We start from the raw sequence: 119,531 nt of genomic DNA, 5'->3' as shown, positions 1-119,531 counted from the left end.
GGAGGATGAATGATTACAGGCTGCACTGCAGGGCTGGACACGGACGATGGGGTGAGGGGTGGACTGCAGGAGGGGACACCACCAACAGTTTGGGATGGGGGCGGGAGGGATCTTTCATAACACACATACCATTCCTCCAGGGATCCATCGCCCACCCACCCCTCCTCAAAATGTTGAGAGAGATTCTCTCCCCCCTGCGCAAAGACCTCTTGGGCTTCCACAGCCCACATAGGTGAATTGGGGGGAGTGGGAGGACACCCTGCAATCCCACTGCAGAGCCACACCCAATACTGCTTTCCACAACTGAACCAGGAGGATTGCCATCGCACTTCACCCCACAACCACCCTTGGCAGCCAATGCAAGAGGAAGACTCATTGTGCCACCAAACTAGAATTAAGGAGGACAGGAAAGGAGATGTCTCTGTGTGCCCTCTGCCGCGGTGCCCACCGAGCTTGGAACCAGGGCCTGGCAGCAGCTCTGGCACCAGAGGGAGGGAGGGACTAGAGCCCTAGCCCACCACGCCCACAGATCTGAACAGAACAGGCACTAATTACACTGTGTGAGCCCTCAGTTGAGGTGCCCACTGAGCTCGGCCCCACGGCCTGGCAGCAGCACTGGAACCAGAGGCTGGGGCTACAGCCATAGCCCAGCACACCAAGATGCCTGGGCAGAACAGGCACAGAGACTAAGAATACTAATAGTAATAATAAGAATAAGAATTAAAATGATAATGATTGTGATAATAATAAGAATCAATCGGTCAGCTCTCAGCCGAGGTGCCCACTGAGCTTGGCCCCAGAGCCAGGCAGCAGCCCTGGAACCAGAGGAGATAGATCCCTATCCCCCAAATCCAAGCTGAATTAGTCTCTCTCCCCAAAGGCTAGCAAGTGGCAAGCAAGAGCTCTGTCCAACTCCACTGCTCGCAGAAAGCGAAACCTAGCCTGGGAGCCCACGGCTATTTATAAGCACAGGTCCCATTGAGCAATGCTGGAGGACTGTGTTTGGCCATCAGAGCTGCCTATCAGGGTTTGCAGGGATGAGATTGGAGTGCCCTTGGCTACAGGACACCCCTTTCCCCCTCCCTCCCCTGGGTGTCTTCTCCCAACTTGTAACCGCTTTGCAGCTCTGTGGTTGGAAGGAAGACCTGCCGATCAAGGTAAGCTGGGCTTCCATTGGGGTTTCCAGGGTGACAGAAGGATTGGAGACAGAGTTCAGGCATTCCCCCGGCTCTGTTGCCAGGGGAATTGATTGCTGGCGCCTGAGTGTCTGGCTTCCTGAACCGCGGCCGAACGTACCAAACCAGGCTTTTACCAACCGCTGGTTTGTTGGCCGTGGCCAATAACGAATCGCCGGATCGCAATTGCGCAATTGCCATTTTCGTGGGTTTTTGAAGTTCGTAATGCGGTTCGTGCCCATCTCTAGTCTCAACATCTAAATCCACATTACAATAAAAAGATAAAAACACACAATAAATATAAATATAATATAACCACATAAAGTTGCAGAGATGGTTAAAATGAAACAATTCCAAGATGCAGCATTCGATATTACCCAATTAGTACACTCATTCCTTTGATCTGCAGCTGTAAGCCATTTGGCTACAGGCGTTAGCTTTACCCCACTTTCTTATTCTTCACACAGGTACTGCATGCTAGGAGGAGGGCTATTTCACTGCACAGGGCAGAGAGGCCTGCTTGCTTATGAGGAGACGTTGCTGAAGGGTCAGAGGAATGCTTTGCTCATGAGGAGACCTTCTGAGGGCTGGATGGATGCCTGCAGGACATCCTTTTGATCTGCAGCTGTAAGCCATTTGGCTACAGGTCCTAGCTCAACCGCACTTTCTCATCTCTTCATACAGGTACTGCATACTAGGAGGAGGGCTATTTCACTGGGGCACAGAGTAGAGAGGCGTGAGCCTTTTGGCGCGAGCCAAAGGGCGCGAGCACAAGGGTTCTTGGCCTGTGGCTCTTCGCCCAGGAGCAGCCATCAGCAAAATGAGTTGAAGGACAAGAGAAGATAGGAAGAAACTGCTTCTGAGATTATTGCAACAACTGATCAACACTGCTTGTACAAATACATGAAGATTGTAGGCCTAACTGTTGTCTGAGTTGAGATCACCAGTATGTTTGATATTCCAATATGTGGTTGTAGGATGCAGTCCTGAGCTTCTTACTTACTACTTACTTACTTGGTAGAAATGTCAGGCAAATTTACTATTCAAGTGCAGTTGGGAGCTGGCTTATGAAAGGTGCCCAGCATCTAGCAGTAATACTCAGTGCTTATCCAACCTCTCTAGTATTCCACCTGCTGACAATGGGGCTGCTCCCACCCATCCCCGCTACGCTAATCCTATGCAATACAAGATCTGTTAGGAACAAGGTTGCATGCATTGCTGGGATATTGCAGGAAGAGAAAATGGGTGTGGCTTGCCTAACAGAGACATGGCTGCAGGAAAATGACAAGGTGTGTCTGTCCCAACTAACCCCCACCCCACCCCCCCGGCTACATGGACCTACACCAACCTTGCTATAGTAGATGAGGAGGAGGTGTTGCAATTATTCTCCGCGAGTCCTTCAATTTCCGTAGATCTCCAGTACAAGCTATAGCTGGTATTGACTGCTTGTACCTATCTCTGGAAATTAAAAATAGATTGGGTATCCTTCTTGTGTATAGACCTCCTGGTTCCTCCATAAGCACCCTTTCTGAGTTGGCGGAGTTGCTAGCAGACATGGTGTTGGAGACAACTAGACTTATTGTCCTGGGAGACTTCAACATCCATGCTGAGTGTTCAAAGTCAGGCCCAGCTCAGGAATTTATAGCTTCCCTGGCAACCCTGGGCCTCTCACAAATTGTGACAGACCCTACACATGAAAGAGGTCACACCTTAGACTTAATATTTTGCACTGAGTCTTTAAGATGAAACCTTGTTTCAACATTGGCAGTTCAGCCTGAACCATGGTCAGACCATCATCTGCTGAAGGCAAAAGTGAATCTAGCCCCAACTCCCCACAAAATTGGGGGTCTACTTAAAATGATTCGCCCACAAAGGTTCATGGATCCATCTAGATTCCAAAATGCCTTGGGGGGGGGTTAGAATCCCAGACACATGCCGCATGGTAGTTGCTGTAGGAGTGTGGAACGCAAAGCTCCTTGAAGCTACACTAGTGGCCAAAATTGTGGAAACCTTTTGGAAAAAGTGTATTTTTGAGGTTTGATCGCTCATAACACCACTTTTTTTGGAGTAATGCCATATAATTATATATCAATGGAAAGATAATTTAATCAAGAATGTAATGCAATAGCTTTTATGAAGGACATTTTTTTAGAACAGTAGTTATAAAGAAGAAAATTGAAACACATAGAAAAATGAGTTATACAACAATTCTCACCATGTCAGTTAATACTTAGTTGAGTAACCTTTTGCTTTAATTATGGCCTTACAACGCCTTCCCGTGGAGTGAACCAAGTTTTTTAGTTCTGCAGCTGTTATAATGTGAAACCACGATTGAGTTATTGCTTCTATTAATTGCGGTTTATTGCTGGGTTGCTTCTCACTAACCAGTTTCTTTAGTTGGCTCCATAGATTTTCAATGAGGTTAAGGTCTGGGCTATTCCCAGACCATTCCAACAGTGGAATATGATGATCTTGAAACCACTTTTTACACACAGCAGCAACATGACATGGAGCTGAATCTTGTTGAAATATAAATGCTTCAATGGCAGAGGAAAATATCAGATTTTGTTTGGGCAGGCAAGAAGCCTCGAGTGAAAGTGAAAGTTTTACAAGATGCAAAGGAAAGAGGCGGAATGCAACTGCCCAATCTGAGACTTTATCATGATGCAATCTGCCTAGTTTGGTTGAAAGAATGGATGACATTAAAGAACAAGAAACTATTAGCCCTAGAGGGATATAAAAAAATATTTGGATGGCACGCATATTTATGGCATGACAAAGTAAAGGTCAACTCGATGTTCCTGCATCACTTTGTTCGGAGAAGTCTATACATAATCTGGAAGAAGTACAGAATTTATCTACAAGAAGGAACCCCTTTGTGGGTGGTTCCATATGAGGTGATAGACCCGAGAGCTGTTGATAATGAACAACAATGTTTAACGTATAAAGAAATAACTAAAACTGAAGCATCCAAACTTAGAATAAAGACACAAGAGGAACTATCACCTAACTACGATTGGTTCCAGTATAGACAGATCAGAGACTTATATAATTCGGACTCTGTAAAGGGAGGTATACGAATAGAGAATTCGGAACTAGAGCAGACCCTTCTTAAAGAAGATAAGAAAAGAATATCCAAGGTATACCAAGTACTGTTGAAGTGGTATACCGAGGATGAGATAGTTAAAACACAAATGGTGAAATGGGCTATAAACTTTAATAAAGAAATAACAATGGAGGCATGGGAATACTTGTGGAAAACTACAATGAAGACAACGACATGTATTAATATCAAAGAGAACATTCATAAAATGATTTATCGTTGGTACATGACACCAAAGAAGATTGCGCTAGGGAATTTGAATACTTCTAATAAATGCTGGAAATGTAAGAAGCATGAGGGCTCCCTCTATCATATGTGGTGGTCGTGTGAGGTAGCCAGGCAGTACTGGGGGGAAATAATAAGAGAAATGAGTGAAATTTTACAATTTCAAATTAATAAGAACCCAGAACTCCTGCTACTGAACTTGGGAATGGAGGGAATTCCAGCCCAACACAGGACGTTGATATTTTATATGACAGCAGCAGCTAGACTTTTGTATGCGCAAAAATGGAAAGTACAAGAAGTGCCAACTATTGAAGATTGGACTTACAAATTGCTGTATATGGCTGAAATGGACAAGATGACAAGAAAATTGAGAGATCTGGACTCAGGGCAGTTCAACACAGACTGGGAGAAGCTGAAACAATACCTGGAGAAGAAATGGGAGGTGGGAGGAAAACTGTGGCAGTTTGAGAACTACTGAAGTATTGAAGTAGAGGGGGGAGACTTTACCGGGGGGAGAAGAGATAAATGTGAATTAATAAGCAGTCAGATTAATAGATTGACATATATATAGATATATATAGGTTAACAAACAGAACATAGAGAAAATAATTAATTATAAGGACTAAATATAAGGAGCGATTAACTAACAATATTTTCTTTTTTTTCTGACAAGTTTTGTACCAAACTGAATGTCTGAAGATATAGATGGGTCAAATTGATTGACTACGTGAGGAGAGATATATAGAACTATTATAAAAAGATAGAATGAGTAATATATATAGAGAATAAGTCAAATTGTTTGATATAAACGAATGTATGATCTATATGGTTTATGATATATAGAAATACCTGAAATTGAAAAATTGGGATAAATTGTTTATCTAAGATAGAAACAAAGGCTTACAGTTTGGGCATATAATGTTAAAAATAGTTAAGGATGTACTGCTTAGAATAATGGAGAATATATATTTGTTTTAGATAGAGGAAGCTAATAAAAGTAAGGGAAAGGGGACAAAGGGTTGGAAAGCTGTTGGAAGTCAACAAAAAGGGGGGGGGAAAGGGAGGGGGTTAGAGATGAAAAAATTGGGGAAAATTGAATGTAAATGTGGAAATAATGGATTCTAACCCAATAAAAAATTTTCAAAAAAAAAAGAAATATAAATGCTTCATTATCTTGGAAAAGATCTCGTGTGGAAGGCTTCAGTTTGGGCTCAAGTATTTCATTTATGTATTTTTGGGCATTTATATTGCTGTTTATCACACAAATTCTGCCTACACCTTTTGATGTCATACAACCCCATATCATAACACTAACTGGGTGTTTCAAGATCAAAAAGAGTCCAGTAGCACCTTTAAGACTAACCAATTTTATTTTACTGTAGCATAAGCTTTCGAGAATCAAGTTCTCTTCATCAGATGCCTGATCCGAACTGGTCAAATACAGAAGAGGAGGGGAGGGGAAAGAACAGGACATATATCACAAGAAGACAGGATGCAATTAGTGTGAAGGCAATCAAAACATTCCTTTGCTTGTAAATGTAAACATCTCCTTTTGGTGTGGAGTCAGTTTGCCGCAGTGAAGGTATACAATTCCTATGTAGTATAAGCCCTCGATAACCACAGCTCTCCCTGCCAGCTGCATCTGACAAAGAGAACTGTGGTCTCCGAAAGCCCACATGCACTCAGGCTGAGATAATTGACAAACAAAGCCCACACCAGGCGTCTCTGGGCTCCCCCAGACCACGCCTCTGTAAAGGAAATCTGTTACCTGTGATAATGTGATAACCATTCATAGTCTCTATTCAGTCCCAGCTTGACAGAGTCAAATTTGCATATGAATTCCAATTCAGCAGCCTTCACACTAATTGCATCCTGTCTTCTTGTGATATATGTCCTGTTCTTTCCCCTCCCCTCCTCTTCTGTATTTGACCAGTTCGGATCAGGCATCTGATGAAGAGAACTTGATTCTCGAAAGCTTATGCTACAATAAAATAAAATTGGTTAGTCTTAAAGGTGCTACTGGACTCTTTTTGATTTTGCTACTACAGACTAACACGGCTAACTCCTCTGGATCTATGACCATGGGTGTTTCAAGGTAGGTGTAATGCAATCAGGATGCAAATCTTCTCCGATTCTTCTTCTCAGGTATTTTATGCCATCACTACCAAACAGGGAGATTTTGGTCTCATCACTCCAAATAACACTGTCCCATCATTCTGCTGTCCAGTTAACATGGGTTTTAGCCCAGTTTAATCTTTTCAACATTTGTTTGAGAGATAACAATGTTTTTTTTGGTTGTTGGGGGTTTTCCGGGCTGTATTGCCGTGGTCTTGGCATTGTAGCTCTTGACGTTTCGCCAGCAGCTGTGGCTGGCATCTTCAGAGGTGTAGCACCAAAAGACAGAGATCTCTCAGTGTCACAGTGTGGAAAAGATGTAGGTCATTTGTATCTACTCAGGAGGGGTGGGGTTGAGCTGAGTCATTCTGTAAGAGTTTCCCAGGGTGTGGAATGCTAATGGCGGGAGGCTTCACTGTATCCTGAGGAGGTTCTTTTGCATATGGATTGGTGCTTGATGTGCTAATCTTCTCTGCAGGGCTATTGTCGGGTGTGGAGTGTTTTGTTGGCCTGGTGTTTTTCAGAACTGGAGCCCATGCTCTGTTCATTCTTAAGGTTTCTTCTTTCCTGTTGAAGTTTTGCTTATGCTTGTGAATTTCAATGGCTTCCCTGTGCAGTCTGACAAAGTAGTTGGAAGTGTTGTCCAGTATTTTGGTGTCCTGGAATAAGATACTGTGCCCTGTTTGAGTTAGGCTATGTTCAGCCACTGCTGATTTTTCAGGCTGTCCAAGTCTGCAGTGTCTTTCATGTTCTTTTATTCTTGTCTGGATGCTACGCTTTGTGGTCCCGATGTAAACTTGTCCACAGCTGCAGGGTATACGGTATACTCCTGCAGAGGTGAGGGGGTCTCTGCTGTCTTTTGCTGATCGTAGCATCTGTTGTATTTTTACAACATGAGTCTTGCATCTGACGAAGAGAGCTGTGATTCTCGAAAGCTTATGCTACAGTAAAGTTGGTTAGTCTTAAAGGTGCTACTGGACTCTTTTCGATCTTGACAAGAGAGATAGTTCAAACAAAATTCCTGTTGCTGTGTCATGGTTTTATTTGCAAATTGCAGCACTGAAGTGAACGTGTTGAATTGGCGATGTTTCAACTTGGCCTGTAGAAGGGTGGGCGGAGAAGGGGGTGGAATCTCTCGACTAAGCACGATTCCGATCAAACAATGTACTTTGCTTCTCCTTTATATAAAATAGAGAGATGGTATATTATTTTAAAGTAAATAAAAACCAAGAAGAACCATACATTCAAGCTCTCCTGCCTTTTCAGTGCAATACAAAACAGGTCTACTCAGAAATCCACTCAATGGGAAAATGTTTATAGGATTGTGTTGTTAATGTGTAGTTACTGGAGTCATCATGGACCTGAATGGATTTTCTCCCTCCCTTTACAGCTGATTATAGATTTCCCTTCTAGTTTTGCCCTTAAGTATCTCTTTTCACAGTGAAATCAATGGAACTTTCAGAAAAGTTTAACTTGGCTATATCATGGCCTAAATACAATGGAGGCAGTGTGGTGTAATGGTAAGTGTTGGACTAGGATCTGGGAGACCCAGATTTGAATCCTCACTCTGCCATGGAAGTTCTGGGTGACCTTGGGCCATTCATATACTCTCAGTTTAACCTACTCATAGGGTTGTCTTGAGGATGAAATGAATGACTTAAGCCACTTCGAGTCCTTATTGGGAAGAAGAGTATGGAATCAATAAAGTAAGTACATTTCTTCTTGCAATTTGCAATGGATAAAAAGAAGACATGATCCAGCATAACCTCTTCTTACTCTCATAAGTGTGCATAAGACTTAATAGGCCACGGGCACATTGTTAGATTTCACCCACTGGATTTAATGGGAATCTATGCCTTAATTTTGATATTCCTAAGTACTGCTATAGATAGGTATGAGGCCAGGCAACCAAATAAGGGTGTGTGCTCTTGAAGGATACGAGAACTGGAGGAATGACATGAGGGGGATACGCAATGTGAAGGGGGACTCAGAGGAAGTAGGTAATTTCGAATGTATCTAACACATATATTTACAAATTAGTGGTAGGCAGGCACTTTTGTAGAACTTTTTAGGAGGAAGGAGAGAATGCCTTTTCTGAGGTATGATATATATATATACAGGTGTCATCTTAAAACAAAGAATGGTTTTGTCCAGAACTTGTTTTATCCATACTAAGACATCTGAAATATGTCTTTATTGGCTTCCTTGTTTTGGAATGTAGTCAGATCTTGTTTCTTCACACAACCAGTACATAGGCAGGGAACTGTAAACAGGCACCAGGCGAACTTCAAAGAGAGGGGCATTTCATAAACAAGGGGCCACTACTGAAAAAGTCCTGTTTCTGTCCACCTCACCTCTGAGTAGAGCTTGTGAAGTACATCTTAACTGGCAAGCCACAGAATGAGTACCAGGGTTTTAGAAGAACTTTACCAGGCATCCAGGTGTATGACCAAAATGTCAAAGCCCCTATGCTTTAGGCATTGTAAAGCACAGATAGCTAGCAAAACTGGACTCCAATAAAGCACAGATAGCTAGTAATATTGGATTCAAATGTCAGGCTTCGTAGGAACCTCGAATGGAAAGACATACACAAGTCACATCCCGTCAATAGCTATAGATGCAATTAGCCACCCATCCCTTTATGATGACTCGCATCTGCTTCTGTGATGGATGGAAGCATATTTCTCTTTGATTTATTGCATCTGCATCTATTTCTGTGATTCGTTAGGGAACCTGCCTAAAGTGGTTTACAATGTAAAGTATAATAAAAAAACAACACATTAAAAGTTATGAATTAAAACCCAATATTACAGACCCAGTGACAGCATAAAAACATAGAGCACTGAGTAGCTTAAACTAACATTTTCAGACTAAAAGCATACTAATACGGTGGTAAAAGTCTCCCTTTGTTAAAAGTCTGGGTGAACAGAAACATTTTGACCTAGTGGCTAAAAGAGAGTAGCACAGGCACCAGGCAAACTTCAAGGAGAGCGGCATTTCATAAATGAGGGGCCACTACTGAAAAAGTCCTGTTTCTGTCCGCCTCACCTCTGAGCAAAGCTTGTGAAGCACATCTTAACTGGCTGGTGGGACAATATGCGGGGGGGAGGTCCTTCAAGCACCCTAGCCCCAAGCCATTGGATATGTGTGTATTCATGGGCATGCACACACACATCACAGGAATACCACAAACTATGTAAAACAGAACTGTTCAGGCATTTTTATAAAACAGTTTCTGTACCATGCATCTGACGAAGAGAACTTGATTCTCGAAAGCTTATGCTACAATAAAATTGGTTAGTCTTAAAGGTGCTACTGGACTCTTTTTGATTATACAAGGCAAGCAATACACAGCATCGGATTTAGAAATGGGGGGTGGAGCTTCTGACTGCTTTGGGAATAGAAACACCCATGGAGGTCAGCAGGAACAGCAACAAGAGGAAGCAGCCGTTAACTCTGCCACCCCCCCAAAGGGAGCAAGATCCCAATCCGAGGCATTTAAAGCAAGCTTTAAACATTTGTATATAAAGAATGAGAGACTTATAGTTGTGATTTAATAGGAGTTAAGGGTATACGGGTATGATCACAGGGGTTTGGGGGGGGAAGGTAAAGTTCTGCTAAGACAGTTCCATTTTTCGGTTTTTCTTGTTAATAGCTGAAGACTTGGGGATTCCCGCCCCCGAAAGCTAGAGTCTAACTCTAGCTTAAGAGCTATTGCTGGGGAAACTGGGTAGTTTTTTGTTCTTAAAGTTATTAATAATTTTTTATAACTAAAGATCTCAAATTAATATAAGGGGGAGGGGGAAGGAGGGTGGGGGAGAGTTAACGTTTGCATCTTACAAGGCTTTGAATAAGTTTTCTAGGTTATACAGGTTTACAACTAAATATTTTTAATACTGATCAATTGTTATTGACTGTTATTTGAGTAATTGCAGGATTTAATAATTTGATTAATAATGACATAACTATTGGCTTAAATACATTGATTAAGAAATTGATTAATATTTATATACTTATTGAATTAATTACAGTGATTAATTACTTGATTAATTATTATATAACTGTTTGAGTAACTACAGAGTTATTTATATTACCAAAGTACATTTCTTCCATATTATAATATTATATTATATATAGATATATACTTTTAATATTTAAATAGTAACCAATCAATTTAACATACTATTTAATTGTAATATTGTTATCAATTGTTGTAATAGGAAACGTTTTAAGGGTTGTTAAGTTAGGAGTTAATATTAAGTACTGGGGATATTCATACAGTTTATATACATAGAAAAACAGTCATACAGAGTATATACATAGTAAGACAGAAAAGATTCAGTACAAGGGGTACTAGGTTAAAGAGATCTTAAATATTTGTGTCAACAGTTTTATAGGAGGGTGTTTGCAATATTGGTTTTAGGCGTTCTATTTTTTGCTTACACTCTAGCAGACATTTATGGGAACTGTGTTTAGAACAAACAAGGTTAGCCTTGCTGATATTTGACTTTATTATTAGAGGGGATCGTTTTTTAAACAAGTTGGGTTAGGGTAGTTAATTTGGACAAAGGAAGACAACACTACTGCCTCAGTTTACAATCATTAGGGTTGTAAAATAAGAAACAATTGTTATCACAGGTGGTTTCTCATTAGATAAATTTGAATAATTAAATAAATAAATTAAGTACAATAATAAATAAATACAAAATAAGATCCTCTTGGTGGGTTAGAATAATTCTAGGTCCTATCACTTTATAAGGGTATTTTAAAGCATAGTATACTCTGTTACAAGTACACTGGGAGTACTAAATAGAAAATTATATAACTCTTTAAAAGAGGACAAGAGTGCATGGCAAAACAAACCTCTTTTTAACATCCTCTCATTGAAACATTCAAAAGGAGGTTTAAACTTTCTTGACTTGGCAATTTACCAAAAAGCAGTTACTCTGTTTAACGTTCTACAACTCTTATCAGCACCTGAACTCTCTAGTTGGACTATACCATTGTGTTCACTCCCAAAATCATTCTCACTTGGTGACGTGATTTGGAATCAAAGGAAAGATTGCCCTCCATTAAATAATAACATATTACTGTCAGCGATACTATGAGAATGGGATTTAATAAGAGATAAAATAGTTCCTAAAATTTTAAGATTCTCCTCTTTTCACAATCAAACATGGTTTCCACCAGGAAAAACCAGTATTTATAACTTGGCCCTCAAAGATATGCAACTCAATAGGCTTATAGACATAACTTCTGGGAAAGAAAGTGTGTCAAAATAAGAATTGGAAAATAAAATGCAAAAGAAAATTCATTGGTATATTTACCTGCAGATTAAAAACATGACAGAGAGTATAAATCTTTAAAAAATTATGAGTACCCCTTTGACTGATTTTGAACAAATTTTAAACAATACACAAAGGGAGAAAAAGGGGATGATATCTAAAATATATTCTATTCTGCTCTCTTGTCTAAAAAGTACTGACTTACCTTGCCAATCCAAATGGCATCAGGATTGCAATATCGAAAATATACAGGAAAAATGGGAGGAAATCTGGTCATCTTCAATATTCACATCAAAAGTAATTTCTATAAGACTGCAAACGTTTAAAATTATTCACAGGTGGCACTCGACACCCAAAAGATTGTCTACAATGTCATGCTCTTGCTCTCCCGTGTTGGAAGGGTTGCAAAGATGTAAGTGCCTTCTCTCATTGTTGGTGGGGTTGTCCACAGATAGCCACATTTTGGGAAGAAATATTGGAAGTAATGAAACAGATTACAAGTTACAATATTCCATTACCACCTTCAATTATATTTCTAGACCAATGAAATATTCCGCAGACCCCAAAAGCTATCAGGAATCTTATACCAATATTTTTAGTTGCAGCGAAATCAGCGATAGCTTCAGTCTGGAAACTAAAGAAAGTGCCAGCTAAATAGATCTGGCTGTCTAAGATATGGGACCATTTCATCCTAGATAAGATTAATGATAATATCCTCAATGCTGAACGCTTTCCTGCCAGGTCTAATTTCTATGAGAAATGGTTCCCTTTTCTTGAATTTATAGACATGCATGATTTACATCCAAAAATAAGAATTGTTCAGACGTTGACTCAGTTTTCTGATATTTGGTAATATTATGTATGCTTTGTTTAAAAGTTATTGTAATGTTCATATTCTTCAAAACTTGTAAACTATTGTTGATTAGTTGTTGTGTTACAGTTGATGTTCATTGTTGATTTCTATTTGTTGTATGTTACAAAACTTAATAAAAAAAGAAAAAAAGAAAGAATCACAGTTCTCTTCTTCAGATGCAAGGAAGTGGAATGTTTTCTTGGCTGCCTTTCACTCTATGAAACACCCAGGTATAGGATGGAGGGGTAACAAAGGTACTGGCTCAATCCATTCTACCGCCGCAGTCTCCTGGTTCACACATGCAGGAACTGGAAGAAGGGACTGTGCCAGTACAGGGGGCAGATTCCAGGTCTGCAGGTGTTCCTTCTCATTAAAAACAATTTTTGCAAACAGAAAATGAGCACTGCAAAGGGGTGGGACGCTTGCCGTGTTTGCTTGGCAGGAACTACTGGCTTCACAGCAAAAGACATGTTGGAACAAGATGCCTCTGCATGTGTTAGTCACCTGTAGGAAGGCACAATGTTAGGTAGGGAAGACAGAGCCGGAGGAGATCTCTCCTTAGAGGGTTTGTTAACTTAATCTTTGCCTCTCAGAAGGCTCTGTCAGTTTTATACCTCCCCAGTCTAAAACTGTGTGGGATCATAACCAGAGGGCAGCCAGGAATGGAAACGGGACCTGGAGAGGTTATAATGGGCTGAAGTTTCCCTTCTGGCATTTCACAGCTCTTTTACACAGCTCCAGTGTATAGCAAAGCTTTTGCCCCGCCATCAGCTGTCTTTTTAAACTACTCTTCCCACCTAACATTGCATCTCCAGACAGGGATGCTCAAGTAAAAGATCTTACGCTTGTTCTCCCATTGTGGATACCCTTGCAGTGCACTGCTAGAGAGACACAGTACGCTTGAATAAAAGATCGCACGGAAAGTCACTTGAGCGCCCCTGCGTGAAATGCTTTGTGTAGAGAGAGTTCCCAAGCCTTCGAACTGGATTTCCTTAATCTCATTCCAGCCTTTTCTGTAATTGGTCAACAGCAAGAGGCCGGGCTGGCAGGGAGCCTGACCGGTGGAACGAAGAAAGCGGCGCTTCCTTCGCATTCTTTGCACCCAGTTATAACTGGAGGGCAATGGACGCTCTGGTCAAACGGAGGTGGACTTGGCGGAGACCGGGCAATGAAACTAATCGGGGACGCGGCTCCAGCGCCGTGGCCCGAGGGACTTTTCTTCCGGGCTGCTTTTGCTTTTCTGCCCCCACCTCAGGATCCCCCGCAGGACCGCTTTAAGCGACGGCTCCTGCCCCAGCCTGGCTCCGCCCCGCCTAAAGGGACTTACTTTGCCCAACGGACTCCCTTGGCAGCAGTTCCGTGAATTCTAACGCAGGAGCAACAAGGAGGCGCTTGGCTGTTGCGGGCGACCCAGAGGGGCTCCGGGCCGGAATGGACGCGCTGGAGGCGATCTGGGGTCTGCTGCGCCTCTTGCTGGCGGTGGCCCTTCTGGCCTTCGGCCTTTATTGCTGCTACATCAAATACGTCCACCTGAAATACGATTACATCCCTGGCGCCCCGAGGACCAGGTAAGAGGCCGGCGGGGCTGCAGAGCCCGGCGGAACTCAGGGCAGGATCCGTCTACCAAGTGCGGAATGACAGAAGTTCGTGGTCGTGCCTGGGGAAATGATGTGCATTTTGCAAGCCTGCGGTTGCTTCGCACAGGACGGGGGCCCTAGGCTGGAAAGAGACCCCGTGCCTCGGTGGGAGCAAAGAGGCCCAGGCGTCTCTTGCTGTAGCATGGGGTTCTTGGCAGCTGCTCTCTGGGTGCTGGGAATGCTCACGAAGAATGCTGGATTGGCTGATCCACAAAGCACTTGCTAGGTAATGGGCTTGTATGCGCAGAAACACTGAGCATACCACCAGTGAGTTATGCCTGTTTAGAGATAACTGAATGTATACTCTGACCTTGTGATGTTAAAAGTGTGCATTTTCCAGTAGGGTTCTATATCATACATACCAATAGGTGGGACACATAAACCTGACGTCAACCTACTCAACCATAGATGGAGTTTGCCTCTAAATATGATGTTCCTAGATCTGTGACCCGTGGTGCTAAGTCAAAGGGGTTGAGGATTAAATACTCAATATCTGTAACTCTAGAACCTGTCTGTGTACTCAACAGTACTGCTAAAAAAAAGCCCCAAAGTGGATTTACAGTGGCCATGAATGAACAGAAACTGCCTTTCACTGGTGTGAGGTTGAAGGGGGGGCAGTCTCTGTGATTTCCATGTATTTCCCTCTCCAGCCTCTCATGCTATGCTCTTCTTGGGGGTCTTTCTTACCTGTTCAGGTGGCTCAGAAGGAGGCAGCAAACAAGACTGGTTATGTAGTTTGGTGCAGGCAAGGAACAACAGGAGACACAATTTGGAGAACAAAAGCCCTTGGTTTATTCTTCTGTAGTATTTGTGAGTTGCGACACCTGCTTTTCTTTCCTCTCAGTCTGTTTCCTCTTTCTTCCTTCTGCTTTCTCTTCCTGCACAGATTGAAATCTACTCTGCTCAGCAAGACACTATCACAGGGACAAACTTCTAAATTCCACCAGTCAGTGGCATGAACTTATTAGAATAGGTACAATACAACGTACCCCTCTTCTTTAAAAGATAAATAAAAGGGAGCACAAATTCTCATCAAAAAGTCAGTTACAAAATCTTTCAAGTCTTTTAGGGAGTCTCTTTTGTCTTGTGCTTCTTTGAATTATTGGAGGTACATAAGAAGGACTGGGTGGTGAGGTTGCCAACACTAAATTGGAAAATCCCTGGATCAATCCTAGCCCAGTATACCTCAGAGGGGTATAATGCCATAAAGTCCACCCTCCAAAGCAGCCATTTTTTCCAGGGCCATCAGTAATTTTCTCCAGCTGTAATTGCAGGAGATCCCCAGACCTCACCTGGAGGTTGGCAACCACAGGTTAAATCAGCTCTTGTGGGTTCTGCTTTTCCAGTGTCTGCCACATTTCCTAATAAAAAGAGAGACCGTCAGCATCCGTTTCATTTGCAGCTTTCTGCACCTTAGACAGGCTATAGATGTTCTATCCTTGAGGGATATGGAATCCCTTCAGATGTCTGCATTTGCAAATGAGCTTGAATATATGGAATGTTCCTTTCTGACTCTGCATGTAGTTTCATATGAACAACTGTTTCTGGTTATAAACTTGGTTTTTTACAATCTTTTTACAATCAACATACAGTTCACACAGTTCATATTTATCTTGTTAGTTCTTTAACAAGTTGATGAAGTGCTGTATCAGCTAATTTGCAAGAACATAACCCAGGGAAAGTAGTTAATCTAGTAGAGGCCTTCTGTTCCCAACGCAATTTAAAGGGTGATGCCACTGTTATATAGTAATCGTGTAAGCAGGGTGCTTCTCATAAAACTTTTCTCCATGGTTTTGCTTGGTTGCTTGACAAATGGTAAACTCTTTTTACTCTATTCACTGTTTCGTCAAGACCATTGGTCATTGGGCGATATAAAAATGGTTTTGTGCCTAACACTATTAATGTGTGGGTTTAGAAACTGCATTTCAATAGAGATTAATTATACCCCTGTGATGGACTCAGCTTCAGATGCTGAGATTTCCAAAAGTGAAAGTATGATCGACATGTTTCCTTCCCCCCACCCCCCATGGGGCTAGCCTGAAATGGCAGTTGGGGATGGAATGTTGGGGAAGCTGTCAGTTGGAGTTGGAGAGAAAACAGGAGAGTGAAAGGGAGTTGGAGCCTGGCTTTGGACCAGAGGGGGTCAGCCAGAGACTCCTCTGTGAGAGGAAATAATGTTTGTGAAGCACTGTTAGTCCTCAGACTAAAGAAGGAAAAACCAGCACTAACTCCTGCTTAGACTTGAGAGATCTGGGAATTATAGTGGGCCAAGGAAGTGGGTAGAAAGAAGTCTCCCTTTCAGTGCCAGGAACAGGGTTATAGCTCATAACTATAACGCCTGCCCAGTATCTAGCAAGGGTTTCTTAAGGGTGGAGCACCCTTAAGTCTGGAGAGGAGGGAAAGTCGTGCTGTGTTTGTGTATGAGTATATAAAGTGTAACATCTGTGAAGCAGTGTCAACCTCTGAAAGAAGCCAGCAACCTAGAGTTATACCAAGTGTTTTGTGCCTCACACCAGTGAAGTTCCTGTACAAAAACCTTTCTGTTTCTTCAGTTCAAACATCTGCCTACCTGCCTTTTGATTTTAACCTTCTGTAAATGAACCTTCTGTTACGTTTTGAACCTCCCCAAGCCTTGTGTGCCACTTTCTGCTAAAGGGAAGTGCAAACCCCTGATCTCTTCCCTACTAAGACTTGGCTGGGTAACCATTTTTAATATTTCTTAAGGGTGGGAGAAGAAGTAAAGTTGAAGCTTAACATCAACCATGCTACCAGAGGCTTCCCAGCCCAGTATACAGCTTCATAGGCTTAAAGAGGAGAAGTTTTACCTCAGAGTAGGGGAAGGTCAGCCTAAGCCTGAGTTGGACGTAAGTTTGTGGCAACCCCATTATCTGCCACAAGTGTTTTAGGGCATCTATTGCATTTGATCACTGTTTCTGTGGCAACCTTTGCAGAAAATACAATTTCACATTGTTCTGAATGATAGTCTGCCATTACTATGTCAATACTCCAACTGGCAGCAGTTCTCCAGGGTCTACAAGTAGAGGTCATTCATATCACATACTCCCTCATTCTTCTAACTGGAAATAATAGCATTTGATTTATATACCGCCCTTCAGGACAACTTAACACCCACTAAGAACACTTTACAAAGTATGTTATTATTATCCCCACAACAATCACCCTGTGAGGTGGGTAGGGCTGAGAGAGTTCTGGAAGAGTTGTTACTGACCCCAGGTCACCCAGCTGCCTTCAAGCGGAGGAGTGGGGAATCACACCCGGTTATCCAGATTAAAGACCTGCCGCTCTTAACCACTACACCAAACTGACTCAGTGCCACAGAATGAACCTTTTACATGCAAAGCAGATTCTCTACCACTGAGCCACAGACCCACCCCTCAAAGACTAACTCCTCCCATGAGTAAGATGATCGGGGTATGAAGGGGTACAAAAGATTTCCTGTGGCTTGCCATTACTAGCATAGGGGGCACATTTTCTGACCACATCCTACTTGGCCATTGCTTTTTACCAGATGACTCTTATGGGACAAACATCCTTGAAACAAAATAATATTCTGATTTTCTGCTTCTCCCCACCTGGGAAAAGCATGTACTTTTATTTATTTATTGTAAATTTATTTGGAACGTTTCTATGCTACCTCTCCAGGAAACCTGCTCAAGGTGGATTACAAGTAGAATATGATAAAAAAAACACCAGCAGATAAAATATACATTAGCAAATTTTTGGTCAATGTATCTCAAAATATTGCAGAGCTAGAAAAAGTAGATAAGAAGACAACCAAGATGGTCAAAGGGTTGGAGCACCTTTCCTATGAGGACTGACGAGTCTGTGACTTTTTAGTTCAGAAAATTACAACTGGAGGTGGGTATAATAGTGGCTTATAAAATTAAGCATGGAGTGGAGAAAACGGATCGTGGGAGCTTTTCTTCCTCTCCCTGAAGAGTAGAACTCAGGGACACACAATGAAGTTGAAGGTAATAGCTACAGGACAGACAAAAGGAAATGTTTCTTTACTCAGCAAGTAAATTGTGGAATTCACTGCCAGAGGACATAGTGATGGCCACGAGCATAGATAACTTTAAAGGGGGTGGGGGTAGACTGATTCATGAAGAATTCTAGGTTCACCAATAGCTATTAGCCATTGGACCAATCCTAAATCCACCTGGATCAATCCTAGGTCCACCAATGGCTATTAACCATGGTGAGTAAAGGGATTCTCCATATTCAGAGGCAGTAAACCTCTGGAATCCAGTGCTAGGAGACAACATGGGGGGTTGATCTCTGAGCCTTGTTAATTGGCCCTCTATGGCAACTAGTTGGCCACTGTGTGGAATAGGATACTGGACTAGCAGAACAACTGGTTTGATCTAGCCGAGCTCTTTTTAAGTTATGATTAACACAGTATTAACAGACTAGCATTGAAAAGATTTTCTGGTATTCTCATGCAGCTACACATGGACACAACTCACCTTAGATTAAGTTCAATTTTACCTGTCATGCATCTTCCTGTGAAATTATTTAGTGGGATCATATTGGAATTCCTCCTTTCTATGCCCCCCATGCCATTTGACTGCTACTAAGTGTGCAACTCAGGTTTCATACAGCTCAATTTGTTTGTTTTTAATTTGCAGCTTTTTCTTAGGTCACCTGTCAATCATGTGGAGAACGTTTAAAAATAATGAAGTGGTTTATGATCTTTTGGCACAGTGGTAAGTTACTGACAACTTGAAATAGAGGATACAAGCTGCCATGCTGGTTGTGCCTGATAATCTGTTATTGCCAAGAATACTGTCTTTGGTTGGATGTTTCATATGATTTCTGCAAGAAATTTCAAGTATTAGATTTTTGGTAGTGTATTACTTTGGATGTGAAATCCATTATTATCCCTCATTCTGACTCGCTGTCTACAGGTTAAGGAGTTCATTAGAGAAAATGGGTGAGAGGCATCTGGGAGCTGTGTGAGGGCTGAAGAAAGAGCAGAAAGAGATTCCTGAGGGAATGATAAGTTTTCTCTCTTAGGTCTTCATGAGATTTCATTTTCTCCCCGCTTGCAAGGAGAGTGGGTTATAAATCTAATTAATAATAATAATAATAATAATAATAATAATAATTCAGTCAGAACTCCGACCTCCTATCTGAGTTGGCACTTTTACAGGTTAGCTTATGCAGAAATCTAAGATCTTTTTCATGTGATAGCATAGATAAACTATGATTGGTTTAAGGTTTAATAATTCATCTTTTCAATTGTATAACATTCTAAGTAGCCAAAAAAATCCAGCTACAAGATAAAACTATAAATCAGTAAAAGAGAACAGGAAAAGTTAAGTGAGTAGATCGTATTGGTCCATTCTATGATTAGAGGACATTAATCTAGATACTGTCCGCTACTTTTAATTAGCTGTCAAAGATAAAAGTATACCTGAGTTGTTATGCAACAAGTTAAAAAAAAACTATAGCAGACTTCATGCAGAGTTCAGAAAGTTCACTAGAATACGTGTGTATTGCTTAGTATAATGTGCTCTAATCCATATATCTGTGACAATGGGATGCTGTTGATGCATTACACCCAGAAACGAATTACCTATTTGCTTGTCTTCAGGAACGTTAAAGAAATCCTAACCTTAGCTCATTATGACTCCAGATTTTTGTCATTTTTCATTTTGTAGGGCTGAAGAATATGGACCAGTTGTGCGTATTAATGCCTTTCACAGAGTCATAGTGTTAATATTAAGTCCTGAAGGAGTAAAGGTATTTTTTAAAAGATATATCTCAGCCTATGTGATGTGTGTGTGTGTGTGTGTGTGTGTGTGTGTGTGTGTGTGTGAAGACAAGTGTAATATAAATAAAAAAAATCAGCTCATATTACAGCCCTTAGACATAGCATAAGCCCAGCTTTCCACCTTTAAAAACAAAATCACTACAGGATTATTGATGTACCAGTCTCTTTATTTGTCCACTATTAATTGTTTAAAAGGAAACTAGGATTGTAAAATGAAAAACTACTCTTTGGGATGGGAGGAGGCCTATTTAATGTCATCATGGGGGAGCTATGCATAATAATATCAGAATAATTTTTCAGAGTTCAGACCAGGACAGGAACTCCTGACTGGTTATATTAACTTTAAAATATTGTATGTCTCTCCCCCTAAGTACAAAATGATTTCATCTGAAAGATCAAGGCAACTTTTCCTATTGATTCTTGAACTGTGGAAGTATAGTAGATGAATCTGAGAAAGTTAATCTTTCAGGGAAGACATTTCCATCTTTAACACAAAGGAACAATTTACAAGATTATCTTGTCTCTTTACCAGCAGAGTCCAAAGAAGAATTACACCCTTCTAAGCATATCAACGTCAATGGATTTAGAAGGATGTAACTCTTCTTAGGACTACACTGTAAAACATACCTTGACAACTGATCATGAGAATTGCTTGTTGATGTGTATAATCCTCAGCATGCTTGTTCGGAAATAAGTGTCATTGAGGACAATGGTATCAACTAAACAAGTTTAGAACGGAAGAAAATGGCTGGCTGTTGCTGAAGTCTGCTTCTTTCACTTTCCATTGGAGAATGGGTCTCTTTTCTCAAAGCTGTATGTTCCTCACAGAAGATCCATGGGCCAAAATCCAGCCTCGTTTTCCAACTTAATACATCTGAGACTTGTCTAAATCAACATCGCATCACCTCTTTCACATCACTTAAGTGAAAAAAGATATTCTGAGGCCTTCTGTTTGGTAACTACCCTTGGCCTGACACTTCCCAATACCCACTAGTAAAAAGAAGAATGCAGCCCATCATCCTCCCTGGAGATTCAATAGCCAGACTCTGAAACTAAGTCCAGAACTCTGACACAGGAAGGTTTTCTTTATGACAGACACTCACTTCAGTCCTCCACTCTGCGGTAGATTTTCCCACCCAAAATTCAGGGTTGCCTGTTTTGACTGAGTGGTCCCAAATAGTGCGTCTCTATTTGTTGTTTAAAATGTTTTTTTGTGTCTTACTCTGATAAGCAGTTATAAGTTGTCCTTTTTAGCCCAGTTCAGAAACTTAAAGGGAGGGGGGAGAAGGAGCCCTCTTCTTCTGTCTGGGAAATGGCACTGGAGACGGTGTAACGTTAAAAAATATGCAACAACTTTATTAAATAGGTAGAGATGGTATAAAGACTAAGGTAGAACAGAATACTCGTTAAGTTTCAGACAAAACAGTTTCCGTTAAGTTTAGTTTTTATGTTCTTAGTTCTTAATAGTGAGAGACGGTTGGTTTAAAACATTGTAACAATGCTTCTTTACAGAGTTCCCTTTTCCAACTTAGGTGTTCTGACATTAATTCATCACTGTTTTCCTTTTACAACAGACCCAGGGTCCTCCTCAGAGCCAAACTGCCTTTAGACACTGGATACGAATTAATCGTCTTTCCCTAAGAAGAATTACTCCTTATCCACTTGGCTGGAATGGGAGTTTCCACTTACTACCCAAAACCTCTTTGCCAACCCCCCCTCCCCCCTCCCCACACACAGTTCTATTATGGCTGTGTTAACAAGTTTCATCTTGCACTGGCTATAATGCTTAGAATTCTTATCCCTCAAAACACTGGTGTCACAGTTAGAGCAACAGATCTCTTTTCCCTTATGCTAGAGGGGGAACCTGTCTGACCTCCCTTGTCAGATGCTTCAATGTACGCTCTCAAAAATCCTGTCAGCAACCTTCTCATCTTGAAGGTGGGTTCTAACTGGTCAATCAGAGGGAAGGGAGAAGCCTGCCAATCAAGCTGTTATTCCAGGCCACTGCCAACTCCTCCCCCTCCAACTCTCCAAGTGCTGCACCTAGGAAACCTTATCTTTAAATTGAATTCCATCACAAACCTCTAGAAACAACATCCTCTCCAAATGTTTAGTGGTATCTGGGTGACAGTACCTTAGTATTAGTATTAATGTATTTTACGTACGAGAAATTGAACTGATCTGTGATTTATCTTTAGGAGTATCTGATGCTACCACAATACCCAAAAGACCCATTTGCGTATGCCCGTGTTTTTAATATGTTTGGTGTAAGGTAAGTTAATTTAAAGCAGTTATACATGATGTGTGGAGTTTTAAAAAAATAACTGTTGACTGTTTCCCAGGATAAAGCAAAAACATGTAATTATGTTACTTCATGGCAGATTGAAATCAGGGCAGAGAAAGGACATATACACCTAGTCTCTGTATTTTTTTTGTATTTTCTGATCACAAATCAAGGCAATTGCTGGGGGGGGGGTTGCCTAAAGAGAGGACCACAGGCAGCCCCTGGGTTCCAGGGTGCAGGGCAGAGAAAGAGGCAAACCAGTGTTCTGCCTGTGTGTGTCTACTATACCTACTGAGAAGTAAATCCCACTGTGTTAAATGGTATTTACTCCCCGGTAAGCATGCTTAGGATTGCAGCCCTTGAAATGAGCCGGTTGATGTTTTATGTTTGTGTATGAATGTTGAATGGGGGAGGCACCAAAGTCATAGTTTGCCTAGGGCAACCCAAACCCTTGGGTCAGCCCTGCCCCATTTTCCTCGCTGTAATTCTAAAGATCAGTATGTGATGTTTTTATTAATACTATTTCTCTCCCATATTTTCAGATTTTTAGGGAATGGCTTGGTAGCAGATCTCGACTATAACCACTGGCACAAGCAACGGAGAATTATGGATCCAGCTTTTAGCCGAACGTGAGAATAAAAAAAACCCTTGAAACAGGCTGTTTTTCTTAAGAGTCTGGATTAGTAAATGCATATCCGTGTTCTGAATGTGTTTACTTACAAGTAAACCGTTTATTGTGGTGAGCTGCTTGAGAAGGTCTGAAGAGGCATACAAGTTTTCGAATAAAATATATCCCACGGAGTTTACTGTGCTTTGCTGGAAATTATGTTGTCCCATTTCCAGTCCTGGTCTGTGGGTTGGGAGATAGCAGCAGGTGACATCAGCAGAGAACCCTTTGGGTGCACCTAGAAATTACATTCATTGTCCTATTCAAACAAAAGGGCAACTGCAAACAATGGGGGGATCACAAGTAGAGTGATTATAATGACTGAGAAGAGCTTAATGTGAATGAGATATGCATATGAACAAACAAATGTGTCCTGAGGTGTTGCAAGACACATCCTAATAATGAGATCTAACGTAGTTCTAAAATTCTCTTTCTTGGATGTTTTCAAAATTGGCCAATCACCTACCAAGGATGAAACTATAGAAAGAAAATGTAGACTATTATGACTGAAGTACATTTTAAAAATCCAGGAAGCTCTGCTGTTGAGACACCAAAGGGTATGAATCTCCTGACTTATCTCTCAGCATGAAATGGAGATCTTTTTGAGTGCTAGTACCTTGTGGTGCATCGCCCCACTTAAAATTATTGTGCCCCCACATGTGATTTCATGTTCTATAGCCCTGTGTTCTTACATAGGATACTTTCTTACCTCACTACAGAGCTTCTTCTTCAGTAATATTTTTTACTTGTTCAGTTACCTGATGGGGTTAATGGGAATCTTCAATGACAAAGCAGAAGAGCTTATGAAGGTGCTGGAAGAGAAAGCCAATGGAGAGACAAAAGTTGATATAATGAGCTTGCTGAGACGAGTGACTCTTGACATCATTGCAAAGGTACTAAGCAAACCACTTTTTGCTCATAACAGGTGAAACTGTTTGCATAAATGGGGAGGGGCCAGGGATCTGTGATACAACATCTACTTTACATGCAGTATTAGAAATAGTTATATTTTGTTTGGTAGCAGAGTTACCCAGTCAGAAGCATGTTCCCCAACATGCAGAAATTAATTCTCAGGCAATTAAATTGTAGAAAAGAGAGAACTTACATTTATTGAGGTAGAGTCTATTCACAGAAATTTCTTGCGGAAGAAATAAAGAATCCTAGTCTAAAGCATTATTTTTTCCTATAACATTGCCAGCTAGTTCAGCACTGTGGCTGCACGCATGTCTGTGGATCAGGCCTTTATGGTAGGAGCTCTGAAAAGGGCATCCTCCTCCTTGGAAAGTGGTGAGGTAAGAGAGAGAATCTCTATCAATGGACACAGAAAGAGAGGAAGAGTTAAGAGATATTTCTACCTTAGACAAAAAGAAGTCACTTGCTTAACAGAAAAGTAACACATACATATAGAGACACTTGCAGAAACCCCCACTGTACAAGGTGTGCTGAGTTTCCTATCACAACTTACAGAAGGTCCTAGGTTCAATCCTTGGCATCTCTGTTTAAAAGATAAGATAGTAAGTTATGCAAAATGCCTCTGTGACCCCATACACTGCCATCCATCAGAAACCTCTCTGCACAAGTTTGTGACTTCACAGGCAGTTAAGGGCAGTCACAACACACCACTTGTCAAATTTCTATTTATCTGGCAGAGAGCCCTGACCAAAGTCCACAAAGGTCTCTTATTCCCAGCGTTTCCACCAAACAAGCAGCCTGTTTCCTTTATTTACTTCCCCTCACCCAGCTACAGCCCAGGACTATTGTGGAAAAGGAACTCAGAGTTAACTTTCCCTAATGTGCCACCATTTATTTAAACATGGCCCATTTGCCATGACGAGTGTGTTTGAGTTTTGTGTGTTTTATTTCCCCTCAGCCAACAACTTCAAGCTAGCCAGGATGAAAACAAAAACAATATATTTTTTTTTACAACATAGAACACTGGAATAAGAACATTCAATTTATATACTGCCCTTCAGGACAACTTAACAACCACTCAGAGTAGTTTACAAAGTGTGTTATTATTCTCACAACAATCACCCTGTGAGGTGAGTAGGGCTGAGAGAGCGCCAAGCTGTAGTGAATGATTTTTAAAAACATGGATCTATTCTGGATAAACAGGGAGTGATTACTATGTAATAGAACAAGAGATAACAGCCAGCTATATTTCTGCTGCCTCTCTTAGCAGTTTCCAAAACCTTGTCTCTCAATAATTGCTTTTCCAACAGACTTTCAATTGTCACTGGCCCAACATTCCACCAGCTCTCATTGGCTGTTTCCCGGAGAGGCAGAGCTAAAATTATTCCTGTCTGTCACAACCTGTCTGAGATTCTAGAGAGCCACTGCCAGTCAGAGTAGACAGTTCTGCCCCTGATAAACAAATAGTCTAACTCAGTATAAGTCAATTCCATGAGTTCATGTCAGACAATGATGGAACAGCCACTAAGGGCACAGAAGATGTAATGAGAAGATTATCCAAGGACACTGGCCCTCAAGTTCAGTTTCTACAGAGAATTTGAGCTACCAGCCTACTACCATAATCATTAGATCAGTGTTTCTCAACCTGTGAGTGCTGATCAAAAAAGCAGATCTCAAACCCTGTAAATGTGGGTTGTAGGCCTTTGCAGTTTTATTGATTTGGGCATGTGGTATTTCTTTTGGGTTTTTTTTTTAAGTGAGTCACAATATGAAGAAAACTGGGGCTTGGGGAGCCATCATACCAAAAAAGTTGGGAAACCCACTTCATTAAATGATAATGAGTGATTTTGAAAAGATGAGGAACTAAGCTTGAGAAGCTGCAAACCCTAATCTCTAGAAACCCTATGAAGGCCCAGGTTATGATGTTGGCTTAATACTGAGGGCTAACTCCTATCTGTCTATCCATCTTTACCTTTGCAAGAAACTACATAAGTTGATATTCTACTTGGCGTAAAATTTGCAACTACGTAAACAAAGCAAAGCCAAGTAGTGGAATATATATCAGCCCCTACCCCACCTTACCCCATGAATTCCAATCTCTGACCAATCTTCTGATTTCCCTCAATGTTGTCAGGCGGGTTTTGACTTAGAACTGAACACACTGTACGATGACCAAACGCCTTTCCCACATGCAGTGACTATGATCATGGAAGGCGTTTCCGAGGCACGCATCCCTACTTTTGAGGTTAGTGCAGCCTTTCTTCTTATGAATTCTTTCCCCATACAGCCCCTGTATTTTGGTGTGTGTGTTATGTACCGTTGACTTGCTTCCAACTTAAGGCAACCCTATCAATTAACGGCCTCCAAAATGGCAGCCTTACAAAGCTATTTAATAAAAAAGACATTCAAATGGAGTGAGGATCACTTTTAATTGGTAAAATGTTAGAAGTGTTTTATGACCCTGACCCAAAGCAAGGTCCTGTGTAGCTGGCATTTCTCTTTAAATACACTGGGGAGAGCCATCCACATTTTCTTTTGCCCTCAGTCTGAGCTGCTTATGGACTGCCCATTTCTGTATGCTTGCTCGCCTCCAGTCCACAAGCCTTGGCCTGATGTTGGCCAAGAGTTCATATACAGTACATCACTCTTAAAAGGAATGGCAGACCAGAACCAATGGGTTGAAATTAAATCAAAAGAGCTTTAGAGTAAACATTAGGAAGAACTTCCTGACAGAGCAGTCCCTCAGTGGAACAAGCTTCCTCAGGAGGTGGTGGGCTCTCTATCTTCGGAGGTTTTTAAGCAGAGGCTAGATGGCCATCTGACAGCAATGCGGATTCTGTGAATCTAAGCAGATCATGAGAGGGAGGGCAAGAAGGGTTACATCAATGCTTAGTTCTCACGGGCCCTTCTTACCTGCCCAGGATAATGCCGATCACCACTTTGGAGTCAGGAAGCAATTTTCTCCAGGCCAGTTTGGCTAGGAATTCTGCCAGAGTTTTGTCATCTTGTGAGCATGGAACAAGGGTCACTGGGGGTATGGGGGGGAGGTAGTTGTGAATTTCCTGCATTGTGCAGGGGATTGGACTAGATGACCCTGGAGATCCGTTTCAACTCTGATTCTGAGCCCCTCTGTGCACATGCCCTGGATTCTTAAACTGGGACTGGCAGTGGTCCCATGCCTCATTTCAGGCTGACAGATGTGAAATTTCTAGGAGGGGGGGGGCTGTAGCTTAGTGGGAGAGCATCTGCTTCGCTTGCTGAAGGTCCCAGGTTCAATACCCAGCATCTCCAGTTAAAAGAATCAGGGAGTGGGTGATATAAAAGACGTCCACCAGAGACATAGAAGTGCTGCTGCCACCAGTCTGGGTAGACAATACTGAACCTGACCATCCCATACTCTGAGAAGGTTTGGAAAAGTGGTGCTAGGGGACTATAGCTCAACCACTAACCTCTGGCCTAGGCGGGTCCCCAAGGTTCCATTTTATCCCCTAAGCTCTTTAACATCTACATGAAACTGCTGGGTAGGGTTGCCAGTGCTATGCTGGGAAATTCCTGGAGATTTGAGGGTGGTGTTTGGAGGGTAGGGGCATCAGCAGATTATAATGCCATAGAGAACACCCTCCAAAGCATCCATTTTCTCCAGGGGAATTGATCTGTTGGCTGTTCAGTTGTAATTCCAGGAGTTCTGCAGTCCCCATCTGGAGGTTGGCTACTTACTGCTGGGTGATGTCATCTGGCCATTTGGGCTGGGTTGCCAGGCTGGCAATGGGTGGGAGAGCTGGGGGCAGGAACAAGAGGGCATGTAAATGACAGCACTAGCATCACTACATCACTTCCAGGTACAACTCAAAAGTGACAACGGGTACCTTTAGGATTCATTGGAAACCATAGATTTAGATGAGGTTACTACAGTGAGCACTATGTGGGGCTGCCCTTGGGAAGTGTTTGGAAATTTCAATTGGTGCAGAAGGCTGCCATCAGGATGTTGAACTGGACCATATCACTCCAGTCTTGGCCCATCTATACCGGCTCCCAGTTTGTTTCCAGACACAATTCAAGGAGCTGGTGCTTCCTTGAAAGCCAGATATGGTTTGGGACCAACATACTTAAAGGACTGCCTACTCCCTTATGAACCTACCCAACCACTGAGGTCATCTTCAGTTCAGAGGCCCTGCTTCAAGTGCCACCACCTTCTGAGATCAGGTGGCTGCCAATCTGGGAGAGGGCCTTTTCAGTAATCACACCAAAAGTCTTTCTCTCTCTCCCTAGGAAGATTCTCCTATCCCCTTCTCTTGCTATATTCTGCGAGTGGGTGAAGACTTTGTTTTGTTTGGCATTCCCTCTGTAACCCTCCCGTCCTGTCTGAACAATTATGTCTTTGTATGCCTCTAATTTTACTTGTTTTAGTGCTGTGCTTTTTAAAGGTTGGTATGATTTTGCTTGTTTTAGTGCTGTGGTTTTTTTTATATTGGTATGATTTTTTTTAAAAAATGTAATTTTGTTATGTATGTTTTAATTTGTTAACTGCCCTGACCTGAATAGCCCAAACAAGCCTGACCTTGTCAGATCTCAGAAGCTAAGCATGGTCAAACTTAGTAACTGGATGCAAGATGCAAAGACAAACCACCTCTTTTACTCTCTTGCCAACCTTGCTGGTCCTTATGAAGGCAGGAAGGCGGGGTATAAACATTGTAAATAAATAATAAAATATTATTTATTTAGTACATGCCAGGGAATAGAAAAATGGTGAAAAAGGTTCAGGAAAGCTTGAGGCTGATACGTCGTACTGGGAAGGAGTGTATCGAGCAGAGGCGCAAGGCCATCCAGAATGGAGAGGAGACCCCTATGGATATTCTTACTCTGATCTTGAAGAATGCAGGTAGGAGAATTCCTGTGGAAGGCAACCAGTAATTGTTCTGTGTCATACTGAACGTAACATGCAAAGTAATTGGTCCAAACTATAAGACTGTGAATTTGACCTACAAGTTAAGGAAAACCTTGACTACAAGAGTAGTTTGCATTCAAACAGGATACTTAAGGAAGTCATGGACCGTTCTTACTAGGAGGCACAGAAAAAGAGATTGGACCAAAACATCAGAGTTGTTTTAGACATTTTGGCTGTCTGTGATCTACTGGTTCTGTTCTTTAATTAGAGTGAGGGAGATAAGTCTGGCAATGTTGTGGGCTGGACTTAGTGGAATTCCAGACCCAAAAACAGGGCTGAAGAAGATTCTTGGTGGTCCATAGGTGGGCAAGATCCACTATGCTGTTAGGCAGTGTCAGGTGGTCATCTGAAGCAACAGGTTTTAGACTTTGTTAAAGGCTGTAGATCTATGCACACTATGCACACTATTGCATTCATGCAGAGTCAGTTTGGTGTAGTGGTTAAGAGCGTGGGACTCTAATCTGGAGAGCTGGGTTTGATTCCCCGCTCCTCCACTTGAAGCCAGCTGGGTGACCTTGGGCTAGTCATGGCTCTCTGGAGCTTTCTCAGCCCCACTCACCTCACAGGGTGTTTTGTTGTGGGGATAATAATGACATACTTTGTAAACCTCTCTGAGTGGGCATTCAGTTGTCCTGAAGGGCAGTATATAAATCAAATGTTGTTGTTGTTGTTGTTGATATTGATAGTTCTCACTTCCATATAAAAATGCCCAGGAGTGTGTCTCAACCTTAATAAGCTAGACTGTTTTTCATGCATTTTTGAGATATTTTAGTCCCTTTCATTCTGTAAACGTTTACTTAGCTAGAGAGGTCTCATCTCTAGAGCCATGTTGTATTTTTGCCCTCTTGTACCTTTGGAGCAGAATGTCAACGTTGCCCTTTGTTTCCTGCCTCAACAGCGCAGGAGGGAGACTATGATGAAGAAAACATGCTGGACAACTTTATCACCTTCTTTTTTGCAGGTTTGTAAATCTGTTCCCCTTTTAATATGTAACCACACTGATTTACCAAGGAAGATCTGCACATATTATAAGCAGGCTTTTCAGGATGCAAATGTATATTCTGATCTTCATCAGTATTCAGATTTAGTCATTGCACTGGCTGCTATCAGTGCTTTAAATGCGGAGTGCACTTTCAACTCTTGGAAATGTTTTCCAGTGAAGAGTTGTGCAAGAAGCTATTGCGATGCTTTCCCATCTGCACATGTTTCAGTACAGATGTGACTGCCTGCAAACCATTTCTACTTTGGGAGTCGGCCTCACATTCTCTGCTTCCATTATCCAGATCATAATTTGAAGCAAATTTGCATAACCATGGTTATGAAGCATGGTTACTCTGGTTTGCATCAGTAATGGCTGCAGTGTACATATGACGCAAAACTAATGCTGGGAAGGAACAGGTGTAGGAGGAAGCCATGCTTTTCTCAGACTAGCTCCATCCTGGTTTGCAAACTGTAATTTGTAGAAAGCCGGCATTAGATCTGCATTGGCCCTTCATGAAGCCATCATACACAAACACACATTAATGTTGTGCACACTGAATTTCTCCAGTTCAGTAATGAAAACCTTGTACAGCATCTCTGTTCGCGTAGGTGTTGTGCAAGTGAACATTCTATTGCCACAAAACACCGAGAGTTGGAATAAATTCTCTTCGAGAAGAGACTAGTTCCTCTTCAAGGACAGGTGACAGAAATCATAATAGATACCGTTACATGCATTGGGACTGTATTTCATTGTGAGTGTCACATTTGAAACATCCATCTTGCATTGTGTTCAATTCAGTCCTTATCAGTGTCACAGTTGCCCCAACCCACTAGGGATCTATTTATGTAATTTCATCCAGATTGCTTTTTCCTTTTATCTCATCAGGTTTGATGAGCAGTCTGAGAGGAGAGACTCAGATTTGGGGAGTTTGTCTTGCCTGTGGCCAGTGACCTCTTCCTTTTGCAACCTGGGTATTTGGCCTTCATGAAAGTGTGGTGGTAGAGAGTGCCCTGAAGTCATAGCTGACTTATGGTGGCCTCTAGTGGGGTTTTCATAGCAAGAGACTAAGAGAGGTGGTTTGCCATTGCTTACCTCTGCAACCCTGGTGTTCGCTGATGGTCTCCCATCCAATTTCTAACCAAGGCCGACCCTGCTTAGCGTCTGAGATCTAAGGAGATCAGGCTCACCTGGGCTATCCAGGTCAGGGCCTTCATGAAAGTGCCCTGGGAGATTTCTTGGCCTGGCTTGTCAGTCCTCCCACTGGCAAGTTCCATTGTCCATTGCCGCTCAAACATGATGATGTCACTTTAGGATGTACAGGAAGTGACGCTGTCACATCGCCAGCAATACCACAATATTTCCTGGAAAGAGCCTGCTGCAACTCAGTAAGCCTCCCCATTCCCCTCCATTTCCTCCCCTGCCAGCCAGCTGAGTGGGGGGGCACAGTTAGGGGGGATTCCCAGCACCCAGCTGGGGACCCACAACAGTATTTTCCCTCAACCCAGGGTTGAGGTCGTCTGGGAAATGCAGGCTCACAGGGAAAGTCCCTGTAAGGCTCCAGGCCTCCAAGTGGGAGAGGGAGAAGCTGAGCTGAGACCTGCAAGCCGCTCTGTTGTGTTCATGACACAAGGGCAGCCAGTTCTCCGGGCCCCGGGTCACACTGCTGTTTCCAAAAGCTCTCTCACGGAGACTTAGCCTGTCACTGATGGAGGTCAGAATTTTATGGGCATGAAAGAACCAGAGAATGAAACTTCACATGCAGTTTTTTTATTTTATTTATTTATATCATTTATAGTCTGCCTTTCTCACTGAGACTCAAGGCGGATTGCACAGTATGAAATTAGTACAATCAGTATCAAGTACATTTCAATACAATATCAAGGACATTTCCATAAACAATACCATAGGGTAAATAGATACAAGTTTAAAAGACATAGTATTAGCAAGAATCCGATACAGGGTAGTAAGAATACTGAAGCAAAATATAATCAATTCTAGGACTAACATTAGACAACATGGATCACTGGTCGTACATAGGAGTACAGATTTAAAGCAGCAGATAATATGTAAGGCAATATAGTGATGAAGTCTATGGTCCGTAACTCATTAGTGAAGCATCTGAGATCCCATCCCTACAATACAGCCCTCTCATTTGAGTAAAAAGCCTTTTTGAATAGTACAGTTTTGCATCATTTATGAAAAGCCAGGAGAGTGGGAGCTCTTCTGACTTCCTCAGGCAGGTCATTCCACAGGATAGGGGCCACCACAGAGAAAGCCCGTGTACGGGCTGCTACTGACGTCACCCGTGTGCAGCCTGACACCTGCAGGAGACCCTGTTCAGATGAGCGAAGCTGCCATGGAGGAACATCGGGAGGGAGGCAGTCCCGTAGGTATGCCAGCCGAAAGCCGTGAAGGACTTTGTATGTAATAACTAATACCTTGAACTGAGCACGGTAACTGATGGGTAGCCAATGGAGCGACTGTAGGATGGGAGTAATGTTCATGCTCCTGCTCGCTCCTGATAACAGTTGAGCTGCAGCATTTTGCACTAATTGGAGCCTCCTAGTTAATTTAGTTGGGAGACCTATGTATAGAGCATTACAATAGTCAAGCCTCGATGTTATCATTGCATGGATCCAAGTGGCCAGGTCAGCCATGTCAAGATAAGAAGCCATCTTCCAGGCAAGAGTGAGGCTAGAGTTATCCAAGAAGGTCTGGAGTTGGTCAGCTACTGCTCTCTCAATCACTTTGCCCAGAAAGGGCAGATTAGAGACTGGATGATAATTGGCTACATCATTTTTGTCTAGGGATGTTTTTTTAAGAAGCAGACGGATAACCACCTGTTTGAGCTGCTGGGGAAAGCAGCCCTGAGTTAGTGATTGATTTACAATAGACCTCAGTGGTTCACTTATGTGGTCCTTACTTGATGTTAACAGCCAGGTTGGGCAAGGATTGAGCACACAAGTAGTGGTTTTCATAGACATCAAGATCCTGTTAAGAGCTGTCATTGTGATTGGTTCAAAGCAATCCAAATGTAAGCTGGATGGTGTATTAAGGATTTCTTCTATCTCGTTTGCATTGCAGCTAGAATCTAGATCAGAGTGTATTTGTACTATTTTATCAGCAAAATACTTAGCAAAGGCCTCGCAGCTAATTGTCTGTTCTTGGGACTGTAAAGGTTCAGAATTAGGAGTTAGGAGGTGTCTGGATATCTTAAACAATTGGGATGGTCATGAACTAGCTGACACAATAGTTGCTGAAAAATAATGTTTCTTTGCCGCTTTCATTTCCTCTTCATAGGTCTTCCAGTGGGTTCTGTAGCATGTTCTATCTGCTTCTGCACGAGTCTCACTTGCTGTGAGACCTCTAGGTCTATGGAATCAGTGTTTGAAAAAAGTTACCAAATTTCAAAGCTGGTTTTTCGTGTTAGTTTTTGTTGCCAAAGGCAACTTAGATTTCTGCCATTACAATGGAAGTATTTTAAACTAGACTTTCTGCCTTGAAGACATGGGTAAGGTCAATTTCTTGCTTTGTTCCCGTCTTCTTTCCCCACCTAACTAGAATCTCCATCCTACAGGTCACGAAACCACTGCCAATCAGTTGTCCTTTGCCATCATGGAGCTGGGACGGCAACCTGACATTGTGGCGAAGTAGGTGAAGTAGGTTGCCTGCCTGCTTGTTTGATTGCATTTCCCTCTTTTTAAAACTTCTTCAGTATTGTAGTTCAGCAATTCTGCCCCAACCCAGTTTTTGAAGGTTTGTGGCTCCACTTCACACAATACTTTTTTGTAGCCATATAGACTCCTGACCATCTTTGGGTACTTGTTTAAATTAACAAATGTCAGTGTTTGAATCCAAAAATAATGGCTATGGTTCTTCATAATATGAGAAGGATGCTTCAGAGCAGTCGAATTGGGGCCTATGGCTACTGGAAATAACTTACTGGGTTCTCCCAGAGAAGGAGATGCATTGCCCCTCCACCCCTTCTTACGCCTCAAGTTGGAAGGAGAGAGGGCTTTGGGTCACCCCAGTCATCCCATGGGTGGCTCCTTCAATTCCTTCTCTCTCTGAGTGCCTGGCAAGGAATAAGAGCCATCTCAGCCATTGCTCTGAGGGTTTGGTGGGTTGCAGCAGCACAGAGTACAGACGCTTGGCTTGGCCCTGCCTCTGGACACGTAATTACCATGTTACAGTGTCATTTTTCCCAGTCTGTGGTTTGCATCCTGCCCAAAATTATCTCTAACAGAAAGATTCGCATCAGAAGAGTGCAACTTTCTCATATTCACCCTCTTACTGTAGGCCCAGAATGCCCTTCAGTGCTGTCCCTGACATCCTGGGCACCCTTAGGAACAGTGGGAAGGGGAAGCTGGAGGACTGCATTGGAGTACAGAAGCTAAATATGATTCTGCTGTCCCTGACAAGGGTTGCCAGCCTCCAGGTAGTAGCTGGAGACCTCCCGGAATTACAACTGGTCTCCAGGCCACAGAGATCAGTTCACCTGGAAAAAATGGCTACTTTTGGGGGTGGACTCTATGGAATTATGCTATGCCAAGGTCCTTTCCCTCCCCAAACCTCACTTTCTCCAGGTTTCTCCAGATTTCACCCCACCCCCCACCCCAGATCTCCAGGAATTTCCCACCTTGGAGCTGGCAACCCTATCCCTGACATCCAAGGCGCCCTTAGGAATAGTGGGAAGGGGAAGCTGGAGGTCTGCATTGATTTTGTGGTTTCACCCATCCATGAAACTTTTAGGTGAGATCCATCCAATCCCATGTATCTGGAATATTCTATTTTAAGGAGCAGCTATCACTTTCCCCTCTGATTTCTGTGGTTGTGTAAGAGGGCCCATTGTCATTGCCGTTTTTGTCCTACTTTTCCTGTATGTCATTTGTGGTTCTGGCTTCCATTTTGTCCTCTGTGGTGCAAAGTCAGTCCCTGAGCTTTCATGAATGAAGTGGGACTTGAACCCAGGTCTGCCTAGTCACTCACACACACACACACACACAGAAGGAGCCCAGGTGTAGGGAACACGATGAATAATTTTTCAAAATACTTTGGGAAAGAGGAGAGACAGAATACAAAACTGCTGCCAAAGCAACATTATTTTAATCTGCACGACCACCCAGAAGCCCTGCTGGCCCACAGCCCCACCCACTTTCTAAAAACACTTGATGGGTATCGGCAAGCACAAACATGCACTGCGTTGGAGGACCTCTGCTGTAACTACTACACAACTCTGTTTTTGTATTGGGAAAGAAACAGGAAAAGTCAATCAGATGATGAGTTGGATGAGTTGAATTATTATCTTATTGAAAGGATCTCACTGAAGTACATTTTATGACGTAAAGGAAAGCCATTTCTTGTTTGTTTTTAAGGTAGCCAATCTCCTTATTGGTTTAATGTACAGAGTTTGGTCCTTCAATCATAATTAATGAAGCAGCGTAAACTTTTTCTTCTTAAAGCTTGTTAAGAGACAACATCTTATAGATTTATGACATTAAGTGATAACACATTAAATGAAATTAAAAAGAAAAAAAATGTTGCATTGGACCTTGGAGTACAGGAGCTAAATATGATTCAGAAGGCAGCTTCCTCTACTCAAGATCAAACCCCCATTGTTAGCTAAATCTCTGAACATTCTGCTAGCAATAAGGAGATTATAGCAAGGATTGGCCCTGGCAAGGTAAACCGTGATCTTTTCAAACTTAGAAGTCTCCATTTTACAGACTGTAATGGACCACCCTCCTGTCTCTTCTTCTTAGACTTCAGGCTGAAGTGGATGAAGTCATTGGCGTAAAGAGAGACGTTAACTATGAAGATCTTGGCAACCTTCGCTATTTATCACAGGTACAGCGGACAAATTAGGTCAGGGGAGATTCAGAGCTACTCTGAGTCCACTTTGCTATACTGTAACACTGCTTGTAAGAATAACAAAGTGAGTTTCCGAATGAGAACTGAAGCAGGATGCTATTTGTAATTTTTAGATCGAGGGTATCCTAGAACTTTTTAGCTGTGGTAGAGAATGATGAGAGAGAGGGGCAACGATCTTCATGTGGAAACCTTGTAAAGACTTCTGACTGTTGAGTGAACAGAGCAAATAGTAGAATGGTTTTTGTATTTCTCAATATGATGCACTTACACATTCATTGGCCATGATATTGCTTTAATTCTGTGTGTTCTGCCAGTCTGTGACCTTAGTGCACTCAGCCAGTCATAAGAACAACCTTGCTGAATCAGACAAGTGGTCCAGCATCCTGTTTCACGTAGATGCCAAGCAGATACCCTGGAGGACCCACAAACAGGTCATAGAGGCCAGGGCTTTACCTCCGAAGCTGCCTCTTTGTTTGAGTATTCAGAAGTTTGTTGTCTCTGAATTTGGAGGTTCCTTTTGGTCTCCTTGGCTAGTGATATTGATCAGCCTGTCCTCCGTGAATCTTTCTAAAGCCCTTTTAAAGTGTTTTATGCTGATGCCCATCAATACATCCACAGGCAGCAAATTACACAATTTAATGACTTGCTCAAAAAAAGGAGTATTCATTCATTCAACTTCTATACTGCCCTCCCCAGCAGGTGAGCTCAGGGTGGATCACATCATTTAAAATACAATAAAAACATGACTTTATACGATTGTACATAAAAACATTAAAAGCACCATAACAATCAAAACTAGATTTTTACAGTACTAATATGATTTCCAGGTGGCAGCTGTTCCTGCTCAGCTATTTACTTGGCCTCACTTTGGGTGCAGTAGGCAGCAGCTAGACAATTTAAAACAGGGTGGTCTGTCTTGAATTTGTTCCCCATCAGTTTCATTGGGAGCCCCAAAATTCTAGTACTATGGGAGAAGGGGGGGGGATCCTCTGTATCCACTTTCTCTACCCAATGCATAGTTTTATAAACTTCTGTATTGTCTTCCCTTAATCATCTTTGTTTTTCTTAAACAGAAAAAATCCCATCTTCTTTAGCCTTTCCTTATAAGCTGCCTCAACGTCTTATTCACCTTGGTTGCCCTCTTCTGCACTTTCCACAGCTCCAATAGTTTTCACCACTGCCGCTGCTAGAACCCTCTTGTACACGTTTCCCAAGCATTCATAAAACAGTGGGTTGAATTCAGCTAGTTTTTCTGTTCAGTTTTATTCAGTTCCCCTCCTTGCCACAGCTCGCATGGCTTTTGTATATGTAGGTTCACTGATACTCAGCATACCATTTTTGGTGGTCACAGGACCCCTTCTTCCTGCAGAAAAGCTGGATGCATCCAACCCACTATTTTGAACCTGAGGAATATGCTGTAATTTGTTTTCTCTCTTCTGTTAGCTGTCGTTTCCCCTCAACACCTGATGTGTTCTCATACGACCCTCAGGTTTCTCTGCCTACCCTGTTTTAATTATTTTATTTTGAGAAACATGGGTAACACTGCATAGAAATAGCACAATACCTTTTAAAAAATATCCACATTTGCTGACACCTCTGATCCCCTCCTCCCACCCTAAAAACACTGAGATAAGGGTCACTAAACACAATTGAAATTCAATCTTATCCAGTTAGAAGTATGTATATTCATGTAAAAATTGATCCAAAGTGGCGGAAATGGACAAATTAACAAGGAAATTGAGGGATCAAGATCCAAAGGGATATTTTGAGGATTGGGGGGAACAGAGAAAATACTTAGAGAAAAAATGGAATGTTAAAGGACAATTATGGTCTTTTGAAAGTTATTAAACAAGATAAGATATAGTTTAGATCTTTACCAGTAATAAAAAATGTGACAACTAGGATTTAGAAATAAGATTAGAAAACGGAGGGTTGGAGTGCTGTTGGAAGTCAACACAGAAAAGGGGGAGGGGAGGGGTGGGAAGCATATAACCATGGGAAACGAAGGAAACTGTAACTGTTATAATCTTAATTGTATGTTAACCCATCCAATAAAAATTTTATTAAAAAAATAAAAAAAATTGATCCAAAGTGCAATACATCCAATACAATCCACAAATGTGTTCAGTTACTAGCAAGTGACCGGTAAATATGGTAACAAAGTAATTATTGCTCATATACAATCAAATACACTTCATATTGAGTCCAAACATTTCAAACAAGTACAACAATTTTTCTTTAATCTTCCTTCTTCTTGACAAGCATCCAAATGAACCCTCATTTTGGAGTCTTGCTCAGAGGAGAAACCATACATATGGTTTATGTATATCTGTAGAGTCATGAAGATTAATAGTCACAATGATTTTTTGCTAAAAGAGTGTAGAAAAGTAGTACAAACACAAGGAAGATAAGATGTTAGAGGAAGGCATGGTTTCTCTACCTAAATTGAGTTCAATTGATCTTCGTTGTCTCAGGTTCTCAAAGAAGTCCTGCGATTGTACTCAACGGTTCCAAACACTTTACGCTGGACAGACACTGAAAATATCATTGAAGGGGTCAAAATTCCAGCAAACACCACCCTACTTGTGAGTCTATTGAATGGACTGCTATGTATGATTATCTGAAGTGTAGGCTGCCTGCAGGCGTACATCGTTTTAGTTGTGAGACTACCGTGGATCTGTATGCATTACACATGGTCAGATATATAAGCTTCCTTGGAGAATCTCACTCGGGAGCAAACTGTGCTTCCAGTTTCCAGCATAAGGCAGCTATATAAAGTATCAGCGAAGCAGCCCCATCTCCTTCCTCGGGCCTCCAGCTTACTCTGCTGACAGATGGCAGTCATGAAGTTGCTTCCCTCTCCAAAGCAACATTTGAGGCTTTGTTAAAATTGGCTTGGTTCCAGCTCACCCTCAGCATCCTGGTGTAAAGTGAAACTCCCTGAGCCTTCTTCTGCTCACCTTTTAGATTAACTTAGGCTGCTGAGTTGTGCTTGCCTGGCCTAACGATTTATAATAACATTTACCTGCTGTTTCTGTGCATAATTTTTCTCAGTATCAAGCACTCTCATTTTACATAACCAGCCCTGTCAGCTACTCAGTGAATAATGGGAAGAAATTCACAATGTAATCCTAAATAAAGTTACTCCCTTCTAAGTCCCTTGAAGTCAATGGGCTTAGAAGGGTATAACCAGGGGTTTTTTTGTGATGGCCCTGGTACAGAGTATCAGCATGTTTGGGGGTGGGGTGGGGGGTTCTCCCAAGTCCTGAAGGGAAATTGGTGGAAATCAGTATAAGTATGAGTACTGGCATCTTTTATAAATAAACAAAAAAGCACTGGGTATTCCTCTGCTTAGGATTGTACTCCTCACATATTTCACAAACTTGGGTGAAGGTAATGAGAATTTAATCTCAAATGGATTGTGGAGAAGTGGGGGGTTATAACCAGAAATGTGTTATGGGTTCCCTTTTCTTTAGACCTGGGATGCTTCTCCCTATGTGCCTAAAATTTGGGAAGGAGGTATTCCTTGAGACAGCTGTACAGTCCATGAGAATTTCATCTTGGGTGGATATCTGTGGACAGGAAGTTGCCGGTGGAAATGGGTTTGCCAATGAAAATAATATAGCAATCACCAGATTACAATAATGACCCCAAACTCATGACCAAATGAAATTAAAGGTCTCAAATAAAAACAAAATCCAGATGAAATTGCAGTGCCTGCCTCTACCGTCCATGCACCTATAGTCATGTGAGCAAGGCAGCTGAATCTTTCTTGATGCCCAGTTTGTTTAGGTGTCTCTTTCTGCACACATTCATGGAGCATTTACAGCACTCAGAAGTGAAGCTTCAGAGGCATTCTGCCTGTGCTTATCAGTTGCTTGCTAGGGTACAGATTGCAGGAGAGGGCTGTTCTCTTTATGGCTGGCTTGCGGGCTTGATGAAAGCATGGAGTTCACCATTGCAGGAAAGGGTGTGCTGGCTAGGTGGGCCATGGGTCACATCTACCTAGAATATTCTTTTTTCCACTAGAGCAAATATTGTTCAGCTCTTAAATTAACTTCAGCTCTAAACCTGCAATGCAAATAAACCCAGAATATCAATTGGGCATGAAACTGTCCACATATTGGGTATTAACTCAATGGAACAAAGGTTTCATGAAATTATCACGTTATTGTGTATGATCCCTAATTTGGAGTTTGACTAGTGCAGAAAGGAACCTACAATGCTCTGATACAGCAGGTGCATTCCAAGGGCAAGCGAATCCCTTAAACTAAATGATGGAGGAACAAATCTAACAAATGCTGAAATGAATGTAATTGAAGTAGCTAGGATTTGTTCCACAGGACTATGGGCAGATAAAAATTTCATTCAAACAATGCGATTGACAATACAATCCTAAACAGAGTTTCACCCTTCTGAATTCCATGCACTTAAAAGGGTGAAACTCCCTTTAGGATTGCCTTGTAAATGTTATTTAGCTGTTTCTGTGGGTTACTATTGATTTTTGTATCTTCATACCCGCAAGTGTAAATAGTTATCTTCTCTTGGCAGTTCAGCATGTATATCATGGGACGCATGGAAAGGTATTTCAAGGACCCACTGACCTTTGATCCTGACCGATTTGGCAAAGATCAGCCAAAGTGAGTGAATCATCTGATACGTGATGAAAATAGTGTTCTTTTTGTTGTAAGAACATTTCAGTAAATATTAGAAACTTGGTGGTGGTGGAGTGCCCTGAAGTCATAGCTGACTTATCGTGACCCCGGTGGGGTTTTCATGGCAAGAGACGAAGAGAGGTTTGCCATTGCCTGCCTCTGCAAACCTGGTCTTCATTGGAAGTCTCCCATCCAATTACTAACCAAGGCTGACCCTGCCTAGCTTCTGAGATCTGACAAGATGAGGCTGTGAGGTGTGTGAGAGATGTGAATATCTCTGTGTGGGGCATATCCCATCACTCACCTGGTGAAGGATACACCACCTTTCCACACATGTGTGTATAGCAGAGTACACAGTGAAGTTCTGTGAGAAGAAATATACTTTAAGATAAATTTGTTTAGTTAAAGAACTTCATTTAAAACTATTTACAATAATATAAGTGACAAACGGAGAGAAACATTCATAGCTCATACAGGAGAAAGAGACAGTTTCTGTAACAGGCATTTTACAACTGACACTGAACAAAACAGAATCTTCACTCACAGCAGGGAGGGGCTAGTTCAGGAGCTGCAGATAAACAAACTTTACAAAGTGTCAAGCCCTTCACTCTGCACATTCAAATTAGCCCACGGTGCTTTATTCCTACAATCCCCTTCTCACTGTGCCTCATCTGAATTAACCAAATTTAATTCATTACGCAGTTTCTCAAAATTCTTTGTACTTAAAGGCTTTGTTAAGATGTCATCTACCATTTCTAATATTGGACAATATTCCATTTCGATAAACCTTTTTTGACACAAATCTTTTATTGCATGACATCTTATATATATATGTTTAGTCCGTGCATTTATTTTTTCTGATTGCACTAACTTTAAACAATTCTGATTATCTTCAGATATTTTAATAGGCCCTGAGTTTGGCACTCACAGATCTGCTAGAATCTGGCTAAGCCATTGTGCTTCTTTGCACGCCTCTGATGCAGCTACATATTCTGCCTCTGTGGTAGAATAAGCTACTGAGTTTTGTTTCCTGCTGCCCCGGCTTATGGCTGCATTTCCTAATAAGAAAACAAATCCACTTGTAGGCTTACGAATCCGATCTGTTCTGTCTCCAGCCCACTCTGCATCTGTATATCCAATTAACTTAGGATCTGTTTTTTCCGTTAACTTTAATTTAAGATCAATGGTTCTTTTTAAATATCTCACTATCCTTTTCAGTGCAATCCAGTCCCGATTAGTGGGTGCACTCACTCTTCTACATAGTATACTCACTGTAGATGCAATATCAGGTCTGCATGTGTTAGCTAGAATAATAAGATAAATTACCAAGTCTCTTAACTTCTACTTCCTTATTTAAACATTTTTCCATTTTGTTGTTTTGTAAAAAGACATGGATCAGCTTTACTTGGTACAAAACTCTGTTGTACAAGCAATTTGTTTAACATCATTCCAAACTCTAGCAGCTTGTTTCAAACTATATATTCCTTTCTGCAGCTTACAAACTAGTCCTTCACCTATTTCAAACCTCTCAGGCTGTTGCATATACAGTTCTTCTTCAATTTCTCCATTTAAGAAAGCTGACTTTATATCTAGTTGTTCTACATGCAGTTGTTTGAATGCAGCAACACTAAGCAATGCTCTAATTGTACTATACTTTACTACAGGAGCAAATGTCTCATCATAACCTTCTCCATATTTTTGTGTATACCCTTTTGCCACTAATCTTGCCTTATATCATTGTACGTTACCATCCTGATCTAACTTTTTCTTAACACTTACAACCACTTACAACCAATGGCCTTTTTATCTTGGCAACTTAGTAAGTGTCCAAGTATTATTTTTATTCAATGCTTCAATTTCTTCCTTGATGCAAAAAAAGGGGGGAGGTAACTCGCACAGGGAACAAAAAATTCAGTTTCATACAATTTATAATACAATAAATCAATTTATAAGTGCAATTGAAAGTGCAAAGTGCTGGTAATTCATAAATATTCTAACAATATAACAAATTCATAAATATCCATTCACAAATGTCCATACAAATCCATAAAAGGTAACATTTCATATATGAGCATTCTCCAAATGATCCACAACTTCCGGGTAAAAATCAAGGTCTGTTCAAAGGTAAGTTCTTATAAATTTCCTTCCTTAAACATCTATATGAGCAAATCCTTGAAGAAAAAGATTTTCACTTTCTTTCCAAATCTTCTTTCTCATACATTCACAATTATAAAGTAGAAAGGTTTTCCTGCCATGAAGTGGATTATACAACCAGCAGTCAACCTCACTCCTGTAAAGCACTCGTGGAGTGAGTTATAAAGGCAGCAATAAATCTCATTCCTGCATACCCTTCTCCTGTGTGACATTAATGAGGTAAGTTGTAAAAGCAGCAATAAACCTCATTCCTGCATAACACTCAATCTGTGGCCGGCTGCAAGCAGATTTCGCGCTTGCTTCTTCAGGAGTCTATTTCAAACCCCATGGGGAACTCCCCTTGGCACTTAAATCACTTATCCCGGACAAGGCTGCGATGTTTCTTCACGCGCCTACTATGATGCAAAAAAAGGGGGGAGGTGACTCTCGCAGGGAACAAAAAATTCAATTTCATACCATTTATAATTCAATAAATCAATTTATAAGTGCAATTGAAAGTGCAAAGTGCTGGTAATTCATAAATATTCTAACAATATAACAAATGCATAAATATCCATTCACAAACGTCCATACAAATCCATAAAAGGTAACATTTCATATATGAGCATTCTCCAAATGATCCACAACTTCCGGGTGAAAATCAAGGTCTGTTATTACAGGGACGGCCCATTTCTCTGTTTGTTCTCAATTTCTTCCTTGGCTACTGTCATCCATTTGGCTGCTTCTTCCGCAGGTAATGTCTATTTCTTTCCATGTTGTCGGTTTGCCATTCTGTACTACCTTTGCTGCATATGATAGCCATTCTGCTGGCACTCCTTTATTGCTTTGAGATGAACATCTGATAGAAGGTTCTGCTTGCTCTTCCAAATTTTCACATTCAGTCTTTTTCTCAGTCTCTGTTTCCCCTTCTGTTTGTGAATTCCCTGTACTTGAATTCTTACTTTCTATTTTCTCCTAAGAATATTTTTACTCCATCCTCTTCAGTTGGCCAATCAGTATTAATCTGTTCCTCTTTAAAACCTTTCTGGTTAGGAACATATGTACAAGACTGCTCTTCTTTAAAATATATTACTCTTCTTACTTTCACTTCTCCTGTTTCTGTGTTGAGAATTCTCTAACCTTTACATCCTTTTTCATGTATGACCATTATTCCCAGTTCAGTTCTATTGTTAAGTTTGGAACGTTTTTGCACTGGCACATATGCAAAAACTTTTGACCCATACACTCTAATATGACTTACATTTGGCACTCTTCCAAACCAAAGTTCAAATGCTGTTTTATTAGTGGCTTTTGTGGGCAGTCTATTCTGCAAATATGTTGCAGTCATCACAGCTTCACCCTAATATTTATGTGGCAAGTCAGATTCTGTCAACATGCATCTAACCATTTTCTTCAGCTAGTGATTCTTTCTTTCTGTCACTCCATTTTGTTCTGGGGTAAATGGTACAGTGTGCAAGTGCTCCATTTCATTTTTATTCAAATAAGACTTGATGTGGTGTGACATAAATTCACCAGCATTGCCAGAAAGTATTGCTTGTGGTTTTCACCCAAATAGATTTTCAACACTTGCAACATAGTTCTTCAACTTTTCTGCAGCTTCTAACTTTCCTTTAAAAGATAAATTACACAGTATCTGGAAAAATCATCAATAAATGTGATTATATATCTATTTTGTCCACAAGACATTGGTTGAATTGGCCCGCAAATATCTATGAATAAGCTGCAAATGTTTTGTTGAACTCTGACTTTGTTGAGGAATAGAAGGTCTTGTTCCATTCCCCAACAGACAATTTTCACATTTTTCCCTATTCAAGTCAATTTTACAAGGTTTAATTTCCTTTCCTCTTATCAAACCTTTCTTTTGCATCTCTTCTATTACTTTGTAGTCTCTGTGACCAAGCCTTTTCTGCCACAAATGAATACATCTTGCACTTGAACTCTGACCAAATTCACTCTCTTGACCTGTATGTAGAACCAAAACTCCATTATTTTCAAAACTTTGAGCAAATAGAACACCATTTCTAGTGATTGTACATCTGTTTCAATTAAAATTTAAAACCACGCTTGGTCGAAACAGATACACTTAAACTGTTAATTCTGGCAAGTAAACCACATTTTCCACCTCATTGTGGACAATTTTTCCTCATGCTACACATTTAAGCAAGCCTTCTCCTTTACCTTGAGCTGTGATTTTATTATCATTTGCAATTATCACATCCTCTGATGAGGTTTCATTCTTTTCTTTGAAGAACTCAGAATTACAGGTCATATGCATGGAGCTCCAGAATCAATGATCCAACCAGAGGATTTAGTATTAATATCTTTATTTCTTCCACAATTACTAAATTGTTCTGGTGAGCAGCGAAAACATTTTTCATGTGCCTTTTGCTTCCACTCTGTTGCTTTTCTTTGCTAACACCACTTTACTTTACACAGTCATGAGAAAAATGACCTGTTTTTCCATAAGGAGAGCATTTTCTAGTTTTATCTTTCTTGTTTGCAACTTGTAAAGTGGTTCTATGCTTAGACTTATACTCAATCCTTTGCGCAGAAAATGCCTGTGTCTCACTCTCTGCTGCCTTCTCTGCACTCCTAGATGCCCCTTAAGTTGTGAGACAACATATTTCATAGAAAGTTCATCTTCAGTCTCTAGTGCATGTATCAAAGAGCTGTAACTTTCAGGCAGGCTTGACAAAATTAAAATGATTTTGTCCTCTTCATCAAATTTCTTACCTATAGTATTCAGGTGATCCATTAACTCTGTCACTTGACTTATATACTTTTCTAGATCACCACCTTTGTTTAATTTTAAATTAAACAACTTTCTTGACAAGTACAGTCTTTCATTCAGTGAATTTCTCTCATATAATTCTCTCACTCCTAGCCACAGCTCTCTGGCAGTCTTGAAGTCTCTTATGTGGTGTAAGTCGCTATCACTCACATAAATTGCAATTTCGGTCTTGTTTTTCCCAATTCACCTTTTTGGCTTCTTCTTCTGGTGGGATTTGTTCCACTGTTTCCCACAAAACCTTCTTCACCAGCTCATTCTCCATTCTGAACTTCCATAAGGGAAAGTTACTGGAGGTAAGAAAAGGCATAGCAGGCTATAGCGTTTTTACTGCCTTTAAATATGTGGCCATTATGTTTCTTCTTTTATTTCTCTTATATACATTTACTTCTCTTGACCCATAACCCTCTGTGAGGTGTGAGAGAGAGATATGTGAATATCTCAGTGTGGGGCGTACACAAGTGAATGTGTGTAGCAGAGTACACAGTGAAGTTGAGTGAGAAGAATAGTTTATAAACTTCATTTAAAACTATTTACAATAATGTAAACAACAAAGAGAAACATTCATAGCTTATACAGGGGGAGAGAGAGAGAGATTCTGTAACAGATATTTTACAACTGACACACAACAGAACAGAATCTTCACTCACAGCAGGGAGGGGCTAGTTCAGGAGCTACTGATAAACAAACTATTCAAAGTATCAAGCCCTTCACTCTGCAAGCACCCTGCAGATTCAAATGAGGCCACAGTGCTTTATTCAGGTCAGGGCATTAGAAACTTAAGAACATGAAAAGAACCCTGCTGGATCAGACCAAAATTCCAAGTTGTCCAGCCTCCTGTTTGCTACACTCACCAGTCCAATGCTTCTGGGAGGCTCTGTGGAATGGAAGGAATGGGACCCAATGCCCATCATGGACCTAGCCATTCACCAAGGCTAGGAAGGTGGTCAAGGCAGGGGAAGTTTAGGTAAGGATATTATTGAAGCCACCACTAGCCCTGGAAAGTGCAATGGCCTCTTCTCTGTTCCAGCTGGCTAGTGGTAGCCAGGCACTCAGCTCTCCAGCCCCATGACTGCACATGAATGAGGGCATGCCTGTGCTAGCATGGCTGGGATGTGGTGGAAGGAAGGAAGCAGATAGGAGGAGGAAGCAAAGGGAAAAGAAGAGGAACAAGAGAGAATGGGAGGAGAAAGACACAAATGGAGGTGGGGAGCAATTAAAGGAGGTGGAGTCTATCTCTGGGAAGAGGAGAGAGGCAGAAATCAGAGAGACTGGAAGGGGAAAGTGGCCAATGGCTTGGAGGCAAGGGAGAAAGGAGCAGGGACTCACAAAGTAAACTTCCTCGGTCAAGAGGAAGCCACTCGGTCTTCCCCCTCCCTCAGGGGCCAGAGTACTAGGTGGCAGCAGTCCATCCCCTGAGTAGGAAGAGTGGGTGGCCATTTGTATGGATGGTCAAAGGATTATCCTAACAGACCCTCTCAGCAGAAAAGGAGAAGATAGCACACAAGTGGCCTCTGACATGGCAAAACTTCTGTGTTGTCTTTGTTCAGTGGACATGGCTATTTTTTTTGCCACAGCCACCAGTGCCAAGTGTCTCAAGTTTTACAGCAAAGTGGGCTAGGCTCAGCAGTCGCTGGGAGATGCTCTTCTGGTGCCTTCATTTTGAGAGTTTCCTGATCCTCCTCAAAGTGTTACAGGACAATACAGATTGTGTTTTGATCACCTTGTGGTGTCCTTATCCAGCCTGCTTCACATCCCTATCGCGTTTGACCACATCTGTGGCAGGAACATAGGCTGTAGCATTCTGTCTTCTCTGCCATGAAGCACCACACCTTAAATGTCTGGACCTAATATATCACCTTTGGCGGATCAGATCTAAATTCCTTCTTCTCCTGACTTCATGTTCTCACTTCAAGGCCACCCAAAATCTCCCAGTAGTTTGCCTACACAGAGATAGCGATGAAGAAAATGAGGAAGAGGTTGTTGGCGTGTCACTGGTGTTACTAGAGTGGTCATCTGTGGTGTTACGCAATCCACCTTCCTTCCCTCCCAGAGGTGTGAGTTTTTGTGCGCTTTATTGCTTTAAGGAAGAACTGAGTGAGAAGACACAATGCTGCATAGTAGGGTGACTACACAGATGACCACTAGAGGAACATCAGGTACCGTTAAACAACTTGTTCTTATAACACTTCTTAGGGATGCTAAATTGGAAGGAAAAAACTGGCCTTTAACAGCAGGTTGATCTGCAGAAATCATAGGATGGAAACAAGCATTATCGCTTGCTAACAGCTGGTGGGAGAAGTTAGAAGTATTATGCAGTAAATTGATTAAGCTCAGTTCTTGAACTGTTAATATTGTCCCTACTGTAAAGAAACTGAGGCATGATCATAGAGATAGGGTTCTTTTTTACAGAACAGACCTAAAGCAGCTTGGGTTTGCAATGATTACTTTTAATGAAGTTTATCTTGTTTACATAAAACCAGTAAAATGACTGGTGTCTGTCTTGAATTTATTTTCAGGCCATACTATTCCTACTTCCCATTTTCCTTGGGGCCTCGTTCCTGCATTGGGCAGACGTTTGCACAGGTAAGATAGTCAACATTGTTGGAAAGTGGAGGAATGTGCAATGCTCCTTGGTACAGAGCACACCTGTGCTTCAGAGGGGGCAGAAGAGCTAGCAAGGTTAAAGAGGTCAGTTCCTGTATCCTTCCTCTTGTCCATTCTGCTGCTCTATCTTTGTTACCCAGAATGCTACTCGTAGGGATTTCTTCCTTCTGTCTCACTTCTTCCCTTCGTACTTCTCTCTGTAACTAACATGAGGGCAGGATGCACTGTCTGCAATCTCTCTCCATCCTCACCTCATTTTTTTTGCTTTCCTGTCTCGGGACGGCACTTTTCTGTCTCCTTACAATAAAGAGGCTTCTATTCTCCAGCCTGCAGTAAAAGGAGATTTAGTGGTGGAAAGGACAGCAGGCCAGGCACATAGATTTTAATGAGGCTGGCATCATCTTCTGGAGGATGCCACTGAAAAGAAATCAAGATGATCCTGGGAAATTTGTTGGATGGCTTATTCCTGAGGCAAAAGTATGGAAAGTATTGAAATTCTGAACCACATTAAAAGGGCAGACGCTGCCAACGCCAAGGCTGTAGATCTTTTGGGGAGCAAATGGACCCCGAAAAGGAGGATTCCTCTAGCAGGAGGTACCAGGCCGATCTACCTTGGCTGACTGGTGAGCAGTTTGGCTCTGACCCCACTTTGTCCCATGTTGTGAATGAACAGAAATGTCTGTGTGCTCCTATATGAAAACTACTTTGGTCAACTCTCACTATGTCTTTTGATTTTTTTACTTACAGATGGAGGCTAAAGTGTTGATGGCTAAATTTCTGCAGAGGTTTGAATTCCAGCTGGTCCCACCACAGAGCTTTAAACTTTTGGACAGTGGAACACTGAGGCCATTAGATAACGTTGTATGCAGACTGAAGCTACGCAACCCTCTTGCTTTTGAAAGAGATTGAGAACAATATTGATGACAACAGTTTGGAATTGCGACAAGAAAACGCTAAAGTGTATTTCATAGATGAATTAAGACTGAAATGTATCATAATGGAATTTGCACTGGGATTAAGAGGGTTTGCGGTATGAACTAAACACTGAATTGATTAAACTGGAAAGGGCCAACAAAGGTGGCCCCAATAATTCAGCAAAAACTGATATTACTGAAAGACAGTTCGATGTGTGCCATATTATGATGGCACAAAAACTTCTGTAAATGTGTTGCACATGCAAGTGTATGGAAACATGGGCATGTGAAGTACTATACATGCTTATGGCGGTTTCCACTGGGGAGCAGTGAGCCCATAACATTCATGTTCTGGCCATATATGATACAAATAGAAAAGAGATTTATATATATATTTAGATGGAAAATGATAACCAAACACACGTGGTTAACATATCGTGACATATTAAATTTTCTACAAAGTGAATATAAAATGAAATCGAGAGAAGATTTAAATTGACAAAGATATGATTATCAATGGTTTTTCTATGTGCAATTGTTAGAAAGATTTACAACTGATAAAAGACTGTATGGATTTGATCAATCCATGATGGTATTTGAATCAGAATTATGTGTGAATGATGAACATTAGACATTTTTCTAAACATTAGACATTATCTGAATTTAATGTTGCCTAGTAACCCCTTATAGACTTTTTGCAGGAAATCGAAAGAAATGAACTGATGATTTGTGCTTTTGAAGACTAAGAGGCAAAAAAAAAAATTAGACGGAAAGGAGAAGTTTTTTTATCGTGATTTTAGAGTGAGTGTATAATATATAATGACTATATATCTTTCACAGAGAAAATTGGAGATTATTCCTATATCTTTCTATATATTCCTGTTCCTTTTTTTCTTTTTAATTTTTCTTTTTTAGCCTTTTTATATTCTGTTTAAAAATTCTTAATAAAAAAAAGATATATATGGATTGCTGTATAGGTGTAGTACCAATCTGTCATGATTGTTTATCCAAAATCATATGATAGGTGCACATTTTCATAATTTTTTTCATAATCATGTTTACACATTGTGGGGCAGCTTCAGAAAAGTTTGGAAGGAGCGTACTAAAAAAAGGAAGCCCTTTGGATTTTAAAACTATACTCTGTCCCCTAGCAGCTTAAATGGGACCTCTCCCCTTTGTTAGGAAAGGCTATTTTTAACACCTGTTCAGTGGAACTGTAGGAGAATTCAGCTTGTTGGGGCAGAAAAAAAGCGAAGGAAGCAAAATCTGTTTGCATGAAAAGGAAGATCTGTGAAAGGAAAAAGCTGTGCACGTGTTCCATTTACTAAACCATTCTTCAGTATTTCAATTACCATTTAATTTTTGGCATTTATGTGCAAAAGAAATTCTGGTTATAAGGAAGAAGTGGCTCCGCCGCTTTATTTTTCTGCATGACGCATGGATGCATTCTCCCTTTAAAGAAGCCAAGGGAGTCGTTCCAATTTGGCGATTCTCAGCACGGCCTCTTTAAGCAACAGTTCCGGCCCCCAATGGGGCTTGGCCCCACCTACAGGACTCAGTTATCGCGTCAAACGATTCTAAGGCGGAGCGGCAAGGCCTGGTGGGCATTAGTACTGTCAGACTGTGGCTAAATAAGGCACTCACTACAGGGTTCCCTTTAGAAGCAAACACAAGTCCATTGTTTGGAAAAGGAAACTTTACTGCAGAAAAGGTCCATTATAGTCCACTGTCCTGAATAGGAGAATCAGGATGGTACATGATCATTGTTACCAATGAAGAGCAAGCATAAGATACAGAGTAACAATACCCATCTGGATCAGCCTCCCCCCACAGTTCTCAAAACAACATCTGGGAAGCTGCTCTCCTTCAAGGCCAATGCTTGGTGGAACGGTGTTAGACAAAACAGTCTCCTCCGGTGGGAATGCTGCCTGGGAACTGGTGCACCTGGGAAGAGAATACTCAAACACTAGAAGCATTAGAAAATGGAGTCAGTACAGTTTAGATATACACTGGACCTGACATTCTGCCTCCCTTAAAACAAATCCCCCCCTGGCTTATATGGATAGCGAGTATGAAAAGCTTTGGTTAATCTAGGAGCATGAACATGTGCAGAGTTCACCCATTCATCGTAACCAGAATCAAAGTCCTTCCACCTAATGAGGTAAAAAAGCTGATTTCGTTTGAGTTTAGAGTCCAAGATTTGTTGTACCTCATAGTGTGTTTGGTCGTCAATCAACGTTGGAATGGGTGGAGCTCTGACGTGCCATTTGTTGTCGGTGGGAGTTCTTTTTAGAAGACTGACATGGAACGTATCATGCACATGGCGCAGGTTCTTGGGCAGAGTTACAGCAACAGTCACTTTATTTATTATCTTGCGCACAGGAAAAGGTCCTAGGAATTTCAGAGCAAGTTTGCGGCTGGTCTGAGCAAGTCTTAGATTTTTTGTGGAAATATACACATGGTCTCCGGGTTGTAATTCCCATTCGGCCGCACGATGGCGGTCTGCGTATTTTTTGTAATCCAGTTTGGCTTTGTCAAGGTGCTTCTTAATAAGATCCCATTGCTGCGCCGCCTCCCCCCACCACGAAGATACATCTGGCGATTTAGAGGAATGGAGAGGGGGGGCATCCAACGGGAAGGGATTGAAGTGAGTCCCGTAGACAATTTTGAAGGGGGCCTCCCCCGTTGAAGCGTGTACACTGTTGTTATAAGAGAACTCGGCCAGAGGGAGAAGGTCCACCCAATTATCTTGTTGAAAATTAATGTAGCAACGAAGAAACTGTTCTAAAATTTGGTTTGTTTTTTCGGATTGCCCGTCGGTTTGTGGGTGGTGGCTTGAACTGATGCCTTGTTCAATATTCAACATTTTCAAAAGCTCCCGCCAGAAGTTGGCAACGAACTGTCCGCCGCGATCCGAAATCACCTTGGACGGAAAAGAATGTAATTTTACGATGTGTTTTAGAAACAAATCTGCTAGTTTTCGAGCGGAGGGTATAGCAGTACAGGGGATAAAATGAGCTTGTTTGGAGAACAGATCTACCACCACTAAAATGCAATTATGTCCTTTTGAGATAGGTAGATCAGTGATAAAGTCCATGGATATTATTTCCCAGGGTTTGTTTGGCGTTTCCAATGGTTGCAGGAGACCCGGAGGCTTCCCTTTTCTGGTTTTGGCGCTGAGGCAAATAGGACAGGAACTAACGTATTGGGAAATGTCTTTGCGCATGCCCGGCCACCAGAATTGTCTTTGGATTAGGTGCAAAGTTTTCAGATACCCATAATGTCCAGCAGTGGGAGCGTCATGACAGCGCTGCAAAACTTCCAGTCTGAGGCTGTCTGGGACATAAAATTTGCTCCCGGCTAGCCAATCCCCTTGTGGGGCTTGGGTTAGTTTGCTTCGCGGAGCCTTATCCCCCTCCTTCTCCACCTCAGTTTTAAGTTTCGATTTCCACTCTTGGTTGGCCGGGAGGGGCTGCTTGGCACGGCTGCGAGTAGTCACCACGCCCCCAAGTTGCGTAGGCGAGAAGACAGTGTCGACAGTCTCCTCCCGTTTGCTCTTATGTTGGGGCATGCGCGATAGGGCGTCTGCCAAAAAGTTAGTTTTGCCTGGGAGATAATTTAGAGTGAAGTTGAATTTGGAAAAGAATTCCGCCCATCGCAATTGCTTGGCATTCAGTCTGCGTGGGCTTCTGAGGGCCTCCAGATTTTTATGATCCGTCCAGACCTCGAAAGGGTATCGCGCCCCCTCCAGCCAATGCCTCCAGTTAGTAAGGGCCGCTTTTACGGCAAAGGCCTCCTTCTCCCACACATTCCAATTCCTTTCCGCCTCCGAAAATTTTCTAGACAAGAAAGCACACGGCCGCAGCCTGCCATCCTCCCCCTTCTGCAGTAAAACCCCCCCTATCGCCGTATCGCTGGCGTCAACCTGCACTATGAAAGGGGATTGTTCGTTTGGGTGGGAGAGGATGGGTTCCGTTACAAATTGCTTTTTCAGACAATCGAAGGCCGTTTGGCAATCGGGGGTCCATTGCAGTTTGGCAGAGGGTTTTTTAGCTTGGTCCCCTTTATCTTTGGTTTTCAGCAAGTCTGTTAAAGGGAGCGTGATTTGGGCGAAATTTGCTATGAAGTCTCTATAGAAGTTGGCAAAACCCAGGAAGGATTGCAGTTCTTTACGGGTGGTGGGTTTCTGCCAGTCCTGGATCGCCTGTATTTTGGCTGGATCCATTTTCAGGCCTTCTTGGGAGATACAATACCCGAGGTAAGTGAGTTCGGTTTTATGGAATTCACATTTGGACAGTTTGATGGGCAGCTTATTCTTCATCAGGGTGGCTAAAACTTTTTGTACCGTTTGAACATGTTCTTCCTCGGTGTCTGAGTAAATTAACACATCATCAAGGTACACTACCACCCCTTTGTACAGAAATTCGTGTAGAACTTCGTTTATCATGGACATGAATACGGACGGGGCTCCCGTCAAACCAAAAGGCATAACTAAGTATTCATATTGTCCGAGGGGCGTATTGAAAGCGGTTTTCCACTCATCCCCTGCCTTGATACGAACGTGGAAGTAAGCATCTTTTAGATCTAATTTCGTAAAGATCTTACCTTGGGCCACGACGTTGAGAAGGTCTCGGATGAGCGGTATAGGATAGGCGTTGTTGGTGGACACTGCATTCAAGCCTCGGAAATCTGTGCACAGTCGAAGTCCCCCATCCTTCTTTTTCACGAAGAGGACTGGCGCGGCGTGGGGGCTAGCGGCTGGGCGGATGAACCCTCGTTGGAGGTTGGTGTCGATGAATTTCCGGAGCTCTTCGCGTTCATGGAGACTCATGGGATAAAGTCGTCCTTTGGGCAGTGAGGCTCCGGGTAAAATTTCTACCGCACAGTCCGTTCGTCGGTGCGGGGGTAGAGTATCTGCTTCCTCTTCAGAGAAAGCATTTAGAAAAGGCCAGTACGGTTCGGGTATTTGGTTGACTTCTTCTTGGGTGAGAAGGGCCTTTTCTTTATGAGTCGGATCTTCGCCCCAATTTTGGTTCCAACGGTGATTTTTGCAGTTGGTATGACTGAAGGTAATACATCCTTGTGCCCAGTCTATGTAGGGATTGTGATCACACAGCCATTTGCTGCCTAAAATTAACGGGTACTTGGCAGTCGAGCTGATGACAAAGGACCTCTTCTCCCAATGTTGTCCCATGCCTGTGATCACTGGGATGGTTTCAGTTGTTACAGGATTCATGTTGGTACCATCCATTTGCTCAAAGATTACTGGGTTTTGTAGATCCCGAGTTGGTAGGACTAGTCCATTGACTAGAGCAGGGGCAATGATGTCTCTTGAGCAGCCCGAGTCAATAAGAGCTTGCACCCGAATATGCATCTTCCTCTCTGGGTTGATTAGAGTCACTGGCATGAATAAGATGGACCCAGGCGGCCGGTTCCGTGCAGGGACGGGCTTAGGACGGATCTGTCGTTTGGGTCCTTTCACGACAGATCCATTTCGTTTCCCGACTGGGGACTTTCTGGATTAGCTTCTGCGGTTGGGGAAGCGGGATCGTATTCCATGACTTCTTCCGCTTCCAGCCCTCTCTCCGAGGCTGGCCTTTGGGAAGCGCCGCGGCCTCTATTTGCTCGGGGTGCTGGAGTCGGGCGTTGGAGCGTAGGAAACGGAGCAAGGGTTGGACGCCGTAATTGGAGCGGAGGTCTTTGCACAGGCCGGTAAGGGCATTGTGCTGCAAAGTGACCAGCTTGTCCGCATTGCAAACACAGCCCTTGTTGCCATCTAGCATCTCTCGCTCCACGGGTGGCGTAGCTAGCTCCCCGTGTTCCCCTTTGTAAGGTCAATGACCTTCTTTGTCCCGTTTGTTGTTGTTGTTCAACCAAACGGACTTCCAACATGCGATTTTCTACTTCGCAAACAAGTTGGATCCACCCTAACAACGTGGGGGGATTGTCTTGCATGAGGGCTCTGTCCAAAAGTCTCGGGTTAAGGCCTTGTTTGAACAGAATAATTTTGGTGGACTCCTCACACCTAGGGCACTTGGCTGCTAATTGTCGGAATTTTGTGACATAGTCTCTTGCTGACATGCTGCCTTGTTTGATGGCTTGCAATTCTGTTCGGGCCCGGGTTTCTTCTAAGGGGTCTTCATACTGCGCTCGGATAGCATCCACTAACCCCTGAAGAGTATCGAGTTCTGGGGCCCCAACATTGTATAGTCCTACATACCAGTCTGCTGCTTTGCCCTGTAAACGAGATCCAAGATGTTCGATTTGACTGGCCTCACTGCCGAAGAGGTGCCCCCACCGATTGAAAAACTGTACCACTTGGACTAGGAAAAATCCCAATTTGGATGGATCCCCATCGAAGGTGGCTTCCAGCTTCACCCAACCCATCGGGAGTTCCTGTCTCGGAGCAGGCGCTGGGTAAAAGTCCATCGGCAGTCTTAGTTGCGCCTGAGGAACAGGAGGAGGTAACTGGAGTCTCGGTCGGGGCAACGGTGCCTGCTGTACGGGTGGCGGTTGAACCTGCGGTGCCGGCTGGGGTTGGGCTGGTTGTGCGGGCGGAGGTTGCCGTGGTTGCTGTGTCGGGGTTGGTCTTGGTTGGGCCGGAGGCTGTAGTGGCAGGCGAGCAGGAGGCGGCAGTCTCGGTCTGGCCGGTAACACGGGAGGCGTTAGTGGCAGCTGTCGAGGTGGAGGAGGTTGGTGTGAGAGAGTGGAAATCGGCCGCTGAGGAGGGGGTTGAAGGTGTCGTAGTGGTGCAGGCCGTCCCGGTTGGTTCGGGGGTGGTAAAACGGGCTGGTCCTGGGGCTGCTGCAATAATATGAGCTGCGGTCGAGGTGAGAGAGGCCGCAGCGGCGAAGGTTGAACCGGTGGAAGGCCGCGCGGGCTTGCCCCTCCGGGTGTTGTTAATCTGGGAAGCAGCGGCTGGCCTCTTGGCGCTGTTAGACCGTCCCCCGTAGATTGCCCGGCGGGGACAATGTCTCGCGGTTGACGAGGGGCTCCCTCCTCAGAGGGAGCCGCGTGTGCTCCCTCTTGGTCCGGCCGGACCGTTATAGAAGAAGTAAGAGGGGGTCTCACCGGTGTATCACTGGGCTTTTCTTCCCCTTCCGTAGGCCTCTCAGCGGGAGTCCCGTCTGGCGGCACATCTCCTGCCTGGTTAGGAAGTTCGGTGGGGGTCTCTCCGGGTGGCTCAACCGGGTCTCCCTTGCTCGGTGGAATTTCCTGCTGTGCTGGAAGTTCCTTGGGTTGCTCTCCCGTCTCGCCCGGATGGGTGTCCCCTTCGCCGGTAGGTAACGGCCGCTGCTGGACATTCTCCATCGGATAGGAGATAACACTTTGAAGGGTAGCTATCTGTACCGCCATCTCTTCAGCGGACAGTCTTTCCCCTGCTCCCATTGCCGAAATTAAATGGATGGCATGGGCCAAACTTTCTTCCATATCCATCAGTTTAGCTTCTAGCTGTTGCATTCGACTTGCCCCCGGTTGCTCGCTTATGGAAGCTTCATTCGTTGCACTCACCGGGGACAAGGGGCCCCAAGGAGGAGGGTCCCCTTGGACGACTCTCGATCTCGCAGCTAGGATTCCCTTGGCCATACCCGTCACGGCCGAGATGCTGGTATCCACCGCATAGGTGCGACCTTGTATCTGCTCCCAACTTTGTTCAGGGACCTCCGTTGGCTCTTTCCACGAAACAAGTTCGGAGTAATCCCAACTCAGGGCGCCGCGGCGAGACGTGTCCCCCTCCGCCTGTTCGGACGTCCTGTTCCAATATCGCCATGGTTGGCTGCTGTCTAGCTCCGGGACGGTTCCTAGGCTTCGGCGCCCTTCCATCGAAACTAGTGGATGAAGTCCACCTGCCCGACGCTCTCTGGTTTCTCGGGGTCTGGCTCCCCACTCCGACGGGGTGGGTACCGAAATCAAAGGGAGAGCAGTCGCTTTCGGCCTTGCCCCGAGGTTGGCTTCGGTCTCGGCCCGAGTACTGAGGTCGATGAGAGGCGGGGTGGAAGTGGAGGCTCCGGTTCCGTTCCCGGCTGCTCCCAGCTCCTGGGAGTCTTGGGCTTGCACGGGTTGCTCAGGTTGATTGTCGGGAGACGCATACGGATCAAACAAAGGATCCCTGTCCGGGACAACCTTGGATTCCGCTGGGCCCGACTCAGACATGATTGGTAACAAAATGTCAGACTGTGGCTAAATAAGGCACTCACTACAGGGTTCCCTTTAGAAGCAAACACAAGTCCATTGTTTGGAAAAGGAAACTTTACTGCAGAAAAGGTCCATTATAGTCCACTGTCCTGAATAGGAGAATCAGGATGGTACATGATCATTGTTACCAATGAAGAGCAAGCATAAGATACAGAGTAACAATACCCATCTGGATCAGCCTCCCCCCACAGTTCTCAAAACAACATCTGGGAAGCTGCTCTCCTTCAAGGCCAATGCTTGGTGGAACGGTGTTAGACAAAACAGTCTCCTCCGGTGGGAATGCTGCCTGGGAACTGGTGCACCTGGGAAGAGAATACTCAAACACTAGAAGCATTAGAAAATGGAGTCAGTACAGTTTAGATATACACTGGACCTGACAAGTACGACAGTCAAGGGTGCCACTTGTTGGCAGTGGCCCCTACTGGCCTTCAGCCTTTATTGCTGCTACATCAAATACATCCACCTGAAATATAATCATATACCTGGTGCCCCGAGGGCAAGGTAAGAGGCTGGCAGGGCTGTGGTGCTCAACGGAACTCAGGGCAAGGAAATACATTGCAAGAGCCACTGCCCGGCCCCCTAGAAGCTGCTGGTGCTGTTAAATAAAATCAGCAGGGCAGGATCCATCTACCTAGAGCCAAACTACACAAGACAAATTACACGTGTATGACACGTGAATGCACTTACACGTGTTTCCCCTTTGCTTTCCTGTTCACTCGCACAATGCAGCTACACTGCACTTGATCCCGTGCTTGGATTTGTACGTTTCTTCCCCATTCCTCCCAGATGAGAGACAGTATCCCATGGTATACCTTCTCTTTGCGCATGCTCAAACCTTCCTCTGCAGCTTTCCTGAGAGGGAGACTTGTTTACTCAATTGGACCTATGGGGTGGTAGGAAACCTGCGGGGTTTCCTGTCAGGAGAGGGCTGAAAACAGGGTTTCCATACCTCTACAGAGATCTTGCATCTTGGCCTGCCAGGAAGGGGGGCATCTATGCAAAGGGGTGGACAATCCTCATGTCAGAAGCCATGGCAGGGTTTCTTGCTGTCAGTCAGAAACAACTCTATTTTTCCTGTTTGTCCTCAGCAACCTCCAATCTCCACTATCTACAGGGGAAACTATGGGGGCTATCCAGGGAGATGGGGGTGTCATTTTGCAAAATAAATCTACAAAATTTTCAAGGCACCAACTGCTAAGTGTTCTCTAAAGACCCTCCAAGTTTCAGGGAGCTTGGAGCTTGGGGAGGCCAGTTTGATGTCCCTCAAAGTAGCTGCCCCAGCCACTCCAGTTTTTACTATTAAAGGGACAGGAAGGGGAGGCATGAATCATGCCTTTCCCGGTGTTCAATCTCTCTGAAACTTGGGAGATCTTTAGAGGACAGTGAGGGCTAGCTCTCCGGCAAATTTGATGGATTTTGCTTGCAAAACGCCCCCCTATCCAGATTAAACACAAAACAGTTTGAGTGTAAGCTGGATCTAAGGGCAGAAGGAGGGGAGAGGGAAGCAGAGGCCGCTCAAAATCAATGCTCTGCAATGGCAGCTCGCTGATTATGACTATAGACACTCGCAACCATGACTACACCAGTTACCTGACACATGCATGAACTGGGGCTACAGGACACGTGTTCATCAGGAGTAAAATGGACATGGGCAGGAAGGAACAGACATGATTCTAGACAGTCACATGATCTCGTGTAATTCGTCTCGTTCAGTTTGGCTCTTGCAGAATGACAGACCTAGGCGTCCTTTGCTGTAACCAATAAAGACTTTATAGTTGCTCTGTCAGCAGCTGAAATAAAACAAGGAAAGCCAGAGAAGCTTCCTTCACATCCCCCCCCCCCCAACATATTTGCCCCATCAGTGGATGGCAGTTGAGTTCTGGCTGAAGTCTTTGGTGTTGTACGTGGAAAGCATTTCTATGTAAGAAATAAAGTAGGAGTCTAACAGCATGTTAAACACTAGCGAGTTTATTGATTGCAGCATGAGCTGGACTAAATAAAGAGGGGATACATTTTGTTGATCTTTAAGGTGTCACTGGATTCTGGTTTTCTTCTGCTGATACAGACTGAAACAGTTACCCATCTGGAATCATGCAGGAAATATTCAATTTTGCATGACAGTCATACAGGAGTACATGCACCCAGCAAAACTGCCCCACCCCCACCCCTGTGCATGGTTTCCTGCTATGCACAAATGCAGTGAGATGCCCATGAATGCAATTGCCAGATGTTGATATTGACACTCAGATGTTAAACTGTTTTCTATACTTCCAGTGCAATCTTAAGAACCCTTTCCTGGAAGTAACCTCTACTGAGTAGACTTGCGTTGGTTTCTGTGTAGACTTGCTTACAATGGCACTGTAAAGTGTGGGTTTGTGTGTAAAGGAAGTGCAGAACACAAAGCAACTCAACTTGCCTAGCTAAATTAGGGGTAGGTAGTGAAGCACCAGCCAGTACCTAGGAGGCTAATTTATACTTGCTGGCTGCTGGAATTCTTGTCAAGAATTTTAGGCTAGTTCTGGAAGGGTATCAGTGTTCTTCCTTTGTAGCAAAATCACACAGGAGTCTAGTAGCACCAGTTTCTTATTCTCCCATTAGGTTGTATCCAGTTCCTTATACTCCCATTGGATTGATTAAGAGGGATGGCATCAGAACATTCCTTTTCCTGTATCCCCACCCCCACCCCGGCAACTGTCATATCCTTATCTTTCCCTGCCTCCTCTTCTCCTTCCTATCCACCAGCCAACCTGCCTTTTACCTGCCCCCTATCTCCAACTGTATTTATCATTTCACAGAATCACAGAGTTGGAAGGGGCCATACAGACCTTCTTGTCCAACCCCCTGCCCAATGCAGGATGAGCCTAAAGCATCTACATTTACTAGTAACAAAGCCTGTTGTGGGAAAAAAAACCAAAGGGGTCTAGAAAGGGGAGAGCGGGCAGGCTGGCATTGCCTTCTCCTCCATGACTGATCCCGGCCAGGTGAAGGTGGGGAGCAGGCATTGCCATCTGCTCTGCTCCTGATCCCAACTGGGTAAAGGGGGGCATTGCCACCTGCTTCCCTCCTGATCCCAGCTGGGTGAAGGGGGGGTGGGAATTGCCACTTGCTCTGCTCCTGATCCCAGCTGATCTTGGCTGGGTGAAGGCAGAGGATTGGCATTGCCACCTGCTCCACTCCTGATCCCAACTGGATGAAGGAGGGCATTGCCACTTGCTTCGCTCCTGATCCCAGCTGGGTGAAGGGGGGGCGAGAATTGCCACTTGCTCTGCTCCGGATCCAAGCTGATCTCAGCTGGGTGAAGGCAGAGGATTGGCATTGCCACCTGCTCCGCTCCTGATCTCCACTGGGTGATGGTGGGAGGCGGGCATTCCTGTCTGCTCCATGTTTGATCACAACTGGGTGAAGGTGGCAACTGGGCATTGCTACTTGCTCCACTCCTGATCCCAGCTGAGTGATGGTGGAGGGTGGGCATTGCCACCTTCTCCATGCCTGATCCCAGCTGTGTGAAGGCGGGGGTGGGCATTGCCACCTACTCCACTCCTGATCCCAGCTGGATGGATGAAGGGGGAGGGCATTGCCACCTGCTCCATGCCTTATCCCCACTGGGTGAAGGTGGGGGAGGGCCTTGCCACCTGCTCTGCTCCTGATCCCAGCTAGGTGAAGACGGGAGGTGGGCATTCCCACGTGCTCTGCTCCTGATTCCAGCAGAGTGAATGTGGGGATGGGCATTGCCACCTGCTCCACTCCTGATCCCAGCTGGATGGATGAAGGGGGAGGGCATTGCCACCTGCTCCATGCCTTATCCCCACTGGGTGAAGGTGGGGGAAGGCCTTGCCACCTGCTCTGCTCCTGATCCCAGCTAGGTGAAGACGGGAGGTGGGCATTCCCACCTACTCTGCTCCTGATTCCAGCAGAGTGAATGTGGGGATGGGCATTGCCACCTCCTCCACTCCTGATCCCAGCTGGGTGAAGGTGGGGGGGCGGGCATTGCTGCCTGCTCCATGCCTGATCCTGGCCTAGGCTTCCTGCCATTGTGCACTTTCTGGAGGGACAGGCTGCCTCTTCTGGGCTTCGCTCCATGGCAGTGCCCTCTGGAGGTGCACCAGGGTAGGAAGTGAGTTGTCTGGAAAATGGTTAGCATTTTATATAGTGGGATTTGCTTTATTTACACTCCGCCTTTCTCTATAATGGGGACTGAAAGCAGTTTACATCATACTCCTGTCTTCAATTTTATCATCACAACAGCTCTGTGAGTGGCCCAAGGTCACCAAGTGAACCTCTGTAGCAGAGCGGTGACCTGGGTCTCCCAAATCATAGTTTGACACTCTAACTGCTAATTACTACACTCAACTGGCTTCCCTGGGATGGCTGCTGTTGAACATAAGCAAGCAGCTGGGCCTGTGTGAGTCATGCAAGTTGGGTGGTATCAAGTTGTCTGGTCATTGCAGGTTGGCCATACCCCAATGAGTCTTCCTTCAAAGGCCATGGAAGGGCACTGCCCCATCCTCCTGCCTTGAATAGAAACCAAGGATTGAAAGCTGGCAATATTGTTATGGTTGTTAGCAAGGACAACAATGGTCACTGAGTTTCTTAAAGCTACAAGTACTGATATTTTGAGGTGATTTAACCCACCAATATCCTTAAAAAAAAAAAGATTTCAGATTTTTCTGCAAACCTGGGGCTTTTTTTAGGTATGTAGAAAGATCTGTCTTGTCTGTCCTTGGCCCCAGTTTCTGGATTTCAGAATGCACATATGGGCCATGTTCAGAATTAGATATATAATATTATAATAATGCTATTTGATTTGTATACCACCCTTCAGGACAACTTAACACCAACTCAGAGCAGTTTACAAAGTATGCTATTATTATCCCCTCAACAAACACCCTGTGAGGTGGGTGGGGCTGAGAGAGCTCTGAGAGAGCTGTGACTGACCCAAAGTCACCCAGTTGGCTTCAAGTGGAGGAATGGGGAATCAAACCCAGTTCTCCAGATTAGAGTCCCGCGCTCTTAACCACTATACCAAACTGGCTCTCTATTGATATATATATATATTGATTACTAGAGTACCTACATTAATTAAGTGCTATTTGCTTGGTTAAACCACTGGTAGGAACAATGACAATCGCTGAAGCCTGTGGTTCATAATCCAGATGTCTAAACAAAGAGAATTAAGGTAAGTAGGAGCAGCTGGAAATCAATAGAATTTATTTACTTTATTTATACCACACTTTGCTTTCCAACGAGGACCCAAAGTGGCTTACAATATTCTCCCCATCTCTGTTTTATCCTTACAACAACCCTGTGTTGTGAGTATGTGTGATTGGATCTGCAGACAGCGTTGGTATCTTGGTTTGTTGTGGGGCCTAATTCGTAATAAAAGCTTGTAGTAAAATGGGGAGCTTTTTTCAGGGATTTAAAATGGGAAGGGTGGCTAGGATAGAGGTGGAACAACTACCTCTTTGGTTGCTATTATCAGATTGTACTCCCCCTTCCCTCTTTGGCCAAGTAGTACAATATGAAGTGGCCCAACTTACTCATTTCATTTATCCAGGTCACTCTAAGACTATTGGTTTGAGTCCCACACTAGTCCTTGTGGCAGTCTTCCAGGTATTCTCTCTCCAGAAATGTCTGAGATACTTTAGTCCCTGTCAAAAAACCAGTATGGAGTCCCCCTCTGGAGGGGTATGGAGTATTATAATAGTTTGCTGCTCTTGAATGGCAACCTAATACTGCTTGATTGGGGCCTACTGACCATGGCTAAAGCCAGGGCACACTTTTTTTCTTTAGCTAGTGTAGCACAGTGGTTAAGTTTGTAAGGTATTTGCCGGGAAGTGCCTTAGCCATACACACTCAGTGGACAGCTTTAGGAAAGCTTTTATTGCCTCAACGTCACCCCACCCCTATCAGCTACATGAAAAATAGTACTGTTTACCTTTGAGATCTATTGTAAGGGGTGTTGAGATAGTAAATGAGAAGCACTGTGCTGTCATCAGCAATAACTTGTACAGCATTTGCAAACTAGCTGTGCAAAGGTTCAAGTATGATTGTCTTCCATGTGCTCCAGTTAGTATGTAATATTGCACTTTGATAGCCCCTGGGAGCACGTGCCTCGTGGTTCATGGTGTTTGCTTTTCTCCACCTCCTGGCCTGCCTGCTGTTGCCTGTTTCCAAGTAGTTTCACCAGCATACCCAAATCATGCCCAATTTTCTTGGTAGGAATAATGCATTTTAACCACACAATTATAGAGTGAGATCATATGGGAATTCCTCTTTGATCTTCATCCTCCAATTTGTTGTGAGTTTTATACAAGGATGAACTGAGTTTTCCACATTAATACCTGGGGAAAAAAACTGATTTTTTTTTAAAAAACCTACCAGTTTTTTTTGAAATTGAAAAATTAGGGGGAGCACTGCAAAAACTCTTATGAAATACTTTCTCATTTAGAATGAGTCATCTTAGTCAAAAGATACAGTAATAGGAGGTTTGTGAATTAGATAATGATAATTTGTGTGTATACTACCAACATATGCAACAAGTTTTCAAGCATGTGTATATTGTTTCAATCTGACTGCTTTGGCCGCAACAAATGTGCTATAACACATTGGTTTCTAAGAAGTTACTGCTCTTAAACTTTGCACTGTTACTACAGACTGTCACAACCACATACCTCAAACTGAACCTATGTATAACATAGTAAATCTTTGAATACTGCGTAGGGTAGGGATATAAGTTCTGACCATTCTGTTGTGTATCTCAGAATGCTCCAAACCTGCCCTTTGAGACAGCAGCCATGCCTTGTGATAAAACTACCTCCCATATTCCTTGCAGGAAACGATTTTCTTGATGCATTTTTCCCATTTGCTTGTCTTTCCACAAGTGTGGGAAATACTTTGTTATTCTGTAGTATATGTTGTGGAGTTTGGTTTAAGAGATGGAAGGGGGGGGAATCTTTGGTCATTTTTTTTCTCTTTGTAGGGCTGAAGAATATGGACTAATCGTGCGTTTTAATGCTTACCACAGAATGTCGATGATGGTATTCAGTCCAGAAGGAGTAAAGGTATCTTGAAAAAAATGTATCTAAGCTTGTGTGTATGTGAAGACAGAGGTAATATAACAATACAGGTCACGGTGCATCTCTTAGTCAGAGCACATGCCCATCTCTGCAATTGAAATTCCAGTTGTGCCTGCCAGCTAGGGTTGCCAGGTCCCCCAGGGTTCAAACCAGGGGAGGGGAGGGAGTCACTGGGGGGGGGGGGCTTGCTAGAACTTACTCTGGATCCATATCACTTCCATGTCATGCTAGGAATGGCATATTCTCGGTGTGACACAGAAGTGCTGGGTTGTGCGAAGGGCCAACTGGGTTAAATTGGCCCCCAACGTTGGATTTTTACCAAATCCCCACAGATCTTTAATACACTCATCTTTCTACATGTGTTCTGTCATCCAACCTCCAACTGTCATCTTCCAAAATCTAACTTATTAAACCTCCCCGTTTGGATCTTAACTCTTTCCTAATACAGCTCCTTTTTGCTCATCCAGAACTCTGCTGTCGTTAGCTTCTGTGTTGCTGGGCTTCATTTCTGTGCTCTAGTTGAAGGTGTATGTGTGTTATGTGCCGTCGAGAATTCAGGCTTGATTTGATCTAGTGACCACTTAGGATGGAGGGGTAACAAAGGTACTGGCTCAATCCATTCTACCGCCGCAGTCTCCCGGTTCACACATGCAGGAGCAGGACTGGAGGAAGGGACTGTGCCACTACAGGGGGCAGGTTCCAGGTCTGCAGGTGTTCCTTCTCATTAAAAACAATTCTTGCAAACAGAAAATGAGAGCTACAAAGGGGTGGGACGCTTGCCGTGTTTGCTTGGCAGGAACTACTGTAACAGACAATTCCGGGAATATTAAATTATCAATTCTTTATATTCAGTGCAAAGGTGCAAAGTGCAAAGTGCAATTATATAAATATACAAATTGATAAATATACAATAAATACAATCTGATTTCTCTGTCCCAACGTGCAATAAATATAATAAAAATTACTTATATTTTGTCCAAATCATTATGGAGAAGGTTTTTGGAGATCAATGTCCATAAACTGTATATAATGGAAGTTTAGCAGCATGCAAGGTTGTAAATGGAGAGTCCTGATGTGGATGCTGGGTGACTCCAGTCCAAACTGTATAGTGTTCCTAAAGTGCCAACGGGATTATGCGTGCATATTTATACAATTCCCGTTTCGTATATTACATACTTCTTCCTGGGCACGATTAAACATGGACGGTCCCCAATACACTGGTGACTCAAATATTGCTGCTTATACCTTCTTTTCCAAACTTCAATACATTACACGCATGGATCAACAGACAGACAGAAATCCGTCTACTATGTGCAGGAACTACTGGCTTCATAGCAAAAGATGCATCGGAAGGAGATGCCTCTGCATGTGTTAGTCACCTGTAGGAAGACACAATGTTAGTAGGGAAGCATAGTTTTAAAAAACAGAGCTGGTGGAGATCTCTTCTCAGAGTTTGTTAATTTCATCTTCACCTCCCAGAAGGCTTTGTCAATTTCACCTCTCCAGTCTAAAACTGTGTGGGATCATAACCAGAGGGCAGCAAGGAATGGAAATGGGCTGAAGCTGCCTTCCAGAGCCGAGCATGGACCTGGACAGGTTATAATGGACGGAAGTTTCCCTTCTGGCATTTCACAGCCCTTTCACACAGCTCCAGTGCAAAGCCTTGCCCCACCATCAGCTGTCTTTTTAAACTACTCTTCCCACCTAACATTGCATCTCCAGACAGGGATGCTCAAGTAAAAGATCTTATGCTTGTTCTCCCATTGTGGATACCCTTGCAGAGCACTGCTAGGGAGACACAGTACGCTTGAATAAAAGATTGCAGGGAAAGTCACTTGAGCGCCCCTGCGTGAAATGCTTTGTGTAGAGAGAGTCCCCAAGCCTTCCAACTGGATTTCCTTAATCTCATTCCAGCCTTTTCTGTAATTGGTCAACAGCAAGAGGCCGGGCTGGCAGGGAGCCTGGCCGGGCAAAGGAAGGAAGCGGCGCTCTCTGGTCAAACGGAGGTGGACTTGGCGGAGACTGAGAGCGGGCAATGAAACTAATCGGGGACGCGGCTCCAGCGCCGTGGCCCGAGGGACTTTTCTTCCGGGCTGCTTTTGCTTTTCTGCCCCCACCTCAGGATCCCCCGCAGGACCGCTTTAAGCGACGGCTCCTGCCCCAGCCAGGCTCCGCCCCGCCTAAAGGGACTTACTTTGCCCAACGGACTCCTTGGCAGCAGTTCCGTGAATTCTAACGCAGGAGCAACAAGGGGGCGCTTGGCTGTTGCGGGCGACCCAGAGGGGCTCCGGGCCGGAATGGACGCGCTGGAGGCGATCTGGGGTCTGCTGCGCCTCTTGCTGGCGGTGGCCCTTCTGGCCTTCGGCCTTTATTGCGGCTACATCAAATACGTCCACCTGAAATACGATTACATCCCCGGCGCCCCAAGGACCAGGTAAGAGGCCGGCGGGGCTGCGGAGCCCAGAGGAACTCAGGGCAGGGCGATACATGGCAGAATCCGTCTACTACGTGCAGAATGACAGAAGTTCGTGGTCCTGCCTGGGGAAATGAAAAATCCGTCGAGCAAAGGTGTGCATTTTGCAAGCCTGCGGTTGCTTCGCACAGGACGGGGCCCTAGGCTGGAAAGAGACCCCGTGCCTCGGTGGGAGCAAAGAGGCCCAGGCGTCTCTTGCTGTGGCACGGGGACGGTTCTGAGTGGCCACACTCCTGTTCTGCCTTTCTCTTGGCAGCTGCTCTCTGGGTGCTGGAATGCTCACGAAGAATGCTGGATCAGCCGATCCACAGAGCACTTGCTAGGTAATGGGCTTGTATGTGCAGAAACACTGAGCATACCACCAGTGAGTTATGCCTGTTTAGAGATCACTGAATACGTACTCTTTGCGATGTTAAAGGCGTATATTTGCCAATAGATCCAGAGGAGTTAGCCGTGTTAGTCTGTAGTAGCAAAATAGTAAAGAGTCCAGTAGCACCTTTAAGACTAACCCACCTTTACTGTAGCATAAGCTTTTGAGAACCACAGTTCTCTTTGTCTGACTCTTTACTAATTTGCCAGTAGGGTTCTATATCATACTTACCAAAAGGTGGGACACAAACCTGACATCAACCTCAACAATAGATGGAGTCTGCCTCTCTAAGTATGATGTTCCTAGATCTGTGACCTGCGATTGCTGGTTGCTAAGTCTAAGGGGCTGATACCCAGTACCTGTAACTCTAGAGCCTGTCTGTGTACTCAGGAGGACTGCTAAAAAAACCCAAAAACCAAAGTGGCCGTGAATGAACAGAAACCACGTCCATTGGTGTGGGGTTGAAGGGTGGGGGGGAAGTCTGTGATTTCCATGTATTTCTCTCTCCAGCCTCTCATACTATGCTCTTCTTGAGGGTCTTTCTTACCTGTTCAGGTGGCTCAGAAGGAGGCAGCAAACAAGACTGGTTATGTAGTTTGGTGCAGGCAAGGAACAACAGGAGACACGATTTGGAGAACAAAAGCCCTTGGTTTATTCTTCTGTAGTATTTGTGAGTTGCGACACCTGCTTTTCTTTCCTCTCAGTCTGTTTCTTCTTTCTTCCTTCTGCTTTCTCTTCCTGCACAGAGTGAAATCTATTCTGCTCAGCAAGACACTATCACAGGGACAAACTTCTAAATTCCACCAGTCAGTAGCATAAACTTATTAGAACAGGTACAAAACAACATACCCCTCTTCTTTAAAAGATAAATAAAAGGGAGCACAAATTCTCATCAAAAAGTCAGTTACAAAATCTTTCAAGTCTTTTAGGGAGTCTCTTTTGTCTTGTGCTTCTTTGAATTATTGGAGGTACGTAAGAAGGACTGGGTGGTGAGGTTGCCAACACTAAGTTGGAAAATCCCTGGATATTTGGGGATGGAGCCTGGAGGGGCAGTGACCTCAGAGTCATAGAGTCCACCCTCCAAAGCAGCCATTTTTTCCAGGGCCATCAGTAATTTTCTCCAGCTGTAATTGCAGGAGATCCCCAGACCTCACCTGGAGGTTGGCAACCACAGGTTAAATCAATTCTTGTGGGTTCTGCTTTTCCAGTGTCTGCCACATTTCCTAATAAAAAGAGAGGCCGTCAGCATCCGTTTCATTTGCAGCTTTCTGCACCTTAGACAGGCTATAGATGTTCTATCCTTGAGGGATATGGAATCCCTTCAGATGTCTGCATTTGCAAATGAGCTTGAATATATGGAATGTTCCTTTCTGACTCTGCATGTAGTTTCATATGAACAAATGTTTCTGGTTATAAACTTGGTTTTTTACGATCTTTTTACAATCAACATACAGTTCAAGTGCTGCAGAAGAGGAACAAAGCCCCAGGGAGACAACGGGGGTGTCTTCAGCCGGTGAAGATTGGGTGCCGGGGGTTTCAGGTGATGCCGTGGAAGAAGCAGATAGACAGCAGTGCGACTGGGAAGAGACCCTGCTCCTGCCTGATCAGACGGTGCCGGCCGAGGAGGAGGAGATGGAGTACGGTACTCCTGCCCATTACTGGTGGCTGGAAGGCCGGTTGGATGCGATGGAAGGGGACTTGGCTCAAGCAGACTATCTAATTGGCCTGCTGGTGCAGGGTGAGTGCTCTACCCAGCCGGCTTCTCGAGCCCAAGAGGCAGGAGGAGCACATGTTCGAGCTCAGCTGCCACCTTCTCTACCTGCTCCAGGACCTCAGCCACAGGTTCAAACCCAGCCTGGGCCCCAACAACCTGTGCCACAGCCAGCTACTCAAGTTCAAGCCAAAACCAAAAGAGAGAGGCGTGGTATAAGCTAGCAACACAGTATCTATAACTGCACAGGTACGACCGTACAGAAAACCCACAGATAAAAATGCACTTTTGCACTTTCATTCTTTTCATCCCCCCCATCTCCGTAATAATTTACCGTATAGCCAATTTTTAATCTTTTTTTTTCTATTTTTTTTATTTTTTAATATCTAACATAAAAAAACTATAGAAGACTACAAAAGTATAAAGGGGAGGGGGGGAAAGGGGGAAGGGAGAACTGGGAAAAGGGAAAATCAACATACAAACAACAAACACTACACTACATGTCTTGTATTCCCTTCATACTGCAATTTTTTCTTAAAAGTTAACTTTCTAATATGCTATCAGATTGGTAAGTCTTATAAAATACAGATTATATTCAGGATCAGAACTTCTTCCCCCCCCCCCTTGCGTCTCGGTCTTAATTCTCTCTGCGCAGCTGGAGCAGCTGCGCCCGCTCTTTCCTCCCCCCCACTTTCCCCTTCAGACTTCGAACTTTCTTCCTGCTGAAACTCCTGATGGTTGAACAAAAAGTCTGTCAGCTGCGCGTCCGATGTAATCTTGTAAGTTTGATCTTTATATCTGAACCAGACGCCTTCTGGAAACAGCCACTTATATTTTATATCACATTTCCTCAAGAAAGCCGCAAGTCCTTTATACTTGAATCTTCTTTTACGAGCCAAAAATGGAACATCCTTCAATATTTTAACCTTATTGCCCAAATAATCCAAGTCCACATTATACGAATTGTCTAAGATGGTGTCCCAAGTCTTCTTAGATGAAAAGTCAATAATAATCTCGCGAGGCAGCTGCCGCTTCATTGCATACTTTGAAGATGTCCGCCGGGCTTCCAAAATATCGTTTTTTATCTCTTCTTTAGTTGCCTTTGCGAATAGCGCCAAAAGTCCAGACACCAAATCTTTTAAATTTTCATTTTGCTCTTCTTTTACATTTTGAAGACGCAATACCGTTTGGGCATGGTCCACTTGTAATCCTATTATTTGATTCTCCAAAAGCTTCACTTCCTTACTTGTTGCTTTCATGAGTACTGCGTTCTCGTGCGCAGACTGCTCTGCTCAGATCGCTGTTTCTTTAATGGCTTTCATCTCGCTCTCCACTGAATCAACCTTTTGCCCCATTTCATTCAGTTTCACTACAAAGGGCTGCACAGCATCGAAAACTGCTCGTCTCACCAACTCTTCCAAAGTTTTCCCCTTCCCCTGTAACGTCGCCATCACTGATTTACTCATTGCTGGGCTCTGCTTTCTCGTCGCCATCTTAGGGGGGCAGGCGCCAACTAAGTTCCGAAACTCGGTGCAGGGGAAGAAGTCTGCGCCTTTTTAGATTCAATTCCCACCGATCCTTCGCATACGCTTAAAAATCAGAAGGGATTCGCTTACTTACAGGTCTTCACCTTAAATCTGCTTATTGCCGTTCTCCATGGCCCGGCAGCACACGCGGTGCTGCGCCAGTCTGCCGGCCTCCGTTGGAGCAAGCGGGCAATTTACCCCCTGCATTACTTCCAGAGGGTTCTTCCCGCGGCGCCCCGGATCCAGGCTCCCTCACTGGGAGTCCTGGAGGTTAACCCTCGCGGGTCAACCACCCGGTCAGGCTGCTCAGACAGTTCCCCCCGGACCTGCAGAGAGGAACGTCTGACATGGCCGGGAAAACGAAACCGAATCCCCGTATAGCCAATTTTTAAGGCTACGTCAAAACTCTACATCGATACAGGATTTTCAGACACACGCGATACAATTGGAGAGGCAACTGGCTGAAAAAAGATATCCGACCCAGGTGATTAATCAGTGTAAGAATAGAGCTATTAAGAGAGATAGACAGGCCTTTTTAAAGAATAAGGGAAAGAGGCAGGAAGGCAGGTTTTGTTTTGCATTAGATTATACACCTTTGACGCAATGTATTAGGAGTATTATTTACAAATATTGGCCTCTAGTGGAGAACTTGCCTGGATGTCAGGGGAAGCCGCTTATTGCCCTTCATAGAACTAGGAGCTTCAGGGACCAATTGACACACACGGACATAGTAAAAAAGGTTCCAGTTGAGGGACTACCGAAGGGACATTACAAGGGTGGTAAATGTAATACATGTGATCAGGTGATGTCATCACAACAATTTAGAGGTCTGGGATTGTTCTGGAAGGAGTTCTCTAATTGTAACAGTCAGAATGTGGTATATCTGATAATATGCTCATGTGGTAAGATGTATGTAGGATGTACGGGACGATCTATCAAAACAAGGATTCAAGAACATCGGTCGAGGATACGAAGGAATGTTGAGGAGGCACCGTTAGTTGCACATTTCAAGGATATGGGACATGGTGAAACCGATTTTGTATATACCGTATTGTATGTAAGTCGCAGCAAGGAACCCATGATTGCGCAACGGGACCTGCTGCGTCAAGAGGCTTGGTGGATTTTTAAATTGCGATCTATGGAACCAAGAGGGCTAAACAACTCTTTTGATTTGACCGCTTTCTTATGAGGATATGTCCTAGAAGCACTGGCACTTTAAATGAGATACTTGAAGTTGAACTATTGACTAATTGGATGTAATATATAACGGCTGAGGGAACGTAATTAAATTGCTGACGCCATAGAGCGTGCTGCCACTATGCACTTTGAAGGTTGAGAAATTTACTGTTTGTAAGTATTTATATAACATTTTTAATCACATTATGTATGTTAGTACAATTTGATATCAATTTAGAAGATTTTTATATTGTATTTATGTATTGTATTTATGTGGCTTTTTCTTACAGTGTTTATTGAGAATACACCCATCAAAATTGTTTGTGAGTACATAGTGGCATGATTGCAATATAATTTATTGTGTATTAGGTATTTATTTTAACAATCGATTTTGTATGTTTTCACAGTGGTAACTGCTTTGAGAAAGGGGCATCCGGAACGGGAACCTCTTGCTGGCGTACCCGTCAGCAGTTACTTTGATTGTATCAGAAATCTTGTAATATGGTAGCATTTGATTGTACCTATGCAAGTTATGAAAGATATGTGTGATGGATAATATACCTCAGGTGTTATGATACTATATATACACTTTAAATGTTCTGGGTATAATTTGGTGCATGAAACTTATTAATTAAAGTGTATTATCTATACTTTATTGTGTTACCTAGTTAGTCGGGTGCGGTTATAGATACTGTGTTGCTAGCTTATACCGCGCCTCTCTCTTTTGGTTTTGGCTTGAACTTGAGTAGCTGGCTGTGGCACAGGTTGTTGGGGCCCAGGCTGGGTTTGAACCTGTGGCTGAGGTCCTGGAGCAGGTAGAGAAGGTGGCAGCTGAGCTCGAGCGTGTGCCCCTCCTGCCTCTTGGGCTCGAGAAGCCGGCTGGGTAGAGCCCTCACCCTGCACCAGCAGGCCGATTAGATAGACTGCTTGAGCCAAGTCCCCTTCCATCACATCCAACCAGCCTTCCAGCCACCAGTAATGGGCAGGAGTACCGTACTCCGTCTCCTCCTCCTCGGCCGGCACCGTCTGATCCGGCAGGAGCAGGGTCTCCTCCCAGTCACACTGCTGTCTATCTGCTTCTTCCACAGCATCACCTGAAACCCCCGGCACCCAATCTTCACCGGCTGAAGACACCCCCGTTGTCTCCCTGGGGCTTTGTTCCTCTTCCGCAGCACTTGCCAACCAGCCCTTAGCCATTCCCGTAACTGCAAGTATTCCATACTGCACCACATGGGCTTGATTTTGTAATCAGTTCCAACGTGGGTCTGCAGCTTGGGCTCCTGCGCCCATGTCCCAAGTTCCAGTTGAGCCCACATCGGTGTAATCCCAACTTAGGAGTTCATTACGCACAGTCTCCCAGTTCTGAGGCCCGCTGGCCTCCCCCCTGTGGACATCCTCCACCAGGTGCCCGGCCTCCACATCCCATCTGTACCACTGTGGGGAGCTGGTCCGAGTAGTGCCTGCCGAGAGTGTGGATAGGCAACCCGTTTCTCAAACAGGTCCTCCCGTTGCTCCCTGCTCCGTCGACCCAACGGTCCTACTGAGATTGATCATCGAGCGGGAAAACATAGTGCCAGGTCACCTCTCCCTGGTTTCCCGGGGTCTGGAACACCATTGCCGAGGAGTTGGCAATGATATTAGCTGTTCACATCCATGGACACCACTCGTTTTTGATTGAGCTCCTTCAAGGATCGCTCTGTCCTGCCCGGTACCACCGGCAGGCAATTCTTTAGTCCTAGCACCCTCCTGTCCAGGCACAGACAGATCAATCAGGTTCTCTCTAGTATCCATCCTCCCTGGGTGAGGGGTTGGGGGAGTAAAAGCTGGGATTCTCAACAAAATGTCAGACTATGGAATCCCTGTTATCTAGAGTTCGTCTCCCCCTTCTGCAAGAAGCACAATTTCTTGATTTCAAAAGGTTTATTGAAAGACTAGGCTCTGACACAAGTATCCATATTCTAAGGCCTAGAAAGGATCTTGGCTGAACACATACATTGTCAAGAATGAGAGAAGAAAACGAAACTGGTGATACATCAAACCCTGCACTCCCAGCCTCCCCCCCATCCTCCAGGGCGATGGGAACTTTGCTGTGGGAAGGCTCGGCCCGTCAAGGTCTCTAGCTGTAGAAACAGATAAGAGTATTCTCTCCCATGGAAAGTGCGGTCAAAATAACACCTGGACCTGAAGGGAGAAAAAGACTAGCAACTACAGATTAAACATGGCGTAACTCTGACCAAGAAACCCACAATGTATTAGATCCTGACAAAGTGCTCCACTCCTAATACCAGCTGGGTTAAGAGGTGGCCATTTGAGGGGCGGGAAGGCCATTTTTGTCCTCCTCTGCTGCCCTGCGGGCACATTCAGCAGTAGAAGAGGCCAAAAACAGCCTTCCCGCCCTTCACGGGAGGAGGGGGAGGATGCCGCAGGCCTGCAGGGCAGCTAGGTAAGGTAAGGGTGGGGGTGGAGGTGGGGCTGGGGTTTAGGCAATTTAAAGGGCCCTGCCACTTGCAAGCGGCAGGAGAAGTTTATACTGCCCCTTTAATACGACCCAAACGAACCAGTAGACCAGTTCGTGGAAGTTCATGGAAAGGAGCTTCTACGAACCACTAGTTCGCGAACCACAAACCAGCATGGTTCGTGCGTTTTTTTGAGTCGTGATTTGATTCATGCCCATCTCTAATTGGAATTCCTCCTTTCTTTGCCCCCCCCCATGCCATTTGACTGCTACTAAGTGTGCAACTCAGGTTTCATACAGCCCAATTTGTTTGTTTTTAATTTGCAGCTTTTTCTTAGGTCATCTGCCAATCATGTGGAGAACATTTAAAAATAACGAAGTGGTTTATGATCTTTTGGCACAGTGGTAAGTTACTGACAACTTGAAACAGAGGATACAAGCTGCCATGCTGGTTGTGCCTGATAACCTGTTATTGCCAAGAATACTGTCTTTGGTCGGATGTTTCATATGATTTCTGCAAGAAATTTCAAGTATTAGATTTTTGGTAGTGTATTACTTTGGATGTGAAATCCATTATTATCCCTCATTCTGACTCGCTGTCTACAGGTTAAGGAGTTCATTAGAGAAAATGGGTGAGAGGCATCTGGGAGCTGTGTGAGGGCTAAAGAAAGAGCAGAAAGAGATTCCTGAGGGAAACTCTTATAGGAATAGCCTGTGTGAGAGGAAGAAAGCTGTGGGAGCATGTGTGAAGGAGCTCTTTGAGAGAGCTTGAGGGGCCTGTTTCCAAGAGAACCTTCAGAGAGTGCTAAGGAAGCCTGCCTGGTTGAGGCACTGAAAAACAGAGCTGGTAGTTTAGCACCCGGAGAACAGAAACAGACATCTTGAGAGGATTCTGTATCTAATTCTCAACATGGTCCCATTCGTGGATATTTAAATTCATCGATTGGAGACATAAACAGACAAGAGAAAACCCTTGGTTTGCAGAAAAGTCTGAAGTCTTAAAAAAAGTATTGGGGTGTTAACACGTCAAATAACAGAAGCAACTCCTAAATGTATGCCTTCTGATATCTCAGTGGTCATTGTGGGGATTGCTGGGCAGCTCCAACAATATTGCAGTATTGCCAACCTTTATATCTTGGTTTCTGTCCATAAAAAGCAGGAGAAGGGTGCTTTCGGGGGCTATTTTGGCTTCCGTTTCATCCCTTCTATTCTTTCTCCTTCTCTAGAAGGAAGACACAAAAGGGCCAGGCCCATCAGCAACCACTGTACCGTGCCACTTGCTATCATGCAATTTGCACAGCTTACCCAGGTGAGGTGGTGGCTACCAGACTACCTGATGCCACACAACTTGCCTAGTCCCAATGGCAGCCTCCTCCCAACTTGCATGACTTGGCTAGGCCTGGTTGCTCTCTGGAGCTCTCTCAGCCTCACCCACCTCATAAGGTGTTTGTTGTTGTGGGGATAATAATGGCATACTCTGAGTGGGTATTAAATTGTTCTGAAGGGCAGTATATAAATCAAATGTTGTTGTTGTTGTTATCCATTACGCCCGGAAACAAATTACCCATTTGCTAGTCTTCAGGAACGTTAAAGAAGTTCTAACCTTAGCTCATTATGACTCCAGATTTTTGTCATTTTTTCATTTTGTAGGGCTGAAGAATATGGACCAGTTCTGCGTATTAATGTCTTTCACAGAGTCTCAGTGTTAATATTAAGTCCTGAAGGAGTAAAGGTATTTTATTAAATATCTATCTCAGCCTATGTGAGGTGTGTGTGTGTGAAGACAAGTGTAATATAAATTAAAAAATCAGCTCATATTACAGCCCTTAGACATACCATAAGCCCAGCGTTGTAACTTGTAACTACTGATACCCATACTATGTTGGCTCAGTTTTTCCCTTCTCCTGAAATTGACTATCCACCTTTAAAAACAAAATCACTACAGGATTATTGATGCACCTGTCTCTTTATTTGTCCACTATTAATTGTTTAAAAGGAAACTAGGATCGTAAAATGTAAAACTACTCTTTGGGATGGGAGGAGGCCCATTTGATGTCATCATGGGGGAGCTAGCCAATTAGCACAAAGCTTAGCTTAATAATATCAGAATAATCGTTTCAGAGGTCAGACCAGGACAGGAAAATATTTGAACTGGATGCAATGAAAGCACTTCCAGACAGTTTATGTTATCTTAAAATATTGTATGTCTCTTCCCCTAAATATGAAATGTAATGATTTCATCTGAAAGATCAAGGCAACTTTTCCTATTAATTCTTGAACTGGCAAAGTGTAGTAGATGAATCTGAGAAAGTTAATCTTTCAGGGAAGACATTTCCGTCTTTAACACAAAGGAACAATTTACAAGATTATCTTGTCTCTTTAACAGCAGAGTCCAAAGAAGAATTACACCCTTCTAAGCATATCAACGTCAATGGATTTAGAAGGATGTAACTCTTCTTAGGACTACACTGTAAAACATGCCTTGACAACTGATCATGAGAATTGCTTGTTGATGTGTAATCCTCAGCATGCTTGTTCGGAAATAAGTGTCATTGAGGGCAATGGTATCAACTAAACAAGTTTAGAACTGAAGAAAATGGCTGGCTGTTGTTGATATCTAAAACAGGGGGAGCCCCACCCGATATGGCGTCCTGAAGCTGTGTGGGGGTTTTGTCCCAGACAGAACTTGAAGAAAAAGTGCCAGTTTCCTCTGGTAAAAGGATCCCACAGAGGGGGGGACTTCTGGATGAAACCTCTTCTTCTGTGCGGGAAATGGCACTGGAGATGGTGTAATGTTAAATGCGCCACAACTTTATTAAACAGGTAGGCATAGTATAAAGACTGAGGTAAAATTTGTTGGTAGAACAGAATACTTGTTAAGTTTCAGGCAAAACAGTTTCCTTTAAGCTTAGTTTTTGTGTTCTTAGTTCTTAATAGTGAGAGACGGTTGGTTTAAAACATTGTAACAATGTTTCTTTACAGAGTTCCCTTTTCCATCTTAGGTGTTCTGACATTAATTCACCACTGTTTTCCTTTTACAACAGACCCGGGGTCCTCCTCAGAGCCAAACTGCCTTTAGACACTGGGTAGGAATTAATAGTCTTTCCCTAAGAAGAATTACTCCTTATTCACTTGGATGGAATGGGAGTTTCCACTCACTACCCAAACCCTCTTTGCCAAAACACCCACACACACACCCATTCACACAGTTCTATCGTGGGTGTGCTAACAGGTTTCATCTTGCACTGGCTTTTATGCTTAGAATTCTTAACCCTCAAAACACTGGTGTCACTGTTAGGGCAACAGATCTTTTTTCCCTCATGCTGGAGGAGGAACCTGTCTGACCTTTCCTGTCAGGTGCTTCAACATACTCTCTCAAAAATCCCTGTCAGCAACCCTTTCATCCTGAAGGTGGATTCTGACTGGCCAATCAGAGGGAAGGAGGAAGCCTGCCAATCAAGCTGTTATTCCAGGCCACTGCCAACTCCTCCCCCTCCAACTCTCCAAGTGCTGCACCTAGGAAACCTTATCTTTAAATTGAATTTTGTCACAAACCTCTAGAAAAAATATCCTCTCCAAATGTTTAGTGGTATCCGTGTGACAGTGTATTAGTACTGGCATTGGTATTGTTAATGGTATTAGTATATTTCATTTATGAGAAATTGAACTGATCTGTGATTTATCTTTAGGAGTATCTGATGCTACCACAATACCCAAAAGACCCATTTACATATGGTCGTGTTTATAGTATGTTTGGTGTAAGGTAAGTTAATTTAAAGCTGTTATACATGATGTGTGGGATTTAAAAAAAAATTAACAGTTGATCAAAGTTCCAGGAAAAACCAAAAACATGTAATTATGTTCCTTCATGCAGATTGAAATCAGGACAGAGAATGGACATATACATCTAATCTCTGTATTTTATTGCAAAAAGAATTTTTGTTAATTACTTAAATATAAAAGTCATGAACTGAATGTAGTCCTAAAAGTCTTGCCCCTTGAGTGATTCTCAGTGAGTTGATCGAATAATGGCAGGCATCCATTCAGCAAAACATTCACCTTGAGTCTCAGTGAAAAGGGCGGCCTATAAATGACATAAATTATTAAATAGATTAATTGGTTAATTTATTTCATTATTGTTTTGTATATTGATTTTAGTATTGTTGTTTTCTTGTTTTATTGATTTTAAACTGTTCACCGCCCAGAGCTCCCGAGGATGGGTGGTATATAAATTGAAATATAAATAAAATAAATAAAAAATAGATGTTAAGACTTCCTCCAACCTTTCTCCAACATGTGGCTCTTCTTTTGGAAAGAGAGCTTCATACATTGGAGCAAGGCTCCTTAAGGTAGTGGAATGTCCTCTGGTCTAAGGTAATACATCCTGTTGCAGTAATATAGATCAAAGCACATTACACAAATTAATACACTTCTATTCTAAGTGAACTTCTGCACTTTGCATTACCTGCCTTGAGTTTTTTTCCAGACTGTTGTATAACAAACAGGTATGCTTTCATCTTTGACAATAATAACCTCATAACTGCCAGTGAAAAAACAGGCAAATTTTAATTCTGTCACTATAGAAAATGTATATACGCAGTTATACTTCTTCATTTTCACCAGATGAAAATACCATTTTCAAGGTTATCAGGTGCCATATTCCTTGTTGCAAGTAACTAGTCACTCTAAAATGTTTGTGCTCACACTAGAAATGTTGAAAAAAGAAACTGTTTTCATCAGGTACATTTACAATCCTATCCTGAACACACATGAAACTGCCTTATACTGAATCAGCCCATAGGTCCATCAAAGTCAGTATTCTGTACTCAGACTGGCAGTGGTTTTCTGGGGTCTCAGGTAGAGGTCTTTCACATCACCTACTGCCTGATTCTTTTATCTGTAGATGCCAGGGATTGAACCTGGGCCCTCTTCCTACATGCCAAGCAAATGCTCTACCATTGAGCTGCAGCCCCTCCCCTCTTACACATGTATTCTCTGCAGTAAGCCCCTCTTTATTCAGTTGGTCTTATTCCCAGGTAAGTGTCTATGGGATCAAAGCCTTAGTCCAACAGATTGACTACAATGGTCTCACTGGTACTGCACTTTTAAATAAGTGAACTGATGCACTTACCTATTTCATATTTATTGAGGCAAGTTTCTCAAATAATCCACTGTTGCTCAACAAGGAAAACAAACAGAGATCGAAAACGACCACGGAAGAGGCATGAGGTTCTTAACCAAACCATATATAATTCAGTGAAAAGAATGCCTGGGAAAGTAATAAATGTTTTTATTGTGCTTTTGATGTGTAAAAAGAACTTTATTCCAGCACAGTTATTAATAAACTACTACAGTATTCCACAACTGAGGCATGTCTACCGAGAAGGCCCTGTCTCTGGTAATTACCCATCATATATCCAAAGGTGGGAGCACACAGAACAGGGCCACTGATGCAGATCTTAACTGGTTAAAACGTAACAAAATTATGTCCAGTTAATAGTTGGTAAACCCACTTCAAACCGTAGTTTCAAGTCTGGATGTAAATATAAGCACCGTAGTTTGTTCCAACCACATGGCAAACTAGTGTACAAGTGAGGAGGAGGGAGCTTGTGGCCTGTGTCCCAATCTCAGGGGTGGCCTGATCACTTGGCAAATCAAGGCAATTGCTAGGAGGGGGGGGGATTGCCTAAAGAGAGGGCCACAGGCAGCCCCAGGATTCCAGGGTGCAGGGCAGAGAAAGAGGCAAACCAGCGTTCCACCTGTGTATGTCTACTATACCTACTCAGAAGTAAATCCCACTGTGTTAAATGGTATTTACTTCCTGGTAAGCATGCTTAGGATTGCAGCCCTTGAAATGAGCTGGTTGATGTTTTATGTTTGTGTATGAATGTTGAATGGGGGAGGCACCAAAGTCGTAGTTTGCCTAGGGCAACCCAAACCCTTGGGTCAGCCCTGCCCCATTTTCCTCGCTGTAATTCGAAGGATCAGTATGTGATGTCTTTATTAATACAATGTCCCCCCCATATTTTCAGATTTTTCGGGACTGGCTTGCTAGCAGATCGCGACTATAACCACTGGCACAAGCAGCGGAGAATTATGGATCCAGCTTTTAGCCGAACGTGAGAAGAAGAAAAAATAAATTATAATCAAATATATCTCACTGAATTTACTGTGCTTTGCTGTAAATGATGTTGTCCCATTTCCAGTCCTAGTCTGGAGACAGCAGCAGGTGACATCAGCAGAGAACCCTATGGGTGCCGCTAGAAATTATATTCATTGTCCTATTCAAACAAAATGGCAACTGCAAACAATGGGAGGATCACAAGTAGAGTGATTATAATGACTGAGAAGAGCTTAATGTGAATGGGATATGCATATGAACAAACAAATGGCCATTTCCACACACGTTGAATAATGCACTTTCAGTGCACTTTCACAATCCTTTAGAAGTGGATTTTTTGTTCCACACATGGAAAATCAGTTTCAAATGTTCACTAAAGAGTATTGAAAGTGGATTATCCAACATGTGTGGAAGCAGCCAAATGTGTCCTGAGGTGTTGCAAGAGACATCTTAATAATGAGATCAAGGGAAGACGCTGCCAAGGGAAGTTCTAAAATTCTCTTGCTTTGATGTTTTCAAAATTGGCCAATCACCTACCAAAGATGAAAGAAAATGTAGACTATTATGACTGAAGTAGATTTTAAAAATCTCTTGTCTCTCAACATGAAATGGAGATCTTTGTTGAGTGCTAGTACCTTGTGGTGCATCGCCTCACTTAAAATTATTGTGTCTCCACATGTGATTTCATGTTCTATAGCCCTGTGTTCTTACATAGGATACTTTCTTACCTCACTACAGAGCTTCTTCAGTAATATTTTTTTACTTGTTCAGTTACCTGATGGGGTTAATGGGAATCTTCAATGACAAAGCAGAAGAGCTTATGAAGGTGCTGGAAGAGAAAGCCAATGGAGAGACAAAAGTTGATATAATGAGCCTGCTGAGACGAGTGACTCTTGACATCATTGCAAAGGTACTAAGTGAATCACTTTTTGCTCATAACAGGTGAAACTGTTTGCATAAATGGGGAGGGGCCAGGGATCTGTGATACAACATCTACTTTACATTCGGTATTAGAAATAGTTATATTTTGTTTAGTGGCAGAGTTACCAGTCAGAAGCGTGTTCCCCAACATGCAGAAATTAATTCTCAGGCAATTAAATTGTAGAAAAGATAGAACTTACATTTACTGAGGTAGATTCTATTCACAGAAATTTCTTGCAGAAGAAATAAAGAATCCTAGTCTAAAGCATTATTTTCCCTATAACATTGCCAGCTAGTTCAGCATTGTAGCTGCAGGCAGGTCTGTGGATCAGGCCTTCATGGTAAGAGCTCTGAAAAGGTGCATCTTCCTCCTTGGAAAGTGGTGAGGTAATCAATGGACTCAGGAAGAGAGGAAGAGTTAGGAGATGTCCCTACCTTAGACAAAGAGAAGTTATTTGCTTAACAGAAAAGTAACACATACATATAGAGACACATGCAGTGACCCCCAATGTCCAAGGCATGCTGAGTTTCCTATCACAACATACAGAAGGTCCCAGGTTCAATCCTTGGCATCTCTGTTTAAAAGCTAAGGTAGTAAGTTATGCAAAATGCCTCTGTGACCCCATACACTGCCATCCATCAGAAACCTCTCTGCACAAGTTTGTGACTTCACAGGCAGTTAAGGGCAGTCACACAACACCACTTGTCTAATTTCTGTTTATCTGGCAAAGAGCCCTGACCAAAGTCCACAAAGGTCTCCTATTCCCAGAGGCTCCACCAAATAAGCAGCCTGTTCCCTTTATTTACTTCCCCTCACCCAGCTATGGCCCAGGGCTATTGGGGAAAGGGAACTCAGAGTTAACTTTCCCTAATATGCTGCCACCATTTATTTAAACATGCCCCATTTGCCATGACCAGAGTGTTTGAGGTTTTTTTGTGTGTGTTTTATTTCCCCTCAACCAATAACTTCAAGGATGAAAACAAAAACAAGAATTTTTTTTACAACACAGAACACTGTAATAATAACATTCAATTTATATACTGCCCTTCAGGACAACTTAACACCCACTCAGAGTAGTTTACAAAGTGTGTTATTATTCTCACGACAATCACCCTGTGAGGCAAGTGAGGCTGAGAGAGCTCTAGAGAGTTGTGACTGACCCAAGGTCCCCCAGCTGGCTTCAAGTGGAGAAGTGGGGAATCAAACCTGGTTCTCCAGATTAGAGTACTGTACTGCCACTTAGAACTACTGCAACAAGCTGTAGTGAATGATTTTAAAACACATGGATATATTATGGATAAATAGGGAGTGATTACTATGTAATAGAACAGGAGTTAACAGCCAGCTATATTTCTGCTGTCTCTCTTAGCAGCTTCCAAAACCTTGTCTCTCAATAACTGCTTTTCCAACGGACTTTCAACTGTCACTGGCCCAACATTCCACCAACTCTCATTGGCTGTTTCCCAGGAGAGACAGAGCTGAAATTATTCCTGTCTGTCACAACCTGTCTGAGATTCTAGAGAGCCACTGCCAGTCAGAGTAGACTGTTCTTCCCCTGAGAAATAGTCTAACTCAGTATAAGTCAACTTCATGAGTTCATGTGGAACAGCCACTGGGGCACAGGAGAGATGTAATGAGAAGATTATCCAGGGACACTGGCCCTCAAGTTCAGTTTCTACCAATAACTGGAGCTACCAGCCTACTACCATAAGCATTAGATCAATGGTTGTTGTGGGTTTTCCGGGCTGTATTGCCGTGGTCTTGGCATTGTAGTTCCTGACGTTTCGCCAGCACTGACACTGAGAGACTCTGTCTTTTGGTGCTACACCTCTGAAGATGCCAGCCACAGCTGCTGGCGAAACGTCAGGAACTACAATGCCAAGACCACGGCAATACAGCCCGGAAAACCCACAACAACCATCGTTCTCCAGCCGTGAAAGCCTTCGACAATACATTAGATCAATGTTTCTCAACTTGTGAGTGCTGATCAAAAAAGCAGGTCTCAAACCCTGTAAATGTGGGCTGTAGGTTTTTGCAGTTTTATTGATTTGGGCATGAGGTGTTTCTTTTGTTTTGTTTTTTGTTTTTTTAAAGGGGGTCATAATACCAAGAAAACTGGGGCTCGGGGAGTCATCATACCAAAAAAGTTGGGAACCCCACCACGTTAAATGATAAAGAGTGAGTGATTTTGTAAGGAAGAGGAACTAAGTTTGAGAAGCCGCAAACCCTAATATCTAGAAACCCTTTGAAAGCCCAGGTTATGATGTTGACATGCTTTCCTCCCTAATAATGAGGGCTAACTGCTATCTGTCTATCCATCTTTACCTTTACAAGAAACTACGTGAGTTGATATTCTACTTGGCATAAAATTTGCAGATATGTAAACAAAGAAAAGCCAGGTAGTGGAATATATATCAGCCCCTACCCCATGAATTCCAATCTCTAACCAATCTTCTGATTTTTCTCAATGTTGTCAGGTGGGGTTTGACTTAGAACTGAACACTCTGTACGATGACCAAACACCTTTCCCACATGCAGTGACTACGATCATTGAAGGAGTTTCTGAGGCACGCATCCCTACTTTTGAGGTCAGTGCAGCTTTTCTTCTTATGAATTCTTTTCCTATACAGCCCTTGCATTCTTGTGCCACTGAGTTGCTTCCAACTTATGGCAACCCTGTGAATTAACGGCCTCCAAAATGGCAGCCTTACAAAGCCATTTAATAAAAAAGACAATCAAATGGAGGGAGGATCACTTTTAATTGGTAAAATGTTAGAAGTGTTTTATGACCCTGACCCAAAGCAAGGTCCTGTGTAGCCGGCATTTCTCTTTAAATACACTGGGGAGAGCCATCCATATCTTCTTTTGCCCTCAGTCTGAGCTGCTGGATGAAGACTTTGTTTTGTTTGGTATTCGCTCTGTAATCCTTCCATCCCGGCTGTCATGTCTTTGTATGCCTCTGATTTTACTTGTTTTAGTGCTGTGGGTTTTTAGGATGGTATAATTTTACTTGTTTTAGTGTTGTGGGTTTTTTTAGGTTGGGATGATTTATTTAAAAAATGTGATTTTGTTATGTATATTTTAATTTGTTAGCTGCCCTGACCTGAATATCCCAAACAACCCTGACCTTGTCAGAGCTGAGAAGCTAACTTAGTAATTGGATGCAAGATGCAATGGCAAACCACCTCTTTTACTCTCTTGCCTTGACAACCCTAACAGGGGTCACTATAAGTCAGCTGTGGCTTGACAGCACGTACCACCACTGCCAACCTTACTGGCCCTTATGAAGGCAGAAAGGCAGGGTATAAACATTGTAAATAAATAATAAAATATTATTTATTTAGTACATGCCAGGGAATAGAAAAATGGTGAAAAAGGTTCAGGAAAGCTTGAGGCTGATACGTCGTACTGGGAAGGAGTGTATCGAGCAGAGGCGCAAGGCCATCCAGAATGGAGATGAGACCCCTATGGATATTCTTACTCTGATCTTGAAGAATGCAGGTAGGAGAATTCCTGTGGAAGGCAACTCGTAATTGCTCTGTGTCATACTGAACGTAACATGCGAAGCACCTGGTCCAAACTATAAGATTGTGAATTTGGCCTACGAGTTAAGGAAACCTTGATTATAAGCAGGGCTCATTTCAAGGGGGAACGTGCCAGAACTCAGTTCAGGCAGTTCCCCAAAGAGGTCACCTGACTACCTCACTCTTGGCCATTTGGGGCCTGTTTCAGCCTGGATTGGGGCCAAAACGGCCCAGATCGGGCCTCTGGCAGGTGGTGGATCACTCTCCCACTCAGCAGTGGCCCGATCCTGACCATTTTGGGCCTCTTTTGACCATTTTCAGCCCCTTTTTGCCATTTTGGGCCCAATTTCAGCCCTGAATGGCCAGGATTGGGTTCAAAATGGCCAGGATAGGTTATGTCAGGGGGTGTGACATATGCCAATCAGTTATGCCAATGACACACTTTCAGCCATGTCAAGTGGGCATAAGCTAATGAGTTATGCTAATGAGTTCCTCCAGCTTTTTTTCTATAAAATGACCCCTGTTTATAAGAGTAGTTTGCATTCAAACAGGATACTTAAGGCAGTCATGGACCATTCTTACTAGGAAGCATAAAAAAAGAGATTGGACCAAAACATCAGAGTTGTTTTAGACATTTAGGCTGAGTCAATGATCTACTGGATCTGTTCTTTAATTAGAGTGAGGGAGATAAGTCTGGCAATGTTGTGGGCTGGACTTAGTGGAATTCCAGACCAAAAGAATGGGGTTGAAGAAGATTCTTGGTGATCCATAGTTGAGCAAGATCCACTATGCTGTTAGGCAGTGTCAGGTGGTGATCTGAAGCAACAGGTTTTAGACTTTGTTAAAGGCTGTAGATCTATGCACACTATGCACACCATTGATACTGATCGTTCTCACTTCCACATAAAAATGCCCAGGAGTGTCTTGCAACCTTAATAAGCTGGACTGTTTTTCATGCATTTTTGAGATATTTTTAGTCCCTTTTATTCTGTAAAGATTTACTCGGTCTCATCTCTAGAGCCATGTCGTATTTTTGCCCTCTTGTACCTTTGGAGCAGAATGTCAACCTTTCCCTTTGTTTCCTGCCTCAACAGCACAGGAGGGAGACTATGATGATGAAAACATGCTGGACAACTTTATCACCTTCTTTTTTGCAGGTTTGTAAATCTGTTCCCCTTTTAATATGTAATCACGCTGATCTACAAAGGAAGATCTGCACATATTATAAGCAGGTTTTTGAGGGTCCACCTGATGAGGATGCAAATACTGAGGATCAGTATTCATATTTGGGTAATTGCACAGGCTTTAAATGCAGAGTGTACTTTCAACTCTTGGAAATGTTTTCCAGTGAAGAATTGTGCAAGAAACCATTGTGATGCTTTCCCATCTGCGCATGTTTCAGTACAGATGTAACTGCCTGCAAATCATTTCTACTTTGGGAGCCGGCCTCACATTCTCTGCTTCCATTATCCAGATCATGGTTTCCTCATAAGTGAAACCGTAATTTGAAGCGAATTTGCATAACCATGGTTATGAAGCATGGTTACTCTGGTTTGCATCAGTAATGGCTGCAGTGTAAACATGATGCGAAACTAATGCTGGGAAGAAACGGTAGTAAGAGGAAGTCATGCTTTCCTCAAACTGGCCGGAAAACACTGATGACAGTTGGAAAAATTCTCTTCAAGGAGAGACTAGCTCCTCTTCAAGGAGAGGTGACAGAAATCATAATAGATACTGTTACATGCATTGTGACTGTATTTCATTGTGAGTGTCACATTTGAAACATCCACCTTGCATTGTGTTCAATTAAGTCCTTATCAGTGTCACAGTTGCCCCAACCCACTAGGGATCTATTTATGTAACTTCGTCCAGATTGCTTTTTCTTTTTATTTCCCACTATTTTCCTGTTTTTCTCCTCCTGTGTGTGTGAGGCGCAGTCCGAGAGGAGAGACTCAGATTTGGGAAGTTTGTCTTGCCTGTGGCTGTTTAGGTCGGCTACATCTCATAGAGGAATCCTGGGGAAGCTGGGATCCTTCTTATACAAAAACCCAGGGAGCAAGGAGACGAACTAAGGTGTTCCTCCTTCTTTAAGTTCAAACCTTGGTGGTGGCAGCAAGACTTACCATCCATGGAGTCTGAAGGGATGGAGAGGGAAAGTTAAAGAGTGCTGACAAGCCCCCAGTGGGGGCAGGGGATTCCCTGCCCCAGGTCTTGTTATCTGTTGCTGCTGGAAATTTTGGCGGGAGAAATATTAAAAAGAAAAATAAGGCCTCATCTACTTACAGAAAGTTCTCACCACAGAGTTCTAGCGATTCCTAGATCTATCCAGAAATCACAATAGGTAGCACTAGGAAACACTCTCAGTTTAAAGCTAAACGTTCTGGGTAGCTTTAGGACTTGCCGGGACTCTAGGAGAAGAACTTCCTAGACAAGGCGTTATTTTGCTTTTTAATTTTTTTCCCTGGGACTCTGTCCCCCTCAACTCCCCTGCCATTCCTTTCAACCATCCCTCTGAATGGTGATGCTGTGCACTGAACAATGCCCAGGAGAAGAAGTCATTACTAGAGGTGGGCGTGAATCGTAATACAAATCAAAATTAGGCACGAACTGGGCCAGTTTGTGGTTCGTGAAAATGCAGTTTGTGGGGCCACGTTTTCCACAAACTCCACGACTTTTTTGGCCCAATTCATGAGTGGTTTGTGAAGCCAGACAGGCAACGGAGGTCTGGAATGCCTGCCGACCTTTTGTTGCCATGGTAACCCAAATCTTAGTCCACCTAACCTTGATAGGCAGGTCTCCCTTCCAACCGCAGAGCTCCCATTCTGTTATATAGGAACCAAGAGCAGGGGGGAGATGGGCCTTCTGTAGCCATGGGGACATCAATCTCATTACTCCAAACCCTGTTAGGCAGGTCTGACTGCCAACCACAGACCTCCTGTTCTGCTCTATGTGAGCATTTGTTATATAAGGCACAGCTTTCTGCCTCGTGCTTTCAGTTACAGCAGACAGTGGGAGAGTGAGGAGCCGTTGCTGGGCCTGGGATATGAATGAGAGAGGGAAAGTGGAATTGAGCTTGGCTGCTGCTGGGTTAAAAGAGACTGAAAAGCCTCTTCAGCTTTAGTCTTAGCATTGCTGGGAAGGGTGCCTTCTTTCCTCCACCCCACCCCACCCCAGTCCTATGGCCACTGCCTGGCTCTGGGCTGGGGCCTAGATTGACTGAAGCCTACCTTTTTTTCCCTTGGATTTTCTTTCTTTCTCCTTATTCCTTCTGGGTTTACTTATTATCTATTTTGTGCACCTGTCCCGCCTGCTCAGGTCAAGTGTCTGTGTGTGGTGGGGTAGGGCTCTACCCCACTCCTTTTGTTCTGAGGCCAAGCTAAGCACCTATCCATGGGACTTGGTCTCTCACCCCCCCCAACCCTGATGGGGGGAAGGGGTTGTGTCGGTGCCACCACAGCTGGCAAGTGGGTCATGTCAGCAGCTACGTCTTCTGGGGTAGAGGGGCAGAAACATTTCTGTGCATGTTCTATGTTGTCCTCCCCCCCCGGCAGACCTGAAAGAGGCATCCCTTGAGGGGGAGGCATCCTTCTCATCTGCCATGGCCGGCAGGTGGGTAATGTCTGTGGCCACCACTCTTCAGCACGAGGGACAGTGTTACACATATGTGCGGGACAGTGGGAGGGTCCTCTATCATGGAACTTTGTGTATCCCCCCCCCAACCTAGAGGGTATGGCTTCCATCGTTGCTGCCATGGCCAGCAGGGGGGTGATGTCTGTAGCCTCCACTCCTCAGCATAAGGGACGTTTTTGCATATAAAATTGTACAAGATGGCAGGAGGGCCCCAGATCCATGGGACCAGCAGTCTCCTCTCCACCGCTGGCTGTGGGGGGAAAGAGTTCTGTCCTTGCCGCCATGGCTGGCAAGTGTGTGATGTCTGTGGCTGCATCCTTCTATGGTCCCTAATGGGAAGTGCAGTCTCCTCTGTGCCAGGGGGAAGGGGTTCTATCCTTGCTACACGGCCAGCAGGTGGGTGATGTCTGTGGCTGCATCCTTCTATGGTCCCTAATGGGACCTGCAGTCTCCTCTGAGCTGGAAGGGTTCCGTCCTTGCCCCCATGGCTGGCAGGTGGGTGATGTCTGTGGCTGCATCCTTCTACAGTCCCTAATGGGACCTTCAGTCTCCTCTGCACTGGGGGGGAAGGGGTTCCATCCTTGGCACCACGGCAGACAGGTGGTGTCTGTGGCCGTATCCTTCTATGGTCTCTAATGGGACCTGCTGTTGCCTCTGCACTGGGGGGAGGGGGGTCCATCCTTGCTGCCATGGCTGACAGGTGGGTGATGTCTGTGGCCACCACATCCTATCTCTGGGACTTAGAATGGACTCCCCCCAAGGTGGGGAAGGCATCTGTGACTGCTGCCTCATCGTCAAGGTGTCTTTTGCTGGTAGAATCAATTCTATGTACTCAGATAATGTAATAATATGTCATAATGTGAGAACATGCAACAATGTGATATGAAATACTTTGATAATATGAGTATATGCAACAATGTGATATGAAATACTGTGATAATAATTGTGTGCCGTGGAGGTTTGGGTGGACTTTGTTCGGTTGGTGGCCATGTCTTCTAGGGCAGAGGGGCCTCATGCTGTTGAGATCATAAGCTGTGGGAGTTAATAGGACCCCCCCCAAAAAAAAACCCTGCCAGAGGGACTTAGAATAACCTTCCGCCAAAGGATGTGGAGGTGTCCGTCAGTGCTGCAACATCCAAAAGATTAATTTTGTCGGCGGCTAGTCACTTACCGCTCCTCAGCACAAGGGACAGGTATCAATCAGTCTTTTTCCCATCCCAGGGGCATACCCTGCAGAGCATCCATGGGACTTAGGCTCCATCCAGGGAACTTAGTCTTACCCTTCTCAACCACGGGCCACCAACATCACTTACCTGCTGGACATGATGGTGGCCGCCCATTGGGGCATGCGGGTGGGCACAGGGGGTGCTGCTGGCTGGCAGCTAACCCCCCCCCCCCGCCCCCAAGAAGGGAGGCAGCCTTCCACCTCCTGAAGCCTGCGAGGAGGGGGCGGCCACCAAATCACCTGTCTGCCAGACATGATGGTGGGCACCCAGAGGGGATCCGTACAGGAACAGGGGAGTGCCACTGGCTTGTGGCCAAACCCTCATCCCTGAGAAAGGAGTGGCTGACTGCCTCCACAAGCCCACAAGGAGGAGAGGGTACTAATATCACCCGTCTGCCAGACCTGATGGTGGCCACCCATCAGGGCATGTGAGCAGGCATGTGGGGTTGCTTCCAGTTGGCAGCCAAACCCCTGCCCCCAAGGAGGGAGGTGGCCGACCACCTCCCAAAGTCCGCGAGGAGGGGACAGCCACTGACATCACCTGCCTGCCAGACGTGATGGTGGCCACCTGTAGGGGCATGTGGGCAGTAACAGGGAGGTGCTGACGGCTGGCAGCCAAACCCCCCCATCCCCAAGACGACAGGCAGCTGACCACCTCCCCGAGCCCGCAAGGAGGCTACCAACATCACCCATCTGTCAGATGTGATGGTGATCACCCATTGGGGCATGCGGGTGGGCACAGGGGGGTGCTGGTGGCTGGCGGCCAAACCCCCACCCCCAAGAAGAAAAACAGCCGACCACCTCCCCAAGCCCGTGAGGAGGGGGCGGCCACCAACATCACGTGTCTACCAGACATGACGGTGGCTGCCCTTAGGGGTATGTGGGGTGGGCACAGGGGGTGCCACCAGCATATGGCCAAATCCTCATCCCCGAGAAGGGAGGTGGCTGACTGCCTCCCTGAGCCCACAAGGAGGGGTTGGCCACCAACATCACCCATCTGCCAGATGTGACAGTGGCTGCCCGTTGGGACATGCAGGCAGTCATAGGGGTGCCACTGGCAGGCAGCCAAACCCCCCATCCCCAAGAAGGGAGGTGGCTGACCGCCTCCCCGAGCCCATGAGGAGGGGGTGGCCACTGACATTATCCATAACTGGGGGTCCATCACTTCAAATGGAGCCACTAATATCACCCGTCTGCCAGACATGACGGTGGCTGCCCATTGGGGCATGTGGGCAGGCATGGGGGAGTGCTTCCGGTTGGCAGCCAAACCCCTGCCCGAGAAGGGAGGCAGCCATCAACCTCCCCGAGCCTGCGAGGAGGGAGTAGCCACCAACATCACCCATCTGCCAGACGTGACAGTGGCCGTCCTTTGGGACATGCGGGCAGGCATAGGGGTGCTGCTGGCAGGCAGCCAAACCCCCCGTCCCCAAGAAGGGAGCTGGCTGACCGCCTCCCTGAGCTCATGAGGAAGGGGCAGCCACTAACATTACCCACATCTGGGGGTCCATCACTTCAAATGGAGCCATAAGTCAACTGGCATTGATGGCTCCAATTCTATCGAATGGGACTTTCCTGGGTGCACCGGCTTTGGGGGACTATAACTCGGAGATCCATATTGCAATCTTCACCAAACTTGGAGGGTGGCTGGAGGAGAGCCTGTTGAAAACTCCCTGCGAGTTTGGGCTCTGAGTCTGAAGGGGGCTGTTCTGGGCTTCGACGAACCAGTTTGCGAACCAGGTCAATTTCGTCAAAGTTCAGGGTTCAGGGTTCATGAAACAGAACAAACCTCGAACTTCACAGTTTGTTTTTTTCAATTCGTGCCCATCTCTTGTTGTTACCCCAAACCCCCCTGTAAAAATACAATGGGCATGTACAAAACACATGCATTCACAAGTTAACAAATCATGGAATTATTTGTGATAAGGTTGCAAACTCCAGGTTGGGAAATTACTGGAGATTTGGAGGTGTTGCCTGGGGAGGCAGGGTTAGGGGAGAACACTCCTGCTGGTTGCCAAGAAGAACTGGAAACCCTAGTTCCTGGGAGGGGGCACCTTTTTAAACAAGCACCCACATGACTCCTCTAATTTCCTGACAGTTAGTCTTTTAGCAGGGCAGTATATGCCTACAGCTCCCTTGTGAGAGTCCTAAAGAGACAGCACCCCTTAAACGAAAACTCTTTTGGGATTGATGCAGACTGCCAGTGACCTCTTCCTTTCACAACCTGGGTATTTGACCTTCATGAAAGTGTGGTGGTAGAGAGTGCCCTGAAGTCATAACTGACTTATGGCAGCTCCTAGTGGGGTTTTCATGGCAAGAGACTAAGAGAGGTGGTTTGTCATTGCCTACCTCTGCAACCCTGGTCTTCATTGGAGATCTCCCATCCAATTACTAACCAAGGCCAACCCTGCTTAGCTTCTGAGATCTGAGGAGAACAAACTCACCTGGACTATCCAGGTCAGGGCCTTGATGAATGTGCCCTGGGAGATTTCTTTGCCTGGCTTGTCAGCACTCCCACTGGCAAGTTCCATTGCATATTGCCACTCAGATGTAATAATGTCACTTTGGGATGTACAGGAAGTGTCACATCGCCAGCAATACCACAATGTTGCCTGGAAAGAGCCTGCTGCAACCCAGTAAGCCTCCCCATTCCCCTCCATTTCCTCCCCTGCCAGCCAACTGAGTGGGGGGGCACAGTTAGGGGGGATTCCCAGCACCCAGCTGGGGACCCACAACAGTATTTTCCCTCAACCCAGGGTTGAGGGCCTCTAGGAAATGTAGGTTGACAGGGAAAGTCCCTGTAAGGCCCAAGGCCTCCAAGTGGGAGAGGGAGAAGCTGTACTGAGACCTGCAAGCCGCTCTGTTGTGTTCATGACACAAGGGCAGCCAGTTCTCCAGGCCCCAGGTCACACTGCTGTTTCCAAAAGCTCTCCCACTTAGACTTAGCCTGTCACTGATGGCAGTCAGAATTTTATGGGCATGAAAGAACCAGGGAATGAAACTTCACAGGCAGTTGCAATTTACTTGCTGTGAAGCCGCTAGGTTTATGGAATCAGTGCTTGAAAAAAGTTACCAAGTTCTAAGCTGGTTTTTGGTGTTTGTTTTTGTTGCCAAAGGCAACTTAGATTTTTGCATTGTTCCCGTCTTCTTTCCCCACCTAACTAGAATCTCCATCCTACAGGTCATGAAACCACTGCCAATCAGTTGTCCTTTGCCATCATGGAGCTGGGACGGCAACCTGAAATTATGGCAAAGTAAGTGAAGTGGGTTACCTGCTTGCTTGATTGCATTCCCTTCTTTTTTAAAACTTCAGTATTGTAGTTCAGCAATTTTTTCCAAGTTTTTGAATGTTTGTGGCTCTGGTTCACACAATACTTTTTTGTGTTTGATTGGACTCCTCCTGACCATCTTTGGGTACTTGTTTAAAACAACAAATGTCAATGTAGTGTTTGAATCCAAAAATAATGGATATAGTTCTTCATAATATGAGGAGGATTCTTTGGAGGAGTCATGGGGCCTTTGACTACTGGCAATAACATACTGGGTTCTCCCGGACTTCCGGTTTGGGATTCATGGAGGTCTAACGCAGCTCAGGGAGCTGGGCTGTCCGTGCCGCTGTTTGTGGAGGCTGGAGGGGCACCAACTGCCCACAGCCCCCTGTTCTCAGGCGGAGAACAGGCAAGTACGCTTAAGAACCTGAGGTCCCACCCGAAGAAAGGTTGCCAAAATCTCTGCAGCGGCTCTGGAGTCAGTTTCTGGCATAAGACCTACATACCCAAGCTTCAGCAAACCGAAAAGGGAATAAGAACTAATTGGATACTTGAAGCAGCGATTACAACCCAAGAGAAACGTCTAAGAAGGTAAAGATTGCTATCTCTAAATACGGGACAGATTATAAAAAGGAATAAAGTGATAAAGAGAATCTAAAAACTGCAAGAGACTTGTTATGTAAAGGAGGAAGTTCCGGCAAATTAAATTTTTAAAAGTGACATTGTAAAGAGAAGTTAAGGCGGAAAATTGACTATTGTTTACATACCTGCGGCTGGGAAGAGATAGCAGACTGTGAGAAAGTTTTAATATCGTGAGAACTGCTGTGAAAAGAAGAGGAACAGGAAGTACGTCAGAATCATAAAGAGACTGGCAAGAGGCGGCTTGTTAACAACGGAAGCAGAAGGTCGCCATTTTGAAACAGGGCAAAGCTGTGACTTCAAGGAAAACGGAAGTAGGCCATCTTTGGTGAAGGTAAGGGCGATTGCTTCAATACAAAACCATAGAGAAAAAACGCCCGACATTTTGGACTATGCAAACCTTTTTCTTTAAAAAATAAACTGAATCTGGACCATTAAAAATAACAGAAAGCAACAAACTAGCGCCACGGAGCTGAGGAAAAGAGCGGACACGTGGGAGCGAAGCAGAGCTAGCCCCACGATGTCGAAGAAGGAGTGGCAAACTGCGCTGGAGAATCTGGATAAAAAAGTTTCAGAAGGAAATAAAGAGCTTAAAGAAATGATGCAGGAGAATTTTAAGGACTTTAAAGAGGCATTAAAATCAGAGATGGCAGAACTCACAAAAAAAATGGATCAAGTACAAAATGACTTGCAAGCTACACAGCAGAAAGTAAATGTAGTAGAGAACGCGGTTGACACCTTAACAGACGTGCAGAGAACGGAGATGTGAGGAATGAAGGGAAGAATGGCCGTAGCTGAATGTAAACAAATGGAAAAGCAACTCAGATTTCGCAGGATTCCAGAGATTGCGGAAAAAGCACCCCAAGAGCAGATTACAGAAATTTTGGCGGGTTACCTGGGGAAAGAAGAAGAGGAGGTTGCAGCTCTTCTGGACATGGCATACAGAATTAATTCAAAATTAAGATAGAAGAAGTTACCAAGGGATATGATCGTGCAATTTACGACCAAATTGTAAGCAAACAGTTTCAGGAACCATTAGAAGTCGATGGGAAGGTGGTGAGAGTTATGAAAGAACTGCCCAGAGCGGTGTTGTTGGAGCGGAAAAAATACAGAGAGCTGATCCAGATGTTAAAGGATTTGAAAATTAGGTACAGATGGGAAATACCAGAAGGACTGGCATTTGAATTTGGTGGAGTAAGGAGAAATATCAGGTCGGGTCACGAGATGGGAAACTTTATTAGGGACATTGAAAAGGACTTACCAAAAAGTACAAGAATGTGATCATGGAGTGTAAAATAATATCTTGGCATGTAAATGGACTAAATTCACCTTGTAAACGTAAGGCTATTTTCCACTGGCTTTTAAAACAAAAATGTAATATAGTATGTCTCCAAGAGACACATATCAGAAAGCAGGATTTAAAGTATTTGAAATTTGTAAAGCTTGGAAATGAATTTGCTGCAGCCTCCAAAAAGAAGAAGAGAGGGGTTGCGTTGTATATAAAGGAGGAACTGTAGCCAAAATTAATTTTAAGTGATGCAGAAGCTAGATATTTAGCAGTGGAAATAATTTGGAACTTGAAGAAGACCTTGGTGATTGGAATTTTATGCACCCAATGGTGCGAAAGAAAACTTTTTCAAGGACTTACAAAAACAACTCGATGAGCTGACCTATGATCAAATAATTCTGGCAGGCGACTTCAATGGAGTTACAAACTTGGAAGAAGATAAGAAATCTAAAATTGCACACAAAAAAAGAAGACTTTTGCCAAAGTTGTTTTTTGTGATTAAGGAACAGGAAAGTTTGGAAGATGTATGGAGGAGACAAAATCCAAAAAACAGACAATATACCTTTTATTCTACGAGGCATGCTACTTTATCAAGAATTGATATGATCTGGGCTTCCAAAGAACTAATGTTGTGGACTAGAGATGTGGAGATAATGCCTAAGGTAGGCTCAGATCACAATCCTATCATGTGGAAATTTGGGGAAAATACTAAAATAAGAGGATAGAGAATCAATGAAGACTTGCTGCAGATAGAAGAGAACATGGCGTTGCTACGAAGGGAGGCCAAGTTCTTTATACAATACAATCTAAATAAGGATGTGTCAACTCATAAGGTATGGGACACTTACAAAGCTGTAATAAGGGGAATATTGATGGACTTGAATGCAAGGGACAGAAGGAGAAAAGAAGAAAAAAGAAAGGAAATAACTGAAAAAATCAAAGCCAAAGAGATACAACTTAAGAAAAGACCAGGGAAGAAACGTATATATCAGGATATAAAAATATTGCAGGAGCAATTGACGGCAATGAATAACAAAGAGTTGGAGTGGGACTTGAAAAAAAGAAATCAAAAAACATTTGAAGGTGCAAATAAACCTGGCAAATATCTAGCTTGGCAACTAAAAAAGAAAAAAGAGAAGAAAACCATAATTAAAATACGAGAGGAAGACAAAACATTATTGGACCAACCAGCTATTAGTAGAGCTTTCTATAAATTTTATGCAAAACTGTACCAGAAAAAAGAAGTGAATAGGGATTCAATAGCGGAGTATTTGGAAAGAATGAAACTTCCAACGATGTCAGAGGAATGGAAAGAAAAAATAAATAGGGAAGTGACAGAGGAAGAAATAAAAGAGGCCATCCAATCCACGAAATTAGGGAAAGCACCGGGACCGGATGGACTGACAGCAAAGTTTTACAAAATGATGGCTAGTGAACTGGCACCTTTTTTGAGAGAGGTAATGAATCAAGCTATGCAAGGCCATAAGATTCCTGATTGATGGAATGAAGCTAACATATCTCTGATTCCGAAAGATGGACAGGATTTGACCAATGTTAAAAATTATCAGCCAATTTCGTTGCTGAACAATGACTATAAAATATTTTCAAAAGTTTTGGCGGAAAGGATAAAGGGATGGCTGTTGGAATTTATTGCAGAAGAGCAGGCCGGATTTTTACCTAATAGACAAATTAAAGACAATTTAAGGACAGTAATAAACGCTATTGAATACTACAATAAGCACTGTGATAGGGAGGTTGGTTTCTTTTTCGTGGACGCAGAAAAAGCATTTGACATTATGAACTGGGACTTTATGTTTGCCACTATGGAAAAGCTGCAAATGGGAGCAAAGTTCATACAAGCAGTTAAAGAAATTTATAGAGACCAAAGTGCAGTGATTGTAGTGAATGACGACTTAACTAAAAAGTTGAAAATAAGCAAAGGTACAAGACAGGGCTGCCCTCTGTCTCCATTGTTGTTCATTTTGATCTTGGAAATACTGATGATTCAAATACGTGAGGATGATACAATTCGAGGCATAAAAATAAAGAAATTTTCCTACAAGGTCAGAGCATTTGCAGATGATATAATGTTAATAGTAGACAATCCAATTGAGAATATGCCCAAAATAATGGACAAAATAAAAGATTTCGGAGATTTGGCTGGATTTTATGTGAATAAAAAGAAGTCGAAGATACTATGTAAAAACATGACCAAGCAGAAGCAGCAAGAACTAATGGAGATAACGGTTTGTGAGATAACTAATAAGGTAAAATATCTTGGTATTGAACTGACTGCAAAAAACATAGTGTCAGGGCTAGCAGCAGCTGCCACTGGGCGGGGCGCTGGGCAGTCTGCTCCTGACATCAAAGGGGGGCCAGGGATTCTACAGGACCCTGCTCTATGGGAGGAGGGGCGGTATACATCACCCGGACTCCCTCTCAGCCCACTCGCTGGCCTGCTCAACCTGGCCTGCTTACCCTCTGCATCCTCCATCACCTTCGCCTCCCAGAACTCTCCTCCAAGCCTCCACTCTCACACTGCTCTGCTCTCACTCCACATCCTTACTCACACCCACCCCCCAGAGCTCTTCCCAGCCACCCTTTATAGGGCTTCCTGTCTCCACCCCGCCCTCCTTCCAGGCTTGTTCCCTCTCCTGACTGGGCCCAGCTGTGCGTTCCCCCAGGTGTTTCCCTCCAACCACTAATCCCTTCTGGGCTCCTTTGCCTAGCTGGCAGGGTGGGGTTGAGTGTGAGCCATCCCCAGCTGAGGGCTCCTTGGCCTTGCTCACGAGGGGCTGCCCCAGCCAGCCTCTGAGCTACTGAACTTGCCTGGCCTTGCTCACGAGGAGCTGCCTTAGCCAGCTTCCATGCTGCCTGCTTGGCAATGCTGGGTGGGGCTACCCATCTCCTCCCCCAGAATGCCTGTGGCAGCCCCCCCTGTAGAGGCTTGGCTTCTAGCAACTCCTGAGCCAGGCTGCTGTCTTCTAGCCCTGGCGTGGCCCTGGGCTGTCTCCAGCTGCTGCAGCAGGGGTAGCTGGCTGGGCTGCCGGGATCAGCCACAGCTGCACCATGTTGGCTGGCTACTGGGCTTCTCTGGCTGAGCTGATTAGGGAAGGTGGGCCCAGCTGCGGCCCCTTGGCTGGCTGCCCAGCTCTTCCCACAGAGTGCCCTCAGCAGCTCCACCTGGAGGGGCTGGCTTCTGAGCACCTCCTGAGTCAGGTTGCCCTCTTCAAGCTGGGGTGGATGCTGGGGCGTGGCTCTGAGTTGCTGTGGCTGCTTCTCCCCCTTTGCAGGTAAGGGCCCTGTTTGGGCTGCTGCTGGGTCCCAATTCTTCCTGCCTCTGCCCTCTCCCTTTGGTGTAGGCAGGTTCTGGCCCTGGCTACTGGCTGAGGTGGCAGGACTGCTGTCTCCTGGCTGCCTCCCCCTGCTTCCTCTTGTTGAGGCCGGGGGCTGTGCCTCAGACCCCGGACACATAGATCTATTTAAAAATAACTATGAGAAATTGTGGATACAAATAGAGACTTGATAAAATGGAACAATCTGAATTTATCATGGTTTGGAAGAATAGCAGCAGTAAAGATGAATGTTCTACCACGTGTGATGTTCTTGTTGCAAACAATTCCAATTATCCAAGACTCTAAACAATTTGACAAATGGCAAAGGAAAATTTCAGACTTTGTCTGGGCAGGCAAAAAACCACGTGTGAAAATGAAAGTATTACAGGATGCGAAGGAAAGAGGTGGTTTGCAACTGCCCAATATAAGACTATATTTTGAAGCAATTTGTCTGGCATGGTTAAAAGATTGGATAACATTAAAAAACCATAAATTGCTGGCTTTGGAGGGACACAAAAAGTTGTTTGGATGGCATGCCTATCTGTGGGATGATAAAGTTAAAGCAGACTCTATGTTTTTGCACCACTATATTCGAAGAAGCCTCTTCACAATCTGGAAGAAGTATAAGGTTTATTTGGAAGATGGAATTCCTTCATGGGTGGTTCCGTATGAAGTAATAGATCCAAGAACTGTCGACAATGAACAGCAACGTTTTACATACAAGGAGATAACACAAATACAATATTCAACAATAAGAATAAAGACAGAAGAAGAGCTGTCTCCTTGTTATGGATGGTTTCAATATAGACAGATCAGAGATCTTTTTAATTCGGATTGTTTAAAAGGAGGAATAAGAATGGAAAACTCAGAATTAGAAGAAGTGATATTACAAGAAGGCAAAAAAGAAATTTCAAAGATTTATAAAGTACTTCTAAAATGGCATACGGAGGATGAAATAGTAAAAGTCCAGATGGTGAAGTGGGCAGTAAATTTCAATAAAGAAATAACAATGGAGGCGTGGGAGCACCTGTGGAAAAATACATTGAAGATTTCAACCTGTACCAATATTAAAGAGAACGTATACAAAATGATCTATAGATGGTACTTAACACCAAAGAAGATTGCGCTAGGAAACACTAATATGTCAGACAAATGTTGGAAATGTAAAAAGCACGAAGGGTCACTATATCATATGTGGTGGACTTGTGAGGTAGCTAAGCAATACTGGGGAGATATAATTGAAGCAATTAATGAGATTTTACAAATCCAAATAAATAAGAACCCAGAATTGTTGCTACTGAACTTGGGAATGGAAGGTGTTCCAGTGCAGTATAGAACATTGCTATTTTACATGACCACAGCGGCAAGACTTTTGTATGCGCAGAAATGGAAAATACAAGAAATACCAACTATAGATGATTGGATTTATAAATTGCTGTACATGGCGGAGATGGACAAAATGACAAGAAAACTTAAAGATCTTGAGCTAGGACAATTTATTGCAGATTGGGGGAAATTGAAACAATATTTAGAAAAAAAATGGGATGTGAAGGGAGAACTGTGGCAGTTTGAGAACTATTAAAATGTGATGTTGTAAACAGGAGAGATAAGCGACTTTACCACTAAGGGGGAATTTAATTATTACAAATCTAAGCTAGTATTATGTTTAAGTAAATCTTACTTAGATTATAGAGTTTAATCAAGGAAGAGTAAAATGGACACATTGGTGGATTAGTGATTTTAATATAGTATATATATAAAACAATTTGAATATGCTTAGAGTAAGAAATATTATGATATATGTGTTATAGAAGAATATAAGTGAAGTCAAGTTAAGTAATAAGAAGGGTTAGGGGTTGGAAAGCTGTTGGAAGTCGATAAGGAGGGGGGAGGAAAGGGTGGGGGTTAGAGTAAATTAGATATGATGGGAATGTATGTATTAAATATGGAATATAAACACACCAATAAATTTAAAAAAAAAACATACTGGGTTCTCCCGGAGAGGGAGATGCATTGGACTCAAGCCCCTCCACCCCTTCTTAGGCCTCAAGTTGCGAGGAGAGGGGGCTTTGGGTCACTCCAGTTATCTTTATCTCATGGGTGGCTCCTTCAATTCCTTCTCTCTCTGAGTGCCTGACAAGGAATAAGAGCCATCTCAGCCATTGCTCTGAGGGTTTGTTGGGTTGCAGCAGCACAGAGTACAGACGCTTGGCTTGGCCCTGCCTCTGGACACGTAATTACCATAGTTAAAGTGTCATTTTTCCCAGTCTGTGGTTTGCATCCTGCCCAAAATTATCTCTAACAGAAAGATTCGCATCAGAAGAATGCAACGTTCTCACATTCACCCTCTTACTGTAGGCCCAGAATGCCCTTCAGTGCTGTCCCTGACATCCTGGGCACCCTTAGGAACAGTGGGAAGGGGAAGCTGGAGGACTGCATTGGAGTACAGAAGCTAAATATGATTCAAAAGGCTACTCTGCTCGAGATCAAACCCCCATTGTCAGCTAAACCTCTGAACATTCTGCTAGCAATAAGGAGATTATAGCAAGGATTGGCCCTGGCAAGGTAAACCCTGATCTTTTCAAACTTAAAAGTCTCCATTTTACAGACTGTAATGGTCCACCCTCCTGTCTCTTCTTCTTAGACTTCAGGCTGAAGTGGATGAAGTCATTGGCGTAAAGAGAGACGTTAACTATGAAGATCTTGGCAAACTCCACTATTTATCACAGGTACAGCTGACAAATTAGGTCAGGGGAGATTCAGAGCTACTCTGAGTCCACTTTGCTATACTGTAACACTGCTTGTAAGAATAACAAAGTGAGTTTCTAAATGAGAACTGAAGCAGGATGCTTTTTGTAATTTTTAGATCGAGGGTATCCTAGAACTTTTTAGCTGTGGTAGAGAATGATGAGAGAGAGGGGCAACGATCCTCATGTGGAAACCTTGTAAAGACTTCTGACTGTTGAACAGAGCAAATAGAATGGTTTTTGTATTGCTCAAGATGGTCCAACCGAAACTTGCTCCCAGCTAGCCAATCCCCCTGTGGGGATTGGACCAGTTTGTTTCGCGGAGCCTTATCCCCCTCCTTTTCCACTTCAGTTTTAAGTTTCGATTTCCACTCCTGGTTGGCCGGGAGGGGCTGTTTGGCTCGACTGCGAGTAGTCACCACGCCCCCAAGTTGCGTAGGCGAGAAGACCGTGTCGACAGTCTCCTCCCGTTTGCTCCTGTGTTGGGGCATGCGCGATAGGGCGTCCGCCAAAAAGTTAGTCTTGCCTGGGAGATAATTTAGAGTGAAGTTGAATTTGGAAAAGAATTCCGCCCATCGCAATTGCTTGGCATTCAGTCTGCGTGGGCTTCGGAGGGCCTCCAGATTTTTATGATCTGTCCAAACCTCGAAGGGGTATCGCGCCCCCTCCAGCCAATGTCTCCAATTAGTAAGGGCTGCTTTTACTGCAAAAGCCTCCTTCTCCCACACATTCCAATTTCTTTCCGCCTCCGAAAATTTTCTAGACAAGAACGCACAAGGCCGCAACTTTCCATCCTCCCCCTTCTGCAGTAAAACTCCCCCTATTGCCGTATCGCTGGCGTCGACTTGCACTACGAAAGGGGACTGTTCGTTGGGGTGGGAGAGGATGGGTTCCGTTACAAATTGCTTTTTTAAGCGTTCGAAAGCAGTTTGGCAATCGGAGGTCCATTGTAGTTTGGAGGAGGGTTTCTTAGCTTGGTCCCCTTTATCTTTTGTTTTCAATAATTCTGTTAAGGGGAGCGTGATTTGGGCGAAATTTGCTATAAAATCTCTATAGAAGTTGGCAAAACCCAGGAAGGATTGTAGTTCTTTACGGGTGGTGGGTGTTTGCCATTCCTGAATCGCTTGTATTTTGGTTGGATCCATTTTTAACCCCTCTTGGGAGATGCAATACCCAAGGTAAGTGAGTTCGGTTTTGTGGAATTCACATTTGGACAACTTGATGGGCAGTTTATTATTCATCAAGGTGGCCAGGACCTTTTGTACCATTTGAATATGTTCTTGCTCTGTGTCTGAATAAATTAAGACATCATCAAGGTACACCACCACCCCTTTGTACAGAAACTCGTGCAGAACTTCGTTTATCATGGACATAAATACAGACGGGGCCCCCGTCAATCCAAAAGGCATAACTAGGTATTCATATTGTCCGAGGGGCGTATTAAATGCGGTTTTCCACTCATCCCCTGCCTTGATACGGACGTGGAAGTAAGCATCTTTTAAGTCTAATTTTGTAAAGATCTTACCTTGGGCCACGACGTTGAGAAGGTCTCGGATGAGTGGTATCGGATAGGCGTTGTTGGTGGACACTGCATTAAGTCCTCGAAAGTCCGTGCACAGTCGTAGTCCCCCATCCTTCTTTTTCACGAAGAGAACCGGAGCGGCGTGGGGGCTGTTGGCTGGGCGGATGAACCCTTGTTGGAGGTTGGTGTCGATGAATTTCCGGAGCTCTTCTCGTTCATGGAGACTCATGGGATAGAGTCGTCCTTTGGGCAGTGAGGCTCCGGGTAAAATTTCCACCGCACAGTCCGTTCATCGGTGCGGGGGTAGGGTATCAGCTTCCTCCTCGGAAAAAGCGTTTAGAAAAGGCCAATACGGTTCGGGTATTTGGCTGATTTCTTCTTGAGTAAGAAGGGCCTTTTCAGTATGAGTTGGATCATTGCCCCAGTTTTGGTTCCAACGGTGATTTTTGCAGTTGGCATGACTGAAGGTGATACATCCTTGTGCCCAGTCTATGTAGGGATTGTGATCACATAGCCACTTGCTGCCTAGAATTAACGGGTATTTGGCAGTGGAGCTGATGACAAAAGACCTCTTTTCCCAATGTTGTCCCATGCCTGTGATCACTGGGATGGTCTCAGTGGTAACAGGGTTCATATTGGTGCCATCCATTTGTTCAAAGATTACTGGATTTTGTAATTCCCGAGTTGGTAAGACTAGTCCATTGACTAGAGCTGGGGCGATGATGTCTCTCGAACAGCCCGAGTCGATAAGGGCTTGCACTCGGATGTGCATTTTTCTCTCTGGGTTGATTAGAGTCACTGGCATGAATAAGATGGACCCAGGCGGCCGGTTCCGTGCAGGGACGGGCTTGGGGCGGATCTGTCGTTTGGGCCCTTTTACGACAGATCCATCTCGTTTCCCGACTGGGGGCTTTCTGGATTGACTTCGGCGTTTGGGGAAGCGGGGTCGTATTCCATTACTTCTTCCGCTTCCAGTCCTCTCTCTGAGGCGGGCCTTTGGGAAGCGCCGCGGCCTCTGTTCGCGCGTGGCGCGGGAATCGGGCGTTGGAGAATAGGAAATGGAGCAAGGGTTGGGCGCCGTAGTTGAAGCGGAGGTCTTTGCACAGGCCGGTAGGGGCATTGTGCTGCAAAGTGACCGGCTTGTCCGCATTGCAAACACAGCCCTTGTTGCCATCTAGCATCTCTCGCTCCACGGGTGGCATACCCAGCTCCCCGTCCTCCCTTCTGTAAAGTCAAGGTTCTTCTTTGTCCCGTTTGTTGTTGTTGTTAAACCAAACGGACTTCCAAAATGCGATTCTCAACTTCGCATGCAAGTTGGATCCAACCTAACAGCGTAGGGGGATTGTCTTGCATGAGGGCTCTGTCCAAAAGTCTCGGGTTTAGTCCTTGCTTGAACAGAATGATTTTGGTGGACTCCTCACACCTAGGGCATTTGGCGGCCAATTGTCGGAATTTCGTGATATAGTCTCTCGCCGACATGCTGCCCTGTTTAATGGCTTGCAATTCTGTTCGGGCCCTGGTTTCCTCTAAGGGGTCTTCATATTGCGCTCGAATAGCATCCACCAACCCCTGGAGAGTATTAAGTTCCGGGGCCCCGATATTGTATAGTCCTACATACCAGTCCGCTGCTTTGCCTTGTAAGCGGGAGCCGAGATGTTCAATTTGACTGGCCTCGCTGCCGAAGAGGTGTCCCCACCGGTTGAAGAATTGCACGACTTGCACTAGGAAAAATCCCAGTTTGGAGGGATCCCCATCAAAAGTAGCTTCCAGTTGCACCCAACCCATCGGGAGGTCTTGCCTCGGAGCCGGTGCTGGGTAGAAGTCCATCGGAAGCATCAATGGCGCTTGAGGTATGGGGGGACCCGGTTGTGGTAGCGGTGCTGGTTGCGCTGGCGGCGGCATTACCGGTTGAGCCGGGGGTGGCGGCCTCGGCTGGGCTGGCGGTGGTGCTCTCGGCTGGGCTGGTGGTGGTGCTCTCGGCTGGGCCGGTGGTTGCAGTCGTGGTCGGACAGGCGGCTGCAATCTCGGGCGGGCTGGTGGTGGCAATACAGGAGGTGCTGGCAGTAGCGGTTGAGGTGGAGGTGGCCGGTGCGGCTGAGTAATGACCGGCCGCTGAGGGACGGGTTGGTGGGGTTGTAGTGGTGTAGGCCCCACCGGTTGGTTCGGAGGTGGTATTACGGGCTGCTCAAGTGGCAAACGTATCGGTTGCTGCGAAGGAGTTAATTGCGGTCGAAGCGGAAGGGGCCGCAGCGGCGAAGGCCTGATGGGTGGTGGGCCGCGCGGGCTTGCCCCTCTCGGCGTCGTGTCTCTGGGACGCAAAGGCTGGTCTTGTGGCGTCGGGGCGCTCGGGGTTTGTTGAATGGGAACCACTTCTAGCGGTCGTTGCGGTAGTTCCTCCTCGGAAGGGGCCGGAGGCTCTTCCGTCTGGTCCGGCCGAACTGTCGTTGGAGAAGCGGGAGGGGGTATCACCGTCGTTTCGGTTGGACGGGTTGGCCCTTCTTCCTCCTCTCTAGGCTCCTCCGCTGGAGTCTCCTTGGGAGATGGATCCCCGTCCAATTTAGGGGTTTCCGTCGGAGTCTCTCCAGGTACCTCAGCTGTATCCCCGTGCGGCGGGGTTTCGTCTTTTCTAGGGAGTTCCGCGGGCGACTCTCCCGGTTCTCCAGGATAGTATTCCTCCTCTCCCGAAGGCAGCGGCTGCTGCGGGGCGTCCTCCACTGGATAGGACATGACACTTTGGAGGGTGGCGATTTGTACCGCCATTTCTTCAGGTGAGATTCTCTCCCCTGCCCCCATCGCTGAGATTAGGTGAATGGCATGAGCCAAACTTTCCTCCATATCAATCAGCCTAGCTTCCAACTGTTGTATTCGGCTAGGACCCGGTTGCCCCATCACGGAACCTCCTTCGGTTGTACTCACCGGGGAAAACGGCCCCCAAGGCGGAGGATCTCCTTGATCGACTCGTGATCTCGCTGCTAGGATTCCTTTGGCTAGGCCCGTCACTGCCGAGATGCCGGAATCTACAGCATGGGTGCGACTTTGCATTTGCACCCAACTACGTTCAGGAACTTCCGTTGGCTCTTTCCATGGGGCAAGTTCCGAATAATCCCAACTCAGGGCGCCGCGGCGAGATGTGTTCCCGTCCGTCTGTTCGGCCGTCCTGTTCCAAAACAGCCATGGTTGGCTGCTATCCAGCTCAGGGACAGTCTCTAGGCTTCGGCGTCCATCCATCGAAACTCTTGGATGAAGCCCTCCGGCCCTGCGCTCTCGCGTTTCTCGGGGTCTGGCCCCCCACTCCGACGGGGTGGGTAGCGAGATCAAGGGGAGAGCGGTAGCCGTCGGCCTTGTCCCTTCACTGCTGAGGTCGATGAGAGGCGGTGTAGACGTCGAAGCTCCAGCCCCGGCTGGCACATGAGATTCTTGGGGCTGCACTGTTTGACTGTCGGGGGACGCATACGGATCAAACAAAGGATCCCTGTCCGGGACTACCTTGGATTCCGCTGGGCCCGACTCAGGCATGATTGGTAACAAAATGTCAGCTTGTGGCTAGATAAGGCTCTTCCTACAGGTTCCCTTTCAAAAGCAAACAGGAGTCCATTGATTGAACAAGGAAACTTTACTGCAGAAAAGGTCCATTATAGTCCACTGTCCTGAATAGGAGACTCAGGATGGTACACAGTCATTGTTACCAATGAAGGGCAAAGCATGAGGTACAAAGTAACAATACCCATCTGGATTTGCCTCCCCCCACAGTTCTCAAAACAACATCTCTCAGTCCTGGGAAGCTGCTCTCCTTCAAGGCCAATGCCTGGTGGAACGGTGTTAGACAAAACAGTCGCCCCCGGTGGGAATGCTGCCTGGGAACTGGTGCACCTGGGAAGAAAGCACTTAAACACTAGAAGCATTAGAAAATGGAGTCAGTACAGTTTAGATATACACTGGACCTGACACACTTACACATTCATTGACAAGAGTCCCGTGGCGCAGTACAAGCAGCCCAAGCTCTGCTCACAACCTGAGTTCGATCCCGGTGGAAGCTGGGTTCAGGTAGCTGGCTCAAGCTTGACTCAGCCTTCCATACTTCCGAGGTCAGTAAAATGAGTACCCAGTTTCCTGGGGGTAAAGTATAGATAACTGGGGGAGGCAATGGCAAACCGCCCCGTAAAAAGTCTGCCAAGAAAACATTGTGATGCGACATCCCCCCATGGGTCAGTGATGACTCGGTGCTTGCACAGGGAACTACCTTTACCTTTTTTACACATTCATTGACTACGATATTGCTTTAATTCTGTGTGTTCTGCAAGTCTGTGACCTTAGTGCACTCAGCCAGTCATAAGAACATAAGAAGAACCCTGCTGAATCAGACGAGTGGTCCAGCATCCTGTTTCACGTAGAGGCCAAGCAGATACCCTGGAGGACCCACAAACTGGGCATAGAGGCCAGGGCTTTACTCTCGAAGCTGTCTTCTTGCTTGAGTACTCAGAAGTTTGCTGTCTCTGAATTTGGAGGTTTCTTTTGGTCCCCTTGGCTAGTGATTATTGATCAGCCTGTCCTCCATGAATCTTTCCAAAGCCCTTTTAAAGTGCTTTATGCTGATGCCCATCAATACATCCACAGGCAGCAAATTACACAATTTAATGTCTTGCTCAGTAAAGGAGTATTTATTTATTATTCCACCCTCCCTGCCAGCCGGGCTCAGGGCAGATCACATCATTTAAAATACAATAAAACATGATTTTATATGATTGTACATAAAACCATTAAAAGCACTATAACCAGGGGTCATTTTGTAGAAAAAGAACTGCAGGAACTCATTAGCATAACTCATTAGCATATGCCACGCCCCTTGAGATCACCAGAAATGTGTCATTAGCATAACTGATTTGCATGTGCCATGCCCCCTGGCATCACCAGAAGTGTGTCAGAAGGCAACACCCACCCCTCTGGCTCCTCTCCTAAAATCTCCAGGTATTTCCAAACTGAGACCTAACAAGAACAAGAACAGTGTCCTTCTATAGTGCATTTCTAGACAGATTAGAGCTCGCCACAGAGAACAAAGCCTTTTAAACAGAATTTTAAAAATTAATATTAGAAGGGCACACTGTACAGCTGGGGAGTGGGGGACAGAACACAGTGTGTTAGAGCTTTTCTAGACAGAACTCAGAGAACAAAGCCAGCAAAACACAGATACTGGGGGGGGGGATACTCACCACTGCTTGCAGGCCCGGAGGAGCACCCATGCTGGCTGCAGTGGAGCTGGCTGGCCGCAGGACCCGCTCTGGAGGCCGCTGTGGGCCACGTGCTACTTTGACCGGCTGGGAGGATGGGCTGCACAGGATGCCTCGACTGGCCAGCAGACCAGGAGGACAGGCTGTGCAGGTCTCGAGCTGTCTCTACCAGCCAGCAGGCTGGGAGGATGGGCTGTACAAGCTGTAGCAGCACTGGCTGGCCACGGGGCCAGCTCCGGAGGCCACCATGGCCTATGGGCTGAATCGACCAGCCAGCAGCCCGGGAGGATGGGCTGCGCAGGCTGCAGTGGCACTGGCTGGCCATAGGGCTGACTCCATAGGCTGCCACTGGGGCCACGTGGCACCTCAACCAGCCAGCAGGCTGGGTGAATGGGCTGTGCAGGCTGCAGCAACACCAGATGGCCGTGGGGCTGGCTCAGGAGGCCACCGCATGCTGCCTCAACCAGTTTGCAGGCCAGGAGGATGGGCTGCGCAGGCTGCAGTGGGCCAGGGAGGAAAAGGAATCATGTGGGCGGCGCCACCACCCACGTGATCTCTTTTCAGACGATCTGGAATGGCGTTCCAGTACGTTCCCCCTCAAAATGAGCCCTGACTATAACAATCAAAACTAGATTTTTACAGTACTAATATGATTTCCAGGTGGCAGCAGTTCCTGCTCAGCTATTTACTAGGCCTCACTTTGGGTGTAGTAGGCAGCAACTATTGCCATTTCTAGAACCCTCAACCCTCTTGTACACGTTTCCCAAGCATTCATAAAACAGTGGTTTGAATTCAGATAGTTTTTCTGTTCAGTTTCATTCAGTTCCCCTCCTTGCCACAGCTTGCGTGGCTTTTGTATATGTAGGTTCACTGATCCCCCAGCATACCGTTTTTGGTGGTCACATGACCCCTTCTACCTGCAGAAAAGCTGGATGCATCCAACCCACTATTTTGAACCCGAGGGATATGCTGTATTCTAATCCAGACAGCCCAGGGTAATGAGTTTTCTCTCTACTGTTAGCTGTAGTTTCCTTTTAACTCTCAATGTGTTCTTACATGACCCTCAGGATTCTCTGCCTATCCTGTTTTAATTTTTTTTTTTTTGAAAAACATGAGTAATGCTGCATAGAAATAACACAATATAGAAATGGGCACGAAACGGGGGGAAAAGAACCCTGAGTTTCATGGTTCGTGTTCCATGAAATACGAACCACGAACTTTCATAAAATTGTCCTGTTTCATGAAACGATTCATTAGGTTTGTGATTGGGGCCCTATAATGGCCCCCTTTGTTCCTACAGATACCAAACTTGCAGGGAGACTTCAGCAGGCTCTCCTCCAGCCACCCTCCAAGTAGCTCTCTTCAGGCTCTCTTTACTTTTTCCTTCTGTCCTACTTTCTGCCACTGCTGGAAGAAAAGTCAAGCGGAGCGGATCTGCTTGGGTTTTCCTCTCTTCAGGTTCTCTTTGCTGACTTTTCCTTCCCATCCTCCCACTGCTTTGACATGCCTCTCCCCCCCCCCGCCTCCAAGTTATCGAAGGAAAAGCCTAGCAGAGCAGATCCACTCAGGACCTGTTCCGGGGAACTTGGGGGTGGGGAGAGAGCAGCAGGAGGACTGGAGGTAGAGAGTCAGGGAAGGGTTCCTGAAGCTGGCAAGCAGTGAGCAGCAGCAGAAGGAGCTGCTAAGGCTGCCACCGCCGCTGCTATTCCGCCATCCCATTCTTAAAAACGGAGAAGGGAAACAGAGAGCGGAAGGAATCTCCAACTACAGTTCCCAGGTAAACTTGCACAGACCCGCATTGCTCAGCTCTCAGGTTGGCAGGGAGAGCTGCCTGTTAAGGTTATGTGGGCTAAGAATGGGGTTTCCACGACAACAAAAAGGTCTGCAGACATTCTGGCCCTATGTTGCCTAGGGAATCAATGGATTGGTGCCAGCCTGTCAGGCATCATGAAGCATTCATGAATCGAATGAATCAGCCCCCAAAGTTGTGGATTTCATCAAAAGTACGGCCTCACAAAACACATTTTCATGATACATGAATCAGCCCGATTGTCACGAAATTTGATTCGTATTTCGATTCGTGCCTGTGTCTAGCACAATACCTTTTTAAAAATCTCCACGTATTTGCCAACACATTTGATTCCCTTTTCCCCACTCTAAAAGGCAGGCTGAGTGGTGGACAAAAACAACAATTTTTCTTTAATCTTCCTTCTTCTTGATGAGCATCCAGATTAACCCGCATTTTGGAGTCTTCCTCAGAGGAGAAACCATACATATGGTTTACATATATCTGTAGAGTCGTGAAGATTAATAGTCACAATGATTTTTTGCTAAAAGAGTGCAGAAAAGTAGTACAAACACAAGGAAGATAAGATGTTAGAGAAAGGCATGGTTTCTCTATCTAAACTGAGTTCAATTGATCTTCGTTGTCTCAGGTTCTCAAAGAAGTCCTGCGATTGTACTCACCGGTTCCAACCACTTTACGCTGGACAGACACTGAAAATATCATTGAAGGGGTCAAAATTCCAGCAAACACCACCCTGGCTGTGAGTCTATTGAATGGACTGCTGTGTACGATTATTTGAAGTGTAGGCTGCCTGCAGGCGTACATCGTTTTAGTTGTGAGAATACCGTGGATCTGTATGCATTACACATGGTCAGATATATAAGCTTCCTTGGAGAATCTCACTCAGGAGCAAACCGTGCTTCCAGTTTCCAGCATAAGGCAGCTATATAAAGTATCAGCGAAGCAGCCCCATCGCCTTCCTCGGGCCTCCAGCTTACTCTGCTGACAGATGGCAGTCATGAAGTTGCTTCCCTCTCCAAAGCAACGTTTGAGGCTTTGTTAAAATTGGCTTGGTTCCAGCTTGCCCTCAGCATCCTGGTGTAAAGTGAAACTCCCTGAGCCTTCTTCTGCTCACCTTTTAGATTGATTTAGGACTGCTGAGTTGTGCTTGCCAGGCCTAATGATTTATAATAACATTTACCCAAAGTTCCTGCCAAATAGGATCCTCTCTGCTGTTTCTATGCATGTTTCCCCAGTATCAAGCACTCTCACTTTACATAAGCAGGGGCAATCCTTGACAAGCAGCTGTGTCAGCTTCTCAGTGAATAATGGGAGGAAGTTCACAATGTAATCCTAAACAGAGTTACTCCCTTCTATGTCCATTGAAGTCAGCATCTTTTGGGGGATATCAGCATGTTGGGGGGGGGGGGGCGCTCTCCCAAGTCCTAAGGGGAAATTGGTGGAAATCAGTATAAATATATGTATAAGTACTGGCACATTTTATAAAAACAAAAAAGCACTGGATATACCTCTGCTTAGTATTGTACTCTTCCTCACATATTACACAAAGTTTGGTGAAGGTTACAGCCAATGAGAATTTAATCTCAGATGGATTGTGGAGAAAGTAGGGGAGTTATAACCAGAAATGTGTTATAGTTCCCTTTTCTTTAGACCTGGGATGCTTCTCCCAATGTGCCTAAAATTTGGGAAGGTGGTATTCCTTGAGACAGCTGTACAGTCCCTGAGAATTTCATCTTGGGTAGATATCTGTGGATAGGAAGTTGCTGGTGGAAATGGGTTTCCCAATGAAAATAATTTAGCAATCACCAGATTACAAAAATTACCCCAAACTCATGATAAAATGAAATTAAAGGTCTCAAATAAAAACAAAATCCAGATGAAATTGCAGTGCCTGTCTCTACTGTCCATGCACCTATAGTCATGTGAGCAAGGCAGCTAAATCTTTCTTGATGCCCAGTTTGTTTAGGTGTCTCTTTCTGCACACATTCATGCAGCATTTACAGCACATGGAAGTGAAGCTTCAGAGGCATTCAGAGGAACCTACAATGCTGTGATACAGCAGGTGCATTCCAAGGGCAGGTGAATCCCTTAAACTAAATGATGGAGAAACAAGTCTAACAAATGCTGAAATGAATGTAATTGAAGCAGCTAGGATTTGTTCTGCAAGACTACAGGCAGATAAAAATTTCATTCTAACAATGAGGTTGACAATACAATCCTAAACAGAGTTTCACCCTTCTAAATTCCATCCGTGTCAATGCACTTAAAAGGGTGAAACTCCCTTTAGGATTGCCCTGTAAATGTTATTTAGCTGTTTCTGAGGGTTACTATTGATTGTTGTATCTTCATACCCGCAAGCGTAAATAGTTCTCTTCTCTTGGCAGTTCAGCATGTATATCATGGGGCGCATGGAAAGGTATTTCAAGGATCCACTGACCTTTGATCCTGACCGATTTGGCAAAGATCAGCCAAAGTGAGTGAATCATCTGATATGTGATGAAAACGGTTTTCTTTTTGTTGAAAGAACATTTCAGTAAATATTAGAAACTTGGTGGTGGTGGAGAGTGCCCTGTTTTGGGAATATATGTTTAGTTTGGTTTAGTTTAGTAACTTAGCAGAGTAACATAGCTGAGTTATTTAGGCAGAAGCATTTAAACCCTTAAAAACGTGCATTAATTAATCTTCAGACAAAATCATAGAAAGATAGAACTTACAGTTTTATTGTAGCAGATTTCTTCCATAGCAATATTTTGTAGTAGAAGGGAAGGATCTTAATCTAAAGAGTTACATTCCCTATTCTAATACCACATCCTGAAAAGTAGGCGGCAAGGTTGTAGGTGTAGACAAAAGGGGCTCCATGGAGGAGCATGGAGGATTTACATCATTCTTCTTGGAAGACCATGTGGGAAGAGAGAAATTTCCCAAGAGGCACAGAGGCAAGAGAGGAGGAGTCAGTAGGTGTTCCCACATTACACAAGAGAGTGGCAGATTGCTAGACTTATACATTACATTCAGAGACATGCAGCAGCACCCCCCCCCAGTGCCCAAAGCAGGCTGAGTTGCCTATTCCAACACCCTGAAATCATAGCTGACTTAGAGCCAAGCCACAAGTGACGCCTGACACAGGTTGGACACTTGTTAGCTTCCCTCAAGTTTTGATGGGAAATGTAGGTGTCCTGGTTTTACAGCTTGGGTCTAGATTACGGCTGCAAGACCAGGATGCCTACATTTCCCATCAAAACTTGAGGGAAGCTGACAAGTGTCCAACCTGTGTCAGGTGTCACTGTGTCAGGCTTGGCTCTTATGCTGACCCCTGGGCCGATTCCAGACGACTAACTGGAAGGAGCTTCATGCCGCCATGTTCCGGATGGCGACATCACGCCAAACTCGTGCAAGAAAACGCGATATTTCGCGTTTTCCCCATCGTAATCCGGAACATGGCGGCATGAAGCGCCTTCCGGTTAGTCGTCTGGAATCGGCCCTGGTGGAGCTTTCATGGCAAGAGACTAAGAGAGGTTTGCCATTGCCTGCCTCTGCAACCGTGGTCTCTGCTGGAGGTCTCCCATGCAATTACTAACCAAGGCAGACCCTGCCTAGCTTCTGAGGTCTTTCGAGATGAGTCTCACCTGGTCTATTCAGGTCAGGGCATTAGAAACTTAAGAACATGAAAAGAGCCCTGCTGGATCAGACCAAAATTCTAAGTAGTCCAGCCTCCTGTTTGCTACAGTCGCCAGTCCAATGCTTCTGGGAGGCTCTGAGGAATGGAAGGAATGGGACCCAATGCCCATCATGGACCTAGCCATTCACCAAGGCTGGGAAGGTGGTCAAGGCAGGGTGAGTTTAGGTGAGGCTATTGTTGAAGTCACCAGTAGCCCTGGAAAGTGTGATGGCCTCTTCATTGATCCAGCTGGCTAATGGTAGCCAGGCATTCAGCTCTCCAGCCCCATGACTGCACATGAATGTGGGCATGCCTATGGGATGTGGTGGAGGGAAGGAAGCAGATAGGAGGAGAAAGCAAAGGGAAAGAGGAGGAATGAGAGAGAGTGGGAGAAGGAGGTGGGGAGCAATTAGAGGAGGTGGAGTCTATCTTTGGAAAGAAGAGAGAGGCAGAAACCAGGGAGACTGGAAGGGGAAAGTGGCCAGTTGCTTGGAGGCAAGGGAGAAAGGAGCAGGGACTCACAAAGTAAACTTCCTCGGTCAAGAGGAAGCCACTCGCTCTTCCCCCTCCCTCAGGGGCCAGAGTACGATGTGGCAGCAGTCCATCCCCTGAGTAGGAAGAGTAGGTGAGTGAGGTAATTATTCTGTGGTGCTGTATTGTACATTTATTAAGTGACACACATCACTGATGGTTGCCACTGTGGTGTTCATTCTTATTTATTGATAAACAAAGGCTTGAGGACACTATCCGTGCCTTCTTAAGCAGACACTGAAATCTACAGGTTTAGAAGAGCGAAACTATGCTTAGGATGGCATTGTGCGCCACTTATCTGAGCATTCATGGGAGTGGTGCATACACTACTGGTGCATACATCTGCAGCAGGAACTTAGGCCGTAACATGGTCTCTTCTCTCCCATGAAGCACCATGCCTTACATGTCTGGACCAAACCTAATATATCACCTTTGGCGGATCAGATCTAAATTCCTTCTTCTCCTGACTTCATGTTCTCACTTCAAGGCCACCCAAAATCTCCCAGTCGTTTGCCTACACAGAGATAGTGATGAAGAAAATGAGGAAGAGGTTGTTGATGTGTCACTGGTGTTACTAGAGCAGTCATCTGTGTTGTTACACAATCCAACTCCCTTCCCTCCCAGAGGTGTGAGTTTTTGTGCGCTTTATTGCTTTAAGGAAGAACTGAGTGAGAAGGCATGATGCTGTATACACAGATGACCACTAGAGGAACATCAGGCACCTTTAAACAACTTGTTCTTATAACACTTCTTAGGGATGCTAAATTGGAAGGAAAAAGCTGGCCTTTAACAGCAGGTTGAAATGCAGAAATCATAGGATGGAAACAAGCATTATCGCTTGCTTAGATGTCAGAACTGTGGCTAGATAATGTCCTTACTCCAGATTACCTTCTGCAATCAGACAAAAGCCCGTTGTTTGTAAAAGTTTACTGAAGAAAGAATGCATTATAGTCCACGAGCCTGAATACAATATTCAGGATGGTACATGTGAATTGTTACCAATGACAGGCAAAGCATGAGGCACAAAGTAACAGATCCCAGCAGGCCCAACCTCCCCCCATAGTTCTCATAACAATCCCTTTGAAGCTCGGAAAGCGAAAGTCCTTCGAGGCTGGAACAGCGATAGCCAAAACATTCCTCCTCTGGGAGATAGCTGCCTGGGAACATCCTGGCACCTGTGAAGAAAGCACTCATAATACTGAAAGGATTAAAATGGAGTCTCTTTGGCACTAGCATACCTGAAAGTATTCTGAACATGACAAGCTGGTGGGAGAAGTTAGAAGTATTATGCATTAAATCGATTAAGCTCAGTTCTTGAACTGTTAATATTGTCCCTACTGTAAAGAAACTGAGGCATGATCATAGAGATAGGGTTCTTTTTTACCTAAAGCAGCTTGGGTTTGCAATGATTACTTTTAAGGAAGTGTATCTTGTTTACACAAAACCAGTAAAATGACTGGTGTCTGTCCTGAATTTATTTTCAGGCCGTACTATTCCTACTTCCCATTTTCCTTGGGGCCTCGTTCCTGCATTGGGCAGACATTTGCACAGGTAAGCTAGTCAACATTGTCGGAAAGTGGAGGACAGTGCAATGCTCCTTGGTAAAGAGCACATCTGTGCTTCAGAGGGGGCAGAAGAGCTAGCAAGGTTAGAAAGGTCAGTCCCTGTATCCTTCCTCTTGTCCACTCTGCTGCTCTATCTTTGTTACCCAGAATGCTACTCGTAGGGATTTCTTCCTTCCGTCTCACTTCTTCTCTTTGTGCTTCTCTCCGTAACTAACATGAGGGCAGGATGCGCTGTCTGCAATCTCTCTCCATCCTCACCTCATTTTTCTTGCTTTCTTGTCTCAGTACAGCACATTTCTGTCTCCTTACAATAAAGAGGCTTCGATTTCTTTTCTAAAGCAATATGCCTCATGGGGATTTTTTTTCAAAAGCAGCACCCTACTTCTGTTGTGATAGTATCTGCCCAAAATCCATTAGGGTTGTCTAGTCTAGAACTGCTCATCCTTTTCTCCAGCCTGCAGTAAAAGGAGATTTGGTGGTGGAAAGGACAGCAGGCCAGGCACATAAGGTTTTAATGAGGCTGGCATCATCTTCTGGAGGATGCCACTGAAAAGAAATCAAGATGATCCTGGGAAATTTGTTGGATGGCTTATTCCTGAGGCAAAAGTATGGAAAGTATTGAAATTCTGAACCACATTAAAAAGGGCAGATGCTGCCACTGACAAGGCTGTAGATCTTTTGGGGAGCAAATGGACCCCGAAAAGGAGGATTCCTCTAGCAGGAGGTACCAGGCCGATCTACCTTGGCTGACTGGTGAGCAGTTTGGCCCTGACCCCACTTTGTCCCATGTTGTGAATGAACAGAAATGTCTGTGTGCTCCTGTATGAAAACTACTTTGGTCAACTCTCACTATGTCTTTTGATTTTTTTATTTACAGATGGAGGCTAAAGTGTTGATGGCTAAATTTCTGCAGAGGTTTGAATTTCAGCTGGTCCCACCACAGAGCTTTAAACTTTTGGACACTGGAACACTGAGGCCATTAGATAACGTTGTATGCAGACTGAAGCTACGCAACCCTCTTGCTTTTGAAAGAGATTGAGAACAATATTGATGACAACAGTTTGGAATTGCGACAAGAAAACGCTAAAGTGTATTTCATAGATGAATTAAGACTGAAATGTATCATAATGGAATTTGCACTGGGATTAAGAGGGTTTGCGGTATGAATTAAACACTGAATTGATTAAACTGGAAAGGGCCAACAAAGGCGGCCCCAATAATTCAGCAAAAACTGATGTTACTGAAAGACAGTTCGATGTGTGCCATATTATGATGGCACAAAAACTTGTGTAAATGTGTTGCACATGCAAGTGTATGGAAACATGGGCATGTGAAGTTCTGTACATGCTTATGGCAGTTTCCACTGGGCAGGAGTGAGCCCATAAAATTCATGTTCTGGCCATATATAATACAAATAGAAAAGAGATTTATATATATTTAGACAGAAAATGATAACCAAACACACGTGGTTAACATATCGTGACATATTAGATTTTCAACAAAGTGAATATAAAATGAAATTGAGAGATTTTTTAAATTCACAAGAATTGTCAATGGTTTTTCTAGTTGCAATTATTAGATTTAAAACTGATAAAAGACTGTACAGATTTGATCAATCCATGACGGTATTTGAATCAGAATTATATGTGAATGATGAACATTAGACATTTTCTAAACATTAGACATTATCTGAATTTACTGTTACCCGGAAACCCCTTATTGGCTTTTTGCAGGAAATGGAAAGAAATGAACTGATGATTTGTGCTTTTGAAGACTGTGATGAAAAAAATTTTTTAGGGGGAAAGGAGAAGTATTTTTATGGTAATTTTAGAGTGAGTGTATGATATATAATGACTATATATCTTTCACAGAGAAAATTGGAGATTATTCCTATATCTTTCTATAAGTCGTGTTCCTTTTTTTTCTTTTTAATTTTTCTTTATTAGCCTTTTTATATTGTTAAAAAATTCTTTTTAAAAAAGGAAAAGATATATATGGATTGTCGTATAGGTAAAGTACCAATCTGTCATGATTGTTTGTCCAAAATCATGTGATAGGTACACATTTTCATAATTGTTTTCATAATCATGTTTACAAATTGTGCGGCAGCATCAGAAAAGGTTGGAAGGAACGTACTAAAAAAGGAAGCCCTTTGGATTTTAAAACTATGGCCCCTAGCAGGTTAAATTAGACCTCTCTCTTTTGTTAGGAAAGGCTATTTTGAACACCTGTTCAGTGCAACTGAAGGAGAATTAACTTTGTTGGGGCAGAAAAAAGCGAAGGAAGCAAAATCTATTTGCATGAAAAGGAAGATCTGGAAAAGGAAAAAGCTCCTTTCCGTTTACTAAACCATTCTTCAGTATTTCAGTTACCATTTAATTTTTGGCATTTATGTGCAAAAGAAATTCTGGCCATAATGAACAAGTAGCTACGCCGCTTTATTTTTCTGCATGACACATGCATGCATTCTCCCTTTAAAGAAGCCAAGGGAGTCGTTCCAATTTGGCGATTCTCAGCACGGCCTCTTTAAGCAACAGTTCCGGCCCCCAATGGGGCTCAGCCCCACCTACAGGACTCAGTTATCGCGTTGAGCGATTCTAAGGTGGAGAAGGGAAGCTTGATGGGCGTTAGTATGACAGTCAAGGGTGCCTCTTGTTTGCAATGGCCCCTACTGGCCTTTGGCCTTTATTGCTGCTACATCAAATACATCCATCTGAAATATGACCATATACCTGGCACCCTGAGGGCAAGGTAAGAGGCTGGCAGGGCTGTGGAGCCCGGCGAAACTCAGGGCAGGGCGATACATTGCAAGAGCCCCTGCCCACCCCCCTGGAAGCTGCCGGTGCTGTTAAATGAAATCTGCAGGGCAGGATCCATCTACCTAGAGCCAAACTACACAAGACAAATTACACGTGTATGACATGTGAATGCACTTACATGTGTTTCCCCTTTGCTTTCCTGTTCACTTGTACAATGTGGCTACACTGCACTCTATCCCATGCTTGGATTTGCATGTTTCTTCCCCATTCCTCCCAGGTGAGAGACAGTATTCCATGATATACCTTTGCTTTGTGCATGTTCAAACCTTCCTCTGCAGCTTTCCTGAGAGGGAGACTTGTTTACTCAATTGGACCTATGGGGAGGTAGAAAACCCGCGGGGTTTCCTGTCAGGAGGGGGCTGAAAACAGGGCTTCCATACCTCTGCAGAGATCTTGCATCTTGGCCTGCCAGGAAGAGGAGGATCTATGCAAAGGGGGGTGGGTGGGCAATCCTCATGTATGAAGCCATGGCAGGGTTTCTTGCTGTCAGTTAGAAACAAACTGGGGCTACAGGACACGTGTTCATCAGGAGTAAAATGGACATGGGCAGGAAGGAACAGACATGATTCTAGACAGTCGCATGACCTTGTGTAATTCGTCTCGTTTAGTTTGGTTTTTGCAGAATGACAGACCTAGGCGTCCTTTGCTGTAGCCAATAAAGACTTTATAGTTGCTCTGTCAGCAGCTGAAACAAAACAAGGAAAGCCAGAGAAGTGTCCTTCACATTTCCCGCCCCCACAACATTTTTGCCCCTTCAGTGGATGGCAGCTGAGTTCTGGCTGAAGTCTTTGGTGTTGTACGTGGAAAGCATTTCTATGTAAGAAATAAAGTAGGAGTCTAACAGCATGTTAAACACTAGTGAGTTTATTGATTGCAGCATGAGCTGGACTAAATAAAGAGGGGATACATTTTGTTGATCTTTAAGGTGCCACTGAACTCTGGTTTTCATCTGCTGATACAGACTGAAACAGCTACCCATCTGGAATCATGCAGGAAATACTCAATTTTGCATGACAGTCATACAGGAGTACATGCAGCCAGCAAAACTGCCCCCCCACTCCTGTGCATGGTTTCCTGCTATGCACAAATGCAGTGAGATGCCCATGAATGCAACTGCCAGATGTTGATATTGGCACTCAGATGTTAAACTGTTTTCTATACTGCCAGGGCAATCCTAAGAACCCTTTCCTGGAAGTAACCTCTACTGAGTAGACGTGAGTTGGTTTCTGTGTAGACCTGCTTACAATGGCACTGTAAAGTGTAGGTTTGTGTGTAAAGGAAGTGCAGAACACAAAGCAACTCAACTTGCCTAGCTAAATAAGGGGTAGGCACTAGGCAGTGAAGTACCAGTCAGTACCTAGGAGGCTAATTTATACTTGCTGAAGTCAAGAAATACAAAAAAACCAAAGGGGAAAAATAAGACTTATACAGTGAACTATATTGGACAGTTTATATATTACTTGCTCAGGTGCAAACCTACTAGTAATATACCCAATCAATGTATCACATATGTTTCACATGCCAATCCTAAATATACCAAGTTAACATATATATTCATAACACAGAGTCCCCAAACCGAGGATCCAGGGGTGTACAGGCAGATGGAAGCAAAGCAGGTAAGTCTTAGAAGATGTTAAATGAAGAACTTCTCAAGTGAAAGTCCTCTTCTCTTTTGTCTTTTCTTTTGATAGTTTATAGAAGAGTCCAAGGTGTAGATGGAAAACACAATCTTGGAGCAAGCCCAGAACCACAGCT

General features: G+C 44.2%; 2 protein-coding genes across 2 annotated transcripts; both read left to right on the top strand.

The window, feature by feature from the left end:
- Positions 1–13,917: 13,917 nt before the first annotated feature.
- On the top strand, positions 13,918–49,935 carry LOC129324924 (cholesterol 24-hydroxylase-like). The gene is made up of 15 exons (XM_054972383.1): positions 13,918–14,324; positions 19,043–19,120; positions 20,078–20,159; positions 22,389–22,462; positions 23,017–23,103; positions 23,896–24,034; positions 26,188–26,298; positions 28,776–28,932; positions 29,897–29,959; positions 33,558–33,630; positions 35,743–35,827; positions 38,326–38,436; positions 40,403–40,491; positions 47,968–48,034; positions 48,803–49,935. Exons 1-15 carry the CDS (start codon positions 14,188–14,190, stop codon positions 48,962–48,964), a joined length of 1,515 nt encoding a protein of 504 aa, XP_054828358.1. The 5' UTR covers positions 13,918–14,187; the 3' UTR covers positions 48,965–49,935.
- A 16,287-nt stretch (positions 49,936–66,222) lies between these two features.
- Positions 66,223–116,355, top strand: LOC129324802 (cholesterol 24-hydroxylase-like). Its single transcript, XM_054972200.1, has 15 exons — positions 66,223–66,675; positions 74,280–74,357; positions 75,603–75,684; positions 77,642–77,715; positions 79,985–80,071; positions 80,845–80,983; positions 83,473–83,583; positions 84,340–84,496; positions 85,614–85,676; positions 92,553–92,625; positions 100,547–100,631; positions 109,832–109,942; positions 111,588–111,676; positions 114,877–114,943; positions 115,835–116,355. The coding sequence occupies exons 1-15, from the start codon at positions 66,539–66,541 to the stop codon at positions 115,994–115,996; spliced, it is 1,515 nt and encodes a 504-aa protein (XP_054828175.1). The 5' UTR covers positions 66,223–66,538; the 3' UTR covers positions 115,997–116,355.
- Positions 116,356–119,531: the final 3,176 nt, after the last annotated feature.

Source organism: Eublepharis macularius, chromosome 2, assembly GCF_028583425.1.
Source record: "Eublepharis macularius isolate TG4126 chromosome 2, MPM_Emac_v1.0, whole genome shotgun sequence".
Classification (NCBI taxonomy): domain Eukaryota; kingdom Metazoa; phylum Chordata; class Lepidosauria; order Squamata; family Eublepharidae; genus Eublepharis; species Eublepharis macularius.
Note: the sequence above shows the minus strand (reverse complement) of the source record. Positions and strands in the feature narration are given on the sequence as shown.

Coding starts and splice junctions, on each gene's coding strand:
- LOC129324802 (XM_054972200.1), top strand. CDS start 66,539: ATGGACGCGCTGGAGGCGATCTGGGGTCTGCTGCGCCTCTTGCTGGCG. Junction 80,072..80,844: donor GATCCAGCTTTTAGCCGAAC/GTGAGAAGAAGA, acceptor TTACTTGTTCAG/TTACCTGATGGGGTTAATGG. Junction 85,677..92,552: donor TATCACCTTCTTTTTTGCAG/GTTTGTAAATCT, acceptor TCCATCCTACAG/GTCATGAAACCACTGCCAAT.
- LOC129324924 (XM_054972383.1), top strand. CDS start 14,188: ATGGACGCGCTGGAGGCGATCTGGGGTCTGCTGCGCCTCTTGCTGGCG. Junction 19,121..20,077: donor TATGATCTTTTGGCACAGTG/GTAAGTTACTGA, acceptor TTCATTTTGTAG/GGCTGAAGAATATGGACCAG. Junction 22,463..23,016: donor TTTAATATGTTTGGTGTAAG/GTAAGTTAATTT, acceptor CCATATTTTCAG/ATTTTTAGGGAATGGCTTGG.